Source organism: Diadema antillarum, unplaced genomic scaffold, assembly GCF_040938485.1.
Source record: "Diadema antillarum isolate AM-2024a unplaced genomic scaffold, OU_Dant_1.0 scf00000095, whole genome shotgun sequence".
Taxonomy (NCBI): Eukaryota; Metazoa; Echinodermata; class Echinoidea; order Diadematoida; family Diadematidae; genus Diadema; species Diadema antillarum.
Window position 1 is genome coordinate 2512758 of NW_027270984.1, and position 144179 is coordinate 2656936.

General features: G+C 37.4%; 2 protein-coding genes and 1 long non-coding RNA gene across 3 annotated transcripts; all 3 read left to right on the forward strand.

Moving 5' to 3' along the window:
* The first annotated feature begins 16887 nt into the window (after positions 1 to 16887).
* LOC139718477 (uncharacterized) lies at positions 16888 to 30305 on the forward strand. Its single transcript, XM_071629950.1, has 5 exons — positions 16888 to 17333; positions 26644 to 26928; positions 27889 to 28119; positions 29048 to 29104; positions 30217 to 30305. Exons 1-5 carry the CDS (start codon positions 17231 to 17233, stop codon positions 30231 to 30233), a joined length of 693 nt encoding a protein of 230 aa, XP_071486051.1. The 5' UTR covers positions 16888 to 17230; the 3' UTR covers positions 30234 to 30305.
* A 7718-nt stretch (positions 30306 to 38023) lies between these two features.
* On the forward strand, positions 38024 to 68283 carry LOC139718519 (uncharacterized). The gene is made up of 6 exons (XM_071629991.1): positions 38024 to 38124; positions 53057 to 53149; positions 54737 to 54846; positions 56393 to 56711; positions 65150 to 65187; positions 65586 to 68283. Exons 1-6 carry the CDS (start codon positions 38024 to 38026, stop codon positions 67019 to 67021), a joined length of 2097 nt encoding a protein of 698 aa, XP_071486092.1. The 3' UTR covers positions 67022 to 68283.
* A 22987-nt stretch (positions 68284 to 91270) lies between these two features.
* On the forward strand, positions 91271 to 95271 carry LOC139718478 (uncharacterized). The gene is made up of 3 exons (XR_011710034.1): positions 91271 to 91331; positions 92260 to 92310; positions 95214 to 95271. It is a non-coding gene; the product is annotated as an uncharacterized lncRNA (long non-coding RNA).
* The last annotated feature ends 48908 nt before the right edge of the window (positions 95272 to 144179 follow it).

Genomic DNA, 144179 nt, shown 5'->3' on the forward strand with positions numbered 1-144179 from the left:
TGGGGTTTAGTTGCTGCTCCTCATCCTGTGCTTCACACTAGGTTTCAGTTGAGACCTACACTCAACAAGCTTGCTTTTAAATAGATTCATCGTATTTCTGTGTATTATTCTTTCACTTTGGTTAAAACTTACACAAAGACCGCTATGTTCAACGTTTGTGGGTTTTTTTCTTTAATCCCAGCTGGACATTATGTATTATCTTATTTTGTTTAAGTATCTATTCCATAAAAAAAGTGATTGGAATTGAAATTGGATGCAAACATGATTTCCTATATAATAATATTTTGCATATTATGTGTGCACACGTATAACATCATCATACGCATACAATGTACAAGCCCTAGGATTAGATATTCCTCTGTTAAACTTAAAATATTCATTTCCTTTTCGCGATGGCAGAAGCACATAGACAATTGGCTCTTATTAACGAAATCTATGACTTTCTTACGATGCGACTCTTTTAGTTCAATTCCTCTATGATTTCGGATAACCATGATTATGTGTACTGTTATTGTCACGAAATATGCTGCAATGAAATCATGCTGCTATCAAATCATGCCTATATGTTTTCTGATTAAACGATTGAGATTTTTTCAGCTGAAACGTATGCGATATGTTGTACCTTTTGCTCACTCTTTAATTTTCATTCTGAGGTATCAGAGCCCAGCAGTATACAGTATACTCCCAAATATCAGAAAGAGAAAGACAAACTACTTCATAGTATGAATTGAAGTGTATCTCAAGGTTTTAAGAAGGTTTGATTTTAAGGAATCATTTATTATTCAGTGGAAAGATGTTTTATATACGGATGAAATGGCAAAGGTTATTAATAATGGATGGGTTACAAATGCATTCAAGATTAAAAGGGGTATTAGACAGGGTTGCCCCCTATCAGCGTTGTTATTTGTTTTAGTAGTAGAGGTAATGGCAACATGTATACGGTCTAATATGAATATACACGGTATTAGTATACCAGTTTATGATGACCCGTCCCACGATGCTTATAACATACATATTTCACAGTTAGCCGACGATGCTACATTAATCATTGAGTCGATAGAGTCAGGTACTATTGCAATGCAAGAGGTATTAATTTTTGGTGAATATGCGGAGTTACAGTTAAATTTTCAAAAAATAAAAATATTACAATTGAATATTGATATTAATGAAGTAAATTGTTTAGAAAATTTAGAATGGACAGAAGAGCCGGTTATATATCTTGGTGTTGTTTTGTGTCAGACAGAAAATGAATTTACTCGTTTGAATTGGATAGTAAAAATTGAAAAAAAAAATTAAGCGAATAATAAGAATGTGGAGAATGAGAAATTTAACGTATTAGGGGAAAGTAGTTGTAATTAAATCTTTACTTGTATCTCAGTTGATTTATCTTTCAACTTGTTATACAATTCCTCAGAAAAATGTAAAAGAATTGAATAAGATATTATTTTTATATTTGTGGAATTCTAAAAGGTGGTTTAGGAATGATTGATTTAGATGCAAAAATGAAGTCACTTAGGCTTTCTTGGTTGCCGAAATTATTAGATACTAGTGATAAATCCGGGAAATGTATATGTAAATTTTCATTAAATAAAATCGGAGGGGTTTATTTATGCTTACATTATAAATGTTCAGCTACAGATATGATGTTATTGTGTAAAAGATACAAATTACCGGTATCTTATTCTGATCTTCTTTCTACATGGGCAAAAACACATTATACAAATATATTACAGGTGACTGATATATCAAATGAAACTATTTGGAATAATACGAACAGCAAGTATATGAATGATGTTTTATTTAACAGATACTGGGTTGAAAAGGTATCATTTATGTCAAACAGTTGATAGAAAATGAATCATGGAAAATCATGAACAAATATATGAGACAATGAATTCTAATTCTTTATTAATATTATTTCAATATGAAAGAATTAAAAAATGCCACAGCTGTGGTTTGATTATTTGTGTAAAAGGCAATGTACCAGAGATGTTTTGTTTCATAAAGAATTGTTTCAAATAAATACTGGGGATATAATTGAATTGATAGTTTTAAAGGCAAAACAGTTTTATTCGTTACTGCTGGATGAAAAGAAATCCGAGCAAAGTGTAATATACTTTTGGACAAAGATATTACATATACCTCCAGAATTTGATTGGAAGGTGTTGCTTGATTTCAAGTTTGGAAAATTATTCAATGATAAAATAAAGCAATATAGTTTTAAGTTATTACATAGAATTTTACCATTTAAAGAAAATTTAGTGAAATGGAGAATTATGTCTGATATGATTTGTAAGAAATGCAACGAAGTTGAATCGATTTGGCATGTTTTGTTACATTGCCCAGATACGAAGTTATATTGGGAATAAATATCACATTTTATATGCGCTTATTTTCATATTGATGTCACTGTAAATGAGCGAATGATAGTAAGAGGAATAAATGTTAGAGATAAATCTTTGATGTTGTTGAATTTGGTATTATTTTTTGCCCAATGTACGATTTTCGTTTGTATATCTTAGCAATTATACCGCAAAAGCAACGAATGTATACGCATTATTGACAGACTTTAGAACAGAGCCCATTATGAATTCAAAATTTCTAGTTAAAAAAAAATCTTTTGATTTCACGAAAAGGCAACTTTATGAATTAGAGCAGAAGTTGAATCACATAAATTATATTTGATTAACTGTGGATGCGGAAATTAATATGTTGAGGTAATGTCACACTTATGAAGTATCTTGGATATATTTGAAGTATAAAATATTTTTCCAGAGGAATCGTAATTCATGTGATGATTATGATTTTGACAATTTATTGTTCGTACTCTTATCTTCTATGTTCGTACATCTTGCTCTCTGTATGTTTTCTGTGAACCTTTTTGAATATTTGATATGAAAATGAAGTCCCTCGAAGGAGGATAAAGAAAAAAAAAAATCTTCATACGCATACAATGTACAAGCACTAGACGTAGTTAAGTCATTATTATTAGATATTCCTCTGTTAAAGATATTCATTTCCATTTCGCGATGGCAGAAGCACAAAGACAATTTTATGCACTTATCAACGAAATCTGACTTTCTTACGATGCAACTCTTTTAGTTCAATTTCCTCTATGATTTCGGATAACCATGATCATACTCTGTTATTGTCACGAAATATGCTGCAATGAAATCATGCTGCTATCAAATCATGCCTATATGTTTTCTGATTAAACGATTGAGATTTTTTTTCAGCTGAAACGTATGCGATATGTTGTACTTTCTGCTCTCTCTCTTTCATTTTCATTCTGAGGTATCAGAGCCCAGCAGTATACAGTATGCTCCCAAATATCAGAAAGAGAAAGACAAACTACCTCATAGTATGAATTGAAGTGTATCTCTATAAACATGATAAGATAATAATCCCTTTCGAAGGAAACAAAACTTACAAACATATCTTTTCAGAGATAATCGATGTGCCTGCCCCTGACAGAGATTCTGTATTGTAGGTACTCTATAAATCATTTCCTTTGACTTTAATTAACATTATTCTACTTAATTTTGGTCGGGCACAGTTGTTCATCGTGATGTTTTTGACAAACTATGCAATGAATATCAAAATTCCAAAAGGCCACTCAAATCTCAACTTTCAAATCCTATGATATTTAACATTCATTGACCTTAACATTCATTCAGAGTAAGAAAGTCTATCTCATTTTCGAATTAAACGATTAACGGTTATTCCATTCAGTTTCAAAAGCTATGTTGAGCCATCAATTATTAGGAAAAAAATTCTTGAGTTTTGTTGTTGTTTCTCTTTATTTGTTTTTTTTTAATGTTTGCTGCAAAAATTTCAAACTGCACAAAAAACAACAACAACTAGATGGTCATTGCAAGAGAGCAGACCTGATCTACAAAGCAGCCATTTATGATTAGAATATTGCATTTTGCAGGCAGCATCTGCAAGACAGCCATAAAAGGTAAAGGGACTTTTACATAACACATTTGGTGAAAATCCGATCAAACTTCGTGGAGTTATTGGGACGTGAAGCTTTAGATAGTTTATGTTCGCTAATGACCCTAATGACCTTTTACCTTTGACTTCATTTTCCCCTAAAGACAATCATGTATTTCTCACTTCATTTAAAATCCTGCAAATCTGGTGGATCTCCGATCATCTATTCTTGAGGTATTGGGAGACTAAGATTATCTTATGTTCTCTGTGACCGCTTTGACCTATGACATTTGACCGTGGGATCTCCCAAGTTAACTCTTGTTTTTTTTTTTACTTCATATCATGAACACACCCAGCGAGTTTGGCAAAAGAACAAAAACAAAAACAAAAGAAAACAAAACAAATCCGATCATTCTTGAGTTATTGTAATATTAAACTGATCAATAGTACTTTATGACCCATGTGACTTTTGACCTCTTACCTCATGACCCCAAATGTAATTGTTTCGTTCTTGCCTCATTTCAAATACACCCTGGAAATTTTGTGAAAAGTGACCTCCATTTATCTTGTAATCAAACGAACAGACAGATAGGCAAACATATCGAACCGCAGCCATAACTGCAGTCGACCGGAGGTTTCACCTATAGGGAGAGGTATACGTGCACACACGCATTCAAAGGGGTACTTCCCAATAGACCATTTTATTTTCCATCGCTGGCAAAAGTATCTAAATCACTTAATTTTATATATATGTAGTCTTTAGGGATGGCAGTATAATTTTTCATGATTTTGCTCCTGATTTCTGGCAGAATTACCGGATTTCTCCTTTCACATGTGTGTCAGATATAGTCAGAAACTGCCATTTCAACGAGAATTTCTTCCACAAGATAATAACATCCTTTGGCATATGGATTTGGAATTACTAGGCCATTAAACGTATTCTTCTACTGTATAGGTGTCACAAGAAACATTTCCTACTTTTGACCCTTAATATAGGTTTTCCCTGCCAATTTCGCACTTTTGTCAGTCCATTTGATAGAAAGTTCATTCAATTCAGCAAAAACATCTTGTTATCGCACAGTCTGTCATTCAAAAATGCAACTTGTGCGTTCAGTTTAGCATTTCGATCAATGAAATTTACACATGTGACTTTCAAATTCGTAAAAAGGGCATTCAAATTGGCTGGTAGTCTACGTTCATTCAAATTCGCCACCACTCGCCGAAAAGGATATTTGAGTCATTCAATTTCGCGAATGGGGAGTCAAATTCCGAACATTTTCATTCAAATTATGTTATTTCCTTTCTGATTAGTTGAGAACTTTTTGTTTCATCCACGCACTTTTAAGCTGTAAAATTATTACTTTTTGACCCGATATAACTCGACTTTGTTGATCTATGAATCCCGTTTTCTTTTATACATACAGTCCTACATGTACCAATACTACAGATTAACTTCATCTTCTTACAGTCATGATAGCACAAGTTAGATACAGACGTATATTTCAAGAAGACAGAGAAAGAATTATAGGAACATTTGATAATCATAACCTTTACTTCTTTGAACTGGTCGACACACTCGGAATAAAGCGCTCAACGGCCAGATAAGTTGTGGCCACATGCACTATTTTCGGACTGGGAGACTCAATAAGCACATAAAAAAAAAAAGCTGTTGCCAAAATCTCCAAAATAAATACAAAAATATGAAGTGTATTATGGTGCTTACAAAACAACAACTATGTTGTATAAAGTAAAGAAAGAACTAAAGCATAAACATGTGTGCTAAATTGACTGCAAAAGATGTTAAATTGGATGCCAAAAAACGAATTTGAATGAACGAGCACAGCATATACGTGATCACGTGATCAAATCATTCTAAAATTTGAATGAACGAATAACAAAATGGTGCTTGTTTAACGAATTTAAATAAAAACGTGTTAATTAGAATGAGGTTGAAGGTAATTTGAATGCTCCAAAATGAATTTGAATGAAGAGATCATAAAATTGAAATACCGAACATGTCATCTATGCTAAATTTTGCTAAATTTTGCTAAATTGAATGCAGCAATAACGAATTGGACTGACAAAAGTGCGAAAATGACCGGGAAAACCTATACTTAGAAAAAAATATATATAAGATAACACTGTTATTGATATTATGCGTAATAGAGTGCAATTTAGTTGGAGGTGATATGGATATAAAATCATGAATCAGTTTCATTAAATCCATGATTAATTTTTGAAGTTAAGTTCCAACTTTGGTCAAATTTAAAACCTCTGTACAAACTTGAACTTTACACAGAAACCAATGATGTGTATGTGAGTTTTATGTTTAAATGAACTTGAACAATAGACATGAATACTACGAATACCACATTTCCAGAGTCCTGGTGACTAGGCTCCTGGTCTCTTGCTCCAAGGCACATGAATGCTTTATTTGCATGATGGATTGCCCTGGGCACTGCTATTCTGAATTCATGGTAAAGGGTAAAATGTATGCACATTAAAACAGTAAGCACATGTTTTTATGTGCTTGCATACACTACATTTTAGAATGAATAAATCCCAGCTGTGATAATGGAATTCCTCATGAATATGTAATAGAGCATTCAAACCCCTGCCATTGTTCAGGACCATTGTCTGGGTGTTCACCACACACTCCTCATCAATTGACCCCTGTGCAAAGTTAAAACTTTTGCACAGAGGGTTGAAATAGAGCAAAATCTGAACCATAAAGTTCAGAATAATTTTCAACCAACGGGACATATTTCTTGCTGAATCTCCTTCGAATTTCCTTCAAATTTGAGATGAATGTATCCCATCATAGAGCTGTGGGTATATTACGGTTATGTAACTGCCGTCTGGTTGAGTTAGGTGTAGTTATTTATACTCTAGGTTGGGTCGTTCCTAACATGATAATATTTTGCCCCCTGCGACAAGTTTGCTCCCATTAAGATATCTAATTATTCTACCCACAAACATAATCCTTACCCAAATCATCATATCACACTAAACCTAAAACACTGACCCAATCCTACCCCAATTAGTCCTTGGCGAAAATACAAAAATAAGAAGACCGGAGCTATTGTCGCAGGAGCAAAAATAATGTCGTGTCACCCACTGATCTCTATAAAAATGTGGAGATCAGTGGTGTCACCAGGTTGCGTTCATAACAGCGCCCTCACGTGCTCTATCGTTTCAAAGGTGGATGAACGATGAGGCAGATATCATTTTCTGTTGCACTATAAATGTGACAAAATCACATTGGTCTTGGAAATGCATTTGCATTGCACGGCGTCGAACGTTCCTAATAAGTATGGAAGGAATTTTCTGTAAACGGCATTGCTCGTAGAGGGTTTCTTAAAAGAGAAAGTTCATACATGTTTAAACACGTAAACTACAAAACATAAAACAAAGCATTACTTTGATTTCAAATGACTTTGAATACTGCCCTGTGGATACACATAATGACGATTTCGAATTAAATTAGTCTCCAACACATACCAGCGGGAGTGACAACTCAATCGATCCACCTCTTTAAAAAAGAATATCTTACATAATCCACGTTGTTGTTGTTGATGTTGTTCTTTTGAATTTATTGAGCTTTGCAGGATAGGCAATCTGCTAACAAAAAATACAATTCATTAATTTCATTACTGAAATTTGAATACAAAACCTACCCTATACAACTAACCTTTGACATACTAGTGAGGCCCCACCTTTGACATACTAGTGAGGCCCCATTTACAATTATTACTATATAAAATATGCATGAATGTTTGGGTAAATTGTTTTTCTTTTTCATTCATACATGCGTGTGTGTGTGGGTTTTTTTTTTATGAGTCTGGAAATGAAAAAAAAATAATGTTAACTTATTTATTTCTTCTCAGAATATTTTTCTCAATTTGTTTCCGTCATATTGTGGGAATAAAACTTGCAATGAAAGAAAACGGTTGGTTCGCTTTGGTTGGCAAAACGTGCATGTATAACCAAGATTAATAAAATAACTTTAACCGGAGGTTATGCCGCAATCCTCTTAATTGATTTTTTTCATTCTCTCTTTTTTTTTTTAATTTCCCTTTTTCTGTCTTCATCTTTCGTATGGGAATGATACGAAGTGTGTTTACGTGTTTGTAATATCAGTAAATAAATTTCTTCATAACTCTCTAACCACCACTCTCCCTTTAATTTGTAGCCCTACCAGTTATAATTGAATTCTAGCAGCAGCTGTAACCACTGGTTACGTAGCCTTTTGCTAAGGCAGCTCGCTGTAATTTCAGCATGCGCGCACACAGCGCGCGACCGGCGAGCTGCGAGAGTAGCGAGCGTCGCTACCATCCGATCGTTGTGTGCGCGTGTCGCTACCATCCGATCGTTGTGTGCGCGCGAGTCCATCACCTGCATAGAGATGTATACTAATAATATACTAGAGCGCGGACTGCGTGTGGCGCGTACGCAGTGCTCGTGTGCCGAGATGAAGAGGCCGCGCGCCATCTTTGTCCGGGCAAAAACAAGCATCGCGTCCGGGCAGCGCAGTAGTGGTGGACACGTGAACACGTATACAACAAGCGCTCAAACACGTATTGCATTTCAGCAAAAAGATGAGGGGGTCGGAGATGAGAGAAGGAAACAACTCAAAAATTTAAGTTGCTAGCAATCTCTTATTATGAGTGGTAAAGAAAATGAAAATGAAAAAAAAAATTACTTTATTCTCAACGAGGTAATACTTTCAAGCCGACCAACACGACCATGGTCCATGCAATACAAAGGGTTCTCTTGGTCTCTAGACTGCCGGATGCCCCTTGTGATACAGTATACTGCGTCAATTTTTTTTTTTTTTTTTGCAGTTATATTTTTTTTTTCTGTATGAGGGGACTGCATTCTATAGTCCTATCTGTGTATACGAGTGTTTCATTGTATTTCTTTTTTTTCTGGTGGTGGTGGAAATGAAATAAATCATTTTTATAAGTACGTGTAGGCATATTGGTTACATGACATATTGATGTTCAAGCTCGAAATGCTAATGTTGAAGCTTACATAAACCCTAACCCAAATCATAACACCCACGGTGACCCTAATCCTAATCCTCACCCTGCCTTTCTTACAAGAGCCAAAAGCCCAATCAGACCCATGATGGTAATTCTATTTTCAGAAAGATATCAATGCCGGAGCATATGTCCTGTCACCAGGCATATATTACGTATTCTGAGCTTTTCTCACACTATCTTAGTGAAATTAACTGCTGGTATAGCAAAGGGTGGAGGAACGATTTTTTTTTTTGGGAGGGGGGGGGGGCTCAAGGGCCAAATAGGGCACTTAGAAATGAGCACTTTTTTAACTTAAAAAGGGGAGTTTTTGTTTCTGTTTTTGTTTTGAAATGGGGCAAATGCCCCCTCCCCCGTTCCGCCGACCTTGCATATAGTTATGTACTGTATTAGCTATCTATATTATAGTAGCAATAGATCGAGAATAGCTGAGGGAGGGCGGAGTGCCCCTGACGAATTTTGCGAGACCTTTTCTTTTCTTTTTCCTTCTTTTTTTTTTGCCTTGAATCAATCTGTTTAACACACACTATAAATGTAATTTTAGTTACTTGTGAAAGGAAACTCCGCTCCCCTTCTTTTCTCCTGTTTCTACATCCAAAAGCAGCACATGAACCAGGCATTTTGCAACATAGATCTATGCTACTTTAAGTAGAATTTGCGAATTTAAGAACATTTTTCGATTTCCAAACTCCGATGGAGACCTTGGCATAGATGCTAGCCTACTGCCGTTGCATCCCGTCGTCGATCTCCCTGCATGCTCCGCTAGCGCTACACGTTATCGGTACGGTCGCTAGTCGAAATTTGCCCGGACCAAAATGGCGAACGCCTCCTTCTAGGGCTCACACCTGTAAATAAAATGGACTGTCCCAGACCCCTTCACAAATTCGTACCAAAGATACCAAAATAAATGAAGAAAAAAATTAATTAAAAATCAATGATGTAGTTTGGCAAAAAACTGAATAGCTGTAGATATTGAGTATGAATTCCTCTACAAACTGCATTTTGGTTGGAAGATGAAAGCTTTTCTGATGGAATTTGAGGGGACTATATTTCATTGGGTACGTGTACGGAAAATAGGTGATTTTTTGAGTGACAAGAACTCGTAGTCTGGCTTTGCGGACCCCTGGACAGAATTAGAGCTGAACAACCCACCCTGGCAATCTGATGGATGAAAGGTAATATCTCACTTATTCAGGTTAGTGAAGATGAAACACCTGATTTCTCCCAGCTATTTTACAGAATTTTTTGAAATTTGAATTTTAACACACGTCTCTATGGGGAATTATTTACCCGTGTGAGCCCTCTATCGGTCACAGGGATTTTACGGAGTCCGCCCTCTAGTGTTCTTAGTATACATCTCTATGATCACCTGCCGTATGGAGTCCATTTGCGAGCTGCTTTTGCAAAATGCTACTGGCCAGTACGTGGCAACCACCGCTTTCAAACAATTTATAATGATATTATAAAAATGTTCTTCCGTCTGTCGGCATAATGTCAGGTATCGCTCATTGATCGTAAATGTTCTTGTCTCCTGGCATAAACACTTCGATTTCCATCTTTCCCTTCACCATACCTTGTCACCAAGTAGGTTTTAATTTGTTATTCATTATTATCATTTCTTTCTTTTACATTTGAATTACTGAAACTGTACTGGTCTTACACTAGAGACACAGTGACCAGTTCCAGCGTGCACGTTTATTTTCATAACTATTAAATTTTCACTTGACATCTATACATACACTTAAAAAAAGCAAACTAACAAACAAAAACAAAAAACAAACAAGCAAAAATATGATATAAAGCGGGTCATGACTAGAAAGTGTGTCAGCATACATTCATGTACATAATTATGATTATCTACATAAAAGACAATTCTCTATAACTTGTGAAATATGATGGGACCGCAATAGGAAAGCACGTACACGCGGGTTCCAGGAAAAAAAAAAATCAAGGTAAATAATTTGTTTTGCAATGGAGATAGGACACGAAGTGCTAATGACGAAACTACATGAAAGCTAAAATAGCAAGGTACAAAGGTAAGAAGAAGTAAAAGAAAAGGAACATGGAATGAGAAAAAGAAAAAGAAAAAGAAACAAAGCAAAAACTATTATAACTGAATCATAATTTATTGATTTCATCATGAGGGGAAATATACCCGTATCCCCCTCCTCTCCATGGAATTGATCATGGGAAAGGACCACATGTCACGGATGGAAGAGAAATTCAATTAATTTACCTCATCTATGCACGACCTACCATTGGATGATTGATTTGCATTGCATGGGCCTCATACCATCGAGTGCTCTACGTTATATAGCTCTTAATTATTTGCGTTCATACTGGCTCGATGACAACACATCTATGGGCTTTATCAGTTTTGATTCAATGTTGGCTAGAATACCGACGCTACAGAGCCATCACGCTTCCTGCAACTAATCTGTTGCACACTGCATGCATCTACATAAAGCTATACATACATCGGTGACACGGAGAAACCATTTCCCCATCTCCACTTGATTATAATCATCATCTCACCTGTCCATTCTTCATCGTCTCTGATCGGACTTTAGCGATGCTCGTCTCCCAGATGGGAGGGTCTCTGCTGGACACCCTGGATGACCCACTGGTCCCGAGACCCAAGGATGATGTCCCCATCATCTCGCCGAAGAAACCGTGTCCTGTTGATGATTGGGGCAGTAAGTTGTCACCATTTACTCTCCCCTCTCTCTCAATTGTTTCTTTTTCTTCCTCTTCAGTGCAGTCTGTATTTTGTTGTTTCTCTCAACAACAACAACAACACACTTATTATAAAGATTGTTATTTTACAGCTATTTTAATTGTCTACATGTCTCCCCAGCATGTTACTAGCCGTAGCGTGTCGGTGTGTGTGTCGTAAAAAAATGACCGGGGTAAATATTTATAACGACACTTGCCCAGCAAAAAAAAAAAAAAAAAAAAATGAAAAAAAAATGAATAAATAAATCAAATAAATAAATAAATAAACAAATGATTCATAATACTGAGCATCAAGATCATGCAAGCCGCCAGCATGAAAAACAACTTAATGAAGTGCCGCATTTATTATCAGAATACACCAAACCCGGGCGTGTAGGCGTGATTGCCGTAATGTAGGTGGCTTGGGTTGTCAGGCCTATAGATATTTGTAAAGACGATATCCCAATGAAAAAGAAAATGAATGAATAATTCTCAGCACCAAAGTCCTGCAAGTTGCCAGTGTATATCAAAAACAAAACAAAATGTGAAGAGAATCCTTCAAGAGTCAAACTAAATTGACCCATAGACTCATACTTGTTAAAATGACTAGAACAGTGCGAATGGCAGTTTGTTCACGTGCATGTGATTAGGAGCACGACTGTTCTTATGCAATGATAATTATGCATAATGGTTCGCAGCCATTTCAAAATCTTAAACACCTCAGTCAAAAAAAAAGTTCTCAATATTTCCTTTAGAATGATGTACAGTGTCTGTAAAAATTTTCTGAAACTTCATCTTGTAACGTTTACTTGCCATATCACATGCTCCAGCACTAGAAAATATGTATGATGATTCGTGTGAGCCGTAGACAGAAAGCAGAAACAAAAACAATACAAATGAGCAACGGATGCAACTTTGTCGTATGTAATTTTATTTTTTAACTAATAGGGCCTAGTTGTTTGCTGACCACATTGAGTGTTTACTTAGGAAGTTAACTTATTCTGCGTGAATTTTGGACACCATTATGTGCATTTTATTCAAATGAATGTAAATTGCATAGAAAATGTCGACGTAATAACTATTCCATCTCCATTATTTTCATATTTCATATTACACTGACGTATATATTACCCTTAGCACAGTTTGTTGTGCTTCTGTGTTCTCTTTGTCACATACCCTTTATGTGAAACGTTCAACGTTGTTACCATAGTTACATCAATAATAAAACTCTGGCTCGTTCCCGTGGAAACCACGCATCTGAAACACAATTGCCACAGGCAGTTGTTAACTGTGGCTTAATGTTGACCTTCATCGCTTCTAGCAATGAGGAAAAAAGAGTTCGTGGCAATTACACTTATTGAGCGATATTGATGACATCGTCCTTCCGTATGGACGGGTATCACGTATAGACACCAAATTAATTCCATCACTTTTCGCACGGCATCAGGGTCATAGATCTTCATATGCTAATGTTTCTTTCTGTTGTAATATGTTTAAAAGCACATGCTTGATAAGTCACACACACACACATACACACACATAAATAGTATGTTTCGATAGTAATTGTCTTCTCAAGAAAATTGTGCTTTACTTTTTAGTTCATGTGACACCGTGAGTAAAATTTTTTCATATGCCCATCATAATATGTCTATCAGAGCAAAGGTTTAACCGATCCACGACTTACATGTTTGTCTCAATGAATCTGTATTTTCTTCTTTTTCATATACATTTTATATGTTTGGGTCAAATATCCAAGACAAAACGTTGTTTGTTTTGCTTTGTTTCTTTTTTTTTTGTGGGGGGGGGGGGGGTGGGTGGAGGGCGGGGATATTTCTCAGACATATCTATGTTTATTTTGTGATATGTATCAAATTTTGAAATTTTCTCTTATTTATTAGTAGGATGATAGTGCTTGGTTTGGCTTTGGCTTGAATTGCTGCCTTATTTCTGCATTTTTCAAACACAAACAAAATACTATATGACATAACAGTTAAATAACAAATCATAAATTTTATGCATATTCGGTATCTAAATGCAGCGTGCAATATCTAACACACTTCAATCTTATGAAACATTTAAGCAATATAACTCCATGCCTTTCGGATAATGACAATAACGTTTCCATTAATTTTATCATGCATGTCTTTAAATCTCTTGGAAATGAGTCCAAAAAGTACAACTTTAGCCGCAAAATTGAAATGAGAAACGTTGAAAAAAGGGAAATAATATGTCATCTTTGAAGAAGACGAAGAAGACGGTTAATTACGTAGCGATATCTTTCTATTTCCACTGTTTGTATTGCACCTAGGCCATCGGGTATATAGTGCAAGCATTGAATATTACTCCATCCAGTTGAGCAAAATACACATCATCACCAAGAGAAGCGAATATCCATACAACTTTTCTAACGTTGGTTTTTTTTTTTTCTCATGTTTCTTTGCTTATTTCAGTGTTTCTGAGCAATACAACATGACTGAAGGATATGGATAAAATTTTCAAATTTGACCCATATTCTGTTTGGTTTTTTTTTTTTTTTTTTGTGCTGATGCCGAGTATGGTTTCGATCTTCTTTTTTTCTTCTTTTTCTTATTTTTTTTTCAAAGATGCGTCTATCGTTCTATGGTGGAAGTGACCTTTGAGGAGATTTTGCACCTTTTGAGCGTGTCTTGTAAATACTCGTGATAGTCCTGAAAGTAATTAAGGCCTAACATGCCGTCCTCACTGTCTTTTCATTAGTATCATAATTATTATCTTAATTGATTATTCGGTATTAAAATAATGACAAGTTTACTGCCGGTTCAGCACCACCAACGCTTGAATGAAAAACATGAATCGCCTCTGGAACATCGTGAGTTAATAATGAATCCTATGAAATAAGAAGCCATGTTTTCGATACCCTGTGAGTTCAACATTGTCAAAGCTCCCGAAATAGTAGCACTACCCAATTGTTGTTCATAGGCACAATGCCTTGCTCGTAAACAACAATCAACGTGGGAAGGTCATCGTTAAAATCGATGATTATTTAAGGTACTGCCTGAAGGGGGCGCCCTTGCATACCCTGTAAAATACGTTGAGCATAAATTATTAGTCAGGATCTTACTTTTCTTTTCCTTTTCTCTTCCATTCGTTGATTCCTCGTTGTCAACAGTTGAGTATGTGTTGATAACTTACTTTTGCGAAGGGTCTGTGAACGCAAAATTCTGCATTAATCAGTTTATTCTCTTCTTAGTTTAACGCAATGTCAGCCACTATTTGAAACGACCAGTACGGCCGATACATTCATATACAGTAGATTTCTTCTTGTCTATTCAACAATGCCTACTTTAGGGAAATCATTCGAAGAATTGAATACTAGTACATAACCTGGTCCTGCTTTTTGCTACCAGTCTTATCATAAAGAGGACATTGTGTCCATCATGCATGTAGCAATCCACTTGCTCGTAAATTGCACTCTGGGTTTGCGAAGTTATGAATTAATTCTGGACTACCACCATATTAGAACATTGTGAGTTCTGGACAACACATCCTGATAACTTATGGCAAATTGATAGAACAAAAAATAAACAAGTAAATTATACGACGTCATTACTAATTATACTCTTCACGTAAACGGTCTGTAGATAATGTTAAGCTGTCATATTGTCTACTCTATATACAGCGTATAATGATAACCTACGCTAGCGCAACCTACGCTAAGACAGTGAAATAGAGTACGGAACATACAAAAGGAATTAACGTCTCTTTTATCGAAAACTGTGAGTCACATGATAGCTTTAAACTTACACAGTACCAGCGGTAAAAGACTTACATTCTGAACTTTATCATAATCATAAGATAATAATCATTATCACATAATCATTTGCTAAAAACTTGTAAGAAGTACCGGGTGCTGTTCGTTATTCCGAAGGTTCGCTATTCCGAAGGTTCGTTATTCCCAAGGGTCGTTAATCCGAAACACGCAAATTCCCTATACCTAGAAGTTCGTTAATCCGAAAATGACAAGGGGTTCGTTAATCCGAAAATTTGTGGCGTTATTCCGAAGGTTCGTTATTCCGAAGATTGGTTAATCCGAAAATAAATTCGGAACAATGAACCTTCGGAATAACGAATCTTAGGAATAAAGAGCCTTCGGAATAACCTTCGAATAACGAGCTGTAACCGAAGTACCAACGATCATTGCTTCGTTTATGGGAAGCCCAAACTCGCAATGATAATATAGCACTTCCAGCAGAGAAATCTTATGTATCTCTCAGACTGATAAGAGAAATAATCGAATATTGATTGTCTTAATGACCAAGAACCACAAGTATTGGTCATTACGTGCACATTTACACCACAATCAATACCGACCGCAGGTATATAGGTTACCAGAGATGGAGATCGACCTTGGAAGTTGAAAGTTAGTCTTTACTTTTAGTCAAGTCTAAAGTTTTTACGATAATGTGTTTGTCTCTATTTACCCCTCACTGTTTAATGAGTCCATGGTTTATCTTTGTCAAATAAGCGTTTTTCAAGACTTGTGTAAATTTATGCCTATAATATTGGTAGGTATATCTAAGCAAAGAAACAAAGACAGACCAAGTGAGCAATGTAAAGAAGGATAGAACAAACGAAAGACTACGATCTTCTAGTGCAACCCACCCCGCTCGTAGTTGTGTTTATATGTGAGACGAAATGACATCGTCTGCCAATGTTAGTAAACGCTGATCGGTAACAGAGATACCACGATCTCGTATAGTTTTCTCCCCGTGTAAACACATCACCCCCTGTGCGTATCCATTGACAGGTACACTGCATCGCGTGCAACCGCAGAGGTCAGTCTGCCGGTGAACCCGCCTTTGTATCGATCATGCAAATAAAGATTCACAAAGCGTCTCGTTTCTAGGGGACGGGGGATTAGTACACAGCGGTAGAACAGCGTGAAGAAGTTTGAGCTTATGACAGGGTACACAAACTTCCGCACATGCACGAAGACGTTGCATTGTAGACGGTAGGCCCACTATCTTTAACGACTCGCAGCCGTGAGCAAAACCGAAAGGGGCTTGTCGCCGCACCTGGCTCTCGAAGAGTTAGCGATTTGGGCAACAATATTGACGTTATCCATTGGGATTTGGAATAGTGTTAGTCTGGGAAAGACGCCCCTTTTGCTTGGTGAATCTCTGTCGATTATCTATTTTCCCCGGGCTTGTACCTATTTCCTTGACACCGTTGTTGACACCGATCTGCTTCGAAGTGGGCTGCAGCGCCGCCACAATGTAAAACCTTCTTGGGGAAGGTGCGATAAAGTCATCAACAGAACCCTTAGTAGTTCACAAAGTCTACTTGGATACGCACGTAGCCAATGATCTTTATTGCTGTGCACGCGGATATCACATACTCACTTTGTCATCTTGATAGAAAGCCCCACATCCATAGAACGTTGGTCAAGAATTAGGGGGAAAATTTTCTGCCGCGAGCTTCCTAAAGATGAGATCCACCTTCTTCGCCTATCTTTGAGACCATAATTGTGAGCGATCAACTACGTGTCTCGAGACATAATGCCAGTAGCAAAACCGAAGGGAAAAGCGAAGAAAGATGACAGTGCCAAGGCCAAGAAGGAAGAACCTCCCCCAACGCCTACAGACGAGAACTTGAGTCCGGGTATGTATCTCGTAGACGTTGAGCTCATCAAACGTACAGTACACTGTACGTTTACTGGACTCTTTGGTTTCATTTTTGTTCATTTTCAACAACAGGTACAATTATTGTATTTCACGTTGTTGGTATACAAACAAAAGAATATAACACCCTGTCATACATTGTACATGTGGCGTGATATTGTTACATCCATGGCACACATCGTAATTCTCAAATCTCGACAAGACCTTTCATAGCATCCACATTGTTAGAATACAATGTACATGTATGTCAGTGCACAGTAATAATTATCACAATTACGTAGGAAAATATCATTTTTACCTCAGAAGCACAACATAACATTGTACACTGTGTACGTGGAAAAGGCGGCAACAATACACCGATGGGCTGAAATTTGGCCGAAATCACTATTGAGTTATTCTTAACATGTCAATAAAGCCTAGAGTACAATAATTATTTTAGTTGCCAAAGCAATTAAGGAGGGACTCTAAACAGGAATCGCTCCAGCAAGCAGCATGACTGAAATCCTAATATATTATTATCACAGCTACCATGTAGGAAGATCTGAAATATACATGTACGTAAGAATAAATGCCACGCAAAAGACATGAGAAATCCTCAAGTTAATCTTTCTCCGTGCATGCCTCAATGATGTTTTGTGTAAACCAACAAATTGACAAAACTATTAGATAATGATTAAAACATAAAGTAACCTGACCTGTACGTACATGAGCATTTACATGTACAATGTATGTTGGCCTACATGTACAAGTATTTCCAAAGCTTTTGATAGATTTAAGAAATAGAAAAAATAAGCGCGAGTGTGCTCAATGTTATACTTTAAAAATGTGATATAGATCATTGCACCGCATGACCTCAAGCAGAGGAGAGTTACTTACAATTGTACGTGTACACTGTAACAGAAAAAAATGTCAGTCTATTTTGTATAGAAGAAACAGCTAGAAGCATTCAAAGCGGTATCTTCATCTATTATACACGAAATAGATAGAGAGTGAGTTTGCGGTTGTTCCCATGGCACGCATCATGAGAGCCACTCGGCACAGGGATTGATTCGTTTGATATCTACACTGTAAACCGTGAATACAGAGGTTGTACATCCAAACCTCAGAGCGAGTCGATGTTCTCGATGATGCGGATCTGTTTTTGCACGGTGGTTGATCAAAACAATCAGCACGAACAAACTTTATCCGCACAGAAAAAAAAAAACAACAACAAAGAAACAAACAGTTGACACCAAGGAGTTCGTCATGTTATGCTATTTCATTATCATTATCATTGTTATCAGTATTATTATTGTTATTATTATCATCATTATCATTATTATCATTATTATTGTTGTTATCATTATTATCATTATCATCATTATTATTATTATCATCATCGTCATCATCATCATGTCTTATTACTCATTACTTATTACCCATTACTTACTCGACCAGATAAAGAGTAAATGCTTATCATAAACATGCCAGTAAAAGACTGCAAATTTCTAGTTAGGAAGTTGAGTATGAGTACAAGTTTTCCGCGAACGGGTGGGTTGATTGTGGAAATGGCTGGTAGTTCTTTCGGTGTTTTCCCCCTTTCAAAGCACAGTGGCTGGTAAATTGCAATATTCCTTCTCTTCCGCATGTTCCGGATACATGCACACTTGTACATGTACAAATGTACAAGTGTACATGTACGTGCAGCAGTCCCGCGATTACTTTTTCCCCCTTTGTCTCTGATTTCCTGAGCAAAAACAAACAAACAAACAAACAAACGAAACAAAACAAAACAAAACAAAAAACTTTGTAACTTTATCGGTGAGTTCTAATTACTGTATCACTCCGTGACGAGATCATCTACACTTTGTACCTCTCTTTTGCATCATCATACTTGATACCTTTCTGTGTGTCTATATGTTTGTACCTCTGATCTGTCTAACTAGATCACATGATGAACAAAGTTCATACCTTCGTATTTGATAATATAATTGTTATGTTGTGGATGAATTATTGTGCAAACTAATTTACACTTCGAATTGGCTCATTCTCATACCACAACTGATTAACTATCATCGACCCTTCGCCCACATTTTGATATCATTACTGTACATTTCAGCTTAACTAGTCCTGACTATAATCAGCGATGTTACCTCATTAGGGGAGAAAAATAGCCTTTTACATACTGTATACTAGTATGCAGCGTTCGCCTTTTCAAGGTTATCTTGATACACATCAGCAAAATACACTGTAAGTATCATCCTTTTGTCAATGAGATCGGATTCAAAGTTAATAGATTGCAAAGGGAATGATGACACCCGCTGTAAAGTTGAGTGGATAAAGCCTCCATAATATACAATGTATTATTCATGATAGTCATTGTATTACGATCATAATCGAGCCCATTTGAGGAGGAAAATAATGATTGACTGGAACTTGGGTCGTGCTTTATACTTGTTGCGTTTTCATCGCTGTGTACCCGTCGGGTGATTTCTTCGTATCGAGACCTCCGCGATGCCTTTTCCAGGCGATGTCATTATCTTCAGCAACTGAGTAAAAATTGTAATGTAGTACAGATCACCCACGATGTTTCCTTTATTTGATAGTCTTTTTTATCTTAAAATTTGACAAGGAGTCCCGCCCCTCCCCCCGGGCGCTCATTGTATAGCTGGTGCATGTAGGCCCTATACATACAAAGATTTTATCACCGATTTACATTCTTCTCCACTCCACAAAAAGTATACAACTGTGTGTCTTTTGAATATATTCAATGGAAACAGACGGTACACAAATTGTAATTGCCCACCAGTAAAGCTTGCAACCAAACAGCGAGGCAGATACGTGTACACCTATATTGCACACTGTGCTACAGGCAGAAAGCCGTCATGATTTACTGAGCACGATGTTTATTCTCAATTGAAAATAATCCAAAAGACCATCACGGCGAAATTGACAAATGAAATTGAAACACACCAGCAACCATGGTAGGCCTAGATTGCAATAATGCAGTTGTATAAACGCCGTTGTCAGTTGATGTATTGGTTACATTCAATCCAAAGCATGTGGTCATGGCTTTCTGACAGCTTATTTTGAAAGTCTTCATGGAATATACTATGGTGGAAACATTGTGCGCCATAGCTTATGATGCCGTGGCAAAGCTCTAAATTTTCCATTATAACAAACTGCTAGAAAAGAAATAACGATGATAATGATGATGGCAACGAGTTGGATAGAGTTACTGTACACTTACACGTTACATGTATACACAAACCTCATACAACCAGTGCAAACACTATAAAGGCTGTCCTGGATCGAAACATCCAAGACATTCTCACCATTACATAAAATCTCCGTGAACCAAATTGGACCTAATCATAAACACGTTATCAAACTTCGTTTTCAACGGTATTTAGAATGTCTCTTACTAACATATAAGCATCAAATCGACATATTCAAAAAGCAACTGGCGAAGGTATACAGATGTAACTTCCTCAGCGGGAGAAAAACAATATATACAAAGTATATAATAGGACGAAACAAAATAAAGTGAGGAGCAAATCTCGATCAATTACATGATGCTGCGGTGTGTATACCATTAATTGTACTCAGAAAATTTCTTGGTGACAACTCCAACTGCCGAACTATTATAACATATTGTAAATCGCATTGATCAAGCTGTATTACATGTATTTTGAAAGCATCGCATTAAGAGGGTTATGCTTTGGAAGTAAGCTTTAAATCATACATGTAGATTATTAAATATAAGAATAGGCTGAGAATCAGCATCGACACTGTCCATACAGTAATATCACCAGACAAATCCGGTCACAGGTGAGTCGTATTTTGCTTTGTAATAGGGGCGATAGTCCAGTATATGCATCTGCCGGAGACAACGCTAAAAGTATTATTCTTTAACAAGTTGTAGCCTTTTGAGTAAGCGTATTAAGTCATTTACTTTATTGTGCCTGCTATGAAAACATGCCTAATGTATCAAATTTATATCACGCATTCACTATTCCTCCACATTAATTTGAAAATATACCCAGTATCCCAATGTGAACATTAACATCAACTATTATATCTCTATCAGTAATATTTTTCAAATGATGTTTAAAAAAATATAGAAACCCTTCTCCTTATTTGTGTCAATTTCATGGGACGACATTTAGAAATGGCAGACAGGGAAAATTATTTCTTGATCCATGTCTACATCACACAAATCAATACACCAACTCAGGTCTTTTGCATGTGTACTTCTTACCATCAGTACTGACAATTATGTTCATCTACAATCTGGTGTACAGGTTGTACATGTACAATATATATATCAAGTATATTAGGGAATTTTATTTTCTGAGTATATAAATGAAAAACAGGTAAAGGTTTGTGTTCAAACTACATGGAGAGATGCTCAACACGTTCAGGTATGCAAATTGTAGATCACACAGACTTGACAATAATTTTTCTCATTCTCTATAAACATTTACAGTTCAAAACATGTGTGTCCGTTCTTTTTCCAAATGTGTACCAATCTGCAACTCTAATTTATCTCTTTCATACAAAGCAACATAGTTATAACGAGGGTGAAAGTCAATTTACAGATCAGTGTATACCGTCAATCAAGTATTAACCAATGACAAAGTGAAACGCAAACAGGGTAATAGATAGAGCAAAACTACGAAACACAAGAATTGCATGCAGTTGCATGTACAATGTATTCGGAGAGAGGACCAGCAAGATCTCACCAGGGAGGTGAGACACCTCCTTGATTTTACCCATAGCCAAGAAATCACATTGAAGGGATTGTATAGTATTGGTTGAGATGAGGATTCGGCTTGAACTTTTTGCGAAATATAATTCTAAGAGTATTTCAAAGTTTATTCGATGGGAATCGGTCTTGAAATGGCTGAGATATCCAGAAAACAAAATTTGTAAAACTCAAACAATCCTAATGAAAGGTGGGTCCAACATTTTATTATTTATTAGGAACACTTTGGTTTGGATATCTCAGCTATTTCAAAACCAATTTTCATCAAACTTTGAATTCCTCTAAGAATTGTGTGCTCTTTCACATTTCATAAGAGGTTTCTAAATTATCTCTCAAACAAGTTGAAAAACCTAAAGCCTGATCTCAACCGAAACTGTATCATCCCTGTAAAGACTGTTGGAAGATGATACCTATACCACCACAGGGTGCTCACCTTTTAAACATCATTGTGTCATGGGTTGGATCATATTTTATTACCACTCGGTATATTGGTTCGTTTGTTTTGCTTCGTTTTTGTTTTGTTTTGCTTTGTTGTTTGTTTGTTTGTTTGTTTGTTTTGGATTTTGTTTTGTTTTGTTTTGTTTGTTTTTTGGGGGATCTTTTTTTTCCCGTTCTTTCGTTGTTCCTGTGTGTCAGTTTGTGCAGTCTGTCTGAATAACTTTTTTGTTTGTCTTTTTACAACAACAGCGTATATATACAACTGTACATACATGTGTTTTTACGTGTACATAAGTAGCTACGACTTGATCCACTTTGAGTTCGGGCGAATCTCGAATTGGCACGGCGCGGATAGTGATGAATCAATGACAAAAAAAAAAAAAAAAAAAAAAAAAAAACCCGCAGCTTGTCTCCGTAGTAACCAGAAAGCTACTTCATATTTTATTAGCCATCACTTAAATCTATTGCAGGACTCGACAACTGCTAAGCGTGCCTTGATGTACACGGAGATTACCGATCGCAGAGCATGCAGCTGCAATGTGGAGAGCAGATATCACTAGTACCCGAGTACTATAGACTTTTAATTCCGACGATATTTGCTCCACGCAAATAATCTGCCGTCATTAAACTTTACGAAGGGGCGTTTGATCTAACGCAACCAAGGTGAAATGCCTATTTTTACTTCGTCTTCTTCTTCTTCTTCTTCTTGCGTAGGCCATAATTATGAGGCAGCGGCAGCTAAATAAAATCTCTCAGGTGTTCTAGCCAACCTACAAATGTACATTTCCTTCAATCGTAATATCTCGCGTCAGTAAAGAGCCTCAAGACTTACAATATACAAATGTAGTTCTACTTATGCCCTGTTTTGAGCATGAACACAGATCCTACTACTAGATACCTGTATGTCTCTAAACTGTGCATCATGAGCTGGAGTATTTATGATTTAACGACATGGACACGGGGAAGAAACAAACAAAAACATGAAAAAAGGTAGCGTCAACGTTGTACAAGTACGATACACTTTCTTTGTTATAGTTTGTAGTTTGTTTCTAATAGAAACACAGTACTAATTTTTACAGAAGTATATTCAATATGCAAGTGCTATGTAGCGCTGAGTAACGTGATTATAGTTACATAGTGATCGTTACAAGCCCCGATCTTGTCAGACGGGGATTTGTATTTCGTTCGAAGTGTTCTGAAAAAAAGATGAAAAGTTTTTACAAGACAGTGATAAGTTGAGATGACGACTTCTGATTTATTCCATTTTGAAATGTTTGCAATACATTGAAAGTCTCTACCAAGAAATTCTTATTTTATTTTTTTTTAAGTATAATCACTTTGAGATCAAAAGCGGAAGATTACTGAAGATCGGTTGATACTGCTGTTTCCCGATTTGTCGATCGTCGATTATCCATCTAAAAAAAAATGCGTAGCAACCACGATTGGGTATGCTATAGTCTTAGACTGTCGTACTTCCGGCGAACCAATCTTGGCTGATATTTCGCATTTACGTCGTCACCCAAGTGAAATCGTGTTATTACTTATTACAGCATTATTTCACACATTTCTTATGCATATGTGTACATTTCAGAGTAAAAATCGACAGTTCTGCAGACATGAGAACTATGCAAAACTGGGCGTGCCAAAATGAAACCATGTAAGCGCGTATTGTATTTTATAGTCCTTACTTGATAAAAACGCGCATATCTCATTCACACGCTCGGTCCGCGTACCATGTGACGCGCAGCATGCATGAAAGATCAAAACCCGGCATCGTGCAGCTCTACAGAGAGCTAGAGCTGTTCGTTTGAGATGATGAAGCGGAGATGGGGAAGAAGAGGAAGAGAAGGACCACGAGTAACCCGCGGAAACAGAGGAAGACCAGTGATGGCGACGTCTATGATATGCGCAGCGAGCTGCTTGCCACTGTCGAGCGAATTTGCAACAAGGAGAGTCAAAATCGCCGGGACGGCGGGGATGAAGGTGAAGGTGAATGTTACCGAATCCAGAGAAACTGAGAACTTGGAGGGTTAACGTTGTTGTTGCTGTTAGCGTGGGAAGAGGTACATGTAAAAATGTATGTGCGAATTTTTCGGTCCAGTTTCTCTGTTGTTTAATATCTTGAGGCATTCATGTACTCTGTATGTATAGGCAATCGACAAAGCCTAGTCGGTATTCGTTCATGATCTTTTTTCCCCGTCTCTTTCGTTTTCGTTTTCGTTTTCGTTCTTATAATAAATTGGAGGCTTTTGTTCATCCATTTTTCCTCATCCTCAGCTTTCTTTTGTTCCTTCGTCATCATTGTCATCTCCTTCTTTCCTTCCTTCTTCCTCTTCTGTCTCCTCCTCTCTTTCAGTCTTCTTCTCTTCGCTTTATCCCTCTGCCGTCGTTTTCAAAAGTGTGGGGGGCCCACTTCTGGGTTTCATGAGCTAACAAGCTAAAAAAAAAAAAAAAAAAAAAAAGGTCCTCAGCTCATTATCTCCCCTTTCCGGGTGTTTTCACCTGACAGGCAAAAAAAAAAAAAAAAAAAAAAGGTCTTCAGAGAAAAAAAAACATAACCTTAACGCCGCCATACTTAAAGATCTCTATCTACTGTATTTATATTTTAGTGCCACTTACGTACTTCCGGGTTAAAAAAAGTGTGGGGGCCCAAAGTGATGACACCTTATGTATTCCTTTGTATGGTGCACAAAAAGTGTGGGGGCCCGAGCCCGAGCTATTAGTTGGGTGCCGCCAGGCATCAAGCAAAGAACACTACATCACGCCAGTTTAGTTGTCTACAATTTTTATTTGCGCGGTTTGAGACTTGAAAAGAGCACCTGTAAATATGTACATATAACATTGCTTCTGTTAATAATGTAAATACGTTATATACAATGCAATCTATATCATTGAAAGGACTGGCCTCGACTAGCCTGCACGCTGTTGCTGGTTCTTTTTTTTTTTTTTTTTTTTTTTTTTTTTTTTTTTTTTGCCAAAACTGTACTTCAACTATTGACTGTTTTGACTATGTTGACGATGTTAGTTTTGTAAATAAATTTCATTTCATTTCATAAGTGCGCCTTGTCGTCACGCGAAAGGAATCACGAAAATTCTGCCATTTGAGGCTCTAAATCGATAAAGAATTCTCTCGCTGTTGTACAGTCGTCACGAGCAATATTTCACCAAACTACCATAACACTGTCTAATAACTTTGTGCTTCATGTCAATTTCCGTGTATTGTCTTATATGTAGGTGCGTATGGATCGGTCGCTGCATCTAAACAATAAATATTATCGATCTTTTTATTGTGTTGTTTATTGGGGCTTTGAGTATCTCCGATTTGATTATGTTGTATGCATGTAATCTACATTCACGAAAATCTAGGTCGTTTAAAAATTGCTAGGGCCTTTGCCGAATGAAATACGTACGCATGAACTGTTCCAGTCAATTTATTGATTTCATCAAGAAACCTGGAAAATAAAAATGAGTACAGAGTAATGTCCTGACAAAGAAATGTAATATGAGGGGATGGGGGATTTCTGATAACAGAATGGATGAAGAAAGTGTCCTGTACACTCAAACATATACATTGTTGTAAGTAAAATAAACTTGGTATATATACATGTACATGACACATTGTATATGCAAATATGGATGATTGTGTTTATGCTCTCACGGTCATAGAAGTCGTAGATGCACAAAATGATTATTCCCTCGCTGGTATCAAAACCGTTTCGTGAAATGCTTCATTCGTACACTGTAATATGTCTTGGGATGTTGTGGTTTCATGCGTTCTTTTGCACACAATGTTTGAAATATTGGTATACAGCTAGCATTTAAGACCGTGCAGGTTAAAGTGAATACATTACCATTCATGCATTAAGAGGTGGAGAATAAGTTATCAGCAACAATATGAAAACAGTACATGACAGACATTATTCAGTGAGAGTTACTCAGTAGTCATTGTGTCGGTTGTCGTTGATTAATCGTCCCATATTCACTACAATTATATAGCATTAAGCACCGCTGTACAGACATCCAAGTACATTATGTAAACGAAGTTGTTGGTGGTTGAAAGACAGGCTTATTAGTAATTTTTTTCTACTACTCTTTTGTTTCGTAGCCGTACAGGAATGCCGGCAAATTCTCGTGCTCTACGGCCAGCCGCTGATCAACAACGTGATGGCCTACGACATGCTGCAGCACCTCCAGGAGAAGGTGGTCATCGACAACGAGAAGGCTCGACTGATGAGGCGGATGGGGAAGGGGCAGAACGGCGAGACGAACCGCCTGATCCTCACCGAGCTCGGGACCCGCGGCGTGCGTGAGTTCGAGGTGTACGTGGAAGGGTTACGCAAACAGGACTTCAATCTTCTCGCCGACCTGCTCGAACAAAAACACTACTCAAGTAAGTTAGCGAATCCAAGGGATATTCCTCCGTCCGGACAGATAGATGTGTCTTCCGGCAGTTTATTGATTTTTATGTCGAAATCCGAGCCTTTGTCTATTCGTGGACAGCGCCCTCTTTGTTTCGCCAACCGGTGTCCAATTCTAGGGACAACAATGCTTTGTTCTCTGCCCTACTGGAAAGAACACAGTGTCCCACAGTGTGTTTACAGTGTGTTCACAGTGTGTTCATATAGTTGACTATGTGAAAACGCTCGAATTTAAGTGTGAAAGATGATTTCACACTGTGGTGTGGTTTTCACAGCGTGTTCACATAGCAATACTTTGTTTCACACTGTGAATTGACGACTCGCATTGTGTTCACACTGTTAAAACGCTCGACTTTAACAGTGTGAAGAGATTTCACACTGTGTTCACAATGTGTTCTCACTGTGGGACACTGTATTCTTTCCAGCATTCTGATCTCTGTAATATCTCAGAAATCCTTCTCTGGATGACGACTGACCCAGGAATGAAAGGCATCAGGATATCAGTTAATCTGCATGCTAACCTTCTGTTTTGGTTGGGAAATATGAATTTGTATATTTAAAAGTCAAATTATTTAATTTTGAAGTATGTAAGTGCAGATTACTTCTCGTTCTTGTTTTCAATGCAAGACCAGAAAAGCTGTGAAAATGAGTTTTATTCTGCTCTTTCAGTATTTGAAATAAAATTATTTACAGACCCTAATGTTCAATAGCATTCTTACTGTTGTGTTCGTGCATGGAAACGATGCAAATGTTTATGATAATCATTATTATTAATATCAAAATCCAGTCCTTCTAATGGTTGAAAAATGCGTGTTGTTTTTGCGACTGGGGAATGTATTTCGTATTTCGGTTTGTTTGCTATTAAATCCATCGGAAGCAGTTGGTTGATATCTTCCGCATCTCTCTTCCCTTATTTTTTTTTTCTCTGTCAGAACTTATCAACATTCTCGATCCCGTTGCCAAGAAACTCGGTCACCACTGGAAGAGGGTTGCGCTGGAGCTGGGCACCGCCGGCTTCGTGGTAAAGATCGAGACCAAGTACTCGAAGATCAGAGAGCAGTCGCTGTACAGCCTGCTGCTCTGGGAGGAAACGTCGGGCGTGGCCGCCACGGAGAAGAGATTGGTTGACGCGCTGGACTTCTGCGGCATGAAATGGGCGATTGGTAGGTTGAGATGATGAAGCACCTGGGTATGTCTGTAACCATGGTAACCAGGAGATCATGGTAACAAGTCAGTTCGGGTTTAGATATAAAATTTGTGCATGGGTACAAATGACTTTTCTTTTTCTTTTTTTTCAGTTTGCTGGGCACAACGCTCCTTTAATTCAAAACGATATAATGCATAAACTTCCCCATCACGTAACAAATTATGGAATTCATTAGTCATGTTCAAACAACAGGATGATCTTGCATAGACCAGGTGACCAGAATGGTTCGTTAATTATTAACAATTAGGAAAGCACCGATGTCATTATTTTGCATTGAATGCATTAACAATCCTTTTCTATTGATATTGCCAAATCTGAATTGCTATCAGGTGTATGTGCTTGCAAACACCAATCAAGTCATTTACACGGATTACTTGAATAATCGTGACATCACATTTGCATGTCACGGTGCAAATCAAAACAAACATGCCCTGATGATAAAGTTGATGACTTTATTCTGCTCATGTGCAAATAGGAACCTCGAACTGGCTTACTGCCAAGTACAGGAACCTATTCTGGTTTCCAAAAGAAAGAAAAAAAAAGAAAAACAATGAAAGAAAGAGACTAAAACAGACGTGCATAAATATAATGCGTAGGACAAGATCCACTGAATCGATTTTCGTTTCATGCCGGGATGACCCAGGTTAACGAACTCTTATAAAACATTTACGTTTGGAATTTGATAACTTGTGATCATGAATGTTGCATTAGATGTGCAATTTAAGACAAACTGTACAATAATCATCTTAATGTGAAACTCCATACAGCAACCCTTTACGTTGTACATGGAGTTATCATGATCTGTCTATTCTCTGCGACAGTGTACAGTTTGCTGAGCAAACTTTTCCGTTTCATGTTCTATGTTTACTTATTTGTTTCTGCAGCATATATCCGGAAACTACAAGGGAAAGGTGGCAAGAAGAGGAAGGGAAAGAAGAAAGGTAAAGATAACAAATGCAAACTTCACCAATATATATATAATATAGTTGTTGTTGTGTTTAAAAGAAAAAAGAGAGAAAAAAATATAGACAAATAATAAGGGAATTACAAGGCATATTTCAGAATACAATCATAAAGAAGAGAGTATGAACATAACTGCTCATGGACCAAACCGCTCGAAAAACTAGATCAATATTTACATGGATGTTTTGAAATGTGATGGCTGAACGTGGCCGTTATTCAGACTTGGCATAGATTTCCCATGACGGAACGATTAGCGAGCGACTATACAATGTAGAAGGGAATCATTTTTATTGGAAGTTGATTATAAGTACAGCTGTATCCCGGTTGATGAGAACGTCAAGTAAATTACATTTTGCATTTTCATGTGATCACAGTTTCATCTTCATATTCGACGAACTTCGGCTCCACTTCAATTCTTTGCCCCGTCGTTGAATACAGTTAACGCTTGAGGATTTTATGTTTTTATTGAAGACTTCGTAGAAGTGTTCTGATGAAATGCCTTCTAGAAAATGTCAAATACCATAGTAACTCACTGCAGAAAAGTAGCAACTGACTGAAATGTTACTGGAATATGCTGTCGTAGCTCTATGTTGGTTCACGCCTGTTAAAACAAAAGAAAAAAAAAACTGCATTGACCATTAAAATATGAGTTTTTTGTTGTGTTTTAAATGCTACGAATAAAACGTCATTTTCACAGATGCCGAGAGTTACTATTTTGCCGTATTTTGTAATCTCGGGTTTTATGTTGTTTTGTTTTGTTTGTTGTTGTTTGTTGTTGTTGGGTTGTGTGGGTTTTTTTTCCAAAACTACTGCAGGTTTCATTGGAAATACCGTTTTCTCTCATACTACATGTGTACATGTAAATTGCAGGGAAATAAAAATAATTTTATACTGTTTTTCCTGCAGACTTTTTTTCGGCGCTCAGAGAACACTGCCATGGTATTTTTCAAAGTTGCCATCCATATATTCTGGCTCTCTGTGCTGAATAAGACAACATTTGTACGTGAAAATCCAATTGCGAAATCTCTCCGATGTGTAACAATAATGTAACGCGGTGTATTTTTCTTATTTCTGTCATCTATCTCAACAGGGAAAAAGAAGAAGTGATGAGCGCCCTCTACGACGAAAAAGTCACATCGGTCTGATCGACGAGGAAAATGCCTACTTGCCAGTACAGAGGGAGCCAGCTTCAGTTTGCATTGAGAAACACTCCTCTAGTGTATTTCTGTATTGTGTATCTGTTTTTGTGCCTTGCTGCTCTTTCTTCCACGTCTGTAGAAAACTAAACCAAAGTACAGGATGCTCGACCGAACTAAGATATTGACACCTTCAACCAGCATGAATGGCGACACCACCTTGCCTTGAGAGCTTGAATCACAGATTACTTAATTGTCGCACAGCGAACTGCGACTATGGCTTCAAAATGTATAGTCAAGCGTTACGACTGTAATTTCTGTGTATCACCTGATTCCTATTACTGTTCTCAAAACGCTAACTTTGTGTGACTTGCTTGTCACTTCAGATAATGTAATGTTAGTGTCTTAAGGCCACGGCACACCATGCGTCTTTCGGTCGCACGACTCACCGACTTTGGATCCGAAATGAATCACAATAGCCTCAGAATAAATGTTTATTTCAGATCCGTAGTCGGTAAGTCATGCGACCGAAAGTCGTATAGTGTGCAGTGCCCTTTAAAGCGTATAGAGTTATTGCAGTAACTGTTGGGGCACTGCATTCTTTTGTGTTTTTAATTTAGACGGTGGAAATGTGAGCGCTCTCATCCTTTTCTATTGCGCTTGCTTGGTCAACAGTAATCACAAATCAACTGAGTGTTGAAAAGTTGAATCGCAGTGCCTTGAAAGTCAATCGTTGTCGAGTCATGTCTTCTCCTTATCAGTCAAGATTCGAAGTAACCAAACATGAAATTTTGCACCACCCTATCAGCTGACCATAACGGAATCTACGTTAAAATTACAGGCGGTTTACTCGTGTGGAGTGTGGTGTCTGAGCTTACTCTTGCAGTTTCTTTGCGTTCCTGAGTACCGGTATATCGGCCGGATGAAAATGACAAAGAATTCCAGGAATTGGACTGCATCGAGTACCTGGAGTTTCTAGGTCAAGTTGTACAATTTTCCTCGTCTTTTTTTTTGTCAAAAGATTTTTGTGTATCAGGCATTTCGTACTGCTCAAAATCGTTTATAATTGTCTGTCATCTGAAAGTATGAACAATTTGAATTGGCGGCGAGATGGGGGTTTTATTTTTAGACTTTTGAGAATACATTACCATCCCTTGCCAAAAAAAAAAGAAAAAAGGAGGGAAAAACCTTCAAATCAGATAAAATGGTCTTCAACAATGTCTTGGATCAAACAAACCATAAATGTATAAGATTACAAACAGGCAGATAAGCAAGAGAGCTATACAGGAGAGAAAGGCAGAGAAAGAAATGCTTGCGCGACTGTTTCAATCGTTTCCTTTTCTCGGTTTTCGTCATGAACACATACTTGTCATCTCGAACCTCCCACAGGTAACAAAAAGTGAAAGTGAACAGTACGTAGATAACATTTCCATTGTTACAAAATTTGAAGACCTCCATCAGAGGATTGTTCGCGGATGTCTTACGATTGTCATTGCACTAATTACGCCTCTTGAAAGAAACCAGTTTCAACTCTCACGTGAGTTCATGTTTCATGCTAAAAAAAAAGTGTATTGCTATCCTCCATTCAATTGTCAAAGCAAAAATAGACGGCGTTTATTGTTACCTCTAAAATCACGCCCTGCCAAAGTACCTAGCTTAACCTCTGGGAGAATTTTTTTGATTTCCACATAGATTAATAAATTTATATGCACGTGGCAGGGTCTTGCTGGAATTGTGAATCATAGATGGGCGCACGCGTGCATATTACATACAGGGTGCAGAAAATTATAATGAGGGTACGCGAAAAGTAGGATAATGTCATTATGTTTCACCGCGTGTTCTTCTTGTTTCGTATGTATGATAACAACCGTCTTGACGATGAAGGGTTCCCAACGGATGCACAGTATATCAATATTTAATAGGTGTGAAATTATGATGCTTTCGATTTATGCTACTGATGCCGCCAAAGTACCACGTCGACTGTTTTTACAATGTGACTACGCAAATGGAAACGTATACCCAAAGAAGTGAAAGAAAGCATGCATATCGAGATTGTTGTTGGTTTTTGTTGGGTTTTTTTTTTTTTTTTGCTATCTTTGCCAAAAATGTTATCATCTTCCATGAAACATATCATGATGAAAAGAGCATGTGATCAAAATTATGACGATGTATCTGCCAAGCCAAGTATAAATTGGACATTGTTTTCTTTTGGAAATTCCCGTATAGCGGAAGTATGGTAGAGACTAGTTTATTTTTATGTTACCTGTAATGCCAACACCAGTTATTTCCCAGAGACTTTCCTGATTGATTCCTGATATTATATCCCACCCCGCTCCCCCCCCCCCCCCCCCCTCAAAAAAAAAAGTGCGGAAAGTAGTATCTATAAGCATGTAAATCACATTTCTATTCAAAAGTATTCTATGACACCGGTGAATCATGGTAATGATTACATGCAAAATATGGTTTTGTGGGTTTTTTTAATACAAATTTCATTACTCTATTATGCTATAGGTATTCAAAGAGTTTTGCAACTATTCATGAATCAAAGGGTGTATTATAGACCTTGCAATTCTAAGAAGAAAAAAATATACAAATTATAGTGGAGATTGTTCATTCAAGACGTCCGGTAGAGATTACAAGTGTAAAATTAATGTTTAACCACCCAACAATGCCCAAGATATTAAGTCAAGTATGAACCTCATATATGGTAATGTATTTGCAATATTCCGTACATTTTTTGTTGTTGTCTCTGCTTAGTTACATTGACTACTCTCCGAACTGAAAGAAACGACAACCCCAACCCCCAACAAAAACAAACAAAAACAAACAAAAAAAAAATCCCGAAAAAACTAAGAAAATATTTCATCTTGTTGACAGGCTAATCAATAGAATCACTATACAATGTTTGATGTCAAGTCTTTCAATAAAATCAATTGAATTCGCAGTTGTATGGAGGTAGAACAGTCTTGTTCCCCTAAAATTGTGCTCACCTAACTGTAAAAAGTATCAGGATAGGTGTGAGGGGGTCAAAAGATGGACGACAATGACCATTTTGTCTTCAATGTAGTGTTCACTCATGCATGACTTAACGCATCATTCTCATTTCATACAGAAGTTAGTCAGTAATTAGAGTAGAAATACTCCTGCCAAATTATTTTGCTCAAAACTTTTTCGTTTAAAAGTTATGCTATTTTACCTTCGTTGCTGTTGTTGTGCAAAGATATCAATGTAGTGGAAATCATCAAAGTCTTGAATGGTGACTGTATAAAGCTTACTACATGACCGGACTGGACAAATGAAAGCTGGGAACCATATATACATTGTAGTGGTTTCAGTGTCCTGTAACAGTGAGCCTACTTACTATTTTGAGTATAACCTGACACGTGTTACAGGCAGAGCATACAATAAGCTAACTCCGTAATTCCTTTGTTGCGAATGTCATTTGATGATCAAAATGGTTATTCATACGCCTCATGACCATGATGACACGAGTACATACCTATATCATATCATATCAGCTGCAGATTTCAAACCCCATGTGTCTCTATATCCATTGTATAATCATGTAATGTCATGAAATATGAAATAACAACTACCATTCTAATTAGACGTGATAAAAATGAAATGAACACATTGTGTTATACAAAAGATGGTTGTTATTAGTCTGGTCCGCTGTTGACAGTGAGATTTTGAAAAAACGGCTTTGCACTGTTGTGCTGTTTGAACTTAGCTCACACTGTTTTGTTTACACTGTTTAAGTTTGTAAGCACGTTCTAAAGCAATGTGTGCATTGTATGAATATTTGTTTTCAGTAAAAGAAATCATGAAGGAATAAATTGTTTCACTGCTTTCTTAATTTAATTATTTTTTATCATAAGGTCCTTTGAAGAATGGATTGCCACAACGTCCCAAATATTTCAAAGATGTACCCAAAACCTAACGCATAAACACACACACACACGCACACACACACACACACACACACACGCACGCACACGCACGCACGCACACATACGCACACACACGCACACACACATAATGAGGACGGACGCAATCACATATTTTACAGGCAGACGCATAATCGAAACAAAGCCTTTCAAAGAGCCCTTCAGTGTTTCATCTTTATGAGGTTGTCATGACTGTGTATAGTGGAGCCCGTGTGTGTGTGTGTGTGTGTGTGTGTGTGTGTGTGTGCGTGCGTGTGTGCGTGTGTGCGTGTGCGTGGGTGACAAAGAGATTACACCACCCTATAAAATCTCTTTGGTGTGTGTATGTGGTGTGTGTGTGTGTGTGTGTGATGCACTCTCTACCACTGCCGTCAGGAGTTTGACATTTCCGATAACGGGTTTCTTTTTCATGTATTGGTTGCTGTCGTAGCTTCCTGATACCTTAGATTTTTTTTTTTTGTTTCACTTTTGGGTCAGACATTGTATGGGACACCAGCGGGGCAGCGCCAAGAGTGACGTACGCACCGTGCATAAAGTTGCAGCCAGTTGGTACATACTTCCACCAGTGTTGAATATTGACTTACCTCTGACGGATTACTTTCCCCTAAAAAGAGTCGAGCCCTTTTCTTTGGAGTCTGCTGGTAAGGAACTGCTTTGGCATTGATTATTATGATTTATTGAAATGCAGCTTGTAATAGAACTAAAAACAAACAAATACAACTTTCGCCGAGTTCTACTGTCTCACTGTGCCATTTATATACGCGCATTTTTGATGGGACACTGGTTTTGATTTGAATGTACGTTCACTCCACTATAACCAAGCTTTACTGAAAATCCTTTTAGTTTTCCTCTGTAAATAATATTTTCAATGTGCAAGTTTAAAAAAAATATACTAACTTTATAAACCACAATATTGAATTCATAACGTTGCCATTAATTCATTGTTTTCTATAACTTATGAATAACTGGTATAATAATGATAATGTTAGACCCTTTTTATCTCATTGCTTAAGACCTCTTAATGATCGTCTAAAGCCAGGCAATCAAAATAAGTAAGATTTCGTTGTCGAACTTGGCCTAAGAGCAGTGTTTGAAATCTTTCTACAAATTAATGATCCCATGCACTAGTTATGTAACTCAAACACACACATACCAATAATTCATAGATACGCTTAACAATTTACTTTACGAACTTAGTTTACTGAGGGTATAATGGTGGTAGCTTATTGCGTACTCACAGATATGACAATGGCGGTGGAGTCAGGTATGTGCATTAGGCTACCGCAGACACGCAGTTGACATTGTGCGTTAGCTGAAGTCTTGTTTGTCCGGATTTTGTGGATAGGAAGTAGATTTTTTTCCTTTTCTTTTGTTTCAGTGCGTGCTGGCTCATGTTATTAAATGAGCCTGTTTATCCCGTGATTATTATGTTATCTGTGTTCGATTTCAAAAGGAAGTGCAGGGAAGTGCGGAAGGGGCATGTTTGTTTGCCGATAGTTTGCGTTGACGATGGAGAATAAAGGCATAATTTACCATTTGCAGATGAAACAGATGAAACAAAACCCAGCATTAATGCTTTAAAATAGTTCTAAAATGCATGTGAGTTAGGGATAGAAACAACCACTGTAAAAATTGAATCGTATAATCGATTTTAAGTGTTGTTAAATACACAGACTGTGAACAATAGTTATATTATTAAGAATGTTTCCAGACTAAACCGTCTACAGTTACGATTTATTGAGAAAAACACTGATATCTCCTTATATTTTAGGCTTTATTGCAAACATTTTATATGGTAGGATGTTTTGTGATACAACAGACCTGCACATATGAATCAAATATGATATCTTGAACATTTTTGAAATCACTGCTCCCAAAGGTAAACTGGACCTTTAAACTGGGAGAGGGCGTTGCTATGGCAACGGTTCATTTTTATCGCTGTGTTCCCAGCTAATCCATCATAGGAGATAAAGTTAGGTCATCCGCCATCTCCACCCACCCAGAACTATATTCTGGGTTATAGGCATGAAAGCCCTATGATACTTTCCAACTACATCCGTCCAGTTTGCTGGGGTCGACCCATGCTACAAAAATCTCCCCGGGAAAAATTATATAATTATGTGATACGTATATTGGCCAGTTCCCCAGACCTCAGCCAAAATATCATTTATTATTTTTCTGATGTGCCATAAGGACAGGTAAACTGGATGAGCACTGCATTGTTACTTCACATCAAGACCTATACACTTTGTATGGACATTGCATGTCAACAGAGGAATGGTATCGTCATATATTTCTAACTTGTATATAGGAGCCTACCTACATATCTGCCTTTTTTTTTCTTTGGATGGCACCTTTAGGGAGACAATCATATAGAATTATAAGCAATTCATTAAGGAGACATAAAACCTTTAAAAAAAGACATTTTTGTGTCTTAATTTTCAGGTGTGATATTCCATTCAATTCGCGTTTTACTGCTGACCACACTTAGTACACATTTTTTTTCACTGTCTGCGAAAGGTGCAATCTACATTATTGAATATATATATATTATATATATCCCTAGTTGGCACCTTAGGGAGACATATTGGGGGGAAGTGTCTTCATTAGGGAGACAACTGGTCATTTATAGGGAGACAATTTTCGTGTCTCCATTGCGTAAACTGCCATTGAACATGTATATAAAAATTTGCATATAAAACAAATGGAAATGTCTTCCAAATGACCCATCTAGGAGTATATATATATGTATATGTATTTATGTATATTCCAAACGAACTGTGAGGACGAAAATGACACCATGAGGTTCATGTAATACTTTTCTGGACCTCCATATACCTCGTCATCTGATAACACCTTTAATTGAATACGAAGTCTATGGTATTAAATGGTATAGGGTTAATTATCAAGTGAAAAGCGCTCTGCAATGATCATAAATCTGCTAGATGATCCAAGGCATAGCCTTAACTTGTTCAAGTGCGCCATTAATCTTAAAAAAGCGAAAATCAACGTTGCAACAACAATGAGATCGAGATAGTCGGGCAATAAGAGGCAAGCATTTGGCATGTTATTTTATTTCCCCACTTCACTACTGGCTGTGTCTACTATAATGGTACAAATTGGTTTGGTTCGCAAAGGTTAATGAGATACCTAAAACGATGAGTCGCTAAGCGAATGGGAAAAAAATGTTAACATTGTAGGTAAGCTATAGGAGTGAAATTAATCTCCCTATACATAGAAATGTCAGAAAACAAAAGAGAAATAAAATATGTCAAATCAATCAAACACACGGTTTCTATAATTATCATTTCTATGATAACCACCTATAGAGAATAATCATCATAAAGAATGGTTTGAGCAGCCCTATAGCACGACTTCATAGACTTACAGTATTTTTCACACTCTGCATTTATTCCTTTCAATTGGTCATTGCTGACACTGATTATCTTATATTGGATTTGAATGGTCTTAAATCCATCTTAAGTAATTTGCAATGCATCCTCATGATATAATAGTCACCTACAGAAGGTTGTTACACATCAACAGTGAATGACAATGATTTGAAGTCAAATTCCACTCCAAGTTAAAGCTGGCTTCGTAACAGTGTAAAATTGGATTTTAAGGGGGGGAAATGGTTTGTTTAGATTGTCTGCTTTAACTCGTATAGTATCGAATAGTTAGCATCTGGTGTTACCATGGTTACGTCTAGCTCATGAACACAGAGTGGAGATTAGATAAAAGATGCTCCGTGATATCCTGTGTGTGACTTTTTTTTTCTCTCTCTAATTTTTGATGCATGATAATGTAGGCGACCATGAGGCTGCTCAAGTACAGCGTTGGGCTGTTCGTCCTGCTTTTACTTTCTTTGGCGGCAAGCAGTGTGGCGGACTCTGGGCAATGCACAAGGGCAATCAGGTGCGTGTGTGACAACTTTTCTTCTTCATCTTCGCCCTCGCTTCTTCCTCCTACTCTCCTACTTCTCCTCCTCCTCTTCTTTGTTTTTATCATCTTGTGCATCTTCTTCTCCTTCCCTCGGACCTTCTCACTCTTCTTCTTGTCCTATTTCTGTTTTTCTTCTTTTATGTTCATGGGCATGATAGCTTCTTTCCTCGAAAAGCGTTTTTTTTTTTCATGAAAAGTAAATCGTACCCCTGAAATTGCATTATTTGAAATAATTATCAAAGGCAGCGTTTACCATTTGCAGGTGAAACAAAAACTCAGTTTTAGTGCTTCAAGATAGAAACAACCAATGTAAAAATTGGAATCAGAATAATCAATATTCGATAATATATTTCCCCCGAAATCGACATTTGAATGGGATTTATGAGAAATCAGTAGAATTCGCTTATAATGACTTGACACTTTATTTTTTTTTTGTTCTCTCTTGTCAATGTCCGACAGGACAAATAGGCACCACACATGCATTTCTTCTTTCCCCCTCATGTTCCTCTCTTTGTAAATACCCCCCCCCCCAACTCATTATTTAAATATTTGCAAGCATATAGATTGTGTGCACGGGGGTTGCAACGATTTTCAAGCTTTAAGCTTATGTTGCAATTCCTTTGCGTGTTCGTTACCTTGAATAATGTATAGCTCTCTTAGAGTTGTATACTATTTCTGTAACTGCTTCTTATCAATGTATACTGTCTTGGCTATATGAGATGTACTTGCATACATTTTGTATGCACTCCTATTTTGTGAACACACATGAAATTTTGAATAAATAAATAAATAAATAAATAATACTAAATGTAAAAAAATGTAAACAAAAGTTATAATAACAATATTTCTGGACTAAACCGTCTAGAGTTATGGTTTAGTGGGAAAAAAGGTATATATCCATGTATCTTAGGCTTTATTACAAAATTTTTATATGTAGGATGTTCTGTGATACAACTGACCTACACATATGCATCAAAACCAATATCTCAAAGCTCTTTTTGAACCACTGCTCTCTATGGTACACAACACCTTTAAGGGGGAACATGATATGTTCTGATAAGTGCGCAAAAGTGTTGACCTTTAGATGATATTAGGTGGTGATTTTATCTATTTAACTGTTGTTGTTGCTGTTGTTATTGTTTTTGTTATTTTGTTGTTGAACAACATGGAGAGATCAGATTGAATTAAGTTGTTCGCACGTCAGAAGAGACGAGAATCGGTCTTTTCCCCACCATCTACTTAATGCGAGCACATCATAATGTATCGGCAGCCATCCAACGCTACATATTTAGTCTGATCCTCGAGTATTTATACCTGTACATGTACTTCGGTTTGTACTGAGAAATCCGAAAGATTTAGCAGAGGTGAATTAACTCTACAAATCAAACAAGGAATCAATACTCGAAACAAACAAATAAACATAAAATAATTAATGCGGTTTTTTTTAATGGCTATAAACATTTAGGCTTGTGTAAGAAAATAAATAGAGTAGTTTTTACCACTCCTTTAAAATGACCAAACTTTGCAAAAGTACTTAGTTACTCTCCCATCACCGTTTAACTTCTCGTCATTGCTATAAATATATATGCTCACTTATCTAAATCATCCCATTGACAAATAACGACATTTATTTCCGCCCTATTGCCCGCAAACCTGACATATTGAAATCAACAGCGAACTCGGTACCATTAAAAGTAATTGCTGTACTTTCGTATTCACACAAGCACTGGCAAGTACTTACTCATGAGGGGATACCTCAGAAAGAATGACATAATTCACTCTTGATAAGACAGAGGGGTCGTGATTGATTCAGTTTTGCTTCGAGCTTCAAAGTAAGGGGAATGAAATGAAAACAGTCACAAAGGTAAACGAAGGCTCAAAGAAGTCAAAGGGTATACATGGTATAGGTGGTTTGAAATCCTAGAAATCGGGGCAGACCATTAAACACATATCCTCGTGTCACTGCCAGGAATTGGCTTCAGCTCAGTGGTGGTGGTGCGGCTTGCTTCGTAAAACCAGTAGTCTCACCTCCCTGGTAAAACGTAAGTGACGCCGTGTCGGCAAATCCAAGGGTATAGTTCCTTTTTTTTTTCAATTGGAGTTCATAGTAATACAGATCAAGCATCCGATCTTTTTCACGGAGCCCGAGCAGCAAAAAAAAAAAAAAAAAAAAAAAAAAAAAAAAAAAAACGAAACCCCGGTAACTACATTAAATTCTCTCCGAAAAAAAGAAAAAATATATATACATATCAATTTTATGATTATGTATATATATATATATATATATATATATATATATATATATATATATATTATATATACTTCTTGTCATTTCTTGTGCCCATGTTAGATAATTAATGGTTTATGTATAAATGTTTATCCTTTTATTCCGTCACCTAAGACCCCATTCTGCCACTGAAAACCAAATTCTTTTGAACCGGGCTGTCCGAGCAGAGGAATAGTCTCTGGTCTTGTAAATCAAAATCAAATCAAAATCAAATCAAATCGAGGAAATCTAAAACAGTGAAATGATAACAATAGTATAATATTGGTATATATTGGTGAGAACAGAGTTACTGAAAGTGAGGAAAAAGCATGATGTGATGAGTGTGGCATTAATGGTGGTGATCAAGTTAACGATGATGTCGTGGAATGATTATCAAAGAATAATGACGGCAAAATCTCTCTGTTTTACGATTATCATTGTACGTGGGAGAAAATGAGCCGCTGATTCAAGAGAACCAATATCAATTCACCACTCTCCAAATCACCATAGGCAACTGTCACCAACCACCAAGGAGAGTCCTACTTACCATAGTCTTTAAAACAAACAAAACCAAAAGGAAAAAAATCCAGACGGTGTCCAGAAAATAGACAAAGAGAATGATACAACCAAACACTCAACGCCTTCATCTTTCCGCCAGTCTTGTGTCTAATGAAATAAAAGCAGCGATTTATTAATGATTATTAATGAGAATCGTGATCACTGGTATACGCGTTGGTTGACAGGAGGGAGGTTGTCTGTGTCTGTGCATGCAAAATGAAGAAAGAGGAAATCACTCTGGTAGCCCACCCTCCGCCTTCTTGCTTCCGAATGAGTGATTACGTCACAATGGGGCCCAGTTGATACAATACGAACAATTTCCTGTCGTTGTGGAGTTTTCCCACGTGTTAGTGATTCAGAGAACTTGTCTACTGATATACAATGATGGATAATAGAAACAACCAGGCAGTCTAAAGCTGTATCAGTCTTGGTGGTGGAAGAAGGAGATAATCGATACAAAGTTCTTTAGAGAATGATATGATTCATATCTATATTTGTCATCAACTGAAGAAGTTATATTATTATCCGCAAATGCTTTCAAGTGATACGAGAATTCTTTCAAGTGGATGCGCCAGCACTGTTCAGTATTATTGTTTTAGCATATACCTCTTGACATGTCTTGACACACTGTCATGATCATGTATCTAACTGGAGGAGATTAGCAGGATAATTATACAGGACTAGAAACTTGCCTTAAAGAATCTGGTTTATTTGTTCGTAAGTAATTGGTTTTGTTTGTGTTATTTGTTTTTTTTTTATAGATAGTTACAGAGGTTGTTCTTTCTTTTTTTGCTTTTTTTCCTTGGTTTTGTCTTTGTTTGTTTGACTTTTTTTTTGCTATTTACTGTCCATGAATAAGATCGTTTAATGTGCCTTATTTGCACTATTGTGAATTACTAAATGAAAAACAGAAAGAACTACAGCCTGGGATTTAAAAGCTCGGCACTCACTTCATACAGGGCACGACAAATGAGGTGAAGCCAGTTCATGACAGCGATGATATTTTAATAAAATACTCCTGTTCTCTATAGCCTTATTCATAATTCGCTAGCCTCAAGAATTGGCGAGTTATAAGAATGGAAAGAATATGTTTGTTTGTTTTCGGAGAGAGTGTCAGAAGTTTTTTATTTTCATGCTGATAATCCCCCCCCCCCCATAAATAAGATTTTATGCTTGATCTGCATTATAACGAATACCATGGCAAGTGAAAAAAAAAAGGAAACTTACCCGGGATTTCTCGCATAGTAATAGCAAAAAAAAAAAAAGAAGACCCTAAAAATGACTTGCCTGTGTTATCACATTATTCTCGTATTTCCCCCCAAAAAAAGCATCTTACCCGCGGCGCATAAAGTAAGATGGACCAGCAATGGAATCGTTCATTAGTAGTCTTCTGTTTGAATGCTTTCACTTAGATTCAGTATCAATTTATACTAAATCTTTGGGATTCAATTCAATGTCGACAAGAAAGAAACAGCAATTCCCACCAACTAATCTTTTTGGAATTGTTATTTGGGCACTACGGTATGATGGAAAAGACTGTTGACTTTGAAACGGAGCTCCCGGAGGTTCCACGTTCGAGTTCTGCTACACGCATGTTTAAAAGGACGTTTTCACCCACAGCGTCCCTTTCTACCCGCTAGTAAAAATGAGTACCTGGGGATAATGATAGCCCCTATTACCCTAGCGTTGGAAGGTACCCATTTATACACCTTGGTTGAGAGGGACATGGTGGGTAAAAACATCTTGTCCAAGGACGTAAGCACTGGGCCGGATTCGAACTCGGATCCTCCGATCGGAAGTCGGGAGTTGTATCCACTATGCCACACTGAGCTAACACTAGCTTGAAAGCTACCCTAGATTAATGATACCATATTCATTATTTTTTTTTTTTTATCGTCGTCTTTGCTACAATAAAACATAAGCCTGGGGATTGTCAGAGGAAGAAGGGCCTGCCAATGATTAAAAACAATAATACTGATTTTCAAAGATAGTAAAAGAGGAACTACAGCAGTGTAAGGATGGTGTGACAGACCACTATGGGTTCAATTTCAGTAACCCTATTTGCCGAATTCCGTTCAAGCCTTCCCTCCTACAATAAAACTCGTCATGCGACGCCTTATATGCGGAGCTCATTACAAGCCCACACAAAACACTAGCCCTGGTGTTTTGGCTCGCCAGATATAAGTACGAGCTCATAAAGGCCAAACCAAAGCAGAATGGAGTACATCTTTACTTGAATAGCAGACATAATTGATCCTCTGAAATAAATGTCACCTAAGATCTGGGTATTAGCTTTAAATGGCTTGTGCTTCATGCCTTTGAAATCGAAGGACACATTTCGTATTGCACCTACTGTTCAATTGTGCAAGGAAGGAAAAACGTCACTCCTGTTTGAATGTTGTCAAACGTCAAGACAAGAGGTAGGGTTTTATATTATATATATATATATATTTATATGCCTCATATGTAGATTCCTCTCATCTGACTGGTTAAAAGTGGAGTCATGAAAATAGCTGTGCCCCATTTTTGATCAAAATGACGTCATGATTTACTGTGCCCGGGGCATAGAATCAACTGCGCCCTGTAAATATGTTTGGAGGCAGTCGCAACCCCGTACACATGGATCACTCATAATAATTATGTACGCACCAATGATACGACCACCGCCCTGTCGATCAGCGTTGATTACGAGTGCTGTAAAAGAGACTAGATGTAGGTTTCAGCAAGAAAGTTAAAGAATTGATTTTAAACTTGTTCAACAAAATTGTGATATCATAATAGCAAAGACATAATAAGCGTATGTATATGCCAATATCGTCACGATAAAGCCAATTATGTCAGTCGCATTCTTTACATCAACTTGGATTGTACTTCCTGGGTTTTCGACAAAACCACTTGCTTGTTTGTATTATTTTGTACAAACCATGCAAAAAACGTAGAGGGCTAATCAATGCCGTTATCACCAACTCTTATTCCCGTGAGTAGTTGCTGATACCAATATCACCATTTGGTGATAACACGTGAAACTTGCATAGTTTCTTTCTTATTTTATTTTTTGTTCTTCTTGGAGTTTCTGCCATTGTTTTTTGGCCAATTTCGCTATTTTTTTAAAAGTTCTTATAAAAGGGGACTTTTTCAAAGGGTTTCAACGATTTGTGGTTGCGGTGATGAAACACTTGTTTGTTTATTTGCTTGTTTTAGAGTTTTTAGGTTCTATCGTTTTTACCTGGAGTCACTCCAACTATCGAAGAGATATGATCTAACAGAATCTGCCCGCTGTACAAGTCCTGTGTACATTTATAAATTCTCTAACGTCTCTGTAGAAAATTTATGTGTAGCGTCACATCTTGTCATTTTACAAACACTACTTTGCAGCTAGTAATCACACCCTCGTACTCCTTGCAGGATCTTTGATGCTACTACCAGATTACAAACAATGACTGTTCTCAAAAAAAATTATTTTTGCTCTTACGTCATTTTTTTTTTACTTGATGGTGTAACACGATTGCACAACCAATTATGCTATAATTAATCAAAAAAAAAAAAAAAAAAACCTAATAGCTGGCCTGCATTGTTTAGAATATTTCTGCTTTCAGGAACAAAAACGACAACAGCAATACTATGCCAGCTATCTTGACAGCATCATGCCAGTGAAATGTTGTCAGAGTAGATGCCCTCCTAGCATAACAATGACACCTAATTATTTCTTAAGTTTTGTTCCGACATCACTATTTTTCAGGTGCGAGTTTCTTCAGTGTGTCTCCCTCTACAAATTAAATTTGTTAAGATCGCCACAGACGAACTTTAAATTAACAAACATGTCGGAAAAAGGGAACCAGTGGGACTCGGACCTGAACATTGCCCTCTCCCCTCTGAATAATAATTTTCTTCCATCACTATTTGTATTTAAATTTCGAAACTTAAAACAGGAAGGCCATCTCTTTGTGAGTGGAACGTCGAAGAGTGATTCTCCTTATTAGAATATTGCCATCACTATGTTTCGACAAACGTATAGTACATCTCTTGAGATATAATGCGCACGTAGCTTCTCACTAACCCTATCTCAATAGACTTTCACTTGAACATCCATTTCACATCCGTGTAGGCGTATATAACGGAAATGAGCACACGGAGTCAACGTTGTGTCATTTGCTCATGTATTATGTGAATGTTACTCTCTGCAAATATCCAGTTTGAAACTCAGTCACAGGGAAATTCCTGTCCCATAAAAACCTAATGGAACGTACTTCATCTCTCATTTTATATGCAACATGACGGACAGAACATAATCACCTCTATTGACTGTCCTTCCGATTGAGATCAGTGGAGGAAAAACAATTCTCATTCTCTACACTTTCTCCATTACTTGCCAAGCGTTTGATTTCTGTATAGCGATCAAAGACATTTTTGCGCACATACACCTCGCGTTAGCGGAATATATATATGATATATATATATATATATATATATATATATATATATATATATATATATATACATATATATATATATATATATATATATATATATATATATATATATATATATATATTGTTTTATCTTCCCCCTCTCTGGTTCTGTTTCTTTCATCTGTAATATTACTTTGTACATTGCAGGTGGCATAAAGCAAATGCAGAGCTCCCAACGAGGAGTCTCGCACCACCAAACGTAGAATTTAACGGCCATCAATATTATAGCAAAAACACATAGCCACGTTCAGCCTGAATAGGAGAAAAAAATATGTACTGATTCAACTGTTCAACTCGTGTTGGTGGTGATGACAGCCTGCTGTACCATATAACTTTCACGCACACATGACTTATTTCCTGAGAAGGCGGTGTTTTTTTTTTCCACTCGATGCCAAAACAACAGCAACGAAAATACCCTCTTATGCCACTTCCTTCCTATTACACTGCGTAACTGGCAGTTCGGCTGAAGTGTCCTTTCAATGCAAACTAACGAATAGACCATCAAAAGCGTGTTCTCTGATTTGAAATAGACATTTCGTTCATTTCATCCGATATCATACGCACATTACAAAACATTTCTACAGTTTTACGATTCATTTAGATGTAATAGTTTTAGTTCTCTCTTTTTTCCCCTTAACGGTATAAAATAATCAAAGGACAGATAGTATACAAAAAGGTAAAATTTGCAATCACTAAAGGCATTGTTTATCCCTTGACAGCACCGCCCAAAACATGCCTACGAAAATAGCAAACAGGAAAGTAGCGACAGTGCAGCTAAAATCATAATGTGAACGAGGAAAAGAACAATACAGGAAACCGACATCATGAACAGGGACATGTGATAGAACAAACAACAGATAATACATGAAAATCCATGATCGATACCAAAAGATGGCAATACTATAAGATATGCGTCTTATAGTCCCAGTCTTTACAAGAACTAATTCTACAGACTGTACACTGTAAAAAATTTGTTTAGTTTCTAAACACCTAACTAAACACTTTTCTGTGACAGTTTAAAACACTGCGACGCGTTTATATATTAAACATGTTTAGAAACTAAACACATGCTGTGTTTATTTTCAGCACACCCTAGGTGTTTATCACACACACATGTTTATGTTTTAAACGGTTCTGATGTTTAAAAACTAAACACCTGCTGTGTTTATAGCCTAAACACCAAACGTTTACACCATAATCACTCACAGTGTTTAAATACTAAACACCGCACAGTCACATAATCACCCACAATGTTTAAAATCTAAACACTGAACCAAAAAATAAACATGACGCACTGTTTACTATGTAAACACTGCGACATGTTTATTCGCTGTGACAGATTAAAAACACTGCGACATGTTTATTTGCCATTTTAGTGTTTATTCTCAGAACACATGTCTGATTTTTAGATCGATCACAAAATTGCATACACTAAACATGTGACATGTTTACATATTAAACATCGCAATTTCTCAGTGTTTATATGATACATGTTTACACCTTATACATGCTGAGTGTTTATATGAGACATGTTTACACATCATACATGGTAATTTCCACGTGTTTATATGAGACATGTTTACACATCATACATTCATACATGATAATTTCTACGTGTTTAAATGAGACATATCATCATGCGTGTTAATTCCCATGTATTTATTAGTGTACAGTGGATTGTTTCCACTTTTTTTTTGCATGGAATGGGATAAACGCATAACATTATATAGAATTTACCCAGTATGTACCAAATCATCAGCACACTTATATCGCATAATACCAGGGAAGACCTGGGTTAGCTTTCACAAACATTTTGGCTACAAGAGGCAAAGGCAATTCTCTGAATGCAAGTTATCAAAACATCAGTCAAACTTGGGCAATATCTAATGAATAATAAGTTAAAATCCTTTAAAGGGGAAATCGAGTCCAATATATGAGATAGTCTGATAAAAAAGAGTAAAATCTGACAAGTTTAACAGTAAAAATTTGAATGAAATCGGATGAAAAATAAGGAAGTTATAAAATTTTGAAGTTTTGCTAATTTCTGCAAAGCAGTTAAAAGTGGATATGAATATGCAATGAGTGAGTTGACCATGCCAAAACCTCACAATTTTTCATTGATCGTATACAAAAAAAAATGATGAAATTCAATGTTTCATGTTAATGAAATGTGAAACATTATGGTATTGCTGGTTGAATAACTTCAGAAAAGTGATCAGTTAGATATATCAGGACTTGAGCCTCGGGAATAATTGCGTTTGAATGAAAAACTTGAAATTAAGTAAGTTGTGAGGGAATGACATGCCCACGTTGCCATTTGCATATTCATATCAACCATTCAAGAACTGTTTCCTCAAAAATTAGCGAAACTTCAAAATGTCATAACTTCCTTATTTTACATCCGATTTCGATCAAAATTTTACCAATGAACTCTTGATTCACTCTTTCTTATCAGACTAACATGTATTTGGACTGGATTTCCCCTGTTAAATATTGCCATGTTTTGCTATACGACACCATACTGAGTTAAATGCAAGATACCTGGGAGTCACTGGCCTGTACACGAAGACGTAAATGAAATATCTCCTATACACACAGTAAAATTTGTATATGCAGAAATGGCACACAACTCATTTTGGAGAAAAACAAATATTGCATTTAACAATTACTTTTCAGTCACATGTAATTCTTGGCCTACTTTCAAGAATTGCCGTCTTTCTACTGTATTCAGAACTAATTCTTAGTATTGTAAAACAAACTAATAAACTTGTTGATTGTGAATTGCAACTCGACGCTTCGGAACCTTGACATGTATGTAACACCTCCAGGCACATAACTGCAGGTCTGTGAACAAATACATGCCGACCTTAGAGTTGCATCAATTAATGGCAAAGTGCTTTGGGGTGTACCCGAACCAGATTAGGCTCACGGCAAATTATACCATGCACAACACTATGGTCGTATTGGTACTGATCAGGGAGTGTAGATGATGCACTCCATCATAAAGAGACCAAAAAAAAAACAAAAAAAAAATGTTTTCACTGTATTTAGCCTGTGGTGAACATCTGCACTCCCCTGATCAGTACCAATAATGGAACTTAAATACATACATGATATCGTTCTTTTCACTGCGACGATCACTGAAAGTACATGTAGGCTAACAGTACTGTACGGATTTTTCACTTTTGCTATTTTGAGAGAAATATTAGAATGTGAGTGGATATCAAGGGGTGAGTGAGAAAAAACTTCTACCTTGCTAGAACCATGGAGAAAGAAGTGAAACTCAATGGGTATACATGAATAGTCTATTAGAGTCTAATCAGTCTCATCATACTCCACATAATCATGGTATGGAGGGCTACTTTCAATCTCGACACAGCAGAATTTTTGGTAAAGACAAGAGGATATGAACAAAGAAAAAATAATGCATTGCAACTGGAGGCGGGAGGGTATGCAAGGCTGTCATGAACACGCGATGTGATCAGCAAGACTCCTCCCTTGTCAATTTGTCAGTCAGTTGCAAGACTCCTCCCTATTCTCCACACATGTTGTACTACATTTCTAATACCTCTCTCCATGTGACCGATTTCAAGAATATCTCAGAAAGAAAATATTAACTACCGAATACTGCATTTCCTATCAGGTCTACAAGAAAATTGCAAAGAATTCCAAACAAATGCAACTACTGGCCTCTTATTTGCGTCCAATATCTGCTGATTGTATTGGAAGCACCTGAGGGGAAAAAAATGAAATGGCGGATATTTTGATTTGATTTGTTTTGATTTCTATATTCCTTTTTGCACAAGAATATAACAGAAAGCCAATCGAACAAAGTTCTTGAGTAATATCTTAACAGTGAATTACAAGGACATTGGTTAATGAATAAAATGAAGTGAATAAAACTGTTTTTCTTAATAGTACAAAACGATTTCGAGAGAGTGTCTTTACATATTAGATAAAATTACAATTTTACGTACCAGCTGTTAAAAAAAGACAATTACACATATCTATGAGCAATAAGAATGCAGGTGACCATTATCGTAAGCACAGAGGACAATAGAATCGCTTTGTTTTGGATATCCCTGCCATTTCAAAACCAATTTTCATCAAAAAAGCATTGAATTCATCTTCGAATTATATAGGCCCCCTACCTTCATATTTCTTTAGAGGTTCGTCATTATGTAACACACACGCATTTACACACACACGGAGAACTGAAGCCCCATCGCATACAAAACCCTATCATCCCCCATATGATTTACTTTATTCTAGTATACAGGTTTAGATGCACACTGTCAGTGAAGAAAAAAAACAACAATAGAAAGGTTGCTCTAACAGGTGGGATGCCTCCTAATAGGTCTGTAGTGCATCATGACGATGTGAGACATCACATGGCTAGCGGGAAAAAGATTATTAACATTCAAAATTATTATCCATGGTTCATTTCCTTCATATGGCATGCAGGCCTATAGATATACTGTATATCAGTATATTTTGCGATGTCCTTGTAATCCTCATATGTTTGCACTTTTACACGGGTTGTATAGAAGTAAGCGCATGCATCTTTCAGTCTAATCCAGACAGGTTTGGCGTGATCCCTGATCAATTCTTCCATGACGTACTGGTGCTGGTAAAAAGAAATGATTACACAAGGAAAACAAATCAGGTGGCTTTGCAATACAATGGACTTAACTGCTCCCATAGATTCTGAAAATGAATGGATAGCAAAGAAGTTGACTGAATCCATAAGCAAGTTCAAATTAAAAGGAATGACAGAATCCCTTCATCACATTAGCATTTAGTGTCTTGCGTCAGTTTTTACTTACTTTGCTGAATTTTCTGGAAATAATTCAAGTCTTTTTGTTGTTACTGTTGCTTCTTTCTTAGTCATCATCATTATCAAGCAGAGTTACGACCATTACTGTATCCTTTGTCTCTTGGGTGAAGATTTTCACATCTGTAAGTTACACTTTCAACAATATTTGCAATAAATCAATTTTCCATATTTATTTTAGCTAATGGATTGGATTCAGGAGTCAGGAGTACATAATTCCCCCCCCCCCCAAAAAAAAAAAAACCAAACAAACAAACAAACAAACAAAAGAACTTAAAGCATCTAAAATCTGCATTTTATAGAAACTCATTATACATGCCCTTTAAGTACATAATATTCATTGATTTGGCTCTGCAATTTTGAGTAGATTACTTACTTGATTTCCACTTTCCACATGGGTAGTATACAGTGATGTACTATCCCCAGTTGATTTACTCTGCTGACTGCACCATGCCTCGTTCTCTGCCAGCAGAGGTAATGTCTTGCAGAATTTATACAGTCGTCAGGACATCATCGTCACCCACTTTGGTGCCATCGGCATCCCTTTCCAAGACATCCTAATGGGCTTTACATTCAATTTTCACCACCTGTTGAGTTATGAAGAATTTACAGGGAATAAAACTGAATTTCACTCAAAATATAGAGTCTAGTCACTAACTCATCGTCATTCACATGAAAGATACTTCATAACTTCGTAAAATTAAAGTTACAGTGAGTTTGCCCGCTTGGCCGAGTTTACCCATAACTACGGTACCGGTAATCTGTAGAGTGTAGGCCTATTGTATTGATTGTAACGTTAACAACACTAACACGTTACAGTTAGAGCGTTCCCCGTTCTAACGTTAGATTTAACAGTTAGAAATAGAAAACTAAAACAAACGAGCAAAATCTTTAAGGGCGTAGCCTATTTCTACGCCTACTACAGTTTTACATTAAACGAGGGCAATTTTGCAATAAATCTTGTTATTCACCGACTTAGCAGACTTACCGCTTTCATGCAGACCGGCCAGGCTAGAACTTTATCGCTTCAACGCCATCTTAGCTAGATCCGCTCCTTTATGCAGTAATACAACAGCAGTGCAGTCGATCGAGTCGTATTGTACAGTGTATGTAGTGGACATAATACCAAGCCTAGAACGAATGCGCACGTACTGTAGGCCTACGCACATCACGCTGCTAGGGCAGCACCAGCCAGCCAATCAGACAGATCCATCCGTACAGCTAGGTACGTACGCGCACATCTCCTTTCCCGCCAATTGTGCATTGATTATGGTCATAATTTATGCATAGCACGAGTGTGCGCTAGAAGCGCACGCACAGGGCACCACTGCGTGCGTTGTGGCCGCGGCCGTCATGTCACATGCGCTGCTGACTTGTAGAGTACGAGTATCACAGTGTTTATGTTAAACATGTGCGGTGTTTAGAACGTGTTTACGAGGCGTTCTAAATGTAAACGCGTCTGTTTACCCTGACAGTAGAAGTGTTTAGGCCTAACCAACAAACATTTGGGTAATGCCCTAAATCATGAACGAAATCTTTAACAAAGGCAACTCCCATTTTTCTCTAGCAGTTAAAATATAGGACTGTACATGCGAAACAAAAATTTAGATTTATTACAGTTGTATTACATATTTTTAGGTTATCCTTTTCCCTTATTGATTAGGCATTTCCATGAAAGGCCTAAAACATGAATTATTTCATAGTGCATCTTGATGTCGTAACAGTTTCCACTTTCTCGTGATAAAAGGAAACTACGAAATTGCAATTGACACGCCATTTCCAACACTTCTCCATATATATATGGACATATTGAGATTAACATAGCGTGACCAGAATAAACACTCCAACTAAACACTCCAAGCTAAACACTTTAACTCTCAATACTTTACACGTGCTATACACACCGGGTGTTTAGATGTTAAACAAAGTGTTTAGATTTGTAACGCTGTGTTTAGTTCATAAACATGTCGCATGTCGCATTTTTTACAGTGTACATTTGCACGCACTCAAGAATCAACTCTACAAAATAAACCTGTAGCAGAAAGCATGCTGGTTTTTTTTTTTTTTTTTTAATCTACGCCAAACAACGTTTGTTTTGTTTCATAATGATAAGTTCGTAATATATGCGATATTATCTTTACGGGATATTGTTATGCATGAACATAATTTTTCTTATTGTATTTTGTGGTGTATGAGTGTTGTATGATACGTTACATTTGTTCCAATCATGTATTTGATAAAGGAAATAATGACCAACGAAGATATTATGGCAACGTAAGTGCTTACTGTTGATAGTTTGTGTACGGCCGTGCACGCTCTTATCTGTATGCTTTTATATCTTGTTTATGTGTATGTATACTTAAGGCGCGTGCTTGGTGCATTTGTACTATATACTACCTCCATTCCACAGGAATTTTATCTCATCGGTCACTCATCGGAAGCAAAGATCGTTGCTTTCGGCCACCCGCCGAAGTGTATCGGATCGCAGTCTGATGAATCCGACTTGGTCGGTCGACTATCAGGTCAATGTCAGACATGTCGCCCGTGATTCTCATCGGACGATCTTGCCTCATCAGATCACCGCCCATGTCTGACACTGACCTGATGTTCGACCAACACAAGTCGGATTCATCGGACGGCGATACAATACACTTCAGTGGGTGGTCAGAGTGATAAACTTAGCTTCCAATGAGTGACCGATGAGAGAAAATCTCTGTGGAATGGAGGTATCACTCTAACGGTCTGTGTCTTACTGTTTGTCTCCTTCGTCCTACACAGCCGTGGCATCTCCTACACTCAAACATTCAAGACGTCCGCGACGCAAAAGTACTACACGACGTGCGTCATAATATTTAAGTGCACAAGATACAGGTATGTATGAGACCCAACCACCTTGGACGACAAGGTACAACAAGAAAGCAAATGGTAACAAACAGATAGATAACAAAAATTAAACGGTAGAATAGATAAAATAGTAGCGACATTTTCAGGCCGGAAAGTCAGCAGATAAAATTAGGGAATTCTCCGTGTTGTAATAAATAAAAAAAAAATGAATAAATAAAATAAATAAATATATATATATATATATATATATATATATATATATTATATATGATTTTTTCCAACTGATATCTATTTATTACACACAGACGCTGAACTTTCTTATTTTGATTATATATATATATATATATATATATATATATATATATATATATAAACAATATGGCATAGTATAATACCTGGATTTTAAAAAAAAAATCGAGGCAAAGACAATCTCTCGCAGCAGTGAATTGCATATATTTTTCTGGGAACCATTGCAAGTTTCGTTAAAGGGAAATTTGTGTCACGAACAAGTTTGCCGGAAATGAATAACAAACAGACAGTCATCAGTGTTTCGCATTCCGGGTTTTGTTTTCACCGTTTCAAATGAAATGCCCTCGATCCAATAAGATGCCGATTTATGTATATTTTCAGACTATTCGTTTGCTATTTTTCTGTCCAGTTGAGAGTATTTTTCTGCAAAGTTGAAATCTATTTGCAAAGACTTGCGATAACTTGGGAGCATTTCAGTAATCTTTTATACTTTTTTGAATTGCATAGGTGAAAATGTTCGACTGTTGCCAAGATTCTTTTTAAAATTCAGTCGAACAGTCTCTTCATGCGGGAAAAAAATCATTCAACTTCATGGTAAAGTGTGCAGTGTGGGAAATACTTACCACAGAGGGTATTATCAATAGCTACGTGGAAAGTAAACACGTAATTTATCAACCTTACTCTTATCACCATACGCTGAACACAAGGAGATCGCATTTGAGTGTTCCATCTCGAGGACCGTCATCAGTATGTTTACAAAATTCCCTGAACATTTCTCTTATGTAATGTGGAACTGTAACATGAGGGAGTCTCCCCATGGCTTCATTTCCTGCATTGGCGCAACAGCGTTTACTATTTTTTCTTATATTTTGTTTATTGCTTACTAGGACAAGGCCAAATATGTCTGGCATCAAATTTAATGAGTAATGTCTTATTCCCTTTGAATGTACATTCCCTTATATAGGCATGTGTGGTGGTTTCCAAATGCAAAATAAATCAACTTTCATTTCCATTTTTCTGTCAGTAGCAACTAATTTTTGCCTTCATGGATTGCCGGAACACATCAAATTACACCCACGTTTCCCTTGCATCCGTTATTCATATTGGCCTTCCTAGCTTTCGTATGAAAAGTACAGGAAGGCACTGAGATACCAGACAGATCAGACGGAATTGCAGCTATCCCTACTATACTCAGTATTTGGTATTTTAAAACCTGTGAGCCACACTGTTTATAGTTCCTTTTCTTTCCTAGAGGGAACAGGTAGTGACACGTACACTTTGAAGCTAAAGAATTCTCATCGAATATTTGGGTATTATCGTTCTTGTAACGAAAAATTCTTTTTGGGACTTTTATTTTGTTAATAGGACGGTGTATTCTACCTCCACCCGCCAGAGCTATCGCGTGGGTTACGTCGCCGACTCCGTGTGCTGCCCTGGATGGCAAGAGCAGGACGGCAGGTGCATAACTACGATGTGTAAGTTTGTCGTTTGTCTCGATGCATTCGTTTGATTAGTATTATCATATCATGATTATTACTTCATTGCATTGATATGATAATATATCATATTACATTATATTGTATTATTATATGATATCATAATTATGCTGCAATATATTTCATCATGTTACATTATGTTATATATCATATCATAAAATATGTTGTACAACATGAGATCATTTTCAATTCCTTTTTCTCCAGCAATATCATCAAACATTTAATAAGTATTTAAATCGGTCAGCCACAGAAAAAAAAAATAGTTTAACCCTTATATCGTCCCAACTTGACTTTGGTAATGCACTTCTGTTTCAGCTACCACAATCTCAACTTTCAATGTTACAAAAACTGCAAAATTTGGCAGCCCGTATTGTTACCCTTACCAGATGAAATACTCGCATTACCCCTGTTTTATCTTCACTGCATTTGTTACCCGTTGCAGTGGCGGATCCAGAGGGGGCGCAACCGGCGCACCGGCGAACGCCCCCCCCCCCCTTTCTTTTTCGTTAAAAACAGAAGAAATAAAAAGAAAAAAATGAAATGAAACCCGGAAGTGGCACGAGAAATATTAGTCACGCCCCCCCCCCCCCCCCTTTACAGAATTCCTGGATCCGCCCCTGCGTTGAGTCTAGCATTGTATTTAAATTATTATTTTTTGTATTTCATAGCATATATTGAACTGCCCCGAAGAACAATGCTAATTTGCTGACAATCTATAATCCTCCCATTTGCTTAAGATCATCCGATTGTAGATTGCTTGTTGTAACAAAAACGAAGAAATCATGGGGAGATCGGTCATTTGCACATGCTGGACCTTACCTGTGGAATCAGTTGCCTCAAGCTATCCGTTACATTTCGAATGTTGACTGCTTTGAAATTTCCCTCAAGATTCATTTTGTTTATAACTGCTGTCCAGTAGAGTTGTACATTATGTAATTTCTTTTTTTTTTCGTCATTATTGTTTCATTTACTTTCATGCATGTACATCAGTGTGTGTATGATTTTTGTATTTCATAATTCACTTTTCTTACTGCGCCTTGGGCACATTAGTTATGTGGAATTGGCGCATTATGAGTACACTGTATTACCGTTATTATTATTATCATTATTATTATTATCATTATTTCTATTATTGTTATCAAACATAATAATTATATATACATACATGGTAATATATAATATCTAAACACTTCTGTTAGTTTCTGCAATTGCAACAATTTTCATATACATCCTGTGTATTCTGTTGTATTATAGGCCTAAAAAAAATGATATGCGGCTTCCAAGTTACTAAAAAGTTTATCTTTTGATGGACCGATCGGGCACCTAAAAACAAAGTGAAATTTTTTGATTTTTTTCTTTTATTTCAGGCAACTTCATTTCTTTTTCGGACTACCAAAGAAATGTATTATTATCGAGTTATTATATACATTATAATGATATATAGCATATATTCAGTTATGTTCTTGTGAAGTTGTTAATTGATCTCCTACCGACATGAAACTTACTACTAAAATCCGCATAACAGCCCCGACAACAAGCACGCCACCGCCGACAACGCAGGCAACAACATCCGCGTCAAAAACGACCCAGAAGATGACGACAATGGTCCCGTCTACACTTGCAACTACTCGAGAGATTCGAACCAGTGATTCACTTCGGACAGCTACCGCGGGACCTGCCGCCACTGTCGAAAGCTTAACCAGGGCATCTGCGGGCTTTCTGTCGAATCCGACAATGATGTATGTGACTGTGGGCGTCGCCGTGATTGTCTTCCTCATCATCGTTGTCTGCGGAGTGTGTTGCTGCTGCAAGAAGTGTCGATCGGGAAAAAAGCGCGTAGCAAGGTGAGGAACATTGTCATGATTTGTAGGGAAACCACGGATAGCAGATTAACCGGTTAAAGGGCATTTCAGATGATTTTCATAATTTCACATCATGTATAGTACATATTATATCGACATATCCATGTATAGACTTGTGAAATTATTTGTGGTCCATGAGCAGAGAACTAATACTCTGAAAAATCTAAAACAAATTACACTGAACGGTGTTGATGACATGCAACATGTAGGAGCCTCACATATTTCAGAAATCTAACAGTGTAATTCCATTACAATACCGTTTGCTTAGCATGTTCACCTGTGTGAAATCTATGCATGCCTTCTTCTTTTGTTCTTCTTCCTTGAGCCACATTACTCATGCATTCTCATGGTGAGGATGCCATGTCATCATCCTTGTACATTGCAATTTGTTTTAAATTTTGAAAACATTCTTATTCCTCACCCCAATCACTATAAATTCTGAAACACTATACTCAACATAACTAATCTATAGTTGTTCAAATGTAAAAGTATGAAAAGGTCTCCTTTAACAATGATAATTGGCTTCAATGCTTAGCAAATGAAAATTAATGCCGAAACTCAAGGAAGCTTACGACATGCAGAGACTTAGCAGACCAATTTTACCATTACCCCTACCTTTTTATCATTTTCATAATAGACATTACTTTCGCTGTAAGATATATATATATATATATATATATATATATATATTTATCTTTTACAAAGTCGAATGTTTATGTTTATGATGTAATTCCAAATATATTATGCGTTATGTTTTGTTGGAAAAAGAAGAATAAAAAATAAATGAATTGAATTGAATATATATATATATATATATATATATATATAATTTATATATATATATATATATATATATATATATATATATATATATATTTATAGTAGATATCACCACCTGTATTTTTAAGATCGAAAACACTGAATACAATTTGAACCAACATGTTGGGGAAAAAAGAAAACAGGGGCATTGGAACGTGTTATAAAAACTGCTTTCTAAAAGACTCTTGTCATCATAAACACCGTTTCTTCAATTCTCACTTCCGTCATAATACTATACCAGTATAATGTTCATAATGGTGATGATTACAGCACATGTGTAATCTCACATCTTACTTACCTTCATTATTGATACCAAAACATGCAAAATGTTGCTGATTGCAATGTCATGTCAGTCATTATCATCAGCTTTGTTATCGGAATGATTTGCATTCTAATTTGCTATTGCCTAGTTTTGAAAACTTTTCCTCTTCTCTTTTGAAAGCATAATATTTTATGGGAAGTGAGGGTTATTTCTTAATGTTGAAATGGTGACTCCATATAAAGAAATATATTTTACGGAAAACAAGTGAAGAGCTTAATGGTAAAGCGAGTTAACTCCATTCTTGCTAAAATGAGATGTTTGGAGTAAACCTGGTAAAAAAACCAAAAAAACCAAAGCAAGTGATACCAGAAAAAAAAATAATGTGGTATTTCCAATCATAATTTCAAGAATATCACTTGTTATCTAACAATTTTTATTTTGCTCTACCTGATGACTTATATACTTTCAAATGTGGAAAAAATGGCGCTTAACTCGCTTTGGGATGAAACTCTTCATGTACAGAAAGATATTCAAAATTTGATATTGGCATACGGTATTGTGCACGTGCTAAACAAAGCCTTGGACTTTTTGTCGGTCATGCCGATCCTGGCAGACCTGGTGCACGTACTTTTGCTCTCTTAATGTCACATTGCGGATTGACGTAACTAACGTGAAAAGAAAACGTCATTCGCTTTCTGTATCCTTGATTATTTGGAACAGAAGACTTTTGATTTTGATCAGCTGTGATATAAATATATTTAAAGATGTAAATGATATATATGATATACCTCTATTCTGTCACGATGATTTCAAATATACTTTCATGGGCAAAGTATAGTCATGCTGAAAGATAAATCAGTTGGTATGTTCTCTCAAGTGATTTGTTAATCTATACCATGCACAAACAATAAATGAAAATGTAACCAAATGAAATTTAGATTTTGTATATATATATATATATATATATATATATATATATATATATTACCCTGCATCACAAAACCAACAAAAAGTCGCCTAACATGGATTTTTAGTTAAGGACAGATTCTAAAAGAGCAGACTCTAAGCTTACTCCCCTAACCTACCTGAATACTGGAAAGAAAGCACACATTCTGGAAAAGTGTGAACTGAGAAAAGAGGCTCTGAAGTACAGGGTCTATTCAAGCGCTTAATCTTTCACCAAGCAGTGCTAGCTGTGCGATGAAAGGGTCAAAACACAGGACGTCAACCACTGGAGCAACAGCAATGAAGAAATTATCAGATTAGGCTGAAATTGAGCATATTCTATCAACACATTCTATCCATGATTAATGCAAACTTTCAAAGCAGTAAAATTATCCTTTCAAAAGTTATTAGACTTGAAAGTGAAGAGTGTACAAAGGATCTCAAGAAATGAAAAGGGGCCTCTATTATACATAGCTGATCATTCTACTCTCCCCCCAAAATGGGTTGTAGAAAAACTGCGGAAAACACACTTTCCCATTTATGTTATGATCCCAAACTAAAGAATAATATAGAAGAAAGATAGCTCTTTCAGAAAATATGAAAAACTCAAGATTGAGTCAGTTGACGCATTTCCCCTGTTATGAGCCCTCACGTAAAATTAAGGGGTGCGACTTTTTGTTTGTTTTGTGATGCACGGTCATATGTTATATTTATATATTCAGGTCAGCAAAACAGACAACTCTGTTTACTATGCCTTCTTAAAGGTTAGAAAGGAAATGAATTCGAGACAGATTATTCAAAAGTCAAATGCCTCTTGTCAGCTGTGAAGGTCTTAATAGGTGGCAATGCTGTAATCTTTCTATTTTTGCCTGTTTGCAGTCAGTAAAAATTTGACCGGATGTTGTAATAACTTGAAGTTGTAATAATAAAATCCCATTATGATTAGGGAAATCATCGCAAAATTTTCTAATCGACAAAAAAAAAATCATAACATTGAAAGGAAGTAATAATGTCACTAGATTTTTATGATTACATGGTTGATATGTGTATTGTTAAAGAGAAAACATGCCTTGCTATGGGTTTCCACACCCCCCACACACACACATACACAGATCCTCACTAATAAGCAAGTATTAAGTTCCATTACCTACTACATTTAATTTCCTGATAGCAATTAAATGCATCTGAACTTCATGACCGACTTCTATCCATTTTTTTCTTTCTATTTTTTTTCCTCTGAAAGAGTTAATCTGGAGTCAAATGTCTCAGATTTTCTGGAATAGAATCTGGTACGCAAGGATAACACATCGGGTCAAAATATTAGAGATCATCTGGACACTAAAGAGACAGAAGGACTATGAAATATCTAAATCAGAAGAAAGAAAAAATAATAATTACGCCGTGACTTAATTAGGTTTTCGTAATGAATATAACTGTGATGCGTTGTTAATTGAGAATTTTATGTGACTTTGAGTTCATCAGCATAATTGTATCTTCACATAGCGAGGGCAAAAAAGGTAAAAAAACCCAAAATCAACCGCGTGGATTGTTGTCGTTGTTGTTGCTTTCTTTGTTTTCCTATGCCAAAAAGTGAAAGTGGAAGACATGACGTACGTGCAAAGACGGCTCATGAATGGGAGACGAAATCCCAAATGACTCTCTATTCTTTTACTATTTGCGGGTAGCGTTTGACCTTCGCCGGAAATTTGACCTTTCATGAGATAAAAGTCCACCCTATAACTTCCGGTTTGCGTGATAAACCCGATAAACTGGCAAAACTAACGGGGATTGATTCGACATATTACCACTATGGAATCTATCACCTGCTAGAGAGGCTTGAATACGTATGCCCTATAGTGTTTACACGGGAAGTGGTAAATCTTTTTTTATCCGTGTAAAGTAATAGACTGCATTTTAATTATATAGGACTGTGTATAGAGACTATGTAAAAGACTGCGTTCATGGGTGTGATCGTGCCTTGACATTTGTACCTGACTATTACTGTGAGAATTCATGGGCGACTTTTTTTTTCCACTCATTTATAATGCTTTCACTCAAAACAGTCAGTATGTCTATGGAATGCAAGCTGCATCAGCACAGTACACAATGCAATACTCATGTTCAGAATATTACAACAGCAATATCTAAAGCAACTGGTGTTTTAAGAAGAATAAAATATTTAATTAATGATCAAACTTTAATTATGTTATACAACACTTTATTTTTACCATATGTAATGTACTGTAATATTGTATGGGGCAACAGTAGCAAAACAAAATTGAACACAATTTTTCTTCTCCAGAAAAAAGGCTCTTCGTATATGCACACATTCAAATTTTTTGGCTCACACTGATCCCATATTTTATCGCCTAAAAACTTTGAAGGCCCATGATATACATTTATACCTGACTGCCATATTTATGTATAAACACACTTGAAATTTATTACCATTTTTCCATAATACCCTAGTAACCAATGACCATATGTGGCCCTGCACCTCAAAACAAACAAAAAGTCGCCAGACATGAATTTTTAGTTAAGACCATATTCTGAAAGAGCAGACTTTAAGCTTTAAAATGAGGTATAACTCAAAGCATATGGACTCTCTTAACCTATCTAAATATTGGAAAGAAAGCACAAACTCAGGAAAAGTGTGAACTGAGAAAAGAGGCTCTGAAGTACAGTGTCTATTCAAGCGCTTAATCTTTACCAAACCGTGCTGGCTGTGCGATGAAAGGGACAAAAAACAGGAAGTAAACCACCAGAGTAACAACAATGAAGGGATTATTAGATTAAATTGAAATTAACCATGCCTCATTAACACATTCTGTCCATAATTAATGCCAACTTTCAAAGCAGTAGCACTATCCTTTTAAAAGTTATTAGAGTTGAAAGTGAAGAGTGTGGACAAGGTTTTTCAGAAATGAAAAAGGGATTCTAAAGACACACCAAATCACACTATTCTACCAAAAATGTTTGAGATAAATTGCTAAAAAACCACACTTTCCTGCCGATTTTATGATACCAAATTTTAGCATAATGTAAAAGAAGACCCACTCTTTCAGAAAATATGAAAAAGTCAAGTTCGGCTAGGTTGACCCATTTCACTTATTTTCAGTCCTCACGCAAAATCAGTGTGTGCGACTTTATGTTCGTTTTGAGGTGCACGGTCACATATTCACTCATACCCTACCCGTCGTTCCCATGATTTTCACTTAAGTAATCCGAAGCTTTTACTTGCTCAAAAGTCGATTAGACATCAAGGTCCGGATGCATGGAACACTCTTCCTGAGGAGTTGAAACAGTGTGCCTCCTTGTTTTCATTTAAAGCAAACTTAAAGAAGTACATTTTATTACAGTATATTTCAAATATGAACTAAAAACAAATAAATTATATAACTAATGTTGGTCTCTTTCAGTAAACCAATTTCACTATTCTAAATTCCAGCCTATTTGCTATTGTGCACCTTCAAGCACCTGCACACACATTCACCACCACCACCATCACACACCAGAGTTTATTTTCCCCTGCTACCTTCGCAGCAGAATTTATATTGTTACGAATTTAGTACGTCCTTATCTTTTCCTCGGGCCGGCCATCTTTTCAAGCAATGCTTATAATGGCGGCCCTCTGCACAATCGTTTCTTAACTATAAATGTTATTCTTATCACTGCTGCATAGACATGCATACTGTATATTAAATTTCTTTCATATCGTTGTTTATGCAAGTCAAAAGACTGTGTTAAATTTATTTTACATATATCCTACATGTTCATGATTATGTACTTATATGTATCGTGGTTTATGCAAGTCAAACGACTTTGCGTTGAATTTACTTTGTATATTTCCTGCATTTTCATGATTATGTAACTTATGTGTATTGATTTGCAGAAAATAAAGTATTTATCAAACAATCAAACAAACAATAAATTTAACATTTTCCTTCTCTTTCATATAAGTTTATAGCCTACGTGTGTTATTTCCTCTTCATGATAGGCAATAAAATAAAAAGGCATGTGTCCAAACTAATGTCAAGGCAATGATTAACTCCAGAGATCATTTTTTCTTTATAGATTTAATACGTGATTTATCTATTTTCCCTTTACCAAGGAGCCCGTTGCTGACATTCTACATTCTACAAAAAAAAAAACACACACACACACACACACCCAAACACACAAAAGATTACATTGTAGAAAATTGAGAGGGCATTTGGGATCTAGATTTATTCATATAAACTATTGGAAGGCAATAATGCTCTTTCCTTAATTCTTTGATTTATTTATCCACCACTAAAACTTAGCATCTTCATAAATATCCCGCTCAGCTTTATAATGAGTTCAGATTACCTCTCCCACGAATGCTAGTATATATATTAGCTTAGAGCGCATTTATTTATACTGGTCCTAATTTTTGATACTCTTTAAATAACAAAATCAAAATCGTTCCGTCCATACATTGAGTTAAAAAAAGAAGAAGATTCAAGTCTTATCATTATACAATCTTATAGTTCCATAGAACTGAATTAGCATGTAGGTCTGTTATTACTGTCGACATTTACACTGGCCTTTTGATATTGCCACTTTACCCGAGTGTAGGTACCACAATTTTGTGTCTCTCTTTAATTAATTTCTGCAATTCTTCTATTTTCCTCTTATTATTCATAAACACGGTGTTACACGGTGTATTCCCCAGTTATTCTTTTCCATGTCGCTGTCTGTGTTGTATTCTCTCGTCTCTTTTGTTGTCTTTTTTTTTCACGTCAGTTGTGTCTCTTATCATCCTGTTTTTATGTTATTCTTATCTCTTTAGTGGGCTTCCGAACTTACAGTATGTTGTATCTATTTTTATGCCTCCGCCACGAAGTGGTGCCGGAGGCATTATATTTTCGGGTTGTTCGTCCTTCCGTCCGTCCGTCCGTCCGTAATGAATTTTGTGGACAGCGTAAAACTTTTTGAGGTATCCTAATGGAACTTGGCATGTATGTGTATTAGGGGGTGAAGTTGTGCCTATCAACTTTTGGGTGCACATGCTCAAGGTCAAAGGTCAAAAGGTCAAGGTCAAATGCTTAAGATTCCACTATTTCCCCCATATCTATACAATGCCTGAAGATATGTTCTTGAAACCTAGTGTATACATGTATTACCCAATTAAAGATTCTCTGGTGAAAGTTTGGGGTCATGAGGTCAAAGGTCAAAAGGTCAAGTAAAAATGTTAACATTTGACTTTTTTCTCCGCTTTTGGAAATTGTTCAAGGTATCTTCATGGAACATAGTATATATGCATGTACTGACTGGCAGTGATTATCTAGGAAATTTGGGGTTCATGGGGTCAAAGGTCAGGGGTCAAAGGTCAAGGGCAACACTTCAAAATTTTACTATTTCCCTCATATTTATGCAATGCCAGCAGGACTTTTTTTTTATTTGGTGTATGCATGTATAACCCAATAGAGATTCTCTTGGAAGTTTTTTTTTTTTTTGGCCAAAAAGGTAAAAGGTCAAAGGTCAAAGATCAAGTGAAAGTGCTGAACTTACTTCTTCCTCCATATCTCGGAAGTGGCTCAAGTTATCTTGAAACTTAGTAGGCCTACGTATCTATGCATGTTCTGCCTGACAGTGATTCTCTTATGAATTTTAGGGTCAAAGGCCAGATGAAAATGGTAACAATTTACTATTCAATACAGAAATTGCATTTTTTCTCCATACCTTGAAAATTACTCAATGCATAAACTTACGAAAGGATCAAAGTCAAGTTACAGTCCTTAAATCCCCAAATACATGCTCTCTTATTCATCCAATTAAACCTAGGTCAAGGAAGGTGATCATTCAACACATTTGCGACAAACATGTCATTTTAATATTTTGCCAATTTTGTGAAAATGTAATCACACATTGTTCACATGTACTATAGACCTATTAGGAGAATCATGCATTATGGCGGAGGCATACCAGTCGCCATAGCGACATTTCTAGTTGTTTTTGTTTTTTCTTACTTCAGAGTGGTCCACATATCACAAGCATTGTCTTTTCAGTAGGTCCCTCCATTTTTCGTACAGTACTTATTGTTCTCTTTGGTGATTTATTACAGTGTTTCTTTCTAACGATTATGTATCATAATGTCTCACTATAGGTATACACTCTTTCTGTCACAATGTGCCGCTTACATTATTATTTTGTCACCAAAAAGTGTGAAATGTACGTTATGTTTGTCAAAAAAAAATGAAAATAAATTGAATTGAGCTGAATTGAACTAATTTTTTATGAGGAAATCATAACTGATTATGTCATCTGGGACCTAACTTGCACGCATATCAACTAAATCATACAATAATACTAATTCTGACTTCCCCTCATGTTATTTTTCTCTTTTCTACATCATGCTGATAACATCAAGACTGGAGAGCCAGAATTCAACAGAGGGACAGAATGTGGGTAAGAACTAATTTTTATATTCTATGAAACCGTCCATAGATTATTGATAAAGTGATTTTCTTATCTCTAGGTAGTACGCTGTAGACTTTTAAGAATATTCATGCTATTACTAAACGTCCCCCGTCATCCATTTTCCACATTGTCCATAATGTCTCTAATGCTTTTCTTCATGCAATATTCAATATAAGGTGAAATATGTTAATTCATCATTCCCGAAAATGATATCTAACTATAATCTGATGATTCAGAGATCAAAATTGCTGCGATCTTTTTCACTGTGAAGAAACAAGAACTCAAGAAATCAATTAAAATTACATGAGATATAAGCTTTATATCATTAGAACGTCTTCTATAACGTGAAAATATGCGTTCGCTTCTCTTTGACCTACTGATACCAGGTTTTGAGGAGGCCGGAGTCGGCATGGGAGGGGCTGAAGGACCGAGAACTCGAGCCAATCGCCACGCCAAGATGAAAGGGAAGAAGAAAGATAAAAACCTCACAGCAGCTTCGAACCCCGGTTATGACAGGTTGGCACTTGATGAGGTTGCTGAACCAAGCACCTACGAGATTCTGCGAGATTCAAATGCGCCAATCACAGCTAGCGAGAATGGTATGATGGCGGCTGGAGCTACCTACCAAGGCGCGCAAGCATTTCCTAAAGGAAAGCTGGAACCAGAGGAACCAGTTTACGAAATTGACGAGTTAGTCACTGAGAACGAGTACGTCACACTGGACCAAGAAAAACAAACCTTTCATAAGACTCCTTCGACGGCGCCAAGCAAAGCAGATATGAACAGCGACACCAACGTCAATCGTAAGAAAGTACCTCCCAAGCCCGCTCCCAAAGTACGCAAGGAGAATAAGATTGATACTGTGCCGCCACCTACGGCAGCAAATCACTTGCTTGTTGTACCTCAATCCAAGAAGGCTGGGTACCTTGACATGACAAACTCTAAATCGAAACATGGAACCGCGGAAAAGATCTATCCACCCACCCCTAAACATCCTGGCGGAGAAAAACCCAAACCATCACCTAGGGTGCCGAGGAAGCCTCAACCGGGGAAGATTACTCCTAGAGGCAAGGGGTCAAAGTCACCTGAAGCCTGTCGTGTGCTGGATGCAAGAGCCACGCCCGATTCCTGTAATAATGTCTACGACATAGTCAACAACCCCGACCATTCCCCGATAAAGGGCCAAATTAGCCTCTCAATGGATGGCATGTACGTGAAGCCAGGAACTGCCACGGCATCTCAGCCCCTGCTGAGAGGGACTTCCCCAGGGAAGAAAACCGCCATCGAGAACGGAGATGACGTGGCATGTACATACATGGCCGGCGACCAAGCTACGTGCCCCTTTTCCAGCGACAATTACGATCTCGTTGGCGTCCCGGGATCCAATAGCTGTGGTGGAAACGAGTCCGACTCAAATCCGAATAACCACTATGACATGGTCATGACTCCTACAGGGTCAAAGAAGAGTCAGTCAACGCCTAAATTTGGTTATGACATTCCTCGGCACGCATCCATTGATTCCAGCAGTCCGTACGAGAATGAGCGAAGGTCGTCGTCATCGCTCCCATTCAAGACGCAGCCGCCTTCGATCTCAGTGTTCGCAGATGACGAGGTCTACGACGTCGTCGAAGTGAGGGACGAACACTCGAAGAACACAAAGACCATGTCAGGGCGCCCTCTCGTGAAGCACGGGGAGAGTGTCTCTCAGATGGAGAAGGAATCTCAGAAGTCTAAGACAGCGATTTGGAGGAGTCATTCAGGTCCGTCTCTGCTGAAATCTGCAGAATTAGAGTCCGTCTATGTAAATACGTCGAGATTTTGAGCCAATAAGACGTCAAAGTGATCATACCTGGCTTGCATAGAGACAAAAGTGAATCGAACTTTGCATAGTGTAAGTGATATTGTGCCACGGAAGACTGTACTCTCTCTGTTGTTGCTGTTTTACAATCTTGTTTACTTCAGTACTCGTTCAATTATGTTGAGTCCTTTTCCTCGTTCATTCTTTGGACCTTGTTCACATTAAATGAAAAAAAAAAACCTAAACAAATCCGATTGGGAAAGAACATTTTCCACTGAATAATTTTAGTAACTCTACTCCTTGCCTCTTCAGATGCGCTTTACTGCACTGATGTACACACAGCAGTGCCTATTATACATGCCCAGAGAGGGCGGTTGATAGGTGCCTCCCATCATGGGTCATTCCACTTCAACAGACCAGCCTTAGCATAGATACATTGAATATGATCAATTCAAATTTCTACAGCAACAGGCTCCACACATTCACAAACAAACTTATTCATTCTAGGTTTGAAGCATTCATAGGTTTTGAAGCTCGGAAAGAAGATGCCACGAAGTTAGATATCGGACTTTTTTTTTACATAAAGTACTTGTATTATAGATATTATATATACTGCTGTTATATAATATACTGCAGGCAAATAAAGTATATTTGCCCATTTTAAGGCTCATCTGATTGTAAATATATGAAGATCATAGGGAGAAGGATAAGATGTCTTTGTTTGTTTGTTTGTTTGTTTGGGTAATCATTGTTTGTTTTTGTTGTTGTTATAATGATCCTCTTGAGACTGATTCCGATCACGAAGAAAATATGCAATCATTGCCAAGGTTCAAATAGTATATAATTATATACTCATAAGAGAAAAAAAAAACATGATGACTTTAGACGTCTTAGAAAATGAATGAAATTTTTTATATCAGTGTCGGATTAGCTGATTTTTGACATCACCGAAGGGATTTCGTCTATGTTCAGGTGTTTGATGACTTTGTTAACACTTGGTTAAGGCTTTCTGTAAGGAAATTTCACTAAGCAGGGATAGAGATTTATGCTGCAATGCTGTCATGCTTTCTAGGCTAAACATTAACCTTTTCGTAAACATTCTTTGTCATGTAACAAACAATGTAACCGCCTTGTCCACGACATGTTACTTTAGATATGAAATTTATCTTCCTGAAATTGTTCACCGTAATAGTTATCTTCACCACTTAGGCAGGTCCTCAGTGCGTGATGATTTTAATGCTAGCACTTGTTTAGTATCTCATGGCCTACGTTTTTAATAAATAAGTGTGCTGACCTCAAGAAAATGTTTCGTTGCTTATGATCATGAGATTAAAGGCAGAAACTATAGTCCTGCTATCATGATTGTAATGATCGTGTTCCTTACATCAGTGTTTTCTTTCCAATTAAACAATAATTTCAGAAGTAATGTTGAGAAGAAGGTTGTTGGTAGCAAATGACAAGGAAGTATTTTGCTTCATTTGTGAGAATTCTAATATTATCTGTACAAATGTAATATATCTCTCGAGATTTAGAATTAAAAAAAAAAGATACCGGCAGGTACGGTTCTAATTAGTTATAATTTTGCCATAACGTGCGTCTAATCTGCATACACATAATCACGTGTTGTTCTTAATACTATTGATAATATATACATTGTACAGTATAATTAGAAAAAAAAAATGATCAAGGACAGCTGAAAAGGGTAACCATTATATAGAACACTCGAGAGGCGTAATAATCATTTTAACATAGCCCGAGGCCATACGCATTTTATTCTGTTTACATACACCGTACGACTAAAAGTGACATGATATTAAACTGAACACGAATAATGGTTGTGTGTATATAGTATTTCTACATGCGGTAGTCTGATTTGAATGATCGGATGAGGGCACTGCACTTTGAATCGAATGGAACCAATTTATATAGCACGTGAAGCATGTGTCATGGTCATGATATAGCATGTGTACGATGGGAAGCAGCGAATGCTTGAAGACTGTAGAAGTATACACATGTCCAGTGTTGTGTACGGGACTGCGAATTGTTTCAAACAAACGACATGCAATGCAAATATCAGTCTCATAAAAACGTACTGCTTGTCAAGAAAAAATGACATATTGTGGCAAGTGTGTTGCCAGATAATATGTTACGTCGCCTCAAAAAAGTACTAAAAGTGATAAAGATAGCCTTAAACGTCTACATTACACCCAGCTACCATGGATGTTACAGAAAACATCAGAAAAAGAGGGGGAAAGAAAAAACACCATATAGGCCTTTCTACAGGAAATACAAGAGATTTGACAGTTTACTATTATCTGAAATTCGAATAATGATATAATTATTGTGATGCCAGTTGCAACTTCCAGATAACGTGTAGTTAAGTGGCTGGGACTGCAAGCTTTGAGCGCCTTTGGAGATCACTTGAAACCTATACTCTCATAATTATGTTTTCTGCTGTTAATATCATTAAAAGCATTTCTTTACGTATAAGGGAATATCGACTTCGTTTGGAAAATTTGCCGCTGCGATGTGAGGTTCTTCTCTGTTACAAAGACTTTGGGGCGTGAAATATTAGTTTTTCTGATTGTTCAGTGTGCGACATGTATATAATGGTTATAGGATTTATAAAGAGAACTGATTTTGTCGATATTGTTGTTTATCATGGCGTGGATCTGTGATTGAATTTGATGGACTCACTAATGAAGCTTGAGTATTGACTATAATAATAATGAGATAAATGCATATAAATTTGTCAAACATGACAATCATGACTTTCGCCATTATCAAAACTTGAAGTTATGATTAACAGTTTGTTAATCAATAGCTGCAAACACAAATTAATATCTGAAGACGTAGTAACTTAGAAACAGGAGAACTCAGCATCTAAAGAGGTAACGAAGCATAGAATAGCGTTTCTTCTGCCTTCTTACGAACTTATAAACTTCTTAAGACCGATGGGCCGAGAGTCAGGATAGAAGGAAAAAAAACGGGAAAGTTGCAATTACGGGGAGATATAATTGCTACGTTTTTTGATAGGGGTATTTATTCATCTTATTCGTACACACACAAACACACACACAAACTCACTCACACACAAGCACAAAAAAAAACATGATAATCCACACATATAAACACACACACATATAAATATAGTATAACATGTTGGTAGATAGACAGACAGAGAGACAGACAGACAGTGAGGGAAAGGGGAGAGAGGATGGAGGAGAGGTTTTTTTTCTTTTCTTTGTAACCCATTCACTCGTGAGGTAAAATTACATAATGTTTCATTCCACACAGGGTTTTTTTTTCCTAGAAAAGGTGCCTTCCACGATTATTATCATTGGTATCATTATTATCATTGTTATTATTAATGTTATTATCATCATCATGATCATGATCATCATTTCAATCTATAGAGCCATTTCATTTTTATTATAGTATCGAGACCTTATTGTCAGACATCACTTCTGCTCAACACGAGATAATGGTATTCTGTCACATTCTACCATTTTCGATTGACTGATGACCGACTCTGTTGCCAACGGCAACATAGTCACGATAACAGCCAAGCAGATTACCACTGGCATTGCATGGAATATGCTCGTTCACAATAAGAAGGTAATTCTCCGAAGTAGAAATTTTTCATAGGCCACGGGAATCATTAATTCAATAATTTGTCATATTCAGCAGCCAGCGGGGAGGGAGCAGTACCTGTACAGGTCACGTTCGAGACTTGCCAGCCATGTCCCTTTAATACCACAATACACTCTACATATTAAAGCAACGTCGCGTGTATGTCGACTACTCTAATATGTAGATGAATACAATTAGTAAATTAGCGCGCGATGCCAATCAGCTTTTAGTAATTGATCTGGCCTTTAGTATGGTGTCTATACTGCTACCCAAGTTAATTTTGTTACTCTCTTTTCTTTTGTTCAAGTCATTATGATATTACACTGGATTTGACTATGCCATCAGCTATCTTTAATGAATCCTCATAGAGCTGCGTTATATTTCCCATGTGGTGGATGGATGGTACAATGGCTGAAAACATGCAGATGTACCACTCTTATAGACATCCAGATACAGATGTAGGGGTTTGTTTTTTTTTTTCTCTCTCTCTCTCTCTTCACAGCGTCATAGCAAGCATACTTGGGGGTTTGTAAAGAATATTTGCTTGACCCTTTCCAGCAAGTATTCTAGTGTGTTATGCAGACATCAACACTAGGTGATGGAGCCGCTTAGAAACACAACCATGGCAACAAAATAATTTATAGTTGTGACTGGCTAAAAGAAACTATATAACAACGCATAATATTACTTATATCTGGTCTTCTTTGTTTTACTCTGTCCATATCCAAAATAAAAAAGAAGAAAACAGAAACCACACATACAATTTTGGTGTGTAATTCAAGCCCTGATGTACAAGTATTAAAGTTTATCGTGACAATCAAACGGAAAAACAAAAACAAAACACCAGTAACAAAGCACCTGTAGCTTCGCGGCATACTTAACACAATTACATTTGCGGCTCTCCCGTTTAAGCCCTATTTCACTTGCAGTCCTAGTAAAGCCTTCGAAAGGAAATTGATTCCTTCTTGAATAGAGCTATTATTGGGCGTCAATGGCATTTTATTTTTCTTTTCCAGCTTCAGTGCCTCAGGTCACTTGTGTAATTGCACTGTACGATGGTCACGTGACGTTTTATCATTTTTATCATTATTTTTTGCCGGCACACTGGGCGCCGTTCAACCATTATCGATGAAAATTATATGCATCTCATGCAGCTTGTCATACCTCTTTGTTATATGATATGATAATGGATAAGCTATTACAGCTGCAAGTATAGTGTGTGTGTGTGTGTGTGTGTGTGTGTGTGTGCCATTATGATGATGACTTATATACATAACAAAAGAGGTTATTGTATGGAAACACAGAATTGTATGAAACTAAACAAAAACACAAATCCCAAAGTGAATGAATGAATGCAATGAATGAGTAAACCTTTATTTTCTAGGAATTATATAGTTGAAGTGGATTTAGACCCTTTTGCAAGAAAACTCGTCATAAATCATTCAACATGCTGTTAGAATAAGCGTGGTATGAAAACTATCATCGTCTTGCTTTCTGTCTGCTGGATCCCATTATGCTACCTATACATACTGACATGGAATGCTGACGGGGACGAATATTAAGTTGAAGAAGGAATAATATTCCGGGGAATAGATGGTTGTTGTTTCTACTTTGCAAATAGTGACAGGTAAAATGTAAACCCATGAGAAATACACATGCCAACGAATGCAGTCAAACAAACAAACATACAGAAATATATAACAAGAAACACAATCATTTTAGGAAGTATGTGATCTTTTAAATGTCGGTAATTCCTAGAAGATGGTCATTTATTGAGTCCCCGAAAGGTCGGCTTGGTCTCGTGTCTTTCATCTCCTTTGTGGGACTGTAAACGGAGTACACTTAAGTAGTGACCTGGTCTCAACGGAGTCGCGAGAGAATCGAAAGTGTTCATTTGTGGTTTTTTTTTCTTTCGTCTTTCGAGTCGTGGCTATTTATTGGTCGCGGTAGCAGCGAGACGTCTCAGCCAATGAGATAGATCCTTTAAAGGACATGTGTACAGTTCTGGTGGAGGTGAGGATTTTAACTTTTAACGCTTTGTGAGATATTCAGAAACCACTCCATGAGATGTCAAAGAGCACGCAATTCTAAGGGGTATCAAAAGTTTATTTCATGAAAATCGGTTTTGAAATGGCTGAGATATCCAAAAACAAGGTGAAATATAGAGATCCTAATAAAAGGCGTGGCCTGTCGTCTTTTGTTATTATCACTCTTTTAGATATCTCGGTCATTGAAAACAAATTTTCATCAAATAAACGTTGAATCCTTCGTAAAATTGCTCTTGGCAGGACTCGAACTCGGACACTCCGTTTCAAAGCCAGGAGACTTGTCCACTATACAACAGTGCCCCCATTAAACGTGACCCATCGGAACATGTCTGAAAAAAGGCTTTTGATGGAGCTTTCCTTCATAAAGTAAAAAGCCTAAAGGTGAGGCTCTAAAGGGTTCATCTCTGCATCATGGCCTTGTTTGTTTGTTTGTTTGTTTTTTCCTGTATGCCTCGCAACGATGGAAATGAATTAGTGAATACATTCACTGATAGAAACGAGTAGCGTATTGATTTTATCCGCGTATGTGTGTGTGTGTGTGTGTGTGTGTGTGTGTGTGTGTGTGTGTGTGTGTGTATTTTGGCCCTTGTTTCCGCTGATTGATTGTTCCCTGAATTTCCATGATGAAATCCATTATGAAATTATTCGGCAGGAGGTAAGACATTCATTAAAAAAAAAGAAATACACATAGATCATCATCGTCGTCATCCAAGGATTGGCTAAAAAATTAAAATGGCAATGATGGGTATAGACACTGGTGGACGAGTCGACAGAATGCATAATTTGGAACCTGTTGTCTGCGCGTTATAGTTGGCTCGTGTGTATGTTTGTATGTTTGTTTGTTTGTTTGTGTATGTGTGTGTGTGTGTGTGTGTGTGTGTGGTACGTATGTGTGTGTTTGTGTTTGTGTGTGTGTGTATGGTGTACCAGGGCCTTCAGGCTGCATATCGTACTTAACAGCCTAATCAACCTTTATACTTGAATAGATGGGCGTGCAGACTAAGTGGCTTGCTATCGATCCTAATGAATGAACTGTTAGTGCACTCCAGCCAATTGAAATTTCATGCATAGGGTAAGAAAAAAAAATGCTATAAAAAGACAAAGTTGCATGATATTGTCATGAAAAATACTGAATAATACAGAGAAGTGATGTTCAGAGTGCACATAGGAGAAATAGAGAGAGCCAGGTGTATATCAAACGATGATTTGATATTTCACATGAACACACAGAGATAACAAGAATGTTACATTACCACATTACCACAACTTTTTCACTGGTTTGGCAAATAAAGAATAAGAACACTGGTAACTGCAACCTCTGTCTATTAAAAAATCACAATTACAGCACGATAACAATCTTGATCTAAAGGATACAGCTGTAGTCTGCTTTTTCCCCTTTCAGGAAAATATGTATATAAGGAATGCCTATATCACGTTTGCAGGTTAGTTTGGGACTTGTGAGACAACGACATCTATAATTGTTACATCTAATTTGCATAAATGTTATGTTAATTCAACTAATATCACTTCTTCGAGAAAGTGTGTGATAACTTTTACCAAAAAAAAAAAAAAACCAACTAAGACTACTTGTTGTCTGCATGCATGTATACTATACGATTTTGATGGAACTTCCATCAATGAGTTGATGAACTCTTGCTCTGTCTATCAACTTCAGCTGGAATATGAAGTGGAATATCTTTTTAAGGAAGAGAAATTAAAAGTGATATTTTTTCTGTATGTTAGCTTACAGGCCATACATTGTTAAGGCTAATTATGTCGCGTTGCTGTTGGATACCCGAAAACATTTCAGTCGTTTCTTACACATGCGCGCTGGGTCGCTATCTCGATTCGCGGTTCGAAGCGACGCTTGGGGATTTTTCATTAACAAGGCTTGGTGCGGTCAAGTCAGTCACCCGTTCTACGCAGTTCTTGATATCCAGTTCCCAGTAGGCGGCGATCTACCTTTGGAGGTTTCATCCCTTGTATTTGTACCATCGCATCTTTTTCGTCCGTGAGTATAAACCCTATAGTAATTATGTTATTATATAGACATAATTATGTGACCCTGCATCACAAAAACACCAAAAAGTCACCAGACATGAGTTTTTGGTCATGGACAGATCTTGAAAGAGCAGACTCTACAAAGCTTTAAAATGATGTATAACTCAAGACAAATTGGAGTTTCCCCCAATCTATATAGATAATGGAAAGAATTTACACACTCTGGAAAAGTGGTCACTGAAAAAAAAGCATTTTAAATTGCGGGTTTATTCAAGCGCTTTATCCTCATCAAGCCGCGCTCTGTGCAATGAATGTAACCAAAAAGGTGTAAGACCCCATGGTAACCACAATGAAGGGGTTATCAGAGTAATACGAAATTTTGCAGGCTGTAAAAGTACAGTTTATTCATGACTAATACTAAATTTCAAAGCTGAAGCAGCATCTTTTCAAAATGCAACGAAACATGCCCAATCACACTACTCTACAAGAAAGCGTTGTAGAAAAACTGCAAAATTCATAATTTCCATTCGTGATTTCAAACTTTGCAGTTATGTAGAAGAAGAATTGCTCTTTCAGAAAATATAAAAAAGACTTCAGATTGACCACGTTCACCTATTTCACCTACTTTTTTTCCTTTTTTTTCTAGCCCTCGGGTAAAATATGGGCATGTGACTTTTTGTTGGCTTTGTGATTCACGGTGACATGTAATTTATCTAACTCTTTCCTCTCCCTCTCCAATCCTTCTCCCTTTATTCTCCGTCGTTGCATTTTGTTCGCTGCCTCCATCAGCTGTCAATGCGTGCGTTGCCACTGCTCCTTTTGGTCTGATGGCAAACTGATATTTTCCCGTCCCTCTCCTGGGCGGAGGATTCAGGTTACTCCAACCATTCATGTATCAAAACCATAGCACTTTACACCAGCAGAACTTCTCCTGTCGCGACCGTCATTCTCTCATCTTCTTTCTCACATTTAAGGCAAAATAATCACAAAATCAAAATAAGAAGAGATAACTTCAACAGCGAGATTGTCTTAACGTTATGTGCTTATCTTTGCTTCTTGTGACATTCACATTTGTTGGAAACTGTTCTAAGTATATACTGCTCCTAACTCTCTCTTTCGAAAAAAAAAAACAACCAAAAAAGCACACACACAATGAATCTACTCATGTCATTTTATTACCTTCAATGATGCATTCGTGGTAACAATATTACATTCGTTTCGTTTTGTTTTGTTTTGGATATTTATTTCGGATATTTCGGATATTGCTCTACCTATTGATTTGTGTATTATTACGATATTTTCTCACTCATTTTTATCATACGTGTAAATGCTTTATTTTGTAACTATCTGAAGATTTGAATTTGTCTGTACATAGTATTTATAATGTTATACGCAATATACGAATGAATAAACCTTTCTATACAAACCTTTTCATATTTAGTATGTTCATCATGCTATCAACGCCGTAAGAAAAACTTAGAAACTGTGTAAAACAAACACATGAAATAACACAAATAAAATTTGTCTCTCGCAGCGCGGCTCAAAACCAATCTTCCCACAGTCTTTGGAAATGGCATTTACATATCTCAAATGAACGAATTTGTGTGAGATCAACTCTGATGGGGCAATCTTTTGCACACACTACTGAACTAGTATTTTATACACACCTGTTTTGGAAGTCTACAAAGCGGGGTATATTGTTTGTGGATGATCCTCCAAGTATGAAAAGTTACACGTCTACGTCTTGTAACATTCCACAAATTCGTAGACGGTGGCTTCCTGCTTCACATCTACGTGATAACTATGTAATAGGAAAAAGAAAAAAATCACCCAAGATATTTTCCATACTCTTTATAATTGCTCAAAAGAAGATGAAAATGCATCGTATGGCAACACGTCACGGGCCGTGGAGCACGCGCGTGTGCGCACGCACGCACGCACACACACACAATCCACAAAAGAAAAATATGGTCCCCATTATTTAAAAACCTTTATTCTTAAAAAAAAAAAATATTCTGGCCATTTGAAGAAATTTTCCTGCTGTGTATGCGATACTTGATGTTAGATACTCTTCGACAGACTCCACCTGTCCAGAGATCAAACTACCTGAATTGGGACCTACGCTCAACAAGCTCGCTTTTAAGTAGGTTCCTTCATATTTCTTTAGCATTCATTCACAGATTCCAAACTTCATAGATCGACCACTATATGTTTTATATTTGCAATATTTATTATGTCTCCAGCTTGATATCATGTACTTCATTTAATTTTGTTATATTTGATGTATTTTTTTCATCGAGAAATATGAAAATAAATTGAAATTGAAATTGAAATTGAATTCTTTTTGGCAGTTTTTGCTGTCAGTATGTAAATGTCGAGGTTTTCAAGGAGAGATGTTTGAAAAGCATAGTAATTGTCGACAGCTTTCTCCCAAGGAATATTTGAATCACCCATTACTCTTTAGACTGTCAATTCTAAACAGGTTTTGTTTTGTTTTGCTTGTTTTGGTTTGGTTTTTCGTCATATCGAGATTTCGCTACAGCCGAATAGTAAAGTGTATGAAGATATGCACATGATAATTTTAATTTCCATTTTGTTGTAAAGTGTATTTTTTTTACTGACAACCGTGTTTGCTATTATGGAAGTGGACTGTATGAAATTTATTTTCATATTTTACATCCAATGCAAATTTTCCCTCTGTTATTCATGATATTCGCACTGGGTCCATTATCTTCTTTTTTTCTTGGATACTCGCTGGATGAGCTGTAACACTATTGCTGGTATCATTCTACACAACAGAACCTCTGTCAGTACTATAAAATGTAAAACTGTTGGAACAAGATTGTGGTGGACTCAACAGACTTTCATGTACATCTCTCACGTTGTTGCAATAAAGAGAATAGATCAGGCGTATAACTTGACTTTCGTTGCCTTCTTTTATCTCTTGAAGTATACAAACGGACAAATTCAACAACAGTGTCGGTTACCCTGTAGAGGAAACAGACAAGAAAGGCATTCATGAAATAAAACATAAGAATGCTACACTAATAAACATACTCAACTTCTTCACCTCAACTGATGAATGACAAAATTGAGTTTCTTCTCTCATTTTTTTATGCTGAAGTTTTCCACAATGTATCTATAATACAGTGTATTTATAAATACATTGTGGAAAACATCAGCATAAAAATGAGAGAAGAAACTCATTTTTGTCATTCATCAGTTGAGGTGAAGAAGGTGAGTACCGTATGTTTATTAGTGTAGCATTCTACATGTGTTATTCCATGAATGCCTTTCTTGTCTGTTTCCTCTACAGGGTAATCGACACTGTTGTTGAATTTGTCCGTTTGTATACTTCAAGAGATTAAAGAAGGCAACAAAAGTCAGTTATACGCCTGATCTATTCTCTTTATTGCAACAACGTGAGAGATGCACATGAAAGTCTATTGAGTCCGCCACAATCTTCAACAACAAGTGTAAGCGTGGGAAAACTGCTACAAACGTACGTAAACTGAGACTCCATGGCTGACATCAATAAGCTGAAACTCTCAAGAAGAAACACAAAGGGTAATTTGACCCGAACCCTTTCAACTTTCAAAAGTCTTCTTGAAGATGATGCCAGTGATTAGGAAGTATCAAAGGGTTATGTCACCAAAGCTGAAGACCAGTTTCACCGAGTGGAGGAGAAGCATGCGGAGTTAATCGACGCAATCGAAGCTGAATCACAATTCGATGAGGAAGAGAAGTGGATGACGGATTGTGAGAAGGAGTTCATTCAAGTTCTCGTCCGAGCAAAGCGTTTGATTAATCATCTTTCTCACACCACAAGTAATACTGATTCATCAACCTCTCCAACACACACTGCATCGCTAGGTCCTTCAGAGCCTGTGCGTATGGGAACCACGATGCCAATCTCTAGTCAAGCTCCCCCTACGCCGTCCCCTGCTCCAATGCAGTCAACGTCATCTACGCCAAAGATGGCAAGGATGAAATTCCCAACCTTCAGTGGGGATTTAAAGGACTACAAACGTTTCAAGGAGCTATTTGTCCACTTTGCAGGAGGTTTAACAGAGATTGAATGCTTTTACCAGCTCACCGAGGCAATGGTTAACAACAGAGAGCGCAATATGATCAAAGGATGCATTAGTGTTGAGCGTGCATGGCAAGTGCTAGATGAATATTTTGGAGATCAAGACAAGGTGGTTGATAGTCTTCTGAAAGAGCTTGACGACTTGAAACCATACGAGTACAAGGGCAGGGTCAATCTACCAGCCATGAGACGGTTTGTTCAGACCCTGCAAACGTTTGTTTTGTTTTTTGTTTTTTATTGTTCTATATTCCACATTTCAACACATACATAACAAAAAAAAACATCACAATACAAAAGCATGGATGAATTGTCAAGTACAGCTTATAAGACAATAAAACATGTGAAATATGAGGAATCTACATAGAAGCATTGCTTGTAGGGTGTAGATTACCAGATGCGGATGTGAGATTATTTCTTATTTGGTATATGTAATTAAAAGAATTACAATTTGTGAATTGGAGAAATATAACGCCGAAAAGTAAAAAAGAAAAAGAAAAAACAAAGAAAACAATGTCCGCGGCACAAGACTTCTTGAGAGTTGCGTGATCACCCGAGCGAGGTACAAGGCAGATGCAGTGTACAATAGCAGAGATACCAAATGTGTACAAAGGATGTTCAGGAGATAATACAGAAATCACGAGCGAGGCACATGTTACATAATCGATAATGCCAGTAATGTGAAGTATGAACAGAGAATGTCGAGGAGGATTGTAGAAAAATTGTAGAAAAACTAGTTTAAGTTTATGCTTAAATGAATAAAGAGAGACCGTTGGTCTCTCAGGAGAGCTGAATAGCAGGATTATTTTAAGCAACATCAGGCAGAAACTACCGGAGGAGCACCGCATAGCTTTCTTCAAAAGTGTGAGAGACGAGCACACACCGGATACACTGACCGGTCTTGTGGGATGGCTGTACAGTCAATTACTGTTGCTCGATAAATCTAAGCCAGCCCGTACAGAAACACCAACGTTATACAAGAGTGACAAAACCAGTAGATCATCCAACTCTGCCACAGTTAATCCCTCTTCGAGACAACAAGGCAAAGGTTCTCGACCTGAGGTACCCAAGTGTGTATTGCACAAGGATTTACACACACACTACCTGAAAACTTGTAACAAGTTTCGGGGACTTCAGTTCAAGGAGAAGTATGACCTGATGAAGAAACACAACATAATTATGCAGCCGGTGTGGACACAACAACTGTATTGCTGGAAAGCCGCCGTTCGACCATGCAGCTTGCCAATTCATTAGGCCATGCAGTATCAAAACCTGTGGTGACAACTCCCATTTTTCCTCCATCTGCCCGTTAGTGTATGGGAAGGAAGACCAAGATCCTCCAATTCGGCAGGATAGCGGTGCACCACCACCATGTTCGTTTGTCACCTCGGTGAATATGAAAGTAGTAAGTGGTGGACATCAAGGAGAGATGCAGAACATTCTTCCTACTGTCATGGGATATTTACATCGAGGCAACACCCGCAAATTAGCAGAAATATTTAATTCACATTTTTCAACTGTTGGCCGGAATCTTTGTGCAAATATTCCGTTGTCTACTAAAGAATTTTTTGATCATCTGGACGTATGTAATCAAAATTCAATGTTTCCCCCTGTAACAGTATATGAGATTTTAGATATTGTTCATGATTTACCTTCTAAAAGAAGTTCTGGTTATGATGATATTGATAATATACTGTTATAAAAAAAAATATAATACCTTATATTGTTGATCCTTTGTTTCATATTTTTAATTTATCAATATCACAAGGGCAGGTACCAGATGTTATGAAAACATCAAAAATAGTTCCAATTTTTAAAAAGGGTAATAGGGAAGAATTGAATAATTACAGACCTATTTTACTTTTGCCTAATATATCTAAAATCTTAGAAAAGATAATATATTCTCGAGTTATAGATTTTTTAAATAGAAATTACATTTTGTCAAAATATCAATTTGGATTTCGCAAGAAACAGAGCACAGCACATGCAATATTATCTTTCACTGAAAAAGTTTCGAGCAATTGATAAGTTTCAACATACTGCAGGAATCTTTCTGGACCTCTCCAAGGCCTTCGACACGATTAACCACGACATTCTTCTTTATAAACTTAATCATTATGGTATACGTGGGAAGGCCTTGGAGTGGCTCAGAAGCTATTTGAAAGACAGAAAACTATTTGTTTGTATAAACAATGAAAAATCTTCTTTGCGCTCAGTTGATTGTGGAGTTCCACAAGGAAGTAATACTAGGGCCGTTATTTTTTATTATCTACATCAATGATTTTCCAAAATCTTCAAATGTTCTTTCTTTTATATTATTTGCAGATGATTCTAATCTTTTCTTTTCTCATTCATATCCTGATACATTAGTTGATGTCATGAATACAGAATTGAACAAGATAATGCAATGGCTATTAAAGAGCAAATAGATTATCGCTTAATTTGCAGAAAACAAATGTGATGTTGTTTAGTAATACCCTTGATAAATTGCCACATGATATAATTTTTGAAAATGAAGTGATAAAACAGGTCTATTCTGTTAGATTTCTTGGTGTAACTGTAGACAGTAAGCTTTCTTGGTAACAGCATATAGATTGTATATGCCGCACTATTTCCAGTAACATAGGTGTAATTAATAAAGTAAAGTTTTGTTTTTCTGTTAAAAAGTTGCTAATGTTGTATTCAACGTTAATTTCACCTTATTTAAGGCATGGAATTATAGCATGGGGAAATACACATTCAACTTATTTGGATACATTATTTTTGTTACAAAAAAAAAGCACTTCGAGTAATATGTAATACCTCCAAATGTTCCCATACTGACGGATTATTTGTGGAGAATAAGGTTTTGAAAGTAAGGGATTTGTATTATTATTACCTTGGTCAATTTATGTACAGTTTGTATAATAATTCACTTCCTTTAGTTTTTGAAAATATGTTTAATAAGAATAAAAATATTCATAAATACCCCACTCGTCAAACAGATGAATATCATTTGCCCCTTACCCGAACTCTATTTACAAAATCCACGTTTATCTACAGTGGCCCAAAATTTTGGAATTCCCTTGAGAAAAATATAAAAGGTTCCATTAGTTTGAAATTATTCTCTAGTAATTTAAAGAAATATTTGATTAGCTCATATGTACCCCATGATTAGTTTGACTGTTTGGAATTGTTGTTCTTTTTTCTTCACCCTGCATCGAGAATGTTTACCTGCCCTTCGCTCTCTCTACTCCCCCTCTCCCCCTCCCGCCCTCTCTTTCCCTACTCTCTTCTGTGTGTGCACAATGTATGTGGATGCATGTATGTGTACGTGCGTGTGTGTGCGTATGTGTATGTGGGTACGTGTGTGTGCTTGTGTGCATGTGTATGTCTATGTCTATGTCTATGTCTATGTCTATGTCTATGTCTATGTGTATACACAGAGACTCCAACCCAAAGTACCTTCCGATCTGGAGATTCTCCCGCCTGAAACCCCTAGCAAACGGGAGACGTAAAGTTGATGTGTGCGAAGCGCGAAATTCCCAGGATTCTAGATGCTCTCTGGTGCTATCTAAGGCTTATTTTGTCAACATACGATAGAAATATGTAAGAAATCCTTTCCAACGGGAGACAAAGAACCAGGGCGGGAGAAATTAAATCTCAAACGGGAGAACGGGAGATTTTGCAAAAATGGGTTTTCGGCGGGAGATCTCCCGTCGAAAACGGGAGAGTTGGAGTCTCTGTATACATGTGAAAGCGTATACTTCATGTAACCATCCGATTCGATTGAATGAAAACTGTATACTTTCAATGATTAGCTTGTACGGTACATGTATCGTTGTATTGTGTTATAAAGTCATAATGTATTGTAGTAATGTGACGTAAGTGAGGGGACTGTAATCTACAAGTTCGCTTTTTAGCAGCCCCTCAATTTTCATTTCCATGAAGTTCTTTTTAGAACCAATATGTATTATTATGTTCCAATATATGTTATCATGTCAAAGTTTATTACCTGTGTTTGACTGGAAATGAAAATTAAAAAAACATGCATGTGAACATGCATGGGTGAAATGAAAATGAAATGATATGACACTTTCATTTGCGATACCAAGGGCCCCGTTGCTAGAAACTTTGCGTTTAAACGCAACTTGCAACTGATTGTCACTTGCCAATCAAAATCATTGTTGCATGCATGTCTTCTTAATAGGGCAGACCCTGAGCAAATCAGAATGATTGTTTCAAAATTAGCAATTATTTGCAATTGATTGCAACTTTCTTGCAACGGGGCAGGTTACGATACACATTGTAATTGACTTAATAGAGCGACTGGTCAAGAAACTAGCGAGTAGAATCATTCATGAGTCGCACACATGAATGTCTGACAGCAGTTTGCTAATCGACGGAGTTGTCCGTAGCAGTTTTTCGCTCGATGACTTTCATATTCCATAGATTCCTGAGGATTTCACCCTACACTTTAAGGTAATACAACTGCAGTATAAATGCTCGTGGAATGTTTCTATCACACTGATAAGATGATAATTATTCGCTGGTTAATGTATCACAGTTCGCACATTGACAGACAGAACGTGCGTAGTGCAGTCAGTAGTGCAGTGCACGTAGATTTATACATATTGTTCAGTCTGTGGATGATTGACGTGGACATGGTGGAGGTGAACGTGAGAATTTAAGTGCTGTTATTCTGAAATTGAAAACAAGTTTGATTTAGTGTGAAAGGTTATCTGGATGATGAAGGTTGTAGCACAATAATGTGTATGATTTAGTTGGAGGTACACTGTGCACTGCTGTTTACCGTACATAGGTCACCAAAAATAAGGCACGTTCTAGTAGGAACTACATTTTAATGTTTGCTTGATTCCATGGAAACGGTTCCTCGCACAATGCCAGCGGCGGAGTGATATTTTAACCAACATTCCTGGGGGGGGGGGGGGGGGGCGTTTCATGAAGGAACTTGTCGGATAAAATGTCTGACAGGTCAATCATATCCGACAAGTTCAGAGAAATCAGCCAATCAGACTAAAGCATTTCTCAAAACTTGTCGGATATAATTGACTTGTCAGATATTTTATTCGACAAGTTCCTTCATGAAATGTCCCCCTGGTGATGAGGCACACACGTAGACTTAGAGGTAGGAGTTTTACAGTATTGTCACGATAGTGCTATTAGTATCACGTAGAGTATTTCATGATGACACATTATATACGTTTGAAGTAACGTTCAAAACTGTTCGAAAGGAGAGTTGGTTTATATCTGAATTGCTATTATTTCACCTCATTGTTTGAGTTTATTTTCACTGCTAAATCTCAGCATCTCAGACAGAGTGTAGAAAGGCTAACAATGCTTGAAGCAAAACATCAAACTGGTATAATCTGTATTCTTTCTTTACATACACATGCAAATGGAAAGTCTATATGTTTCATATCACTTCTCAATCTCAAAGCATTTCTGGTTACTCTCTTTGTTGTAGAGATATATTTGACTATATATATATATATATATATATATATATATATATATACACTGTATTATAAATACATTGTGCAAGACATCAGTATAAAAATGAGAGAAAAAACTCATTTTTGTCATTCTTCATTGGAGGTGAAGAAGTTGAGTACCGTATGTTTATTGGTGTAGCATTCTATATGTGTTATTCCATGAATGCCTTTCTTGTCTGTTTCCTCTACAGGGTAACCGACACTGTTGTTGAATTTGTCCGTTTGTATACTTCAAGAGATTAAAGAAGGCAACAAAAGTCAGTTATACGCCTGATCTATTCTCTTTATTGCAACAACGTGAGACATGTACATGAAAGTCTCCACCTCAAAAACTATAGACGAGTGCAATGAGAATATATTATATATTTACGTACATATGTATATGTTATCATTCGATGAGAAAATTGGAAAGTACGTGACGCACCTATTGCACTAGATTTTTTTTTTCTCTTTGACTCAGGGGGATGGGAATGTTTATCTATCAATCTATTGTCTCTTGGCATGTTGACTTCACATACTTAACTAACGGTGACGCTCAAGTATAATTCTACACTATACTAGCTACTCAGGTTGGCTTAGACACATGAATTATAATCAGATGAACAGAATTGCACAGTTTTGATCAATATCGGACCAACAAGAAGAAAGTTATAGAGTTTTAAAATGTTTCATGTTTTTGCCAGATCAGTGATACCAGACGCAACCAATTACGACAACTTGGCCGAAGTGATCACTTCCCCAGTCCCCACTGAACTGTACACAAACAATGACGTAGAGTCAGTAAGAATAAGATGTGACCTTTGCATTACAATTATGGTCTTGTAGTATTGTATACCAAAAATGACATAGCTGAGACCGCTGATATAGCCTGTAGTTGCAAAATCCATTTAGACCAAACTTAATAATGGGCATGACTCCAGCAACAATGTGCACACACCAAAGGGAAATAAATGAAAAGATGACATGTTCTGATAAGCTTGATACGATGAAAACATGTAACAGTTCAACATTCCTTATTTCTTATGTCTACTGTTGCCAAAGCCTATATCATTATATTCTCTTAATGACAGTCAATACGGGCACAGAGACGAATGTAACCAGTGATGGAAGGTTTTGCCTTGACGTTTCAATCTTTGAATTGAATTCAGGCCCTATTTCATTTGATTTGCAAACCTCTCATTTTATCCCCCTAAAAAGAGAGAAAATGGATAAAGAGTAACAAAGACAGCTATGAATCGAATACTTATTTCTTTTTACTCTACACTAGGGAGTATACATGTAGAATGTGTTATGGACGAACAAAAATCTCTGGCTTTCATCTCAAACCTAACGAAAGAAACCTTGAAAAAGCATTAGCCTGTGTACATTCCTCCCTACCCGTGCCCTATCCCCTCCCAGCCCAAGACGCCAATTATCTCCTCTTGCTGAAAAGTTCATATGAAATGTCAATGAATTAATCAACACTTTAGAAATAGGCGTGTTGAGGCCAGATATTCCCCTAACAACTCAATGACCTTGCATTTACAGATCACGTGACACAATCTTGTCTGGTGGTTAGGCGACACGTTTCAAAGGATTGTACATGCAATTAAACAAATTACTGCTTGCATGCACGCACACATCAATATTATACTAAGGCATGGATACATACACTCTCCCCACGCACACACGCACGCACGCACGCACACACGGAAGGCTGTCAAAACTAAAAGGGAAAAGCTGGCTCTACAGGCTTTTATTTCATCATCATTTCATTCAATATTCAATATATGTTTTCATTTTCGTCCCGGACACTGCTCGTTTCAATTCTGTCTTTTGTTGACATAATTATTGGGATACGTTATTATTCAACTGAACCCGTTTTCGACAATATCGTGCATTCGAATTGGTCAGTCACATTAAATTGAGCAGGAGAGCGCATTCCATTTCGTTCATTGACAAAGATTCACTCGAAATCGCCTTCCATCGGATATACATTATGATGTTACAATTATAGACCTGATCGAATTGAATCATTAAATTAACGTCGCTTTAATTAATCAGTTTTGTCCACAATGTCCCTCTTAATTGACTCGAGTTTAATGGGTACGTGCCAATGCTGGGATAACGATTATGGCAGGGCCTTCTGAGAGAACAGTGTTAACCCTGAAGAGGTTGCCCTGGATAAATAACACCACATTGTGTTCGATATCATTATGATGATGGCAACGACGACGACGACGATGGTGATGATGACAATGGTAATGATCATGATCACGATGATAGCTGTCAAAATGGATCATATTGATATGATTGTCTGAGAGCTATCGCGTGAACAGTCTTTTATTTTCACCGGCGTTAGCAAACTAACGATGGTCACAATCTAAATCATGTAGTAGTTCTTATCAAACAAATAATGAACAAGTTAACATCGGGTGGATAATTCAACGTCCTATGCAATAAACATTATTTTGTATACTATCTATCTAGAGGTGGAAGTGAGATGTGACGCTTGCTCTATGCGATATGATTGCTGGCGACTGTCAAAATTTGAAATCGTCCTGCGCTTTTAAGAACAACACATAACGCCAGTCAACGGCCTTCCTCCTCTCTCTGGACCGACTCCAGTCAGCACAAAAGTTTTAGAGTAAGAAGGAGTGGGGGGGGGGGGGGGGGAGAGGAGGTAGAGAGGCAGAGAGGGGGGGGGGAGGAGGGTGGAGGGTAGATATAATTGTTACCTCACCTCTCGTGGTACATAATGATACAGCTTTGATACCAATTATAACAAGCAGTGAAGAGGCGTCGCGAATTATGAATTCAGCTATCTATGGAGATGTGCGGATGACCATGACTGATCGCGCGTGACAAATGGTTTCATATTTCACCTTCCCTCCAATGCCACTGTGGTAACAAACAAAACATGGCGTTCTTTTAACGCATCGTGGCTCCTTTTGCGAAATAGAATACATAATACCTTCTGACAATTGCATCCATAGCAACACGTCTTTATCAGCAACGATCGCTCTTTGTTACTATTGTGACTTGGCGTGACCATGGTGACTGTACACCATGATGCCTTGTATCAGATAGCAGAGAGCTTTCAAAGTAATTGGCTGCTTCCCAGCTAGCAACCCTGCCGCACGCCATTCATCATTCCCCAATCGTTCCTCATTTCATGGGCTCATTCATTTCAAGCATAAAGAAAAGTATTAAAAATGAAAGAAAACACAAAGACAGACAAACCAGAAGCAGAAAGGGCAAAGGAATCGACATTATTGTTTCACTTTTATACTTACTGTTTGTAGATCAACTTTTTGACCTCAAATCAGAGTTTGCAAAATGGAGGTGAACAAAATCAAATAAACTCGTCTTTTATCCTCGGTAAAAAGCGATGTCTCTAGATGAATGAGATGTCTTTCCAAATTTTTTTCCCTTTTTTGTAGTGGAGTTGAAAACATTGTTAAGAAGGTGGCATCTCCCTCCCATCTGTTTGATTGAGGCCTTTCATATGAATTCAGTGCTATCTTTAAGGGATGGTACAGTATTGGTGGAGATGAAAATTGGGCTTTAAACTTTTTGCGAGATACCAAGAAAACACTTATGATATAGTACAGAGCATACCATTTTAAGAGGAATTCAAAGTTTTTATTTGATGAAAATCGGGTTTGGAATGACTGAAACATCCAAAAACAAGGTAAAAGAAAGTGATCGTAATAAAGTGTTAGAATCGCTCTTTTTTGGATATCTCAGCCATTTCAAAACCAATTTTCATCAAATAAACGTTGAATTCCTCATAGAATTACATGCTCTTTCATATTTCATAAGAGGTTTCTCATTATTTTACCAAAAAATGTTAGAAACCTGAAATTAGGTCTCAACCAAAACTGTACGATCCCTTTAACCAACTTAAATGGGGGTGCCTGAAAGCAAGTGTTATATCACTTTAAAAAAATACACACTCACACACACACTCCACCGACAGGCGACAGGCACAAAAATATCAATATAGCCATCCATGATTGAAGATAAAAACAGATGATACACATGAAGCTGAATAGTACTCATTTTCCGAAATAAGCGTTTGCCGAGGGCAAAGAATCTAGATGCTCATCCGTTCACTCAGATCTCACTACCAGCCAGTTTGTTTCATTTTGTTTTATTGTGTGTGTTTGAAAAAAAAAAAGAATAACGCGATATCTCCATAGGGTTACCTTTTCGAAGTCGTATTATTGGCGAGAAAGTATAGTACAAAGCAAACATAGTCCTGCACTACCACTACCTGACGTATGGATTGTCGTCTTCACAGAGTACATTAGTGAAATTGCACCCTGGACATTTTTTTTCAATCTTTGCGTGTACAACATCGCATTTACAACGTTTCCTGGACTGGTAGTGTGGAAACTGCTCTTGTACGAAGAGCACGCAATTTTGTCGTCACGGATCAAGCATTATTTCACTTTGGTCATGTTGAGAGGATGCAATTATGAGTATCTTAATGTAACTGTGCCAGAGATCTGAATTACAATTGGAATGCTGCATACAGCAGCGCCACACATCCAAGTACTGACATTTCACTTTCAACAATGTTCAAGAGCTTCATATCTACAGAGCCTAGCATTTTACATGATCTATATAGGCTATAGCCGTACCTATAATGAGCTTATAAGATAGCCTAAAAGCCGATCCATATAGAGATCGGGCGTTATCATGATGTAAGCACCTGTAATTTTATTCATGGATCTATGAAAATGGCTAAAAACTCAATGATAGACAGGCTAGTTCCCAAACGTGATTACTTTTTCGCCTAAAATCTTTACGCTACTGTGTGATTGTGTACTGCTATAACAGGTGATTTTTTTCGAGTTTCTTCATTTTTATTGCGTTTATCATTATGAAATGTTAGTTTTAGAAATTACCATTATCAATAGGCCTACGCGAAAATTACTTCGAAAACTTGAATTACCCTATACACTCAAAGCTCTAAAATTCGATTTCAATCAGCAACCCATATCTGGCAGGATGCTATAGCCACATTCATAATATATCCAATGCACATTTTCTCTCGATGATAATGTTGCAATGAGGTCATCTCTATTTTGTTTGTTTTGTTTGTTTTTGCATTTTATTCTTTTCTTGCGTCAACAGTTTGAAAAAAAAAATCTATTGGAAATTGCTTCATTTGGCTTCACTGTTTATATTCCATACGCTTCTTATAAGTGATTCATATGGTTTGTGACGCTACATTTTTTTCTAGATATAACTCATTTCCACGTGTATAACAACTGTATAAACGTCTTTAGACTTTGGTGAAAAGCTAACCTGTTCATCATTAGTGTTCTACCAATAGATCTTATGCCGAAAAATTGTCTGACAGCATTAGCCGTGCGTGAATAATTATTAGTAATCGCTAGATTATTGAAAGAAAATAGGAGCGCTTCATTTTAAGTAATCTCAAAGTTGTAATTTTTCTCCCTATGTTTTGACAGATTTATTACGAGCTCAAGACGATCAGAGATGCTCCCCGTAGTTCTGTCATACGGTAAGTCACGAGTCCCAAGTATCGGACTCCGTAAAATGATACTCTTAATTTGATTTGATTTATTTTTTAGTTTTTCCACAAAGTATATACAACATAACTAGCAATTTTCCAATACTATTCACATTATATCCAACACAAATTGAATATGTATAAAGTCATATATAATGTACCGATAATGAAACATTGTATAGGTGAATTATGATCACTCAAAAATAATTGGAAAACCATTGTTTATTCAATCGAATTGATACATACAAAATGCAGGAGACCGTCATCTTAAGCTGAAGCTTAAGTTTGATGGCGGTTTCTGGAAAAGCGTACTACTTCTTTAAATTACACTTTATTTAACACATATCAAATCTTATGAGTCTTATCTCGTCAGTGAAATTGTTTTTGTTTGCTTGTTTGCTTTATTTTCCATTAACTCTCCAAAACTTTTGAAAGGACTGAGAGGGGACAGACTACAGGCGTGTGGAAACATAAATAGGGGAAACATTGTTAGTATTATGAGGGAGATCTATAATATATAGTATATAATATATAGTATATAATATAATTTAAAGGGGAATTAAGCCCAAATATACATGTCGATTGAATGAATGCAGCAAAATATAGTAGGACACATCAGTGGAAGTTTGAGGAAAATCGGACAATCCGTTGAAAAGTTATGAATTTTTGAAATTTTGGCGAAGACACCACTGGATGAGAAGACTTCTACATCATGACATCACATATGGACCATTCCAGAAAATTCCACAAAATATCATTTAAAAAATCATCACATCATCAATCATATAAAAAAAAAATCATATTTCATTTATGTTTTCTTTATATGGTAGTCCAAATGTGATGTCATGATACGTAGTAGTCTTCTGATCCAGCATTCTCATCACCAAAACTTCAAAAATTCAAAATTTTTGCTTTTGATTGTCCGATTTTCCTCAACCTTTAACTAATGTATTCTATTGCTTCATTCACTCAATCAACATGTATTTTTGGGGTTAATTCACCTTTATTGACATGCTTGTCTTACAGTGAACTATTCTCTGCCTGATGCTTAATTTAATGCATGAATTCAATTCCCTCTGTCACGTAATAAGAAGATATCAAAGGCACTTTTTTATTGAAAAAAGGGGTCACTTCTAAGTAAAATGATTTCCAGCAACATATTTTAAAATAATAGGGATAATCTGGGCGTTATCACAAATACTTATTGTGCACCGATGGCATTGTGTTATCCAATTGTCAGTATTGTTAATATCTTTTCGCTTAGCCGTGTTAGCAGTTGAGATTTTCTCTTCATTTGATCATGGTCATTATCATGATAAGAGTAACGATTATTGTATGCAATATTGATGAAATGAACAAATGAATACATTGTTTATTTGGTGTATATATTCATCATTGATAAGTGATTTTACCATTATGAATGTCATTATTACTAATTTCTTATAATCATTATCTTATAATCTTTCTATTTTGATCATAGTTCTCTGCTGGGCGATTGTCGGTCGAGCTGATACCACCGTTCCCACCGCTGCCACGGTGAACAGTAAGTATGATTTCCATTAAAGGCTGAACTCATTAAACTCGATATCAAATTGTCATCATTTGCAACTAATACCTGCATGATAGAGAAATGGGCAAGCTGATCAAGTTTTTTTGGGCAAGTTGTAACAGTTTAGGTAACTTTATAACCACCTGCAAAGGGGCAACATCCATTCATTCTTGTCACGGTTTACCTTTTCTGTGTCATGAGTCAAATTAAAGGGAGAGAATAGCTGTGATTAAGATGGGGCTTCATGTTACCAACTTTTTTGAGACATAATGAAAAACATCTTATGGAGTATGGAAGAGCGTACATTTCTAGGAAGAATTCAAAGTTTATTTGATTAATATCGGTTTTGACATAACTAAGATTAGAATTAAAGAAAGAAAAAGATGTCCTAATGAAAGGTGGGACTCACCTTTTATCAGCACCTCTTTGTTTTACTTTTTTTTTGATATCTCAGCCATTGCTAAACCGATTTTTTTTTTCAATTGATCTTTGAATTCCTCTTCGAATTGTATGCTTTTTATATCGCATAAGTCGTTTCTAATTTTCTCACAAAAAAGTGAAGTGGTAGCTTCCAGCCGTTGTCATCATAAATAGAAAACAAACAACCAAATTTCCCGGCAGGGAAGAAAAGTGACAGAGTTTCATTAAAAGCCGATGATATCAGTCGACTGTGCAGTAAACCGCCGGTGCCGTGTCGACAGCTGCCCTCTACGTTTCTTTGCAAAAAATTGATCTCGAGGTAGTCACAGTACGGTCACCTCTTTTCTCGTCCGCGTGTTGACAGCAGGCTGTGACGAGAAACGCATTATGTGATTAGATGACTGTTTGGGGAAAAAAAAAAATCATGATGATTATCTAATAGCTGATGCATTTATCCAATGGCCGGTTTCAAAATCATACATTCTTTCTTTGTTACTCGCAGTGACGATCAGTGCCAATGAGACAACGATGTTAGCGACAATGGCTGACGGTGGTAAGGCATTTTATTACCACGTAGTGGTAATTGGTTCTCTGTTTGTGCGTCTGTCTGTTAGTTTGTTGTTTGTTTGTTTGTTTGGTTTTTTGCTTAGTTGTTTGGTAGGTTGCTTGGTTGGTTGTTGTTGTTCGTGTTTTGTTAAGTGTTTTTGTTTTCATAATGGGGGGGGGCAGGATTTGACATTCATCTCCTTTTAATGAAAATATCGTGTAAAGAAAGTCATTTCAAGCAGCTTCCCCATTCCCCTGGTTTCGATGAGGTTGAATCTTTGCTTGCATCAATATCTTTGATATGACTGAAAAAGACGATCTGGGTAAAATAGACATTATCATGAGATATAAGTAGTGATAGTAGTGACAGGATATGCGGCTAATCATGTGCAATACCATTCACTGCTATCATATCACCTGCACTTACAACAGCATCACATGTTCTGTTTTTATGTATATTTCGGACAAATGTTTGACGTAGCAATGAATGGTAAGACACATAATTATGATGATAAGGTGTGCCAATTGTTCAGTGCAAGTGTTACAGGGGTGATGTCACAACTGGAATATGAATAAAGAATGAATTGTTTGTTAACAGGGAGTGAGAATTAATGATGAAAAAAAATGTTTCATTATGATATGACTCATATATTCATGAAGTATTTCAGTGATTTGGTTTTATATAGACCAAGATGTTAAGAGGTCTTAACAAATTTCTTGCAAGCGGCCGATGCTAAAAAGCTTATAGGTCTGATGACTCTACGCTGTTGACATTCATAGTGTGAAGGCGGAATATGCTTCGTTTATTATTTGTTCGTCTGTCTGTCTGTCTGTCTGTCTGTCTGTCTGTTTGTTTTGTGCGATGACACAACTTGCACCGCCTAGACATGGCATTGAAATGCAATTCTGGACCATTTCCAAGTTATCTTTTATGATCTAAACAACATCACTGAAGCAGAATCGTGACAGATTTCAGGAAAACGGAAATTGATGTTAGAAAGCTGTATGGAATTGTAAAATGTTTCACATGTTTTTATACAGTGTAGCGATATGCTGTACAACGTAGCAACAACATGTGCAAATTAAACGAGGGGATAACGGCATCTTCTCACAACGCTCCCATCTCATTATGATAAAGGTTTAGATTTGATGATTATAATCATAGTGTTGTGATAAGTATAGCCCCTCACTCCTGACGGTCATATTTGCTAAGTTATAGCCACACAAGAACAATATGATGTGAAGGATACATGTTTTACTATTCCCTTCTTTATGTCAAGAATAGGATCAATAGTTGGAGCGCCATTTTGAAAACATTTAAAGTAAGTCAATCAAAGCATCATATTAGCAAAATTATACCTTTCCAGTGATATACCTCACTTACTAGTATTAGGTAGCAAGGTACATTCTCCTTGTAATTATGTTTAAAAATGTAAAATATTTTTGTATTACTTTCTTTGTTTTTAAGCAACTGCAATCACTAATATCTCAAATCAACATTATTGCTTTATACCCTATTATCAACCTTACTACAACAATTTGTGACGTCACGAGTGTAGAATGATATAAAGAAAATAATAAAGACAATTCAACATATTTCCACTTTTCTTGCATATTGAATAAAAGAACACTGACGTGCCTTTTTCAGAAAGCAGGAGAATAATATCATCCTTAACACATGTCAGTGACAAGTTGAGGAAATGTAAACTCTTTTCAAAAATATAATTTTGTGAAATTCCTTCATATATGTTTTCCTTATATAGTTCGACGCGCGTGACATCGTATACACTATCGATTCGTAGTAGTCTTCTCATCCAGCAGTGACTGCGCAGATCGTCTTGATTCATAACTTTTGAACGGATTGTCCGTTTTTCCCCCACACTTTAAATCATTGATGTGTGCTACGATTGCTGCTATTCACTCAGTCTACAGCGTATTGAAGAGCTTCCTTCCAAAAGACGCTAAATCCATCATTTTTCGATGGATTTAGCGCCTTTTCCAAGCAAGCGCTTCATAAATGGTGGTATTGACCTTTAAGTACACATCAATGGGAGACTTGTACATGTTGTATGAGGACAATACTGCATAGACTGCTGCTGCATATAACTAGTCAAAGTGGAATTCTTTTGAGCCAAACTTATCCTTCTTCGACTTTGAGACAAAAAGCTGCACAATTCCTTCATCCGTATACGGATCTGCCCTTTAAATGGAGCCCAAGCCTAAAAAAGAATGTGGATTTAGTGTAAGCAGCAACATAATATTAGAACACATCAGTGAAAGTTTGAGGAAAATCGGACTATCGATGCAAAAGTTATGAATTTTTAAAGTTTTGGTGTTGGATACGCTGGATGAGGAGTCTACTATATAGAGGTTATGACTAGAAGGTACGACGTAAATACTCAATTCTGAGTGATACACGCCATTAAAACCAAAACAACAACAACAAGTATATGCGGACAACAATATAAAGAAAACATAAAGGGAATCCCACAAAAATTTACTTTTCTAGCATACTGAATTTAGAGTACTTGACTATAAACCGCTTTCATAAATCAGGGGGAATAATTGCTACCTTTAACACATGTCAACTAGTTGATGAAATGTGTAATATTCGTGAAAAAGGAATTTTATGGAATTCCCTTTATATTTTCTTTATATTGTTGTCCACACATACGTCATCGTCTTTAGTGGTCTCCTCATCCAGCAGTTGCAACACCAACACTTAAAAAAAATAATAACTTTTACATCGATTGTCCGATTTTCCTCAAACTTTCACTGATGTGTTCTACTAATGTTGCTGCTTTCACTCAATTTACATTGTTCTTTGGGTTTGGGTTTTCTTTGATACACGTGTTCTTCATTAATTAATTGTTTTAATCATTTCTACTTGTCTTTGTCTTCGTCTTCTAGACGGTGGCGGCGGTGGAGGCGGTGGAGGCGATGAAGGCGATGGCGACGGTGGAGGCGGTTCCGGTGGTACGGCCGCACCCGTAAGCAATGAGAATATCAGAAACATCATTGTTATCTCTTTACTCCCGTTGGAGCGATGTGAAACTTTGATATGAAAACAAAACAAAAATGTACGTCAACTTGACATAAAGACATGTAATGATTAAGCGAGAAAGACAAACAAACAGATGGGGGGGGTGGGGGCAAGTTTGAAGTGTTGTACATGACGTACTGGCAGAGGGCGCTGTCATGATCACCCCTTTCTTCTAACGTGTCTAACACACGGATTTCTTTGTTATTGATGTTGTTGTGTTTGCTTTCGCTTTGTCCTGCAGACGTATCAATGCTTGGTGTGCAGTCATACCAGCGATGAGTCGGGATGTTACAAAGGCAACGAGAGCTATGCTGAAGTGACAACGCTGAGCTCCTGTCTTTCCTGTATGGTAAGCCAAATATTACTTCGGTAATTACTTTGAATCCATTCATGCCATTGCAAGCCCACTTGGCTTAATGTACACCATCAACTTTACAGTACTCCGCTGTATCAACATAGTAATTTTCTGTTGCCCTGTATGGGTTGCATGATTTTTCCAATAAAAACGTCCATGCAACCGTTCACTGTGTGTGTATAGCTCATCGAGAGCAGTGCTGTTGACGTTATTGTAGTTCAGTTAACTTCATTTCATTTCCAGTTAGTTCTCATATATATATATATATATATATATATGCCTATATAATTATATATATATATATATATATATATGCATATATAAATATAGACATATATAATATATACATAATCAAAAGGGAGAACAAGATCGAGAGCAACATCCCCCTCAAGTCTAATGTCTTTCGCTATTCATACAAAATAATATGGATTTATCTCTTAGACACTAGTCGAACATAATCAAAACAGGAATTGTCACATGGTGTCATTATGAGGAATTCGCAAATCACATGACACAGATATTTATTACAAACGATAGTTTTGTGTTGAATTCGTACTGGGCGTTTAATTCTTCTGAATTATTGACAGAAGCCGCAATCAATGTATACACCATTAGTCAAGGCGCAGGGACCAAGAAAAAATGACTTCGTTCAACCCACCCCGCAGAAAAGGTTTGACTGCATGGGGTAGTCGGCTTGACCCTCTGGAACACCCCTAGGTAGTATGTGATTCCAAATTGTGGTATCAATAAAATTTTACAGGCCACTTTAGTTGCGACAGGACCTTATTCTTCGAGAAAGAGTCTGCGCACGCTAAGACTACTACACGTACCACTAGCACTGCTACAGACGCCAACGCCAGTGGTGCGTGTAGTAGTCTTAGCGCATACAGACTTTTTAGCGACAAACAAGGGTTTTTGCCTGCAAACTAACTTTTCACGCCAAGCTGGGGTCGGTGTAGTGTCGTTTCTGGACATTTTTATTTCGTCTTTATTTCTCCGAGTTAAAGCAAGCCGAGTGAGAACCCTGTGTGGTCAAACCTTTTCTGCGGGGTGGGTTGAACGAACTCCTTAATTAAGCCTCGTACAGGAAATTAGCGCCTTGACTACATACATCCTGGTGTATATGGACAATAGTTATCGCAGTTGTTCATCTGTATTAAACTTGATATATCCACTTCATACCCAAATTTCCAACAGACCACGGCCACTTTCGACGTCTCTGGGGAAAACGAGACGTTGACTAAGATTATTCGAACGTGCAACACTTCGGCCTCCTGCAATGGAGAGGACAATTCCATGATTTGCATGGAGGCCGACGATCGTAAAACCTGTAATTGGTGCTGCCAAGAAAACAAGTGCAACAGCAAAGTGCCAAACAGAGGGCGCTCCCTTCATTGTGATTGGCTGCTGCACTTCTCTCTCCTGTTTCTGGCGGTCGCGGCCGTTACGAAGCTGACGAGCGAGTTCGACGGACGCAGCGGCAGCCCCGTCGGTAAATAGGGCCTTGTGACGCAGCACCCGCGCTGTTAGGTGAATCGGCCGCAATTAGCAAAAGATCAAATTCGTGCACCTTGATAACGATGAAATATCTGAGTTGTAAACAGAAGTAATGCTGTACATTTCATAGTATGATGTACTTTTTACAATCATGAAAAAAAAAATCATTTCTTTTTGTCTTTCTCCAATAAGCTTGCAGCATGAATAGGAACAAACAAGACATGTAAGTTTTGGAAAACTTTGTAGGCTTCAATAACGTCTGTGTTTGAGGAAAAGAGTTGATCGATTTTTTTTTCTGTCGGAAAGATAGTGCCAATACCTTTTTTTTTCTCCGCAGACATTTTTTTTTATTAAGTAAAACTTATTGGTAGTACATAGTAGTAACACACTTTTTTCTCACGTAGGGGCAGAATATTTTTTTTATCAAGTTCCTTGGACTGATTATTTGTCAGGTAAAAGTGACTGTAACAAAACAAACAAGCAAAAGACACAATGTGAAATGAACAGTAACAGGTTCATGCAGGGTCCGCGGAATCGAGCTGAAATCAGATCCCCACCATCCTCGCCCCTCCACATACACACCGCTTTGGCTCATACCAATAATCAAACAAACAAACAAACAACAAAATACATGTCAAACGCTTTCTTTTAAGATTGCTGCTGCTATCTACCACAAGAATTTCATGAAGATAATTTATTGAAGATAATTGATTTATCAAGTGCTAAACATCACAATAACCATCAATTACAACATGGACCTACGTAGGTCCATGAAGCATTACTTCCCTTCGAAGCGCGGACGGGAGGGGGTTACCATTGACCCTTGGCCCTTGGCCCAACGGCGTGCACTACCCTTGACAACTCCCCCGCCCCCTTACACATTACACATACACACACACACACACACACTCACCTGAAAACGTTGTGCGGCCCCTGTAATGGCCGTTTGCTATAATAGATGTAAGCAGAAATACAAAATCTTTAGACTGAAATCAGTAGGTAGTCAAAATGTCTTTTTATTTCAATCTTCGAAATGGAGAGCTAAAAGGCAAAGGGAGATGGACAAATGAGATGAAGACAATAAAAAGGAAGGGTACAAAACGTGAGATATAATGTGAGAGGAGAGAGGAGGAGAGATTTAAAAAAAAGTCGAGGAGCGAGAAAAAGAACATGGAAGATCTAAATAATCTCGTTTTGCAGAAACAATGATGTGATTTGATCAGAAGAAGCTGATTTTCGAATCAATAGCTATATTTTTCTCCCTTATCAAAGTCTGTAATGTGATTTATTATGCCTCTACTGCTAGAATTCTGGAATTTAGTGTACATAGTAGAAAGATTAAAGTATCCTCTAAATGAGTCTTACACTTTTTTGTAATGTACATAATCAGGCTTCATGATAATTATTATGCAAAATATCAAGCTGTTTTTCAGATGTCTTGTTTCATTCATAATCATATATTTCATCACTAGTGCCGTTTAATATTTAATTGGCTGCCCTCTATGTTCAACAAAAAATGTAGATATTTCCACAGCTGCCATGTAATCTCAGAAGTAGGTCCTACACTGTTCTCTTGTCCATCCGTCCAAACACATTAAAGAATCGGGGACATAACTTCAAGAATTGCCTTTAGCGTCATAGTACTTACACTGCTCCATAGTACTAAAGCACCCCATAGTACTAAAATCCTTAATTACCCAAATGCATTTGCAGGTGTATACGCAGCGCGTGTAAACACTGTTTATACTGTAAATGCTTCATATCATGAGAGGTGAAACTTCTCCGATGTGATCGGAATGCAAACGTCTACTCGTATATGCGTCCGATGCGTGCAATGGCTTGCGCGATCGCAATCGACCACGTTTAATTTCATATGATTTGATACGGAAGATAAAACAGATGTTGACTGTAAAACAATAAAAAAGATTAAAAACGGTTGAAAAAAAATAAAATCCGTGGATAACAAAAAAATAAATAAATCTGTGGATAACAAAAGGGTTTTCCAATTGAGAAAATAAAGGTTTTATATTAATATAGTTTACGGTATCCTAATAATGATAATGTTGATCGATATAAATTATACAGAAATAAACTTACACAGATTATCAGGCTTTCCCGCAGAATGTATTATACTGAAGCTTTTAAAAATGCTACTGGAAATATGTCAGCCACTTGGAAGGTTATCAATGAGGTCATTGGTAAGCAAAAGAAGGTGCCAACATTTCGAATTACGAATAACGGACATACGCTTTGTAATCCTAAAGATGTAGCATGCTGTTTTTATGAGTACTTTGTTAATGTAGGTCCTAGTCAAGCCTCTAAGATTGATCACACACAGATAAATTTCTCGCAGTATTTAGGCACGTCAAATGATAATTCATTATTTTTCAAATCAACAGATTTTAGTAAGATCCTGGGTATTGTGCATTCTTTAAAATCAAGTTATACATGTGGTCATGATGAGATAAGCACGTCTATTTTAAAACAAATTGTTGGGAGTATAATAGATACCTTTAGTACATATTTATAATTTGTTGCTGTCAACTGGTATATTTCCGAACGCATGTACAATTGCACAAGTTATTCCAATATACAAAGAAAAAAGATGACTCTTCTCTTGTCTCGAATTACCGTCCTATCTCTATTCTTCCTAGTCTTTCTAAAGTCATAGAAAGGCTTGTTTACAACAGACTTTATGATTTTTTGTTACAAAGTGATGTACTGAACCAAGACAAATATGGTTTCAGGAAATTTCATTCTACATAGATATGGCACTATAGCCCAATAGGTTCCATCATATTTCTCTAGCGTTATACATAGAACCAAACGTACGATGATTGACCGCTATGTTTTACATGCTTACATTGATTTACTGTGCATCCAAGCCGGATATTATGATTCACTATGTTTTTATTATATTTAATGTACATTCCTTCATTGAGAAATATGAAAATAAATTCAATTGAATTGAATTGAATTGAATTGTACGACAGAATGTCAACTGCCTTAGCATAACAACAACAACAACAAAAATGTCATTGGTATGTTCATGGACCTAAGCAAGACATTCGACACTCTTGACCGCACTATCCTTTTACGCCGATTACATTGTCATGGAATTCGTGGCATTCCACTGGAATGGTTTGAAGATTACTTATCAAATAGATAGCAGTACGTTTACTTTGAGTCGGTAAACTCTGAAGTTTTACCTATACATTGTGGCGTCCCACAAGGATCAATATTGGGACCGCTACTATTTCTAGTGTAGACCCTATGTAAGTGATATTACAAACTCATCTAAGTTCTGCAATATATTCTGTTTGCCGATGACAATATTGTATTTTGTTCCAATTCTAATTTACAGTCGCTTCGAAGAACTCTTTATACTGAAGTACCGATATCATCTACATGGTTTTACACCTTTTATATTATGTCTAGCTAATTGCTTTTTGATATTATTTAGTCTTTTGTCCACGAGGAGACTGCAAAATACAAGCTTAGCTTTTTAGCATGTCTCCTCCATTTCCTGCAACTTTAGTTTCAATTCAATTTTCATTGTTTACTTTGCTTTTGTGATGCGTATTATTGTCAACTTCACGTATTTTTCTTTGTTACTACATTGCATTGATGTTGCGTTATTTTGTGTATGAAAATGTTGTTGGATATGAAATAAATGAAATGAAATGAATGAAATGAAATGGTTTAAGAGCAATAGAATATCACTCAACTTGAAATAAAAAATCCACAAATTTCATTTATTTTCTTAATAAGAAGCATAAAATGAAATGCACTATTTAGATATCATGGTGGATGGTATATTATTGGAACAAGAAGAAATTGTTAAATTTCTTGGAATATTATATAAATGAAAATATGAAATGGAATGCTCATGTGCTATACATCTCAGATAAAGTGTCTCGGAACGTTGGTATACTCTGTAAGCTTAAGTACTATGTCCCAAAGAACATGTTATTTATTCGTCCATGTTATCAAGCATCTCATATAACAACATTGTTTGGGCAACTGCAAAAAGTCACATTGAAAGTATACTGCTTCTGCAAAAGAAAGATATACGTATGTTCACCAATTTGGGTTATCGGGACCATTCAGATCCTTTGTTTATAAAACTAAAAACACTAAAGGTAAATGACATCAATTTTTTTTTTTTTTGCAAAATTCACTCTTTATGTTTCTTTTGTATAACGGTCAGTTGCCATCTTTTTCTCATTATTTCAGTTAAACAAAGACATACATTCTTATCCCACTGGGCAATTTAATAAATTTAATTTACAAAACCCTAGAACGGTGATGGCTCTGAAATCTATCAGACACACTGGACCCGATATGTGGAACTCTCTTCCTTCTGAAATTTGAATTTTAAAGTCTATGTACTCTTTTAAGAAAGCTGTTAAAACAATGCTGCTTTCTGGATATCAGTGATCTTATAATGTCATTGTAATTGTATTGTATATGAAATTCCCTTGTGGAAATATCGCCTTTCTGAATTTATCGCGTAATGTTATGACCTGTTACTGTTCACCTGTACCTCGGTGAGAAAATACTTTGCCATGCTTCATATCTCTATGCAAGTCATCTCTCCCTCCTATTTTCCTATGTTATGTATTATGTATGAGGGCTGCATGAAAATGTAGCCCTTCTGTATATTATTCATTGCTGGCAACGCTGATATACTTTGTTTTACATTGTAAAGGCAATGAAAAAACTTACTTTGTTAACAATCAATGTCTATGTATATGTATACATGGCACCAACTGTGTTGTATCTGCATGAGCAATGATATAATGCAGGAACCAATAAATCAAATCAAATCAAATATCAAATTAGTCGAAATCAAGATAAAGTTTGACCTAAAGCATGATTCAATTCAGAATTAAAACATAACATCTTACTTTAAATACATTGCACAAGCTTGGACTTTATTGTACGCTTAATTTGCATGTCCGTTTGATACAGGAAAAGAAACATAACTAAAAAGCCCTAGTAATTGATGATTTTACAGGTGATTTCTCCTGATTTTGGCCACCTCAGTCTTATGTCATCTTATATCAATGACAATGATAAATGACACACCTGCTTGACGTGAGATACATTTTAATGAGTGTATATATCATATATCTGGAAATACAGTATATATGGTCATGTTATAGTACGCAAGAAATACTATACACTTCATCAACTTGCCTTTCTCCTTGTGGAACCGTCTATGCAAATATGTCTCCTGTCATAATCTGTCTATCTTCCTCTATTTTTTCTATTAATTATTCAAATTAATTGAAATCAAGTTAATCATCATTTGCATCATGTATCATACGCCATAGTCAATTTCGAAAATATCATTTGAAGAGTTTGTTCGCAAAAACCGATACGTCCATATTTGCCAAATTGAGATATTTGCGATTAAAGTTCAAGAAAAATAAAGAGAATAACAAGAAAATATTTGCTTCGTTTCACCATAACTTCAAAAGTGTACCTTCATATGTAGTGACCAATATATCAATTAAAAGGTATCATTTTGTACTTTATGACGGAGACCGTACTTCAAAATCTTCAAAAATGGACTTATCAGGGTTTTTTTGCGAACAAACTCTTCATTTATTCTGCTCGTTGGTGTGCTCTTGCAATATAATAACCACATGTGTGCCTGTCTGTCAAGATTAAAGATGAATAAATAAATAATTGAAAAATCTAGATAGAGCCAGGTTTTTTAGTACTATTATCATCATTATTGTTGTTGCTGCTTTGGTGGTGGTGATGATTGTTGTTGTTTTGCCATGTATTAATTACTTGTTAAGATATACTAAAAGTTGTAGAAGGGCTTAATGTCCGCCTTCCTTTCAAAAGGGAGTTTCGGACGATTTTCGTAATTCCACAGCATGTATAGTGCATAAACCCATAACAGGTGTCATGAATAGATTTATGGAATTCATCGTGATTCTTGAGTAGATAAACCAGTCCAGTGAAACCAGTCAAAAGAAAGAAAGAAAGAAAGAAAGAAAGAAAGAAAGAAAGAAAGAAACAAACAAACAAACAAACAAACAAACACGAACAAACAAACAGGGATGATAACATTACTTTTATAGAGACTCACATATTTCATTTTAGTGTAGCAATGTAATTTCATTACAATATTATCATAACTTGCTTAAAGTTCCCTGTGGAGAATTTATGCCTGCTCTTTTGTTCTGCTTCTATGAGCACCCAATCATGCATTCTTAGGTGAAGCTAGCTGTGTCATCAAATTTGTTCACTGTGATCTGTTATAAATTTTGAAAACACTATTCTTTATCCCAGTCACTACAAATTCTATACCTCTGTACCCAATAACCTATTTTTTGTACATATTCAAATGCAAAAGTCTGAACATCATTCGGAGATCTCCTCAAATACCTGTCGCATCGGTAAAAGTCTGAGGAAAATCAGACTGTCCGATCAAAAGTTATGAATTTTTAAAGTTTCAGCATCATTGGATGCGAAGACGATACATCAGTTTGTTATGTCATTGCAAGTCATACAACGATATGACGAAAACATTGGTAGAATTCAATATAATTAGCAATTTCTAGCAAAATGTAATGTAATATTACTAAACTTATACATCTTTTAGAAAACAGGGGAGCAATATTACTCTTGACATGTGTCAGCAACAGGTCGAGGGAATGTGCACTTTTCATAAAAATAAGATTTTGTAGAATTTTCTTTTTCAATTTTCTTCGATATAACGTTGTTCGGTAGTGAAGTCACAAACTGTTGTAGTCTTTTCATCCAGCAATGGAGGCATTACAACTTTAAAAATTCATAACTTTTGAACGGATTGTCCACTTTTCCTTAAACTTAACTAAATTGATTGTTCTACTAACATTGCTGCATTCACTCAATTCACGCATACATTCGGGCTCACATCGCCTTTTAACATTCGACCCAGAATAAACAAATTTGTATAGTTCCACTATCACGATTATAGTGCAAATGAGCAGAGAAAGGCTATTTGTGATAATAGAATTTTCGTTTTGAAATATACTGATGAGAGAAGTATGTATGTGATGTAATGAATATTCAGGCAATCCTGTTACATGGTGCTTGCAAACACATTCATCTGACAGCAACAAAACACTTATTTAAGAGGTGGTTTAGTTTCAGCTGAGATGGAATTCCGATTTTTACTTTTTGCGAGACAATCAGAAATCACTTGTGAAATATCAAAGAGCATACAATTCTAAGCGGAATTCTTTATCTTATTTGGTGAAAATCTGCTTAGAAATGGATTAGATATCCAAAACAAAGTATTACACAGTTGTCCCAATAAAAGGCGAGTCCCATCTTTTATTTGTTTTTGGATGTCTAAGCCATTTCAAAACCAATTCGTGGAATATATTTTGAATTCCTCTTATGCTCTTTCACATTTCATAAGAGGTCTCTCAATATCTCACAAAAAACTGTAAGGTATATATCATCCATTTAAATATTAGAATATATATAGTATATTATAGGGAGTATATATCATCCATTTAAGTAATAGAAAAACATATAAAACGTGTTTTTGATGTATTCCGCAAGATTAATCCAAAACAACGAAATTGATGCTTTCACAACACAAACACGAATTAATCATACCAAAGTGGCTTGGTATAGCTAGAGAGTAACTTGTGCCTTTCTTTTTCTCGATTCGTATTGCACAACGAGATTGTAATCCTTTCGTATTAACCATCTCACACTTCCACTGATAATTTTTACAAACAATCAGCCTAGTATTGTGGTAAGGTTTTAATACTCTGAGAGGGAGAGAGAGAGAGAGAGAGAGATATGGTGGGGAGAGAAAAAATACAACTTAAGGGGATATTAAACTCATCCATTAAATACTTCAACGAACTCACGTATTCCCGATGACCTTTAGGCCCCATGATATTAAATATTTGTCACTAAAAACATCAATAGACCTTCACGAGACTCGATCATCAGTTTGCAAGTTTAAGTGACTATTTGTTTACCAAGGTAAACTATGCAGGACAAGGTTTAATCATGGCGCTAATGTGTTGTAGCTCCATGGTTTAAATCGAGAGATTACGTAATCCACGTTTGAACCCACCTTTGTTGTCACCAAAACCTCAACGGAAACGTGATTATACAAACAGGCAAGTGTAAGATGAAACAAGCAGATTCACGATATGCTAGAACGAAATAAGAAAATATTGTGGAAAATTGAGCAAAAAAGAAAAAGAAAAAAGATAAGGGTGTAGTAAATGGAAAATGGCGAGTCACACGATCAGGAAAATTTCAGCTGACAAGGTACAGTACGTGGCGTTATCAAGAAATAAGTAAAACATCTCATATTTTGATTGTTTTCTTTTTCAACGTTTCTCATTGAATATGACACAAAGTTACCACTCAGTACGCTCAGAACGTAACAAACGAATAAAATTATACGCTGTACGGGTAACGTGTAATGCACTTGTGTGTGTGTGTGTGTGTGTGTGAGTGTGTGTGTGCTCGCGCGTGTGTGTGTGTGTGTGCGTGTGTGTGTGTGTGTTTGTGTTTTTAAGGAAAGAAACAGAGCAGTAGAGCGTGTCTCGGCCATAGAAGTAACCCTTTTGACAGGTTTGATGTGGATACAAGTTTGACGTAAATTGATGCGTTTGTTGTGCTGTGCTTATTTTTTTTTTTTTTTTTTCTGGGAGGGGGGAGGGGCTGGTTGAGGTGTAAACTCTAAAAATTAAAGGTATCTGTGCTGGTAGAGAGGAAAGTAATGAAGCTGTGAAACTGACGCCAGTATGTGTAGGTCATGTATACTTCTTTCAACTGGGTCAGCCTTGAGCTCAGTGAACAAGCTGGGAGCTTGCAATACATGCAATATTGAGCGCATGGCCATTAGTGTGATTAATACGCGCGTTATCATTTCTGTTTATGACGTCACGCCTTTGCGTGTTAACCGCGCTTACTCCATTTCCACGCCCTTTTCACTATAGTAACTGGAGGAATGCATAAGACTAGTAGGTCCCATGTGTTTATGCTTTATCGCTTGAAATTAATGCTTACGTTTTGCAGCATTATATCTATTGGTCAGCGAAATGGAGTCATCACTCTGTAAAGTTATTTTCATCATTTGGATCACGCTCAAACTTTGACAACCAATGCTATAGACCGGGGATACCGGTCATTCAGTTACTGATTGTAGGGAACAAAGCGCGGAAAAAAGATTATAGACCTACTTAAGTGACAAAGCAACAAAGTTGCGTAATAATAGTCGCACAATACGACGCTAAAAACTATAGATGATTGGGGTACAAGAAAGTAAACTGACAGACTGGTTGACGCCCTGCGAAAAATTGAATTTCACAGTATGATCTGTGCAATGTGTCATCTGTACTCGTCCGTTTCGGGATGAGGTTGACAGAGCATAGCCTGGCTTCCATGCCTCCAGGGATCCTTGTTGGTCTGGCTGTCGTCTGCGTCGTGGCCGGTGTCCCCTCCGGAACCCAGGGCGTGCGAAATGGCAGTCTCTCCCTCACCCTGGTCGGATTTTCCGCCGCGCTCTGCGGCCTCGCTTTCCTGATCTACTACGTAGTCCGCATCCTGCCTCTTCGGAAGGCGATCATGCGACATGATCGGCCCGGTCACTCTCTACTCCTCGTCGTGCGCAGGAAGTGTAGTCAGACGTCGTCGAGGGTCCGCCCAGCCTGCACACTTTCTCGAATCCCACCACAGCTTCTGGATAAAAGACATAGTCGAGAGAGCCCGCCGAACTCGCTTGACCGAGAGCTTTCCAGCGAGGAGGAAAGGTAACATTTTTCAGAAACATATCATTGTGTTTACTTTCACTAACCAGGGAAGAAGAGCGATGCACGGATAAAATAATAAAGGAGGGATATCACACGTCTTAATCTGTTAATGGAAATAACACGTTTCGTAAATTCAAATACTGATTTATGTCCAGGCCCGTAGCCAGGATTTTTCAAGGGGGGGGGGGGTGCGGTCACTAAAAAAATGGACCTTCGGTACCAATACCAATGATGACACACACACACACACACACACACACACACACACACACACACACACAATTATATGAGATTAAAACCTAAAATGGCATTAAAACGCTTTATCCTGGCGAGGAAAGCGCATGTTTTAGAAACAAGACACCAAACAGGTTAGTCATCGCATTCTTCATCAGCGACCAGGATGCGATGTGATGTTAGATTAAAAATCCGTTTCTGAAGCAGAACATACACAAAAGGGTGTACGTCTGCTCCTGGTCGTATACCATTGTGTGTATGTTCTGCTTCAGAAACGGATTTTAATCTAACATCACATCGCATCCTGGTCGCTGATGAAGAATGCGATGACTAACCTGTTTGGTGTCTTGTCTCTAAAACATGCGCTTTCCTCGCCAGGATAAAGCGTTTTAATGCCATTTTAGGTTTTAATCTCTTATATATCTATATATATATGTATATCTTTCTCTCGTTCTCCATCTATTTCTGTTTCTCTTCACACACACACAATTATACACACACACACACAATTATATATATATATATATATATATATATATATATATATATTCTTTGGACGACCGAACTACAAAAGTTGTGAATTTTGACTGTTTTAATGACGTTTTAAAGTCTCGAGGAAATTTGTATTTTTGTCTGTTGCATGCAATCGCGTTACGGTATTTCATCTAGGAAATAGTAAAAACTCATTTTGCCAGGAAGTTGCAAAGTTTAATTGTGTTCGAGACTCTGCGCGCGTAGCGCGCCGCAAAATTGAGAATAGTGATTTTCCTGGTGTTGTTTTAACTTTTATTTTTTCTATTGTATACCCGCGTTAGCAGGCCTGAAGCCGGGATTTTTAAAGGAAGGGGGGATTGCGTTAATTAACAAAACGGTCCTTTGATACTGTCCCGGGAGGGGTAGCGACAATTAAAAGGTGGACACCATGCTCATACATGGACTTTCAAAATGGCCCCTAAACGAGTAATGATCATATGATTTTTTCGGGCCTTAAAAACAAGTATTCCTTAAATGTTTCCTGCACCCTAAAGAAGTACTTCATCATGATTGAACAATATACCATTTTCCCAAATTTCGGCCTTTTTGATACCCTTTGATTATATACGCTCGTACATCACACTTTCCATCTAATCCGTGAGAAAAAACGACCCCTATTACGCGTTTTCTTTAGCGAGTATGGTCACGGTGTCCACCTTTCAGTTGGAGTTTTTCATCCCATTGGATGCTGTTTGGAAGATGAAACATTCACTTTACTATACAGTATATCAGCCGTTGGTATGCGAGTTTGTCAAAAACGAAAATAAATAAGAACATTTTTAAAACAAAATGAATTGTAAATGTGAACCATTTATATTTTGCCTCCTTGTGGTAGGATATTTCCAGCATTTCCGAACTTTCAAATAATCATTATTAAAGGTAGTAGATCCGATTCGCAAACATCTCCAATATCAGTCAAATGTCATATTAACCATCATGCTAAGAAACTTTTCTTTGTGAAATTAGGAGGTCAGTGAAATTCAAAAATTAAACATCCGTTAGCCATTGGAAGAAGTTGAGTGCAAATTCAGACCTCAGGCTTAGTGCTCAGATGTTTTCCTATTTGATTTGATCTGTCTTACTGTGCACACTAAGATACATACTGGAATGGTTATTTCTTATTTATTAAATTATAGTAGCATATTTGGTTACTAGCTGTCTCTAGGCATTTTCGAATTTGGGCTGCAAAGAGATCCACTACCTTTAAGTTAGAAGAGAGATAAGTAAATAATGATAAAATAAATAAACAAAAAGGAATGAGTTTCTTTTGCAATACTATCTGACAAACTTTTTACTTTACCATTTTACTTCATAGCTCAGCACTTTCCATTCTCTCTGATACCCTCTTACCCATTACATTTAAATGAAATACAACTAAAATGAGTTTGCGTGCCTGCATAATACTCTTTGGAAATTATAAGTGAGAACGTTCTTAGGTTTTGGCTCACGTTAAAATGAGAACCAATAGAACTGTCACAACATGAGAAAATGTATAAGTAATAATCAACAATACATTTCCGAATTTGGCCTGCAAAGAAATCCGCTACCTGTAAGTTAGAAAAGAGATTAGTAAATAATGATAAAATAAACAACAAAAAAGAATGAGTTTCTACCGCCGTATCCAGAACAGAGCCTGAAACGGTGCAGGCTCAAGAAATCGTTTGTACTAATACGTCTTGAAGTACTGTGTGATACTGTTGACTCAGACTTCTACAAAGCTGTAAGTGAGAATTTTAACCCAATCCGGCTCATTACCTGTGTTTTTTATGAAAAATATGAATAAAGAACGTAAATTAAATAACGACGCGTCACAATGCAGTCTAACGCTCTCACAATGTTATCATACATAGGGTTTTTCCCTGACTGTTTTTACTCCGGAGCTCTTGCAATATTCAGGCTTTTGTAATACTATCTGACAAACTTTTTACTTTACCATTTTACTTCATAGCTCAGCATTCTCTCTCATACCCTCTTACCCATTAAATTTAAATGAAATACAACTAAATTGAGTTTGCGTGCCTGCATAATACTCTTTGGAAATTATAAGTGAGAATGTTCTTAGGTTTTGGCCCACTTCAAAATGAGAACCAATCGAACTGTCACAACATGAGAAAATGTATAACTAATAGAGAACTGGAGTAAGACAGGTCTTTCATTTTGTTTTGTCTCTCCTGATCGTTCGTAAGAAATGCTAATTCATGACCACCTTTTCACAATTTGATTGGAGCATGCATTCATAATGGAAAATAGTTGACATAATAATCTATCCCCAGGCATTATCATGCCAACATGTACTTATATGTACATGTACTATATCTTTGTGAGACGTAGATATAAAATGTCTCAGGTTTTCGATTATAGTAATTTCGAGGAAATTTCTTTAATTTTTATCATATATGTAAACTTGAGGCTATTAGATTTTCATCCACTTACCTCTGTTCCTGTGAAAAAATGCAAGTGTCAACCTCAATGTCATCCACGAATCGCACGTACTCGGGCGGCCAGTGGAAAAAAAAACACCGGTCACACGCGCCAAGGGCCATGGCATGCAGTGCCAATATAATAATAGCTCGCACAAATTGATACATAACATTTGTGTTTGTGTGCATGGGGACGATCCGATGGTTCATACAACAACAGGGTTTCGTACAATTATTTTTAACATTGTTAAACGTACTCTTCCACATTTACGTAGCATATAATGTGTCTTTATATTTATTTGGATTGTTATCTTGAGAATTGCTAAAAACCGTTATTATAAAAAAGTGGACCTTTCAGAATTTTGGGGGGTGCGTACGCACCCGACGCACCCCCCCCCCCCCCCCCCCCCCCCTGGCTACGGGCCTGATGTCAAGAAAAGTGGGTATGATCCCTCACGTCTTGAGGAGCAAATCACGTGCCTTTTGATGTCTTCGAAAATGCTTGTTGTGTGTGTGTGTGTGTATGTATGTATGTGAGATTCTTTTCACCATTTCTTGATGGCGTTCTGCTATTAACTGTTACGTCACTAAACATTATTGTAGCAGAATTGTCACATATATACTGAAAGAAAGGGCGACATGGAGTAATCGAAAATTTGCTACTTTCGAGCGGCTGTCTATTTTTTGCAAACCGTTCTGTGTTTGCAAATCCACATCAATTGTTTGGAGAGCCCCCCCCCCCCCTGATAGATATTGTAGGTAGTTCTGTGGGGTTTTTTAATGGTGCAAGTTTCATCATCAAAGTCCGACACAAAAGCATCTACGATTATTCAAATTAGACGAAGACACCAATGACATCACCAATTCTTACTAAGTATCATTTTTACTAGAAACCAACCTGGAACTCTTGTTTTAAAATCAAAAACAAATTTTGTTGCATTGCAATAACCGAGCATGAGCATGAGCTTATATCTTTCTTTTTTCACAAACCAATGGAAGAGATATAAGTTAATGACGTCATAGCTTCAGCTTCGTTTTATTCTCTTCCGCAGGTTGCGACCTATGCATCATTGCACCGCATAGTTAAAAACATGTGAAACTTCAAATTTATCTAACCTTCTTCCGTCAAGTCCGATGATGGTGTAACATCCTGTTTGCTTTTGACATTTTAAAGCAATTATGTCACTGAGCTTAGCATCGTTTACATTATACATAAACATAAATGCATTCTATGAATTATGATTATTATTTGTGACTTGAATGTTTGACACTGATAGGCTTAAAACTGTATCCATGCTGAATATTTCAGGGAAACTGACGGAGACACAAGTGGCTCGCAAGGGAACCCGGAAAGCGACTCGGGTCACCTGCTCGTGTGCCAGTCGGGCTGCGTGAGGTACTACTCGCTCACCGATACGACCACTGGTTTGGGGCAGACGGTTCATCAAGCCACCGAGGCGCAGAGTGCGTCCCAGAGTTATACAGCTCTGCCGTACTGATGATGATGTGAAGAGTTTCGATCGCAAAACGAGTTATAACTCCATTTTTGTGTTAATTTATGATATTTGCGATTACAGCTACTAAAGGACAAAGAAAATGACAAGAAAATAGGGGGTAGTTTTACTCATGACTCCAAGAATATTCCTTGATATGAAACAGGTGAGATGTCATAGAAAGGTTTTGTTTTGTCCTACCTGATGATGGACTTACTTTAAAAATCTTTAAAAATGCTGCTTAAACCGATTTACGATCACACTCTTCATTAAAATGCCTTCCATTCATTAGAGCTATGAATTATTTGGCATGAAAGGGAAAAAGCAGTCGCGCCATTCATCTGTTAAAGTGGCGGACTGTCTACCGAGGCTCGCGGGATCCAGTCGACATCGGAAGAGGGATATCAGTGATGCATTCAGCGTGAAGCTAGTAGCAATTATCATCAGACAACTAAATAGTTGCTCGTTCAACCATCGCCCAACGAGCAGAAGCTCACCCTCTAATGACTATATTGCTTATAATATCAGGATGGTAGTTATTATGGGGTCCGAGGCAGCGGGTGAACTATGTGGTTGAGACCGTGACATAAATAGCATCGGTTCGTTTTTCGAATATACTCTTCTTCACAGTTCATGAGGTATCACTATGCGTATGTGGGTAAAAATTTGTGCACACGATAATCATAAACAAAGACATAGACTACTTTAGCCCCTCTAACTCCAAATTTATATACGCCCAGAAATACTTGCATTAGTGAACACTTCGTAACTACCAATGACCCATTTGCTACTCATTTTCAAACTCTATCTTTTATCCAATAAAAAAAAATACAGGGAGTGTACTGAACTGCAACGTGTGAGCTAAAATTTCCATTGATATCTTTTCCTCTTATCACAATGATTTGGCGCTGTGATACTGCTACCACAAATACTTTAAAAAAAAATTATCAAGCATCGTGAACGCAATTAACGAGTTGTTCCGTCCATGGTTGTCATTATTGGTGGAGGGTTCAGATTTTCTTCTTACGAATGTACTTCTTTCTCTCTTTTGAATCTTAGACCTACTTTGATCAGAGTAGTCTGACTTTCTTCGCGAAAGGGGTGCTCAGAAGTTGTCTAGTCAGTCTGTTATTTTTTACCTTGCTGCGAGTGTGCAGCTGAACCCAGCGTAGGATCCGAGTGCAGTTTTTGCTGCAAAATATCATCTTGTTTTCATTAAATTGAAAAGCCCTGTATTATACCAGTTATTTGTTCATCACTTAATAATGCACAAAGCAAGGATGATGATATCTATAGCAGTTGTCCCTTGTCGAGAAAAAAAAAAGAACTCTGCTTCATACATCTTTAAATAAGAGGAAAAAAACCCTTTGCCAAATTGATCATTAAGGAGAAACAGACACGTAACAACACCATAATGGATTATTGACCTATAGTATAAGGTGTGTTGTACAGTACTCTCCGCGTAATCGGGTATCGCTTAAACGGGTACTCCGTTTAATTAGGTAGTAATGTCAAAATCAGTTCCAATGCACATTAAAATTACCTGATAATCGGGTTGAATAATTTTCTTCTAATCTAATTTCTACCCACATTTTATCGCAGATATAAACACTTTAAGAAATCATGAATGTCAAATTTTCCACGGCTAATTGCATTCTCTGCTTAATTTACAAAGAAGACCAATCATTTGGGGAGTGATTAAACAATAAAACACATGTACCAGTACCGACTTGCCACACGTAAACCAACACTACACATGTAGCTGGCACTTACACTTGCATAGACAGACGGGAGTTGAATACACTTATGCTCTTCCCTTGCTCCGCAACAACATTCACAATACAAGAAATGTGCAACGAAAATCAGGCCGTGCACCGGCTCCATAATTTTGCTTTTCCCCAGTCACTTCTCAAAAAGTAACCCGACGTTCTACGTGACTAGTGCACGCAAAGAGACATGTTCATTTCGGAAAACGCCTGCGTGTTAGCAAGGAGTCTATAGTCAAACGACAAAGTTTTCTGAAGACATATTAGTACATAAAAAAAGAGTGTAAATTATTGCTCCTGACTGAGCAAGTGTTAGTGTAAGGTATGTATGCTGTGCAAGCACACGTGTTGAGCATATCACAGTGTAGGTGTTTGGTAGAATATAAAATGCAGGTACATACACATTGTGTGTGTCAAATGTGAATGAGACGTGTTCTCTGTTAATCGGGTACTCCGCTTAATCGGGTAAGAAACGCTCTGCTCGAGCCTACCCGATTATGCGGAGAGTACTGTATAATGAAGTCCAATGACAAGGAAATCAAAGCAATATTTCCTGTTTATTCTGTAATACATTCAGCAGCTAGAACATTGTGCCCTCTTGCAAGTGGGGTTTGAGTACGTACAGTTATAATCTACTTGAACACATAACTTTGAATTCTTTGCAGCTCGATGGCTTTCGGTCATTTGACCTAAATAATTGTCCTTTAGTAACGTTCTTCATTTTCTTTTATTTTTCTTAGTCCTTATGAAAGATCAGTATTTCAAACGCATCCTATAATATAGGCTGTGTTACTTTATAGACTGTAAAAATGAGATCGCAAAATGTGGATTGCTGTAGAAAAGGACATAATCATTATTCACATACAACTTCCACGGTTGATGATGGTTTGTTTGAATGTGCAGTAAACCAAGCAGTACACAAAATACAATAAATGGTTTTATCCAGGCATGTCTGAGATTGTACTATACATGGCTACATCGTTGGCTTCTGTGCTATCTTTTGTTTTTGTTACGACTGAAAGAATGACAAGCTTGTATAATCTTGTGTGCTCAGGACACGTGATGAAGCACTGTCAGTTAGTAATTGAAAATGTGCAATATAGAAAATTTGCCACTGTCAAATTGAAAATCGAATACATTTAACACAGTACCTCATGAGAACATAAAGTAAGAAGTGCATAGTAGGATAGTCAAACTGATAAATCGGTAAATCAGTACAACAACAGCAAGTTTACTTCAGAAACACAAATTTAGTGAAAGTTCATGCGCAGGTCCAAGGGGAGATTTTGTCCGGCGTTGATATTGTATCCGCATTTCATTTTCATCAAGGCCATACCACCATTTTGTGAAAACATGAAATACATCTTCGTATCATTATACGCCTGTTTTTCATTAAAATTTTGATGCAACTTGAAAACTTGAATATGGGACGGCTTTGCACATTAATCTTGGGCAAATAACGACAGTAATTCAAATCCATGACAGACATTTCATTTTTTTTTCTGGGCAATTGCCTACCCCGGACCATTCCCCTGACCCTAACCCTAATCCTAATCCTGAACCTAATCCTAACCCTAACCCAAACTCTAACGCTAACCCTAACCCTAATCATTACCCTAACCTTACCACTGGTATTTAGCCGGGGGTAACTGCCAGGGGTAACTGCCCCCCCCCCCCCGGGGGGGGGGGGGGGGGGGGTAATTGCCCTGATACGCTGAGCAGAGAGTGGATGATATCGTTCGAATATACCTGACGAGCGCCATCTGCTGTTCGATGTTGTCTTTGCGTTTTGCGAGCCAATCCCAGTGGCCAATCTCTTTACCCTCCAGGACTTTTCACGAGCCCATTGCCTGCATTGTCTTCCTACTACAATCCTGAGGCTGAAATTATGAGAGAGTTGTATACCAATGCCTTCAGAATCTGGATTATACCCTGCCACCAGCGCTAAGCCCTCTTGACAAAGAATAATTCAGCTATATTCAGCCACAAACAGTTTTATACTGGCGAGCTTCGCTGCATGATTAAGCTTTTCAACGGCGTCCAAGGGGATTATACATTGTATGAAACCATGCAAAAGTGGCAGCTTTATCTTTTTAAACATCGTCTTACGTGTAAATTATTGTTGCTTGAATCGATAATAGGGGGTACCAGAGCCGATAAATCAGAGTCGATGTTGATAATGGTAATTCTGTTCAATTCAAAAACGTATCTGATGCTGCACAAATTTCAGCCCTCATACTTGTATTTTTATCTAGCCCTTTCACTGTCATCGTCTTAATTGGTCAGACAATAGAAAAATCATCCAAATTGTACACTATTCTTTGGTTGATATAGCAACTAAACAATTCACCTCCATTCCCAAGAAAGAATTGATGGTCATTACAACAAAATATCTTTTTTTTTGTTTAAAAATATCTAAATAAGCATTTTAAGAGTACTTCAAGGAATATAGATATCACTTATATGTATACAAGTTTATATGTGACCGTGCACCTCAAAACGAACATAAAGTCGCACACACTGATTTTGCGTGAGGACTGAAAATAAGTGAAATGGGTCAACCCAGCCGAACTTGACTTTTTCATATTTTCTGAAAGAGCGGGTCTTCTTTTACATTATGCTAAAATTTGGTATCATAAAACGAGCAGGAAAGTGTCTTTTTTTAGCAGTTGATCTCGAACATTTTTGGTAGAATAGTGTGATTAGGTGTATCTTTAGAATCCCTTTTTCATTTCTGAAAAACCTTGTCCACACTCTTCACTTTCAACTCTAATAACTTTTGAAAGGATAGTGCTACTGCTTTGAAAGTTGGGATTAATTATGGACAGAATGTGTTAATGAGGCATGCTCAATTTCACTTTAATCTGATAATCCCTTCATTGTTGTTACTCTGGTGGTTTACTTCCTGTTTTTTTTGTCCCATTCATCGCACAGCCAGCACGGTTTGGTAAAGATTAAGCGCTTGAATAGACACTATTCTTCGGAGCCTCTTTTCTCAGTTCACACTTTCCCTGAGTTTGTACTTTCTTTCCAATATTTAGATAGGTTAGGAGAGTCCATTATTTTTTATATACTATTGGGGTCAAAAGGGGCCTGAGCCTTCGATCCTAGCAGAATCTTCGTCAGAGGCAAAATGACAAACAGGCAGGGAAAGCAATCACATAAAGGACTTCACACAACAAGAACAGTCAGGGACAGGCTAAGGACACAGAACAAAGAAAACAAAAGGAGAGGGCAGGAGGTCATGGGCAAGGAGCCCAACAGGTAAAAGGAGGGGGATTAGAGCAGGAGGATGGACAGACAAAAGGCAGAGCCAGGGTCAGTAATGATCCTGAGGACCAAGGGGGCAACCATAGAAGGAAAATGATGAATAGGGAGGCAACATCATACAAGATGAGGAACAGCAGAGAGATAAAGAAAGGAAAAGAGTGGAAAGGCAACAGCAGGGGGGGGGGGGGGGGCTGAGCAAACAGCAAGCCCTAAAAAGGTGTACCAAGAGGAGGCAACAAAATGAAAGTGAGAGTCAACCAACAAATGCAAGTAATCAAGCATAATTATATACATCAAAATATACACAATAATTGTAATAACAACAACAATAATGATAATGATATTTATAAAAGGAATTAGAATATTGATAATCAAAGTACATAAGAAAAAAAAAGGGGGCACAAAATCCAAGGGAGAGAAAAAATGTATATGTTGAAAAGCAAGCATGAATGGGCATAGTAAACACGATATATAAACACAAACCAAAGCAAGTGTGTGTATGTGTAGGTGGTAAAAGGCTGTATGAAAGAGACTCTGACAAGAGGAAGGAATCAATCGGGGAAAAATGGTCTGCAATGGGAAAAGGCGCAAAGAAAGAAAGAACAAAATAAAACAACATAATTAAAAAGGGAAGGAAGATGAAAATTAAAAAAAAATAGATAAAAAGATATATATATATTTGCGTTTATACATTATTTCCTAAACAGGCCGGGGAGGGGACCGTGATCAAAAAGCAGTTTGCTTGACTGGGATTCCCGCCTCTAGGCGTCGAAATGGTATTTTGTAATTCTCTTTGTTTAACTCAACGAACGGATCATACGCACCAACAAACAAACAAACAAACAAACAAAAATAAATAAAGTAAAAACTAAAACAAAAATTTTAACGTTGAATACATTCCATAACATTAAGCCAAGGAGGACAACACAATGGAAATATAAATAGGCAGAGAAGAGACACTCGCAACACCTCTCACCACACTTACCCCGTCCCCCTTACATGCCTAACCCAAAGCAATATCTATATTGTTATCATCGTAATGTAACGCTAGAATAATGGATAAACTGGCTTCCCGTTCGCTATATACACACAATACGCTTAAAGGCACAATTTACCATTTGCAGATGAAGCAAAAACCCAGCATTAGTGCTTTAAATAGTTCTAAAATGTGAGTTAGGGATAGAAACAACCACTGTAAAAATTTGAAATGGTAAAATACAAAATGTGAACAACAGTTGTAATAAAAATGCTTCCAGACTAAAACGTCTGTACGTTACGGTTTATTGAGGAAAATACATATTATATATTTCCTGAAGGCTTTATCATGAAAATTCTATATGATAGGATGTTTTGTGGTGCAACACACCTACACATATGTATTAAATGCCATAGATTGAAAGTTTTAAAAAATCACTGTTCCTCATCTTAAAGGTAAACATGACCTTTATTAATGTGCTACTTTTTCTTCAGAGTGTCACCTCTTCAGAGATATTATATATGCTTATAATTCATATCGACAACCTTCTGCATGCTGATATCCTGTATCCCAATAATACCTTCTACCATAATTCAGTGTGAAATGTGATCAACTGTTTGGTTTGGGGCTAATTTCAGCCATAACAGTCTGTGTGATAATAGTTAATATGCACTGACACAGCAATACACCTGACTCGATGCATTACCCATTTAGTCATATTTTCTTCTTCTTTTGGAAGCCCCACCCTTCCCCCCTCCATGGCCGACATAAGTTACAGTGTATCGAATGGGTCCATATCTTGAACAGTTTTAATTCTAATACACTGTATCTTTGCAATCTGTTATCAGAGTATAGTATACTCCTATTTCTGTTATGTTTGAATGTACCGATTGTTTGTTGTAGGCTATACTACAGAGTTGCTACTTCGTTTTGTGCACACACAGCTTGTGTCTGATAGTAATTCCAATGTAGTCGCACGTGAGTTTCACAACCCACTTAAGTAATTGAATGACTATAGCTTTGTCGATCACGTTATTTTTCTTTCCCTGGTCCAAAATAAAAATTGCTAAGGAACATCTTAAATGCTTTTTCTATGTGCTTTATGGTTCTGAAGCCTGGCATTTTTTTCATATTGTGTCATGTTCTTTTAATCAAGTTGTCTTTATTCGTATAGCTGTAAATGTTTTTTGTCTTCAATTTTCTACTCTTTTCATCTTGTACCGAAAAATTTAATTACTTTGGCATGGATTGAAGACTAGATTGCATGATTACGTCCAGTAGCGTTATGCAACAAGCGACACGCCCATCACAGAGAAGCTTTCAATGAACTGAGGTGTGTATAGTGCACCCCGCCTCCATACCAAACACTAGTAACGGATTGAAGCGAACAGAAGATTCCTTCCTTGATAGGAGCCACCTAACGATAATGTGCTGGTGGTATAACAATAGAAGGAAGGAAGAACAATGTTTTCCGAAAAATTTTGATCTTCAACTGCATGCGTGACATCGATCTGCTGGTGATGAAACAGAACTGATACTATAACTCAGGACCAGGAAGGTTAGTGTCGAGAGAGAGTAACCGTGATCAAAGTTGGAGACTGAAATGAAGTGATTTAAACTCCTGTGAATGGTTGTATTCTAAAGAATGGCCTGAGTTGACGATCATTCTGGTCAGTGCAGCGCGGTGTATCGGATAAACGACGCAGGACTGGAGTGCATGGAGGCCTATATTCATTAATTGTACGTATGCTGGTGTATCTAGCTCCGCACGCGAACCGTCGGGTGTGGGATATCACAAATCTGAACTTTTGAGTGAGTACACTGCTGTAGCTCCATGGTACCAGGGAGGTGGATTTCTTCCACCTCCCTGATGGTACTAAGTACTGTATACAACTAGCGACTCTCGGATTAAAATACGTCCACCAGTGCAGAAAATCCGTGCACTCGAACACTCGCACTGCACATACAGACTAGACTACCACGATACTATACCACAGCAGTGAACGCAGAGATTTCTTTTGGCTTCTCTCCCATTCGTCTCTCCCTCCCCCTCCTTCCCTCTTCCTCTCTCCTTCCTCACCCTTATCTGTAAGGGGTTAATACAGGCAACATCATCATCATGTCTAGAAAATATTAAACACCAACCCAAAGAGAACATTCCTACAGTAAAACACAAACTACGTACTTCTGCAGTCAGATAGTCCCATGTACTTTAATCGCAGTGCGGAGCTCGCGCTGTACTATAATACCCTTTCATGGAGTGAAATCCACCGAAGCGACGTGCGAGTACTTAGTGGCTCACTCCAAACAGAAACAGGCCTGTACAGTCGCAGGGCTGCCAACTCTCACTCACTGAGAATGAGACTCACTCATTTTGGTCCTTTCTCACTCTAAAACTTTATTTCATTTGCATGCATTTATATTGATCTCACTCATTTTGACTCCTAAATTATAGCATCGGCCCATGGGAGTCTCACTCTCAACTAGTTTCCAATGTTGGCAGCCCTGCAATCGCACGAATCACAGCTGTATTGTGTGTTTCCAATGGGAGGCTGGCGAATTTGCGGTAAACAAACAAGGATCAATGGTTACTTGGTACGCATGGCGTGTCACACAACACAGGATGATCATAAAAACAAAAAGAAACGTGCCCATGTTCAATCACAATAATGATGGCGTTTAGTCAGTGTACCAGAACCGGACACCCTGTGAACCAAAGATTAAAGTACACTCATCATTCCATAATATTCAAAGTGGATGGCTTAGTCAATAAATAAAAATGAATATTACCGTGGAACCCAATATAGGCGGAATGGTATGGAATGATGTGTCATTAAAATTGGATATAAGATAAGAGACGTCTATTACAGTAAATGTCTCCACGAAATGTAAATGATGCCAAGTGCAACATATTATTGTATGCAAATCAGACAATGTATACTGATGTCATCAGGGCATAAGTATCAAAATCTAACTGGAATCACAAGGATTTACTAGATTTCCTGATAACAAAAAAAAAATGGATCCTCGGATTTATTTTATTCATACATTTATTATCATAATGCAGTGGAGTATCATGGTGTTTAAAAGGCTTTATTCGTTGTGTATTGACCAAAAACGTAGTTGATACAATACTTTTGAGCGTGTAAAGTATGTACAAACCTATGAGGAGAGTTACGAGGTACATTTGTAATTGTTCATTGAATGTCAACTTGATCTTCTTTAGGCCTCTATCTATCTTGGAACTTGGAAATATTATAGATAAGGTGATAATTTTCAGCACTGAGAAGTGTCGGAGGCGAGCCACTTACAAAATGACTGAAAAGGAAGTAGCGCATTACAAGACAATTATGTGCAACGTGATACACGTATGCGTCTATGTGGTAAAATATTTTGGGAGCTTCCTTTTATGATAAGTTAAGGAAGTAACATTACAAGATGTTATGTGCAAGTAAGTACACGTTTGTATCTATGTGGTAAAATATTTTGAGAGCTTCCTTCTATAATGATTTTGGCCTTTGTGAGCTTCCTTGTTGATATCTTAGACACCATCCTAGATTATGTCTAGTAGGCGAAGTATTTTGGATTGATAAAATCAGATACTGCCTTGGAATATTATTTTCTTTTTAAAGATACAATACAATTTTGTTCAAAACTTGAACCCTTATACTGAGTAGTACCATGGACCTAACAAAGGTCCATGGTAGTACCCTGGTGCCTGAGATCTTCCAGTTAACTCTTTGAGTACTACGTTTATTCCCTGTCCTTAGGTTTGTGAGTGGAGTGTGTACACATTTGACTCCCTGGCACAAAAAGGGTTCAAGAGGGAACCATGGGCTACGGTACACGCAGAGGAGGAAGAAGACACCATCGGCCACACCGTCACCACCACAACCATCGTCGTCATCATCGTCCAAACCATGCTCATCGTCGAAGACGTCGCCATCATCATGGCAATCGCGGTGGCGTCGCGGTGGTGGGCCTGGCGTCCGCGGTACACGGCGGTTCCTCTCAGCCAATGACACCGCGGTTGTGCGTGGCTATATTACTCACCGTCGGCGGACTCTTTGCCGGGTGCGTGGGACTAGTTTTGGCGATCGTAGGTGGATGGAGCGCGAGTGGTACGGGTATAGCAGGTATGGTGATTATGGCAGTTTCAGCGTGTGCAGTAATTTTTACTCAGTGTGTTCATCGCCGCGCGGTTAACGCCCAGCAACCATCAGGGGACGTAGAGGCTGGAGCAGTGACCAGTGGGGTCCCCCCTCCGACGAGTGGCGTGCAGCCTGTGGGGATGACTCCCATGACAAATGCCACTGGCGCGACCATTGTGATGACGCAGACCGGGGATGGAGGAATAACTATGTTTTATACACAACCGGGAGCATATCCTGGGTCACAGATGCCCGTCCCTGGTGCAGAAACGACAGCTTATGGCCAGCCAGGCTTGAAGTAAGTCAACTACGCGGGAGGTATTTGATTCAATACTTAAAACATAGAGCGACAATTTCTCACTTCATTCACTATAATATTGTGTGTCAGGACACTTAGGAGGGAGGGATTGGGGAGGGGTATTTAACCCGTTGAGGACGAGTCCCGAGTATACTCGGGCAGGTGTCTATGGGAAATGCGTGCTGTAGCAAAATCAGTCCGTCCTCAACAAATTGAGAATAAATGCGTATTTTGGGACAAAATCACGTGATTATTATACCACTGATGCAAGTAATTATGTGATAGTTTTTACTTTAAAAAAAAGTATACTTTGTATAGGGCTCGCTTGCTCTTTTTGTGTGGGGAGATATTACTCGAAGGGTGTTTGTCGTAAGTCTTTGGGAACTGCACGAATACCGACAAATATTATAATTTATTATAATAAATTGTAATATAATTACAAAGATATACATGTGTATTTCTTCCATTTCTTAATTCGCATGTGAGATTGACTTCACAAAATAAGTATGATGATGGATAAGTGTTGTCTTTGTTCATGAAAGCTGTGAGTGAAGACTGCTTTACGTAATCCTAGTCTTCTACCCATATTTTTTATTAATCAGACCAGAACCCCCTGAAGAATGTAGAAAGCAATGATTTTTTTTTTTTTTTTTGTATAGTGTAAATTAAACGAAAAAGCGGTAGGGGTTTCATCTGACCTACGATGAGACAATTATTAAATTTGAAAGTTTTTAATACCTAAAACCGTGATGTAAGAGCATCAGCGTAGCCAAGTTTTGAGGTGATGACGTTTTAACTTACAGCTATGCCATTGATATGTACCTCAATCCGAACTTTTTTCTTTCTTTTTAACATTTAATCAGTACAAAAAAAAGTTTAATATATTGCATAGCACCGACACGGGGTAGTTGTTAGGAATTGCGTGAGACCAAACATCACCGTGACGATTGTTTATTCTAACAAACAAACAAACAACACTTTTGGAGTTGGGAGAGGGTGACGTCATCGCCTCTTCTAATTTTCGTGTCTAGTTCCGACCGATACATTAAAAGCATGTAGGCCCTAAACCTTTAAAGTTCCATTACTTTACGTGCGAATTTAGTGAAACTTCCACGATTCAATTCGTCCAAATACGTCACCATTCAGAGTCGTAGACTTGTACATTAATTTCAGACCATGACGTAGAATTGAAACTCTTCTTTTCGAAGATTTTCTGACACTGACCAGGGCTTTCGTCCAAAAGATTGTTACAGTGACTCCTACGTGGGTTGATGATTATTATTGCCTCGGTCTTATAATATACCCTGCAAATTATCAAACTAAATTATTATTATCATTATTACTATTATTTATAGTGCGCTTTTCCCACAAGGCCCAAAGCGCTTACAATCAATTCAAAACATGTACGACAGTATGTAAAATAATAGATAAATGTTACAGCTACGAACTAGTTGCTACTGAAAAGATGTGTTTTCAAGGCTTTTTTGAACACACTGACTGATGGAGACTGTCTAACGGTAAGTGGTAAATTGTTCCAGTGCTTTGAAGCAGACACAGTAAATGTCCTATCACCGGCTAGGGTGCGAGTAACAGAGTATGTGAGACGAAGCGGATCACTAGATGACCTCAAATTTCTAGTAGGTGTATATAAAGTCAAACAGGCGTCTAGATATTTCGAAGCTTGATCGTTAAGGATTTTATAAACAAACAAAACTAATTTGAAAATTATCCGTTGCTTCAAAGGAAGCCAGTGCAACGACTTCAGAAGTGGCTGAGATGGGTAGTCCCTAGAAACCTGAAACACTAATCGGGCTGCCCAATCTTGAAGTCGCTGCACACGATCCAGTTGAGTTGAAGGAATGGAAGAGAGAAGCCCGTTACAATAATCTATACGGGATAGAACTAAAGAGCGCACTGCGTTATAACATGCAGATTGATCAATAAATCTCCTAATTCAAACAATGTTTCTTAAATAAAACGTAACAGTACTACAAATTTGAGAAATATGTTGAGACATTGACATTCGACGATCAAAAATAACACCAAGATTTCTTATTGTTTCTGAGGGGCTAATTAGTGTGCAACCAACATCGAGCTGAATGTTCGAAAGACCGCGCAGATTGTGGGCTGAAGCTGCAACAAAAAACTCAGTCTTCGAATCATTCAGTTTCAACTTATTTGCTACCATCCATTTCTTGATATCTAAAATACACATTTGAAGTTTAGTGATGGCATTAAAAGAAGCTCCTGAAGTCTTCGGGTCATAAGAAATATATAACTGTATATCATCAGCATAAAAATGGTAATTAACATCATAATGTTGGGCTATCTCACCAACTGGAAGAGTATAAATTGAGTATCCTATGGGTCCTACTACTGATCCCTGGGGAAGTCCAAACTCTAACACTGTGGGGTTTGACAAATTACCGGCAATGTCAACTTGAGAAGACCATCCCAAAAGGTATGACTGAAACCAGGACAAAACTGTTGACCTAACACCTGTTCGTTTATATAAACGGGAAAGAAAAATTTGATAATCAATCGTGTCAAATGCGGCTGACAGATCTAAAAGAACAACAAAAACAACCTTGTTTGAATCAATGGCAAACATGATATCATTTTTCACTTTTACTAAAGCTGACTCAGTACTGTGCCGAGACCTGTAAGCAGATTGAAAAGAATCAAAAAGATTGTTAGACTCAATGTGATGAACTAACTGCTTACAAACTGCTTTCTCGATAAGTTTACCTAGAAATGTTAAATTTGACACAGGTCTATAATTCTTAAGTTCGTTTTGGTCCAGGCTGGGTTTCTTCAAAAGTGGTTTTACTATTGGTCAATAGCACAATCAGGGTATACAATTGTGTAACAGGGCAAAAATGAAAAAAAACTTGGTGAAAATGCTTTTTTTGTTGTTTGTTGTAGCTGAGTGTTCAAATTTTCATTTCATGTAAAGAAAGAGTCAAAATTTTGCATTCAATTGCGCATAAATTAGCATTTAAATTAGGGCTGTCGAATTACATTGAAATGACTAATATATTGGAAAAATTCATTAAAAAAAGGAGAATGTTTTTTCATCTGATATTGCTGTTAGATATTCCTGATGAATATCCCTTTCATTCACCACCAGCACATAGCCATGACATATCACAAAATATGAATAAATTTAATATTTTCACTTCTCGAAATGGATGATCAATTTTGTAGCCATTATTTTGAATTCAAATAAAACCACTTTTACATATTCTATCATATTTCACTTTTGCCAAAGAGTGAAGAGGCGAAACTTTCAGGAATAGGTAACAGACATATAGTGGCCATTATTACAAATTCTTATGAAATTAGGGCTGGTACTTTGGAAGATATGATATTTTTCATCAAAAAATTATCTGTACAGTTTGACCTTGAATGTGCGCACAGTGTTTGGATCAATTCTCATATTTGTAAACACAGATAGAAGAATGAATGTAAGATTTATGATGACTGGAGTTGATATCCAAGCTGTGACACTCAAACAATGACATATTAAGCCAAAATACTATGTTTTTGCTTATGATATCTTTAGAAATTGAACAAGCATTGAAATATGAACACTGAACACTTATCATATGACCTTCATGCAGTATAACATGGGCGTGTATCGCACTTTTTTATGCTCAGCAATTTGTAAAAATATAAAAAAGTAAGTTCCTATTGCCCAAATTTGCTAAAATTTTCACACAATAGATTTCTACATACGTACAATTCATGGTTAAAAAACAAGGATATTCAATAAGGGGAAAAGATTCTTTAAAGTAGTCAAATTAGGATATACCTCACTGAAAATACCGAAAAACGGCTGCACTTATTTTCCTCAGCATTTGAAAATGGCTCAAAACTCAAAACTGGCTGAACATTTATTGGCAAACAGTGCACCATATTGTAGTGTATCTTCAGTACTTTCAGGAAAAGCAGAAAAATAAGCTGTTTCTCCATGTATAGCCGTACAGCATAGGTTAAAAGGTCACAATGTCACAAAAATAAGCCAGCATTACCCTCCTACCAGGATGGGACTTCAGACCTTATAACTTTCTCCAGCTGAAAGAACCACTGTTTTTTATTGCATGCAAGCAATGCCAGGAAAAAATCCAGTAATTTGATACCAAACACATAGGGGTAGACTTAAAATATGGACCTCAAATCTTGATTTTACGTAAGTTGTAAAACGCTTTTTTTTTGACGCAGTACGTGAGTTTTGGGGGACTTTTTGGTAATTAATCTTTAAAATTAACAGTAAATGAGAAGAAATTAGCTTATTACCTATTGCCGAGTGTGCCCCTTTGGGATAAACACCTGTGGAAAGAGATTGATTGACTATGTTTGAAAAGCAATGGTAATACATGATTGAGGTTCTCTTTCAGGAGCCATGTTGGAATGGGATCAAGTTGACAAGATTTAGTAGCAGATGACATATTGATTCTGGATAAATCTGATTGTGTAAGCAACTGAAAATTCTCAAAAAGAGGAAAATTTACGTTTCACGAAACGGGATTGCAGTGATTCTGTTGCACGCATCTACTTCATCTCTAATTTTTCTTATCTTTCCGACAAAAAACAAAGAAAATTGATTCGCTAATATGGATGCAGAATCATACAAGGGGAGATAACTTGCTTTCTTATTCAAAAGTGAGTGGATAATGCGATATACCTCCTTGACAGTGCATGAACTCAACTTGTCTTTCAAAAATTTCTCTTTAGAGACATTAATAACCCGACGCACATTTTTGTTTACTGCAATGAACAGTTTACGATCTGAATCAAGTCTTGTTTTCCGCCATTTTCGTTCTGCAATATACGACGAAGTTGCCGAGCTACAAGTGTGGACTCATTAAACCAAGGCATACGTGATTTCAAAGGGCGAGATTTTGTCTCAGATGGAGCATAGGTATCGAGTACCTTAGTAACTCCAGAAACATACCAATCAAACAAGGACTCGCTATCTAATCCTGCGGGTTGAGACGACACTAATTCCTGCAAAACATTAACAAATTGAACTTTATCAGTTTTGCGATAATTGCGTAATAAAGAAGTAATAAAAATTAACTCTGATTTCTGTTTAGCCAATGAGAAACGGATCATATGATGATCAGAGATACATGTTTCATATGTATTACAATCTGATATTACTAAATCGTCTCGGGTAAAAACTAAATCTAAGGTGTGACCCAGATTATGAGTTGGACCTTGGACGTGTTGGATAAGCCCAGCAGATGCTGTACTATTATTCATATGAAGCACATCGCTTTTAGCCATGTCTTCCCAATAGATATTGAAGTCTCCTAATAACACCAATTTTCCCGGATACAAGGATATCTCACTTACAAATTCATCGAATTCGTTCAGAAACTTAGAAGATGTGAGTCTATTTACTGAAGAGGGTGGTGGTCTATATACAATGAAAAAATTGACCGAACATGACAAATTAGTAATGTGTGCATACTCAAAAGTGGAAAAAGACGGAACAGAATTTTTCATCATCAACTTAAGAGTAGACTTGTACAATACACCACTTCCACCCCCACGTGTACTTGTATTTCGTGGTGAATTTATAAAAGAATACCCTCTAGGAGTCAACTCCCCAATTATCACATCGTCCTGGGGGTTAAGCCACGTTTCTGTGATAAACATGATATCGAAGTCATGTTCGTGAACATATTCAGCAATGCATATTGTTTTGTTTCTGACAGAATGTGCATTCCATAAACAGACATTACAATTGGACTCTACAAAAAAATTACTTAAATTTGGCACAACTTTAAGATTGTCGACGTTCATCCCTCTCAGTTTCTTGTAGGTCAGTTTCCTACATGATGAGGTGATCACTGGTATATGTGACAATGAAGGGGCACTTAGTATTGTGCTCACTCGTGTCCGTGTCCATTCTTCCGACGTCCCCATCTCTTCCCTCGAAGATGTGTCTGAACACCTAGCTCTTTGATTCTTCTCCATACATTCTCATTGAGCCTGCCCCTGTTCTTGCCTGTTCTATGAAGAAAATTGGGCAAATCATTAGTCACTGTCTCCGGACTCAAATGTCTCCATGCAGGGTTAAACAAAACGAATAAGCAAAATCCGAATCATCATGCCTGTAGGTCAACTATAATTTAAGAGACCTAATTTCCGTTGGCTGTTAATGTGTTTATTATGATTATTGTTACGATTTTGTTACTTTTCTACTTTTTCTGTTTCGTTATAGTGTCTCCGGAATGCAATACCCACCGCAGCCCAACACCGCTCCATACCCACCACAGCCCGATGCCACGCCTGCTTACGTAGCCACCGCTCCTCCCGATCAGGTGGTAGCCCCAGCAGGGAATGGCGCTGGGGTGGTTTCCACGGCAACAGATGCAGAGCCTCCTCCATCCTATACCGAAGTCATGTCTGGAGCTGCCGCAACATCATGATTGTTATCATGTCTATTATTAGACACGAGACTGTCGTCCGCTTTTTATATTTTTGAGACACCTGTACCCTCCATTTTCCAGGGGAATTTACTTTTGTTTGTTTTTTTTTTCGTACTTTTTATTTCAAGTGTGAATCAGGCTGCATTTGCTGTATAATCAATGCGACACGAATGCAACATTTACTTCACGCAGAAAAGAAATTCAAGAAATTCGTGTAAATCCTCGATTCGATTTATGCTAATGACACGTATTCATATCAGTACTTTTTCCGATTCAAAAATATTAATTTCGTTGGTTTTTGGCCGAAATTGAGAAAGAGAGCCTTCAGAAAGACAGTAGCGAGCTTTAGATTGGCGACGCGAACGCAAAATGTCGCCGATTAGGCAAAAAATGGTGTTCTGCACATGCATGGGACGGCTGTGTCCACTGTCCAACCCGGGAGGCTGCGTCGTCTTCAATAGCGTTCGCATCCAAGATCTAAAGCTCACATATGAAAACGGTATTATGCATTTTGCGATGATGTGAAAAAAAATCCAGTGGACCAGTTTACTATAAATATGTATTAAAATGTTATACAAACATTTGTATAGCAAACACTTTTCCTGACCACCAGAAAAGTTAACAAAGGCTTGCCTGATGCTTGCCCGACATAACGACAACCATAACTTGCAAAGTGCCTTCCAAGCAGAAAAAAAAGTGTGTATGTACGTGTGGACGAAATAGTTTGCTACTAGGTATTTAGAAGGGAAAAATATCCATAAACTTACGTACAGAGGTAAACTGGCATTTTCCAAACCATTTTCATCTTGACCTTAAAACATTTGCCAGGAACAAATACACACAAGCACAAATGTTTCATCGAATTTGAACAAAGAATTAAACATTTGGTTTTGTACCAAGGTTCACCTCTTTTCAGAGGGTAAATTATTACTGATCACAGCTTCAGATTAGGTTAGTTGAGATTTAATGAGAGCATTGCCTCACGACTGTACAAGTGGTTTACGCACAAAGTTATACATCCAATATATAGAAATTACATTTTTGCTAACAACCACAATGTCGCCAGACATATATTTTTTGTTTAAAGGGCAGATTCTGAGAGAGCAGACTTTACGCTTTAAAATGGCGTGTAACTCAATTCAAATGAACTCTCCTAACCAATCGTAATATTTGAAAGAAAACACACACTCTGGAAAGTGTGAACTGAGAAAAGAGGCTCTGAAGTACAGGGTGTAGTCTTAATCTTTACCAAGCCGTGTTAGCTGTGCGATGAATGGAACAAAAACAGGATGTTAACAACTGGAGTAAGAACAATGAAGGGATTATCAGATTATGCTTAAATATATGCTTTATTAACACATTCAGTGCATGATTAATGCAATTTTTCAAAGCAGTAGCATCATTCTTTCAAAATTTATTGGAGTGGTAAGAAAAATCGAAATGAAAATTTGGATCCTACCGACTTTATTTTATTCATACCTGTGCATGTATTTTCATAATGCAATGGAGTATCTGGTGTGTAAAAGGCTTAAGTCGTTGAGTATTGACCAAAAACGTAGTTGATACCATACTTCTGAGTATGTTAAGTATGTTCAAGCCTATGAGGGGAGCTATGAGGTAATTGCTCATGTCATCTTGATCTCATGTAGGCCTCTATCTGTCTGGAAACTTGGAAAATTGTCGATAAGATGATAAATGATTATTCAGAACAGATAAAAAAGTCTCGCAGGCGAGCCACGGACAAAATGACCTAAAGGAAGTAGCATTACAATTATTGATTAAGATATGTGCAACTAAGTACACGTATGTATCTAAGTTCTAAAATATTTAGAGAGCTTCCTTCTATGATAAGTTTTGCCCTTTGTGAGCTTCCTTGTTGATATGTTAGACACCATCCTAGATTATAGTTCTTGAAATATTTTGAATTGATAAAATCAGATAGTGCCTGTTGGCATATTATTTTCTTTATAAAGATACAGTACAATCTTTGTTCAAAACTTAAACCCTACCATCGACAGACTGAGTAATACCCTGGTGGCTTAGATCTTCCAGTTAAGGTGGGAACCATGGGGTACGGTACACCCAGAGCTCATCGTTGGAGACTCCGTCATGATCATGACAATCGCGATGGCGTCGCGGTGGTGGGCCTGGAGCCCGCGGTACACGACGGTTCCTCTCAGCCGATGACACCGCGGTTGTGTGTGGCCATAATTCCCTTATTGCTCTTCGTCGGCAACTTCTTTGTCGGGCTCGTGGGACTAGTTCTGGCGATCGTAGGTGGAGGGGGCACGAGTGGTATGGGTATAGCAGGTTTGGTAATCATCGCAGTTTCACCGTGGGTAGTAATGCTTACTCTGTGTGCTCATAGCCGCCAGGTTAACGCCCAGCAACCATCAGGGGACGTAGAGGCTGAAGCACCAACCAGTGAGGTGACTTCTCCGACGAGTGGCGGGCAGCCTGTGGGGATGAATCCGGTGACAAATGACAATCGCGCGACCCTTGTGATGACGCAGATCGGGGATGGAGGAACAACTATGGTTTGTACACAGCCGGAAGTACATCCTGGGCCACAGATGCCCGTCCCAGGTGCAGAAACGACAACTTGTGGCCAGCCAGGCTTTAAGTAAGTCAACTACACGGGAGATTTTGATTCAATACTTTATAAACCATAAAGTGACAACTTCTCACTTTATTCACTAATGTGACCCAAAGCCAATAACCCCAATCCCTCCCTCCTATGAGACCGTGCGTCACAAAACCAACCAAATGTCGCACCCCTTGATTTTGCGTCAGAACTAAAAAAAAAAAAAAAAAAAAAAAAAAAAAAAAGATGAAACGGGTCAATCTAGTCAATCTTGAGTTTTTCATTTATGTTCTGAAAGAGCTATTCTTCTTCTTCAACATTCCCAAGTTTTAGATCATAAAATGAATGGGAAAGTGTGTTTCAGCGGTTTTTTGTAAAGTTGTGAGATCAAGTATGTCTTGGAGGCCCTTTTTCATTTCTTGAAAATTCTTTGCACCCTCTTCACTTTCAACTGTTAATAACCTTTGAAAAAATAATGCAGCTGCTTTGAATGTTGGCAGTAATCATGGACAGAATCTGTTAATAAAGCATACTGAATTTCAGCTAAATGTGATAATCCCTTCATTGTTGTTGCTACCGTGGTTTACATCCTGTTTTTGTCCCATTCATGACGCAGCTAGCACGGCGTTATAAAGATTACTAGGAGCTTGAATAGACCCTGTACTTCAGAGCCTCTTTTCTCAGGTCACACTTTCCAGAGTGTGTGCTGTCTTTCCAATATTTAGATAGGTTAGGAGAGTCCATTTGAATTAAGTTATACATCATTTTAAAGCTTAGAGTTTGCTCTTTCAGAATCTGCCCTTGACTAGAAATCCATATCTGACGTCTTTTTAGCTCACCGGAGCCGAAGGCTCAAGTGAGCTATTGCGATCGCTCTTCGTCAGGCGGCCGTCCATCGTGCGTCGGGAGTAAACTTTTACATTTTTATCTTCTTCCTGAGAACCCAATGGCCGATTTTTTCCAAACTTGGCACTTGGCATCCATAGGGGGATAGGATTTCAATTTGTTCAAATGGGCACTATGTCTCACCTGGGAGGGGGGGGGGGGCGGGGCAACCCCCAAAATTAAGGAATCTATAAAAATCTACTTCTCTAGGACCAGAAGTGATAGAACTAAGTTGTTTACTATGAATTAGTACATTGATGACTGTAGTTTCAAGTTTGTTCATGGCAGAATCAGGGGTGCCCCCCTTGGGACCCAGGAGAGAGGGTGCGGAGGGGTCCTGATGGGGTCGAAATTGTACATTTTCATCTTCTTCTTGAGAACCCCAGTACAGATTGCAAGAGATTGACAAATTGCCCTACATCGACGCAAATAAGCACTGAAATGATCGATTTTTTGAGTAGCAGCCATGATTAAAAATCATGGACGTACATACTCTAGCAGGATTCGAACTTACGACTTCCTTATCTCCAGACAGGCATCATCTCCACTAGACCACCGAGCTTCCGCCCGACAGCAAGTGTTTGTTCTAATCCTTGAAGCATGCAGCGGGTACTGCGTAATTATTCAAATTCATTAAATTCTTCCGTCGAGATGTTATTGTTGCAACTGACTGAGAAATTACCGTACATCGACGAAAATAAGCCCTGAATGGATCAGTGTTTGAGTAATAGCCATTGGTCTCATAATATAGGACGGAGGGATGGGAGGGGTATTGGCTTTGTGACAAAGTCACGTGATGATTTTGTCTGATACAAATATGTGATATTCTTCACTTCAGAAAATAACTGTGTGTGTACTCTTGTTAAGTGTGTGTGTGCGGGGGGGGGGACTTTTTTTTTAATTCAGAGGGTGTTTGTCGTATATCTTTGGAACCACTCGGATGCCGACAGTTTGATATTACAATGATGTATTTTTTCATTTCTAAATTCGAATGTTGCTTGACTAATCAATTGAAAAAGTAATTTGATAGATGATAATATGTGTTTCCCTCCAAAGTTTTATTTTGTTCATGAAACATGTGAGTGAAGACTGCTTTCCAGAATCCCGGTCTTATACCCATTTTTTTTCATCAGATCAGAACCCCCATGAAGGATATTGAAAACAATAATTTTTTTTTAAAATGTAGTTTAGATTAAACGAAAAAGCGGTAGAGCTTTCATCTGACCTGCAATAAGACAATTATTGAATGTTAACCCTATTTTGATTAGGTTATTTGAGACCAAGTTTTTACTTCAGATCTCAGCCGCCGATCGCGCGATCGCCGCAAAATTTTGCCTGAACATAGAGCCGGATGCCAACTGCAAGATTATAATTATGGTCATACAATAGAAAAATTTGATTTTATATTTTTTAATAAATTAATTATGCAAATTTATGCATGAAATCATATTTTCACCTATAACTCCATCAAAAAGATTGAAGTATGGCTAAATTATTGTGCCAGAGTTCCTCAAGACACATCGAACAATTTTCTTGTAAAAAATAGCGCAATCAAAATCAGTTTCTTTCAGGGTTTTTTTTTTTCTTATGTATTTTATTGTTTTATCGACCATTTGTTTTCTATTGTTTTTTGCCAAAATTTGTTGCAGGCACTTTTTCAAGCTTATCTATATATTAGAATTGATTAATTCCAATGGTTAAAAGTTGAAAATAATCTGATTTATATCAATAAAACAAAAAAGAAAAACACAATTTGCATTGGATTTGCACACGAAATCATGAATTTTAGCTGTTTTCGGGTTGACATACGTATGCAAAACATTGCGTAACTTCAGAACGGTGTACCCGGACGTCGCAAATTTGGTCTCAAAATATGCGAGACTTCAATGAAAAAAAGTCATGAAACGACGCGGCAAATTTCGCACGTTGCGGAATCATGGAGCAAAATGTCGAGGGAGGGGGTCACTTTGATCCCCCCCCCCCCCCCCAGTTAGAATAGGGTTAAAGTTTCTCTTACCTAAAACTGTGATGTACGATTGTACGAGTAAGTTTTGGGGTGATGACGTTTTGACTCACAGCTATGCCATTGACATGTAAGTCAATCACAACTATTTGTTTTCTTTTTCTACATTTCAATAAAAATTATGATTATTTTTTTTATCATTATTATCATTATAATTATTACGATTTTTGTTACTTTTCTACTTTTCCTGTATCGTTGTAGTATCTCAGGCACTCAATACCCACCGCAGCCCAACACCGCTCCAGACCTGCCACAGCCCGATACCGCGCCTACATACGTGGCCACCGCTCCTCCCGAGCAGGTGATAGCCACGACAGGGGATGGCGCTGGGGATGTAACCACGGCAACGGATGCGGAGCCTCATCCATCCTACACCGAAGTCATGTCTGGAGCCGCCGCAACATCATGATTGTTGTCATGTCTTTTATTAGACGCTAGACTGTCATTCTCTTTTTAGCTCACCCGAGTCGAAGGCTCAAGTGAGCCATTGCAATCGTTCTTCGTCCGGCGTCCGTCGTCCGTCGTCCGTTGGTTGTCCGTCTTGCGTAAACTTTTTACATTTCCATCTTCTTCTTGAAAACCCCAATACAGATTTACATCAAACTTGGCAGGAAGCATCCGTACGGCGTAAGGATATCAATTTCTTAAAATGGGCATAATACTAAGAGTTAGTCCATTAATGACTGTAGTTCCAAGTTTGTTCATGGCAGATCCAGGGGTGCCCTCCTTGGGGCGGGGGGGGGGGGGGAGTGGGGAGGTTCAAATGGGGGCCTATATTGTACATTTTCATCTGCTTCATGAGAACCTCAAGATGGATTTTCAACAAATATGGCAGGTAGCATCCCTCTGGGGTTCGGATATCAATTTGTTAAAATCGGCACCATGCCCCACCCAGGGGGCGGGGGGGGGGAAGGGGGGAACCCTCTTCCAAATTAAGGTATCTTTAAAAAATCTGTATAAAGCCAGAAGTGATAGAGCTTAGGTAATACTATGAGTTTTTACATTGATGACTGTAGTTTCAAGTTTGTTCATGGCGGAATCAGGGGTGCCCCCTCGGGACCCATGGTAGGGGGATGGGGAGGGGTCCTAATGGGGCCTTAATTGTACATTTTCATCTTCTTCTTGAGAACCCCATGACCCCTTTTCACGAAACTTGGCAGGTAGCATCCCCAGGGGCATAGGATTCCAATTCATTCAAATGGGCACCGTGTCCCACCTAGAGGGCCCCAAGGGGCCGAAACCTCCCAAAATTAAGGAATCGTAAGCGTTTGTAAACGCACAAAATAGTGCGTTTACAGTGTTTCTGTAGAATCAGTGTTTCAAAAATCTTATAAACGCAACCGCGATCGCAAACACTGTTTATGTGACGTCACAATGCCTTGCGCGCACCCTGTTTGACCTTTTGCCGAGGAAAAACTGCGCAGAATGAGTTGCGCAATGGCACAGTCTGAGCGAGAGCCCCAACACGCTCGGAGAAAAAAATCTTATAAACGCTCTCCTGACGAAAGTGTGATTTGAAACAGTGTTTCAAAACAGTGTTTCAAAACAGTGATTCTAGGCCCGCAAAATCTTATAAACGCACCCTTAAGTCATACATCCAATATAATTACAGAAATTACGTTTTTGCTAACAACTACAACTTCTGGAATCGTTGCCATATTAACAAACAATAATTATTATTATGGAGATATATACGGTATCATAGATACAACTGTATATTATTTGTGTTCACATTTATAGCTCTGGAAAAAAAATACGCATGTATTGTGGTCGAAAAGTCGAAGTTATACATATTTCCAGTATTCTCTTTCCTGTTTATAGTACATTATTGTATGATAAGCCTTGTTTATATAAAGCAGTACTTTTTACACGAAAGTTTAGTAATGTCTGACGTAAAATGTTGTTTGTGTTTTGTTTCTGTGTACGTCCACGTCCTTGTTTTAGTCTAATACAAGCAGCAGAACGTTCTTGTCAAAAGTTTGAGTACATGTGTGTGTGTGTGTGTGTGTGTGTGTGTGTGTGTGTGTGTGTGTGCTTGTGTGTTTATGTGTAATAGAAGACAGCAATAACCCAAGAATTGTAGTTAGATTTTTGCACTGGACAAAAACACAAAAGGTGATTAGGGCAGTAACTTTTGATGGTGGTGCTGTTATTTTTCCGCTATCATGTCATTCTTTCGTGCAATCACGTTGATTTATAAGATGTGTAAAAATAAGTATTCGTTCGTGTTCTGCGTGCAGATCAATATGCAAGATGAATATCACGGTTGTACATGTATATCAATTTTTCGACCGCATGCAGGTTCGTGCCTTTTTGTTGTTGTTAGATTTGTGAATGTGTGTGATTGTGCGTGTGAGTGGGAAGGGGAATGTTTGGATGTGTGTGCTAAAGTGTGCGTGTGTGTGGGGGTGGGTGGATAATGATGTATATTGTATGAGTGTGTGTAACGAATTTGAACGACGGATGATAGCTTGTAATGGGCTTGTGGTTTTATGAATTCACTGCCAACATATGGCCTGGACGCGGTACATGACTTATTAATACAAAAGAATAGGCTTAATTCAACTCTGCACCTTTACCAGTGTCACACTGGAAGCGCCTTTGCGGGTGCAACTTTGCACCTTTCAGACGAGAAAGGCACAATCTCACGTCTTCATTCCTGTTGTGTAGTCTTACTTTTAAGACATTTATATCAACAACTGGATAATCTGCAGGGTGTAAGACTGTTTCTACTCGCAAACACAAAGTCTTTACAGGTGGACAAGGGGGGGGGGAGGTTTTGCATTTACACATTCTGAAGCAATTGGTCAGTTTTAGTAGCTTAAATGTAACGTTTGCAAAGTGATGTTTTGAAGCCTCGTTTCCCACTCGCAAGGAAGTCTTTTTACCTACGTTTTTTCACTACGTGTGAAAATACACACACACGCGCGCATTACACAAACGGACAAAGCAAATCAAAATAAAGAGTTCCGATAAAAAAGAACAAAAAATCCTAAGGCTTCAACTCTTATGTTTTCTCTTGTTCTTTTTTGACTGCTTTAGAGATAATTAAAGAAAACAAACAAACAAACAAACGAGAACAGAAACAACATTAATCAAGGTTCACCCAGTGGGTCCGTGATATCCCCGTTCTCTCTCTCTCACTCTCTCTCTCTATCTATCTATACATGGTTGCCCAAAAAGAACGGAACACCTAAGATCTTTATTTTAGCAATATTGTTGCAAATAGTTATGTCACTATTTTGCACACTATTAAGAAGGCCATTCTTTTTTCGAATACAACGACACCAAGTTCTTTAATTTTGGTTAATGTGTATGATTTTAGGACCTTTTTTGTCAACCCTTGCAATTTTCAAAATGTGATAATTTTGCACTCTCAGAGATACCGAAACCAGCGACAATTCGGCTTGTCATAGAACCAGTAGCGTTCACAATGTGTGGAATGTGGGGCCGCGGCGTACATTGACAATCACACCGTCCGCCCCACATTCCACACACTTTTTTTCAAAATGACTGAATGATGAACATTCAAAGGCAACCGCTAAGAAAGCGTCAAAGTTGCCTCAACCTTTACGACCCTTAGAAGACACGCACATTTTGGTAAATTTACCAAAATGTGCAGGACATTGACGGCACATTTTGGTAACTTTCTGCTCCTCCATAAGCACCACAAAAACAAATTGTAAGTGCAGTTGGTTTTTGTCCCCACCGAATGAGTTCGATAGCCTAAAGACCTTGTCACACCTTTCCGGGCAAGCTACGCGGGCTTTTTGCGAGTAAGGTTTTTCTAGCACGTAGGAAAATTATCATGACAATTATCTCGCCCGTAGTTGCCCAGAGCTGCGCACGCAAGTCCGATTTACCCGCAGCCAAGTTTTGAGCAGCTCCTCGCAGGCAACTCCCAAGCAGGTACTTCGCAGTCCCCGTATGCGGGAAGCGCGGCCAAGATAATGACATTCTGTCATTTTTGTTGGACTTCTGCCATTCCTTCAGATGAATTTCTGAGTTGTCACCCCCCCCCCCCCCCCCTACGTGCGCCTGTCACGCAGGTCACACAGAATATCCGCAAGAAGAACATAAGTAGAACGCATCCAGCAAGGTGTTGCCGGTAAGGGTCTCGATACTGGTGTTCTGCGTGCACCCCCTCTACTCATTCCGAACATATTTTGAGCATGCTCAAGGCCTTGTCATACCGTATATGGGGAAGTTTTGCGGGGAGGCAAATTTGCTACCCGGAACCCTCCGCAGTTGATCCGCAAGTACCTAGTGCATATCCCGCCCATATTTGCCCGGAGGTGCGCACGCAAGTCCGATTTACCCGCGGCCAAGTTTTTAAGAGCATGACCAAAACTTTTTCCGGGTGAGTCCCGGGGAGCATCGTGAACGCGAGATGGCGCACTTGCTTTTTCGACTCATTTTAGCGTTAAAATGTATTACACTTAGACTCGATATCACATTTAGGGTTAAGATGTACTACATTAAAGCCCGCCGCACACTACACGATTTTGCCCCGATTCACCGGTCTTAAGACCTTAAGACTAGAAGTGTGACGTCACAGTCTTGCCATTTTCTGATCGTACGACTGGGTCTTAGGGCCAGTCGTAGAGATTTGACCTGTTGAATTTCTACGACTGGTCGTAGGCTTTCAGTCATTCACAATGCAGTAAAATGCAAGCGCACGCAATGCGCACTGCGCGCGCTTTACAGTCGGGTCGTATAGTGTGCGGTGTCCGGTCGTACGACTGGTCTTATGACCCAGCTTGGCTTAAGACTTTAAGACCAGTCTGATCGTGTAGTGTGCGGTGGCCTTTAGGGTGGATATTACGGGTGCTGTTCGTTATTCCGAAGGTTAGCTATTCCAAAGGTTCGTTATTCCAAAGGGTCGTTAATCCGAAACACACAAATTCCCTGTACCTAGAGGTTCGTAAATCCGAAAATGAAAAAAGGGTTTGTTAATCCGGACATTTGCGGCGTTATTCCGAAGGTTCGTTATTCCGAAGATTCGTTGATCCGAAAATGAAATTCGGAATAATGAACCTTCGGAATAACGAATCTTCAGACTAAAGAGCCTTCGGAATAACGAACCTTCGGAATAACAAGCTGTAACCGATGTTACATTTAGGGTCGATATTACATTTAGGGTTGACATGTATTACATTTAGGGTTGACTCAATTATTACATTTAGCGTTAAAATGTATTACATTTATGGTTAAGGCGTATTACATTTAGAGTCGAAATTACATTTAGCGTTGATACTACATTTAGGTGTAACAACTCCGCAAGAAGAACATTTAATAAGACGCAAGGTTGCTGTCTCATCTTGCCAGATAAGTGACACTTAAACGTATAAAAGAAGGAAGGGATGTTATGTGAAAAAAAATAGCGAAAAAAACTCTAAAATGTGAGCAACGTAATGGAAAAATCCGTGACGAAATTTATGCTGTTGATGAAATGAATGCACGTGTAAGTGACGTGCACCAACGTTTACTGGTCTACTTATAGACTGTGGCTTTTTTATGCGTGTTTTTTTTTTTCAACCCGTTTCAATGTATGATAATTTCATAAAAACTTCTTGCAGTAATATGAATTGAGAAAGTGAAAGTTTCAAAGAAGAGCCGTGAATGTGTCATAAGCTACGAATGTGTGACAGAGGCAATTGTGAACTATGGTCTCAGTAGAAGCTTACATTGATGTAGAAAGCTACGCATGAATGCTCAATAGGATAATTCCACAGACTTTTTATCTTCATCCAACAAAACCCAGAATTTTTTTTTGAAATGATCAAATCTCTTAATAGCTACACATCTTGTGGTATTGACAAGTTACGTATGGCGCATAAGAAATAATTAATTAATCTACTCGCAGTTAACCGTTAACTCATGTACAGCGTGTCTCACAAAAAAAAAAGGTAATGGCACTCTAAATGAGCATAATTTAAAAATTGCAAAATTATATTGTATGTAGTTTTAGAACCGTAAATTAACATTTATTTTTCTGCGATAGGGCCTATTGAACAGAAAGATATGAGTCTTCTTTCAGCACTCATCAGAAAACCTCTAAATCCAAGTTTAGTTATTAATAGCAAGTCCTCGTGACTGAAACATACCAATCAGAAAAGTGAGATAGCGAGACTAAAACCAGTGAAATGAAACTGAAACCAAAGAGAAGTTTGGTGAAATACCCTACAGGACTGCAAGAAATTTTAGGAACAGCCATGAACTAACCATTTTTATTGGGAGTGGGGGCTGAGGTGGAGGAGGGTCTCATTTTATGAGAAATTGACTTAATCTATGTTCTATGCCTAATTGGCTTGAACGAAATGTCAGCTTGTCTTATGATTGTGCCAAATGCAAAACGAAAATCAACAAAAAGTACAGCTACTGAGATGGAATATACATAATACACCACTAATAATGAAAATTGTGATATCTGGACAGGTGTGTTATAATGGCTACAGGCAAGTTTGAGTGTAACCATGGTAGCTATGGTCTCTCACAGGTAAGGTCTCAACTCCAGGTTTTTTTTGTTTTTGTTTTTGTTTTTAAACAAGCGGAAGGAAAAAAAGAAGTTTATCGTTGAGAGGGTGTTGCATTTTTTGTTTGTGAAAAAGAAATTGTTTTCAGCATAAAGTTGCCATAGTAATGACCTAATTTGGGCTCAGATTTTTTGAAAAAGAAGTCACAAATGGGCCCAATTTTGCTTGAAGAAAGGCAGGAAATAAGATATACATACACTGGCAACTTATCTCATGATTAATGTCAGTTGTATAATGAACACTTGAGATATCCTAAAATTCCCATTCATTTTTCTGGTTTGGGGGTGGCCATGTTGATGAAATTCTGGGTAAATTTTACTGGTAAGTTTGTTAAGACATAATTATTATACTTTCAAAAAAAATACAAAATTTGTTTGTTATACGATAGTTGCCAGTTGACCCCTTAATTCAGCCTCAATCAGCTGGCCTGTTAAAAGTGAAAGCCGCTCCCGCCGCAGAGCACTCAAGCGGAACAACCCGAGTGGAAATGTACGGACAACACACACGCAGATTCAGTAGCATACACATGCGTGATTTACCAATTAGTCTAGTGGGATTTCTGAAAAAGGGCTCTCTAAAATGGTGTTAGAGGCATTTTTGAGTAAAAGTTGGCAACCGGTCTCTTTTACCTAATTTGAGTATGCTGAATCGGAAAAATCCGGTTCCCAAGCGAAATTCGCCGATCTTGACCATCTAATTTGCATAAAGAAAATGGCTGCCAAGCCACAGAAATTATCAGTTTCAGATACGCATTTTCTAGAAATTCTTTGCAAACGAGCTGGAAAAAAGTGATTTGAAATGTTTGTACAGAGAATAACATTACAAATTTAAGGGATAAACGTTTCTCAGGTGGTAAAGAGTATATTTTATTCATGATTATGCAAATTAGGACTGAACTTTGCAGATGAATATATATATACATTAACACTGGTAGAGTAATTTTGACATTTTTTTTTTCTTGAGAGGCAAATTAAATACTAAATATGTAGACTTTAAGGTTTTGAGGGTTAGGAAAACTTCGGTTCACAAGCGAAATTCACCGATCTTGACCATCTAATTTGCATAAACAAAATGGCTGCCCAGCCACAGAAATTGTGAGTTACAGACACGCATTTTCTAGATTTTTTTTTTTTTTGTGAACGACCTGGAAAAAAAAGTGATTTGAAATCTATGCACATTGAATGGACTTAGCAACTTGAGGGATAAACGTTTCTTAGGTGGTAAATAGTATATTTCTTTCATAATTATGCAAATTAGTACTGAAATATGCAGATAAATATATAATTATTAACATTGGAAGGTTTTTTATGTTTTTTTTTTCTTGAGAGGGAAGTTAAAAACACTAGACATATAGACTTTAAGGTTTTGAGGATTAGATAAAAACCAGAATCCCTTCTCAGTGGTATCAAAATAAATGAAGGGTTTGTTTGCAAAAACCGATAAGTCCAGTTTTGAAGATTTTGAAGTCCGATCTCTGTCATAAAGTACAAAATAATATATATAATGATATATTGGTCACTACATATGAAGGCATATTTTTGAAGTTATGGTCAAAAGAAGCAAAATTTTTCTTATTATTCTCTTTATTTTTCTTGACCTTCAAATGCAAATGTTGTAATTGGTATGCAAATATTATAGGCTTCATGAGTTTTATGTGCATGCAGTTCATTCAATAGCCTAGGATACCCTGGTAAACTTTTATTTTTTCAAATCCTCTAAAAAGGTCCTTTGGGATTTTTTTTTAAAGAATTCAAGTTAGGAAGCCGATTCTTTTAAAAAAAAAGTTGATTGCGCTAGGGCATTAAAAAAACCCAAAAACAAAGCAAAACAAAAAACGAAAACAACATTAAACCAAAAAACGGGTCTTTTTCAAGCGAATGAACTTTAACATCTAATTTGCATAATACATACAAAATAGCTGCAATATTGCCATATAATTCCATGAAAGATATTTTTAGTACATCGATAATCGCGAAACAAAATTGATGAAAACTCTCTCTACGCGGATCATGTCTCAACTTTTTATGGGTGGGGGAGGGGGAATGTCATCGATCAATGCCATATTGTTCATATGCAACATTAATTATTGTAGAAATTGTTCCATTATGCAAATCTGTAGCATTAGCACGGAAATTCTGTTTCCCAGTAAACCAGAACATGGTAATCATACATATATAATGATATATAAACGATTACATAATTATGATTACATATAACAAATATTCGTCTATAGGTTGAAATGGGATAGGTGGTTTTATTCTATTTTCTGTTGAAGCGTTTTTTTTCTTATTATACAAATCGACGAAAAATACCTTTAATGTCACAACAAACAGTACTGATGCCCCATTGAATAAACAAAATTATGTTGTAAGTCCGTTCGATGAAATTATATATCTATATATATATATCTATATCTATCTATATAGACGACTGGAGGAGGATCCATTGAAAAGTTACGCTTGTAGAATAGCCGCAATCACATACTGGCAGAAGATCAAGAAGTTTGAGATCGCGATCTCCAAGATCTCAAAAGGCGCAGCCAAATTGGCAAATTATCGAAAAGTTTAAGTATTCCAAGTGCGTTTGACTGCAAACTTTCTGCGAAACTTCCCACTACAGCTAGGGATATTTCATTTTATACTGCTGTCCTCGCCAAACTTCTCGATCTCTTGCCAGTGTGACCGGACAACAAAAGATCGTGAAGACTTCGCGATCTTAAACTTTGCGATCTTTTGCCACTTTTGCCTTTATATCATGATAAACTTAAATAACGATGTTAGAATAGCAGTGAGGAAGAACAAATGGAAAAAAAGACGTGTGGCACACATCTACCTATATTTGATCCTTCTTCATCTGTTATAAGAATGTAACTTACTCAACTTCCAAGACAGTTTGAACTCTGAAATTGCCTCGGCCAGTGCAATCTGCGAAATAAGGGGTTTACACCTTCCTGTTCCTTTTTGTTTTTGTTTTCAATATTATATACGTGGATAACATGCCGCCAGTGATAACCACCAAGTATGATGCATTTCAATTTATTCTTAACTGGACGACGCCACGCTCCTTGTCTGTCTGACTTATGATATATCTCACCAGGTGTGATTCAGATCATAGAAATGACATTCGTAGCAAACAGGCCTCTATACTTGTACCTTTAAGGGCCAGTGGATTGTAAGAACTAAGGAATAATGAATACTCATTAGAAACCATGTTACATACAGAAGATTCCACTTCGTATCAGACGTAATGAGTCGCCATTTTGCCTCTCATAATATGCTTTATCAAGTATAGTTTTTGAATATCCACGTTGTCACTTGAATTTTTGCCCAAGAATTAGGATATGGATCTTTTCATGGAGGACCTGGGTTTTCCTCCACCTTGCTAACATGAAGTTACTTTTGTTCCCTTGAGAGATAACATCGATCCGACAGCTACCTTAAAGAAGCCTTCTTCCGTAGATACTGGAGTTGTGCTTTTTTTCTGCCAGACTGATATTGACAGTAGCACTCTTATTAGAGCAAGTGATCAATGGCTCACAATCATGAATAATGCTGCTTGTACGAGAAGAAAACTA

Bases quoted from the DNA above. Each gene is read 5' to 3' on its own strand.
- LOC139718477 (XM_071629950.1), top strand. From the start codon at position 17,231: ATGCCAGTAGCAAAACCGAAGGGAAAAGCGAAGAAAGATGACAGTGCC. The intron at 17,334-26,643 runs GTATGTATCTCG...TTTGTTTCGTAG, and splicing joins AGACGAGAACTTGAGTCCGG to CCGTACAGGAATGCCGGCAA. The intron at 26,929-27,888 runs GTAAGTTAGCGA...TTTCTCTGTCAG, and splicing joins CGAACAAAAACACTACTCAA to AACTTATCAACATTCTCGAT.
- LOC139718519 (XM_071629991.1), top strand. From the start codon at position 38,024: ATGAGGCTGCTCAAGTACAGCGTTGGGCTGTTCGTCCTGCTTTTACTT. The intron at 56,712-65,149 runs GTGAGGAACATT...GATAACATCAAG, and splicing joins GGAAAAAAGCGCGTAGCAAG to ACTGGAGAGCCAGAATTCAA. The intron at 65,188-65,585 runs GTAAGAACTAAT...TACTGATACCAG, and splicing joins AACAGAGGGACAGAATGTGG to GTTTTGAGGAGGCCGGAGTC.